A 104,981-nucleotide genomic window follows, 5' to 3' on the forward strand; every position below is an offset into this window, starting at 1 on the left:
ACTACTTAAAGTGAATTAGTGATGAGTCTCTTCCAGTACATTTCATCAGGTGGTAATCATTTACTACTTAAAGTATTGGAAATACAGGATGCAAGGGCATGTACTGTACAATTGATTGTAGGATCATTGAAAAGAGACAATTATTCAGACACAAGCCCTTCAAATTTACATGAAAAGATAGGGAGACAGAGTAGGCTAAAAATTGCTAATTTCTTCCCTGGTACAGTTAAATATCAATTCTATTTATAGTTAGTTTAATGTTTTTTTTTATTAAGTGCTGATTGTAAGTGATGTTCAACTTTTCAATACTCTCTGACATATACCTGAAACTGCTGGAAGAGATCATCCAATGATTTGGGGTTTGGTGATGTACAAATGTACCCATCCATACGGTCCAGTTTTGGTCGCCCCCCTATAAAAAAGATGTTGAGACTCTAGAAAGAGTGCAGAGAAGAGCAACCATGATGATTAGGGGACTGCAGGCTAAAACATACGATGAACGGTTGCAGGAACTGGGCATGGCTAGTCTAGTGAAGAGAAGGACCAGGGGAGACATGATAGCAGTGTTCCAATATTTGAGGGGCTGCCACAGAAAGGAGGGGGTTAAGCTATTTTCCAAGGCATCTGAAGGGATAATGGATGGAAACTGATCAAGGAGAGATTCAACCTTGAAGTAAGGAGAAATTTTCTGACAGTGAAAACAATCAACCAATGGAACAGCTTGCCTTCTGAAGTTGTGGGAGCTTCATCCCTGGAAGCTTTCAAGAAGAGATTGGACTGTCATCTGTCAGAAATGGTGTAGGGTCTCCTGCTTGGGCGGGGGAGTTGGACTAGATGGCCTACAACTGGTTGGGGTGAAACATACCAAAGATGAATCCTGAGAAGTTGGAGTTGTGTTTGTTCATTATGAATCCCTGACATTTTCATTGTGTCTCTTGATCAGGGTAATACTTATAGATGATGCTGGACAGGCAAGTTGAGGGGGGGCTTTGCCCAACACAACAATGGCAGCATTACCTTGGATGAGATGATCTCACAGCAATGACTTGTGTCCAGTGGTGGGATTGAAGTAATTTAACAACCGGTTCTCTGCCCTAATGATTTTTTCCAACAACCAGTTCACCAAACTGCTCAGAAAGTTAACAACCGGTTCTCCCAAAGTGGTGCGAACTGGCTGAATCCCACCACTGCTTGTGTCCTTATTACTACTCTCCTGAAACCAAAGACCACTTGGAAGCTTCAATTAGTATTGAATGTGATCGCCTAATTGTTGCCAGAAAATTACTAAGATGAGCACAGTACACTTTGTGCCCTGGGCCTCTTCCCTGTCTTCCTGTTAGTTACCTTGACAATTCAAAGTGTTGGTTTTGACTTTTAAAACCCTACGTATCCATAGTTCAGTTATTAAATATTGTTATTTACCATGGATTGTTGTGATTCAACCTACTAACAGATTTGGATTACTATTTTTTAATAAATAAAATTGCTGTCACAGAGTAGCGAGAGACCTGTTAGGGGTATCAAAGATCGTTGTATGGTTTGATGTTAGCCCACAATAGAATCACAATTTTTTTGATTTTTGTAGGAATTGAAAGAAACGAATCATGCCTGAACCAGTTACTTTGTACAGTATTAAGAGAATTGGAGAAGATAATTTAGCCTTTGAATCAAATGAGTCACGTAAGCCTTTGAACTCAGAACACTTCTTAACTTCATATAGTAATTAGTAAACCTGATTCATTCATATCATTCCTTGATTATGGTTTATTGTATGGTCATTGTTTATTACAATGGCCTGGCAAGGGGACCAAACTTTTAATATTTATTGCAATTTAATGTTCAATTTCAACTCCAATTTTTATTGTATTAATGTTCTCATTTTGTATTTTTTTTAACTCACTGTTAAATCTTCATGATTATTTTTAAAAAAAACAACCACCCAGAAAAACAGGGTGGAAATCTTAAATAAAAGGCTTTATAAAATGGACAGAGTTAGATGTTTGAGTAGGCAAAGGCAAGATAACTGAAAGCATAAGGGATTTGAGGAGGCATCAGACAAGGATTTTTCAATTAGTGAAATGTGGAAAACCAGTTTTCTTCCTATCTCAAAAGTGCTTTTTCAAAAGGCAACTGGATTGTTTTTTTCCTTGAGGAAGTAGTTTTCCTCCTACTTGAGGAAGAAGAAGTCGTTTTCCTCCCACTTCTCTTAAAAAGACAAAGGTCAGAACTAAAATCTGTGTTCTTCCTCCCACATAAGGAACCAGTTTAGTGAAACAGAACCAAAACTGAAGATTTGGTTTATTCTGATTTTTCAGTTTTGTTTATTCTGATTTTTTACAAAAGTCATGAGTGCAAAAGTCAGGGGAATCCTTAATCAAGCACTGTATTGCATTACGAAAAGATCAATGGAGTGAAGGAAGCTAGTATAAGTATAGAGCGATTGGTAGGAGAAAGAAAAATACCTTGCTAAAGATTTCACTTCCATATTAACTCCCGTGTATTTCTTCCCCAACAGATAATGACATCAGCAAAGCAAAGTAAGTCAGAGCTCTAGAAGGATGTAGAAGTGAGACCTGCAAAACATGTTGGATGTGGAGCTTCTAATTCTTCCAGATGTCATTTACTCTGGCTATTTCTCAAGATATTTTCTCTGCCTTCCCCCCCTCCTCATCCCTTCCCCATATCCCTTGGTCGCTGAGCATGCTCAACATTCAACCTTTTTATTCTAAGCTGTTTTGCTCTCTGCCAGACTCTTGGTTCCTCTGAGCATGTTGGGTCCTACACCTTGTGAAGGACCTGTGTGAGGACTTCGTTGAGGCATTTTGTGCAATGCAAAGGGCCTATTCTAGGACTTCCCTTAGCTAGAAATACCCTTCTATATGTGTATGTGTATGCCAGAGGTATCAAACTCGATTTCATTGAGGGCTGCGTCAGGGTTGTGTTTGACTTCGGGGGTATGTGTGCGGCCAGGGCGGCCATGACCAGAGTGGGCTCGTCGAGGCTCCATTTTCAGCTGCAATCACCTCCTGCAGCCCTCTTCCAGTGCAAATAGAGCTTGGGGGACTGCGAGAGGCCTGCCTGGGCTCCATTTTCATTGGCAGAGGGCTGCAGGAGGCTGTCGCGGCTAAAAACAGAGCTCGGGAGGACCACGCAGAGGCACCACAGGCCGATCTTTTGCTGTTTCCAGGGTGGCCCCGTGGGCCAGATCTAAGCACCTCATTGGCCAGATCTGGCCTGCAGGCCTTGAGTTTGAGGCCTGGTGTATGCCTTTGCTTCAACCCACTATCTGCAACAAAGCAGCTGTTTTGCTCTGCTGTTTAGAAGCCAGAGCCCTGTTGCTCAGCTTCAAAGCAGTGTTTTGTTCAAATCTTCACCAAAGTAAAGTATTCTGTTGGAGATTTGGACAACCTCTCACCTCCTTCCTACTCCTGCCAGTTTTTCCACTGTGCTCAACCTCCATCAACAATCAGCGTGCCAAGTGTGTTAAGTCTGGCCTTGAATGCCACTCTTTTTTGGGGGGAAAAACCACCTTACTGAAACAGGCTTTTGATTAAATTTAAAGCTCATTCTGAATCAAACTCACTTTCTTTGTATTTCAAGGCTTTTCAAATGATATTTCTTTTAAAGATAATATCCTTATTGAACTCTAACACACACACACACACACACACACACATCTGCAGACTATATTTGGAGGAAGATTAACGGTGGGATTGACTCTGAACAGAACTGGACCATTAATCTTGCTCCCAGTGAGAAAAATGTATTGCTTTTTGCAGGCATTTTGGTGGGAAGAATGAAGCCTCTTCAAAGAACAATGCAAAGGAACACAAGTAAGACAAATTTTCTTCTTTTCTAAAAGTGCATTTGCTGATTTCATGCATTCCATTAAGCTTTTTGGGAAAAGGAGGCAGGACGGAATAATGCCAAGAGAATAAAATATTTTAATATGGTAATGCAGAATATTAAATAGTCCTTCTACAGATACAGGTAGGCTTCTGCTTAAAATATCAACCCATTCTTTAAAAAATACTCTTATTCTTGGATTTGTAGCCTTTGGCCTAATTATCTACTGCATCTTCCTCTTTCCCTGGAAACAGTTGCTTGCGTGTCCTTATGTAACCATTCAGCACGTCAATCATTTCCCTTATCTACTTCAGGAGGCTTACAAAATCATAATCAGAAGACCTATTTGTTAGGTCACCAAGTCCAACATTGGTTTGGTGTGGAAAAGCCAAAGCAATAGCTTGACTCTCCTCTGAATAATTGTTCGATTCATGAAGTGCTCTTATCATGAAGAAGTTTTTTCCAACGTACAAAATCTGTCCTCTCTTAACTTAAAAATCTAGTCCTGCAGGAAATCACACGGTGTCCTTTTTCTACAAGGTACTTCTCTAGAACTCAAAGAGTGCTATCGTGTCATCTCCTCAGCTTTCTTTCCCCAGATCCTTGTTAGGACTTGTCCTCTATTTTCATTTCGTTGCGTTCTTCTGACCCAGTTCTAATCTGTATTCAGGGTTTTTAAAAAAATATCTGAAGCCCAGATTTAGCATATTAGATACTGCCCACTTTTATATAACATGGGACAATTACTCTCCACAATTTGGAAAGCAAAGTTATGCTAATGCTTCCTAGTGTTTCTCCAGCTCTTTCAAATTTGCTCAAGTGCAAGGCAACCACAGAATCACTTGGGACAGTAGTAAGTCCCAGGCAGTGGTGGGATTCAAATAATTTAACAACCGGTTCTCTGCCCTAATGATTTCTTCCAACAACCAGTTCATCAAATTGCTCAGAAAGTTAACAACTGGTTCTCCCGAAGTAGTGCGAACTGGCTGAATCCTACCACTGGTCCCAGAAGTAGCTAATATGTAAAAAGTTCAAAAAGTAAGGAAGTTGAATAAGAATGTAAAGATATGAATTGGTGATGATGTCAGTTGTGAGTTACTAATTTGACCTTTTCAGAAAATTCAAACTAATCTCTTCAGATTGGCTCAATTTTCCTAACCTGTTATTTCCAATTACCTGATACTACAACTCCCATAATTGCCAGCCTATGCAGCCATTAGCAAAATTCCCCTTTGATTTTAATATGCATCAACAAAGTACTTCCTTCCAATAAGTTACGGATATCAGAATAAGGGAGTAACTCTTTCATATATTACTGCAAAGAATTGATTGTTCCATCAATTAACCGATGAGATCTGGCCCGATTACCTGAGAAAACCAAATTTGTACAATGATTCTTAGGCATTTTATTTATGAATCATATTTCCATGCTGCTGCAATCAAAATGACTTTCAGCAGATTAAAAGAAAAAGGTACAATTTAGAAGGTGCAACAATAATACAACAAATACATGGTAGTACATAAAGCTAAAGATAACAATGTCCGTCTCAACTCAGGGAACGGCTCTCTGAAGCAGTTCAGGCTTTAAAATTGCCTTAAAACGAATAGAGAGAGAACTAGCCTGATCTTCATGAGGAGGCCATTTAATAACATCAGGGCTGCAACAGAAAAACAGCGCCTCCTGGCTAACCTTATGACATTTGTGACATGGTACTTTTCTTATAAAGACACCTTTTGCGGGTTATAAAATTTGAAGCCAAAAAGGAAGGAGCTTCTCCATCTCTTCAAAATATTTTATCTGCTGGATGGGAGTCATCTGTGAGGCAAAACTGCTAGTAGGAAAATGTTGTCTTCCATCTTGGAATGTCTGAAGAAGGTCCTGGCAAATCTGCTCGAAGGAGAGAAACCACATGTATAATAATGCCCCATGTTTTTCTTTCTTTGAAGGATACCAGACAAGAAAAGAGATGAGATTCGAATTGGATTCTTTCAGCTGGTAATAACATTCCTGGTTGTCATTATTTTTCATGTATAGCATGTTTCTTGAGAGCAAGTCTCACAAACTTTTCTATCTAGTCTCAGTTCATCTGTCGCAGAACCTCGTCCAATCAAAATAGAAACAAAAGTTCAGTTTTCCAAGAAAGTACTCTGTTATTATATTTAGGAGGGCCATCTTGGAGGTTGAGGCATCAGGCTAGAAATTGGAGCTCTGGTCCCATCTTAGACAAAAAGCTATCTGGGTGATCTTGGGCCAGTCACTTTCTCTCAGCCCTAAGAAGGAGAGTATGGCAAAATACTTTTGAAAATGCTTGCCGATGACTTGTCCAGGCAATTTCTGAGAATCAGATACAATTGAATAGAAAGATACAGTACATGTATGTTTGTGTATGCATGTATACACATTCTGCACAGTCTGTTAAGACTGTGTATCTAACCTGAGTTCCTGTCTCATCAGTTATGAACAGGGGTGAAATCCAGCAGGTTCTGGCAGGTTCTGAAGAACTGGTAGTGGAAATTTTGAGAACTGGCAAATAGCACCTCTGGCTGGCCCCAGAGTGGGGTGGGAATGGAGATTTTGCAATATCCTTCCCCCAGGAGTGGGGAGGGAATGGGGATTTTACAGTATCCTTCCCCTGCCACGCCTACCAAGCCACACCACACCCACCAAGCCATTGGCACAGAACTGGTAGTAGAAAAATTTAGATTTCACCACTGGTTATGAACCATCGTATCAAATCAAGGGGATAAGAGAAGAGAAGGGAAGCTGTTCACTTGTTCAAACCTTAACATTTACAGACTGAAACCAGACATAAAACAATGACAGAAGTCCGGCCTGGAAAGTGGTTTTCAGAATCAAAAGTAAAGTCCTAATCATGTCACTACACTAAACCAAGTCTCTTTTCTTCCCTAAATATTTTACTGATAGTACTCCTCATTTAGCATCTGCTTCCTTTAGCAACTCTTCAGAGTTACAACAGTGATGAAAAAACCAATCTTCACATTTACAATCTTTTGCAGATCTATAAGGCAAAATAAATATGAAGATTGTAAACATAATGGTGATTTCATTTAACAACAACCACTTCAGTTAATGACCAAGTTGCTGGGCTCAGTTTGTGGTAACTAAATGAGGATTATCTTTACAATTATCTGTGCTGGGGGGATTTAATTGAGAAGGTCCTCCTCTATTACAAATTGAAAATGGGAATAGGGACCTGTTATACCTGAAAGGATGCAATGCTATATCGTGAATAAAAACAATGGATTAGTAATATAAAAGCAAATAATGCGAAAGCTACTGATGAACAAACCCTGCCTCTTATTCCTTACAGTTCAGATTTGCTTCTTCGGCTGAGATACTGATGATGCTTTCAGGGGGTATCTGTGCCATTCTTCACGGAACAGCTCAGCCAGCCATGCTGATCGTTTTTGGGATCATGACGGACACATTTATTCAATACGACATTGAAAAACAAGAGCTAAATGACCCAAACAAAGTGTGCATGAATAACACAATCGTTTGGATTAACAACTCCCATCATCAGAATGTCAGTAACGCATCAATAAGTTGTGGGTGAGTGAGCACAAAATATTTTCAGTTTTATCAAATGGTGTTGGCTCAGTTCTTTGGGAGTTTATCTGGTGGGTTTTCTAAATCAGCAAATGATTTGGCCTACTTTTGGCAGATACCGTATTTTTCAGAGTATAAGACGTACCTTTTTCCCCAAAAAAGAGGGTGAAAATCTGGGTGCATCTTATACTCCTAATGTAGCCCCGCCCAGCTTCTCAAACAGAAGTTTCAGAGGCTGAAAAAAGCATCAGAAATGAAACTTCAGAAAAGAAGCCCTCAAACAGAGCTTCAGAGGCTTTTTTTCAGGAAAAAAAGTTTTTTCTGAAACAGAGTTTCAGAAGTTTCAGAGGCAGGGGGAAAAAAGCAAAAAAAAAAAAAAGCGAAGCACAGAGCTCACAACCAAGGAACCTGTTGCTAAAATTCACCTCTGGGAACACCTGATTGGGGGTATTCCGGGAGGCCAATCCACCTGCCAATCAGCTTTTTTCTTATTTTCCTCCCCAAAAACTAAGGTGCGTCTTATACTCTGAAAAATACAGTAATTATTCTGTTAAACTGAGTGCTGGATTTGCAGCCTCTGTGGTCAGAGAAGTTGATGTATTAAAAATGAAAGTGTCTGACCATATGCCACCTCATTTGGGTTTCAAACAGATCTTGACGCTTCTCCAAAGACAGGGGATATTACTACTTACTCAAGAGTTGAGATGCGCTTGTGTTAATAATCTGCAGCCACCTACACTAGCATTAAAAATTAGAACTACTGACTTTAACAGAAGATTTCAAAACGTTGCATTGCACAATCACTTTTAAAAGAGTTGAGATTATCCTGAAATAAAGAGGGAAATCTGCATTGTTCTGTCACCTTCCCCCCTCCCCCTCAGCTTCTATTACCTTGCAGAGGAAGTAAGAATAATACATCTAGTGCATTAAGACTTCAGGGTGTATCCTTTTAGGCGTCTTTTCAACTTCTAAAGCCACAGTGTAGAAACCGATTGTCGCAGTACAACTGGATCCGAGATCCAAAAACCAGACTAAATGTGAGGTGCATTTCGTTATGCAAAACTTCAAAGGAGTGACTTTATTCAGCGTTGTAATTGAACTATCACATCAAAGCAGTCTGCAAACCAAAGGGTGGTTTGGCAGATTTCTGTGCTCCATGTGGTTGTCATAGATGCTGCGCATATTGCAATTTCAATTCCATATGGGGACAAGCTGAAGAAGGGTTGTCTAGCAGAATCTAAGTTTCTTCTGTGTTTATGGAGATTCTCAGTCATCCAGGTCATGGTTGTCCCAAAAGTGTTTTTTCAAGAGGCAACTGGACTGTCTGGTTTTTCTTTGAAGACCTTTCGCTTTTCATCCAAGAAGCTTCTTCTACTCCAGTGCTGAAGAAGCTTCTTGGATGAGAAGCGAAACATCTTCAAAGAATAACAAGAAAGTCCAGTTGCCTCTTGAAAAAGCACCTTTCTTCTGTATTGTCATGCCCTCATTGGAGCCTGAATCTGCGGAGGAGGACGAGCCAGAGCTGGAGCTGACAGAGATCGAGGGGCTGGCTTTGGTGGCTTTGGAGGAATGTGGGGAGGAGCAGGCCGAGGCAGCCCAGGATGCCTCAGGATTTGGACAGTGTCAAAAAAGATGGCTTCTAAACCTGAAGACAGCTTGATAACAGGGAGGAATGGTGGCAGGATGACTGAAATAGGGAAAGCAGAGGACATGAGGAGTGACAGAGCTCAGGCAATCAGCAAGGACCGCCCCCTCCTGATCCCCGAGCATGAAGAGTGGAGAGAAGGTGGGAACAGCACAGGCTGATCTGATGACTTGGGAAAAGAGCGCCCTGTCCCTCTTCACAAGGCACACCTGGGGACTGAGATTTAAGGAGACACTGTGGGGAGGGGCATTTGTCAGGAACAAATGCTTAATTGGTAGAGTTTGGTGTGCCAGTACAGATATTTGGAGTTTGCAGGATTGCTCGCTTCTTCCTTACTTTGTGGTCTCAGCACCTTGTTCCTTACTTTGTGGACTCGTTGTTTGTTTCTTGTTTCATGGACTCATTTCTCTTGCCTAAAAGGAAGCTTAGGATAGTAAAAAAATGAAGGCTGAGACCAAAGATTATGCCTTTTTCCCCACCATTCTAAATTAGTCTGGTTGTTCCAGCTTTAATGGAGATCGTTTAAATGAGGACTTGAAGTTGTTTGTAAGAAATTGCTGAATGTCTTTGTCAATAATAGTACTTCAAACTCTGCAGTTAGTTTTATTTTGCAAACAATATGATGTGATTTTTAGGCTGCATATACAGAGGGATGGAATCAAGATCACGTGAAGTGTTAATACCACTTTATAATGCCTTGGTAAGGCCACACTTGGAATACTGCATCCAGTTTTGGTCACCATGATGTAAAAAAGATGCTGAGACTCTAGAAAGAGTGCAGAGAAGAGCAACAAAGATGAAGCTAAAACATATAAAGAACGTTGCTGGAATTGGATATGTCTAGTTTGATGAAAAGAAGGACTAGGGGTGACCTGATAGCTGTGTTCCAATATCTCAGGGGCTGCTACAAAGAAGAGGGAGTCAAATTATTCTCCAAAGCACCTGAGGGTAGAACAAGAAGCAATGGGCGGAAACTAATCAAGGAGAGAAGCAACTTAGAACAAAGGAGAAATTTCCTGACAGTTAGAACAATTAATCGGTGGAACAACTTGCCTCCAGAAGTTTGAATGCTTCAACACTGGAAGTTTTTAAGAAGAGATAGAACAACCATTTGTCTGAAGTGGTGTAGGGTTTCCTGCCTAAGCAGGGGGTTGGACTAGAAGACCTCCAAGGTCCTTTCCAACTCTGTTATTCTGTTTTCTGATTAATAATTAATTCCCATTGATATTTTTTCGTCTTTTGGCAAATAAGGGACCTTGATGATGCGAGATTCGACACGATCTTTTTTGTAGGTACCTCACATAAAAAATGACCCAAAGATTACATTAGAATTGGTCCGTAGAGTAGACTTTAGTTTTGCTTTGAGAAAAAGCAGATGTGCTTAATATTTTCATATTTTCATTCTAATTCCCACAAAACTGAGACTGAAGTAGCTTCAGGCAGTTCAGCCTTCCCTATTTTACCCACTTCTGAGGTGGGTAAAAATGAGGATCCAGACTGTTGGGGACAATATGCTGACTCTGTAACCACTTAGAGAGGACTGTAAAAGCACTGTGAAGCAGTATATAAGTCTAAGTGCTTTTGCTATTTGCTGTTCCAGTTGCAGAAATAAGGGCCAATGGCTAACATAATTTTGATCAGGCCCCTGTGTTTGTTTCATTCGTTCCCTGATGTTGTCTGAATGCCATCTTTGTCCACCCAAAACTGGAGCAGCTGAAGCCATTTTGATGCTCTTCCGTGGGATTGGTTTATACCCTTGAATCACAAACACAAATAGATGTATTTGCTGTATTTTGCCAATTGAATCTGATCATATTTGCATAGGTTAATGAGATTTGGGGCAAACTGTTATGCTCTCCTTCCTCTGAATGCAAAGGACCAGCCTGTTGCACACCTTGCAGAAGCTGCTAGAAGTCAAAGCCAGAGTTGTCTGAAAGAAGACCTGGAAGAATCAAAGTGGATTCAGTAGAGAAGAACCTGTTCCTTCCATTATGTTTGAATACATAGCTTACTCTGCTTTTGGTATAGGTCAGGGGTGTCAAACTCAAGGCCCACGGGCCGCATCCGGCACACAAGGTGCTTAGATCTGGCCCATGGGGCTGCCCTGGAAACAGCAAAGGACCGGCCTACGGTGCCCACGCACAGCCTGCCCAAGCTCCGTTTTCGCTGGCAGAGGGCTAGCAAAACAAGCTAAAAGCAAAACAAAACAAAAAGAGAAATGTTTCCCCTTTTGCATTTGAGCATCCAAGAAGGGATAGGAAGGGAGAAAGGGTAAGAGGAAAGACAAAGAAAAAGAAGGGAAGATGGGAAGAGAGCAAGAAAGGAAAAAGAAGGAAAGAGAGGAAGGACGAAGAAAGGAGAACAAAGAGGGAAGGAAAAAGAAGGAAGGAAGGAAGGAAGGAAGGAAGGAAGGAAGGAAGGAAGGAAGGAAGGAAGGAAGGAAGGAGATTATAATGAAAGGGAGGAAGGGTCTGAGGGAAGTCTTGCCTTAGCATTTGGCCACCACAGTTGCCCCCTACACGAGTGACATTGAGCTGGCCACACCTCCTGGCTATGCCCCATGCCCTGCCAAGGTCAAACACAACCCTGATGCAGCCCTCAGTGGTATAGGTAGTTGAGAAGGTGTTTGGAAGAGCAGTTAAACAAGGACGAACAGAGGGCTTCAGGGTTTAATGGTTTATGGCAGAGGAAAAATTCACTTACCTTCGCTACTGGTTCACAAATGTGAGCACTCGCATGCACAGAGGGTCAAAAACGGGATGTGATGACATCTGGGCGGGTGGGTGGAGCCTCCCGCTGCCGGCGCTACGGGTTCAGCCGAGCCAAATAGAACCAGCTCAATTTCACCACTGGTTTATGGGGTTTTTTTTAGCACTATATGTGTGGCATTTTTGAGGGATGAAGGGATTTGCTATAACTGTTCTGGAGTTGGTTTAACTTTAAGCCTTTTTCTTTGAAGGACTAGCTTTGTCTCTTTTAAATCATTGATGCATTAATATGCTGTGATTAACATTATAATCCATTGTTGAGGCTTACTTGGAATGAGGGAGTGTGAGTTGTAAGAGGGCAAGCCTTATCAATTGATTGTAAAAGAAAGTTCAATTATAATGTTACACAAGGTTCTAGGAGTTTGTTTTGCTACGTTGGTAAGAAGGCATGGCTTAATTAGGTCAAGCCTCACCGATTAGTTGTATTCCTTGTGGAAATAAGGACACATGACTAACGTAAGAACAAGCTCTTTGGTTGTCTTGCTTCTGGAAATAAGGACCGTGACTTAATTTTCATCCTACTCTCCCAAGAACCTGAAGCAAGAGTAGACATATTGGTAGTTTTATTCATTCCAACATAAGAGAATGTTGAAAGCAAATTATTAAAAGTTAGGAGTCTGTTTGACATTGAGATAGCTGTCCAGAACAGAGTCAGATTTAATTTGCCATGAGGAGAAGCCAGTAAAAGGAAAATGGGATCCAGATCTAGCTAGGCTGTTTTTGGGGGGAAAATAACCCCAATGCATCCTTATAGTAATAGTAATAGCACTTACCGTGTTTCCCTGAAAATAAGACCCTGTCTTATATTTTTTTGAACCCTAAAATAAGCACTTGGCTTATTTCATAATAAATAATAAAAATAATAAACAAAGTACACAAAACAATAAGAGGCACCAAAAACCAACTTTCACACTTCACACACACACAACACAACACAACTGACTCACATCCACACACAAAATGCCACATACAGCTTCGTGAGATTTTGTGTGTTTGTGTAGTTACAGTGAAACACTACAGAAACACACCAAATCTCAGAAAGCTGCACAAATATTTTATTTTATTATTTCATTTTATTTTATTTATATTTTAGATAAAATATAATCTAAAAGAAGTTTTAAATTAAAACTTCTTCAACTTTAAATTGCTATGTCTAAAAAAAAATAAAACCCCTAAAAAAAACCCCAATTAACTATTTTTTAAAGCTCCCCCCCAAAAAACCCCCCAGTTACTTACCCAATTGAAGGGACAAGGCAGGCAGATTGAGTTGCTCACCGATGAGATGGATTGCAGGCAGGCAGATTGAGTTGCTAGCTGATGCAATTGATTGCAGCAGCCAAAGCAAGGCGGAGCAAGCCCGAAAGAAGCATCAAGCTGCCAAGTAGGCAAGTGGGGACCAGGCGATTGGGTGGGCATGGGCAGGGGAGGGGGCAGGGATTTTTGCTACCGGTTCTCCGAACTACAGGGGTGAAATGCTCCCGATCCGATCCGAACCAGGAGCATTTCACCTCTGGATCAGCCTCTTTTAGCTGCTGTAGAATTGCCTGTTGCCCAAGAAAATGGGGTGGGAAAGAACCAAGAGGGAGCTTTGGTGGGAAAAAATTGAGCTGCCACATTCAGCTCTTGCAGAAGTATAGAGGTTACTGTAATCTGAAAGACTCTCTAGGACTATCAAAAGAGAGAGGGACATTTTAAAAAAAATTGTATAAATGATTAGTCTGCTCTTAAAGAAACTCTGGAAGATGCTGGCCTCACTATCAGGTAGGAAGAAGGTCAAAGAGTAGCAGCAATTGTCTCAAAAGTGCTTTCCCAAAAGGCAACTGAACTTTCTTGTGTTCTTTTTTTCCTTTGAAAACGTTTTGCTTCGCATCTTAGAACTGAACTGAAGAAACTTCCAAAAACAAAGAAAGTCCAGTTGCCCTTTGGAAAAAGCACCTCTGGGACAACCATGACCCGGGTGATTGAGAATCTCTGTAGGCAAGAAGCAACAATTGTTTAAACAGTTCTTGGAACAGCAAACTGTGTCTAAGTCCTAGGCATGTCACATGTTCTTTTTTGAATAAAATACCATAGGTCAGGCAGTTAATGTTTATTTTATTCTTACTCCAAAATTTGCTTTATTCCTTTGAGAAATAATAGGGCAGAGTTCTTATTAAGCCAGACAGCAGAAATGGAGACCGAGTGCCCCTCTTGTTACAGTTCTTCTGCTACCATGCCAGCCCTTCCTGGTGTCATTGTCCCAGCCCTTCCATGCCAGTTGCCCCTTCTACCAGCCATCTGCCTGCCAGGCTCTGCTCTCTTCTGATATGGTGCTCAGTTCTCCCAACCAAATAACTCCTTTTCTTTCTGAGCCTACCAGACCTATTGCACTCTTGCTCCATATTGGCACAACCAACCGTGAACCAAATATACCTTTTCCTTTACGCCCTAAATTGGCACAGTCTTTGAACTCCAAATCCAGAGGTATTTTTCCTCCATGTTACCTTTCCACCAAAATGACGCCACTTTGGCGCACGCTCATAATTCTGAGAGGTTGCCATTTGTGTCAGGCAACCCAGCTCTGGTTACAAAGGAAGAAAACTCTCTCCAAGGGTATTCCTTTGAATCACGGAAATAGAACAAATCCAGGTGTGATTGAGGTCTATCCCTTCGTACATGCATGTGGCCCTGATGCATGTACAAAGGGGTCGGGTTTTGGCTGCCCATTTGCTGCAGCCATCTTGAGCATCCGAGGGACTATACTTGATTTTGCCACAACACTCTAACAGTTCAATGCTGGCTTGATCAGCTTGCCGATGGCCCCACGTGACCTCTAGGGTCATGTTTCATTTTTAAGCTCTGCAGCATGGGGAAAGGTTGCACCAAACTCTCTTTCTGGTGAGCCCAACTAACACTGGTAGTTGCTGCTTCAAACACTTCCTGCCTTTAAAATGGGAATGGCAGGATTTAAAGAATGGTTCTTTCTCTGTGGCTTACAAATTGGTTTTTTTTTTTTTATTTATTCATTTTCCACCTTTATGGTTTTTTATGAATAAATCAAGATAGGGAACATACTTAAATATTCTTTTCTCCTCCTATTTTCACCACCACAACAACCATGTGAGTTGGGCGGAGCGTGAGTGACTGGTCCAAGGTCACCCAGTTAGCTTTCATGCCTAAGGCAGGACTAGAACTCACAGTCTCCTAGCTTCTAGCTTGGTGCCTTCACCACTAGACCAATCTGGCTCTCTGGCATTGCATCATGCTGGGCCACTAGTTGTGCTTTCTCTGCCCTGTACTATATTGGCAGCTATGTAGATCCTTTGGCACTCTTGAAAGACCCAGTGAAGAAGCGCAGCAAAACTTCAGCACCCCACAAAGTATGCCCATGGCGGTTCTTCTGAATCCTGCTTAGAAACTGCTCAGCCTGGCAGTCCATCAAAGCCTGTGAGGGGGGCGGGCAGGATGGAGGGGGGGAGGCTTGCTAGCCCACTACACCAACTCTCTTGGTGCCTCAGAAGGGGAATTCAAGACTGTATATCAGATCAAACGTGATATCCCAGCAAAGCAAGACAGTTTTGGAAAACTTTCAGCTTAATTTGACTTACAGCCCAAAGCCCAAAGTTTTAGAAAACCTATATAAATTGGAGTTGTCCCTCTTTTTGGGTGGGAGGGTATAGCTAGGCAATGAGGAAGCTATTTATTTCTCTCTTTTTTTTGAAACCAAGATGGTATTTTCAAAAGAAAATGATCCGTGATAAAACCATTGAATGTAACTGGTTGAAATTTGTCAGGGTTGATGTCTATTAAAGAGACTTTAATGTCTGCTTTTTTCAGCCTATTCTGCCAAAAAACAAACAAAGCCATTTCAGTTACTTTGAATTTTCCCCCAATAGCCTATGGACAAATATGGAGAAAAATCTTGATGAGTCTCTCTCTTCCATATGCAAATGAGCAATCTGTTCCAGAGGTGGAAGGGAAATGCTGCACCCATTGTAGCCTAAAATGATGACAGAAGAAGCTGACAGGAATTGAATTACCTTTTTCCACTTCAGTATGCAGCATTAAATGGTCAACAATCGGATAATAATAAGATTTAGAATACATATAGTCAAATCTGTTTTTGGTAGTATTTGGTGGATTAAATCTTGTAAGTGTGGTTTATTACCGTGTTTCTCAGAAAATAAGACCCTGTCTTATATTTTTTTGAACCCTGAAATAAGCGTTTGGCCTTATTTCCATGCGCTCAAAAGCCCGATTGGGCTTATTATCAGGGGATGTCTTATTTTTTTGGGGGGGGAAACAGGGTATGTGGGAGGGAATGAGTAAGATTGTACTAGATGCAGGTTAGTTTTATTTTTGTGTGTGTGAATACTGTAAGAACAGCTTTATTTCTTCTGTTAGATTAGATCGCCTCAAATTTGTTTTACCCCTTGAGAACATGAGCTCACAGTTTAACATTAGAGCAGGTCAAAATTGATAATTCCCCTGTGAATACAGGCCAAAACATCATCTCATGCTGCCAAAAATTGAAGCAGCCACAAAGGTTAGGATGTTTTCTTGTTAGACTACAGATGATTTTTCTGAAACTAAAATCTTGGACCACCTAGAATGAAATCCTTTTGACCTCAATCATCAGGATTGAAAATATGCCTCCTCCTCCTCTTTCTTCACAGTTCATGTCTTCAAAATGAAATGTGTCATGGCTGATTTTTGCAAAGCAAAATGAGCAGCCTGTTGCATCTCCAGGAGGGGTTGCGGGGAAGCTGCTTGGATCCCCATACCTTGAAAAGATGGCTGGAAATGTATCAGGATAGGATCACTGGATAACTGAGGGGTTTCCTTAAGAGCATTTGTTGGTACAGTTCTTGGTTTTTGCTTATTAAGTTCACTGTGTACTTTTTCAGTAGTAGTTTTATGCTTGGGATGGGATAGTTGTTTGTTTTCTTGAGTTATAAATGACATCTAATTTTTGTAATGTATTTTGTCTTTTAATGACCCCTTAATCCCTTGCATCGGGGTAGAGTCAAGGCAACTAAATGGAGCTGAGTGTTTGCTGGCTGGATGCCCTTCCTGTCACCAATGCAGAGGTCACAGCAGATATGTTCATGTTGTGCCCAGAGAGAGAAATATCTGCCGCTTCCAAGGATCAAACTCACAGCCTCCTGGTTGTGTGCGAGAGCTCCATTTCTAGGCCACTGTACCACACTAATTTTTGTAATATATGAGTAATTTATTTGTTTCTGCATAAAAAGTTGGCCTGATAATCGTTTTCCACACATCATTAAATATTCTTGGTGTTTCTGCAGGAAGTCCTGACTGGGGGAAAGTTTGTTTAACTCTATTTGGGAACAAGAGGCCGTGTATATATCATTTTAAGCCAGTTTTGTTCAGAGGAAATGGGTCATGTCGTAGTCTTTCTGGGGATAAAGGTTGTTGGTATGATTAAGCTGGACTCCATAAGTTTACTTTATAAGCAACCTTCATTTAGTGGCATTTGCAATTAGAATGTTGTTGAAAAAGTAGTTTTACAAACACCTCACATTTATGATCTTCACAGATCCATAAAGCAAATAAAAGTTGAGGTAAGACCAGAAGCACAGTTTCACTTAATGATTGTTTTGCTTAATGACCAAGTTGCCAGTCCCAATTGTGGTCACTAAACAAGACCCACTTATCTACCTCTGAGAGTAATACAGTGTATTGAACGGGAAACATTTGTCCAGTTTCAAATATTTAGTGAAGCAATAGAGGCTGTAATAAACCCGGAACTTTGGGAAGCCAATATTAAGCTCTACCTCGTTTATATGCAAATCCTCAACCTACTGCGGTAGTTGTTGCTGAGAAAATACCAAAGCCAGTGTTGTCTGAAAGAAGAGCTGGAAAGAAAGTGGATTTTGGATCTTTTCTTCTTCCAGTGGTGGGTTTCAAATTTTTTTACTACCGGTTCTGTGGGTGTGGTTTGATGGGTGTGGCATGACAGTGGGTGTGGCTTGGTGGGTATGGCAGGGGAAGGATACTGTAAAATCTCCATTCCCACCCCATTCCAGGGGAAGATTACTGCAAAAATTCGCATTTTCTTCCAATCAGCTGGGGCAGAGAATCAGCTGGGGCAGAGAATAGATGGAGGTGGGGCAGAATTTTTACTATCGGTTCTCCAAACTACACAAAATTTCTGCTACTAGTTGCCCAGAACAGGTCAGAACCTGCTGAAACCCACCTCTGCTCCAGTCTATTTAACTATCCCACTGTTTGAATAGATGGAAGATTATTATTTTTTGTCCCTGTACCCTAAAAGAAAGGTGAAGAAAGTATCAACAAGGGATTGTAGAAAGTTAGCACTCACCCCCACTCCCCGAAGAATGAAATATTTTAAGAAATATTAAAAAGGCAGAATATTATATTTCCTTGGATGAGAAATGGAGAAGCATGTTTTAAAGACAAAGCAGCTTCCTGCATTCCCCACCACCACCTTTGTCAATGGGCCAGAGGCAGAAACTCATTTCCCCCACCTTTGTCAACAGGCCATTAAGGCCTCAGCCAAGCTCACTCATCCCCCCCCACCTTTATCAATGGACCATCATCTGCAACACAATAGGACCCATCTAGCAACAGAAACTCACCACATGACAAGACTCAAGCTTGGGAGACAACCTACAAAGTTAACTAAGACCTCCGCCCCCCCTGGGAGTCTGAAACCAATCAGGCTACATTTCTTATACAGGAACAGGAAACTCTGAGGTGGGGCCCAACAGAGGGCATAAAACCAAACTTAATGGCCTGTTGACAAAGGTGGGGGAAATGAGTTTCTGCCTCTGGCCCATTGACAAAGGCACTGCCAGCATCTCACCCCTTTTTTCTCCTTTTCTTCTGTTGGAAGAAATGTCCATCTAGGTTCAGTTCCAAGTGGGGAAAAAGACACTGGAAACATGGAGACTGCTTGGAAAGATGGTTTAATGGTGGACAGGAGCACATGGTTTGAGAAAAGGGATGAGATGCTGAGAGTCCCTGGGTTTATGCTCTCTCTAAGCTTTGAACTTCCTGGGGCACAGGAAGAGCATCCTGATTGGTTGTCACATCCCCAGTGGGTGGGGATCTTAGCTAGCCTTGCTGGCTGATGTAATCTTCCCAGGTGCCATGTGGTGAGTTTCTGTTGCTAGATGGGTCCTATTGATATGTCCTATTAGATATGAGTCCTATTAGATATGAGCCAGCAGTGTGCAGCAGCTGCTAAAAAAGCCAACACAATTCTGGGCTGCATAAATAGAGGGATAGAATCAAGATCACATGAAGTGTTAGTGCCACTTTATAATGCCTTGGTAAGGCCACACCTGGAATATTGCATTTAGTTTTGGTCGCCGCGATGTAAAAAAGATGTTGAGACTCTAGAAAGAGTGCAGAGAAGAGCAACAAAGATGATTAGGGGACTGGAGGCTAAAACATGAAGAACGGTTACAGGAACTCGGTATGTCTAGTTTAATAAAAAGAAGGACTAGGGGAGACATGATAGCAGTGTTGCAATATCTCAGGGGTTGCCACAAAGAAGAGGGAGTCGGGCTGTTCTCCAAAGCACCTGAGGGTAGAACAACTACCCGAGGGTGCACTCGGAGGCTCCAGTTAGTCCAGAATGCAGCTGCGCGGGTGATAGAGGGAGCTACTCGTAGCTCCCATGTAACACCGCTCCTGCGCAGACTGCACTGGCTGCCTGTGGCCTTCCGAGTGCACTTTAAGGTGTTGGTTACGACCTTTAAAGCGCTCCATGGCTTAGGACCTGGGTACTTACGGGACCGCCTGCTGTTACCACATGCCTCCCACCGACCCGTACGCTCCCATAGAGAGGGACTTCTCAGGGTGCCGTCCACCAAACAATGTCGGCTGGCGGCCCCCAGGGGAAGGGCCTTCTCTGTGGGGGCTCCCACACTCTGGAACGAGCTTCCCCCAGGTCTACGTCAAATACCTGACCTTCGGACATTCCGTCGCGAACTAAAGACACATCTCTTTATTCGCGCGGGGCTGGCCTAAATTGGATTTTAATGGGAAATTTTATTAATTTTTAAACGGGGTTTTTAGTTTATGGTAATTTAATTTCAGGCTAATTTTAAATAAGTTTTTTAAATGATATTTTAACTTGTATATTTGTATTGCTGGTTTTATCTTGCCTGTACACCGCCCTGAGTCCTTCGGGAGAAGGGCGGTATAAAAATAAAATAAAATAAATAAATAAATAAATAAATAAACAAGAAGCAATGGGTGGAAACTGATCAAGGAAAGAAGCAACTTAGAACTAAGGAGAAATTTCCTAACAGTTAGAACAATTAATAAGTGGAACAACTTGCCTGCAGAAGTTGTGAATGCTCCAACACTGGAGATTTTTAAGAAAATGTTGGATAGCCATCTGACTGAGATGGTGTAGGGTTTCCTGCCTGGGCAGGGGGTTGGACTAGAAGGCCTCCAAGGTCCCTTCCAACTCTGTTGTTGTTGTTGTTGTTGTTATGATGATGATGATGATGACGATGATGATGATGATGATTGTTGTGTTGCAGATGATGGTCCATTGACAAAAGTGGGGAGAATGAGTTTCTGCCTCTGGCCCATTGACAAAGGTGGGGGGAAGCAGAAAGCTGCAGGGAGCTGCTTTGTCCTCAAAACATGTTTCTCAATTTCTCATCCAGGGAAATATAATATTCTGCCCTTTTTAATATTTCCTAAAATATTTCATTCTTCTAGGAGGGGGTGGGTGCTAACTTCCTACACTTCTTCACCCAACATCTTGAAGCATGTGATCGTCTTTTCTGCTCAGGCACTCAAACCATGTGATCCTGTCCACCATTAAACCATCTTTCCAAGCAGTCTCCATGTTTCCAGTGTCTTTTTCCCCACTTGGAACCGAACCCAGAAGGACATTTCTTCCAACAGGATGTTGGAAAAAGAAGAGAATTAGTTGTTTTCGGCTTTGGGATCCTATCTTAAATAGGGGAGAGGTTATTGCTGTGTGGAAAATGGCAGACTTTATGTTAATGTACATAGCGATAGAGTGGCTTCTTGAAGATTTTTGTAAGACTAAAATTGTGAACTTGCATTGTTAGCAAAGTGTAATAATAGGTAAAGCCAGGATAGGCCACAAAACAAATGCAGAGCTGACTTCCGGGTGGCTCCACCTCTTCGCTGAGCCCTAATTAAAGGGGCTCCGCACTGAACATCGTAAGCCAGGAAAAGCCGGCTTTAATCTTTTTCCCTGGATGAAAGGGGGAAGATAAGAGAAATAGGAAATGTTGGTAGACCTCCCCAGAGGCTTTGTTTTAATTAAGCAGAGCCTCGAAGGGTCGACGGGTCCCATAAATATTCCTGCCATTCTCCGACTTCAGTGCGTGTCTGCAAAAGCAGGAAAAGAAGAAAGTGTCCATCTCTGCTACTTGTCTTATCTTTATGGATCTCTTTAAGCAGACGGAATGAATGCAAGCGGACAATTATTGGATTGCAAGTATTTTTGATTTCCTGACTTCTACCTTCTAAAAAAAGAGGATTTTTTTTTCCTTTGTTTTAATTGACTCTTAAAGATGGCGCCTGAACGGGAGTGAAGTGACGAATGGAATTTTAAACAGTCTGTGCAACTAAGAAGATAAGAAATGTTATGTGTGGATTTTAATGAAGTGAACTGAGCTCTCCTATACTTAAAGGGGAAAAGAGAAGTTTCTAGACTTATATTTTGTGAATTTTAAAACTGAAATGGCTACTAAACCACCTAAGACTGGGGGCAGAAGGGTTCTGACCCAGCATTAGAAGATCTGATTAAAGAGCAAGGAAAGTGTCTGAAGAAAGGTTTAAGGAGATTATGGATAATAATGAGAAAATAAGAGAAGAAATAAAAGAGAATAATAAAAAAATAAGAGAAGATATCTTGATGGCTTTTCAAGGTTTGGCAAAAAGACTGGAGGTGGTGGAGGAGGAGGTGCAAGAAATTGTTCAGTCAAATCAACAAATAGAAAATAGAATGGGGGGAATGCAAATCAAATTGGATAAAAATGAAGATCAAGTGGTGGTGATGCAGTATAGAATGATGGAAGGAGCTCTGAGAATTAGAGGTTTGAATGAGGAAAAAGGGGAAGATTTAAAAAATTTTTTTATCAGAAGCTTTGGCTGAATTTATTGAACTTGATCCACAAGAGGTTGCTTATCAAATTGACAAAATTTATAGAGTTAATTCTTGGATTGCTAGGCAAAAGAAACTTCCTAGAGACATTGTGGTTTATTTTTTGAAAAGAACAGTGAGGAATCAAATTTTGCAAGTTGCTTTTCAGAAAAACTTGAAAATAGGGGAACAGGAGTTGAAGGTTTTGAAAGAGATTCCTCCCAAGATGTTAAGGGATAGAAAGGACTTTACATTTTTCGCACAAGAACTTAAGAAATACCAGATTCAATTTAGATGGGAGGTTCCAGTTGGCTTGACAGTGTATTATCAAGGAAGGAGATATCGTATTGACACAGTGCTTAAGGCCAAAGATTTTCTTTCTACAGTGCTGAAATTTGAAATAGAAATAATAGAAAAAAGAATTCAAGAGACTCAAATGGGTGTGGAAGCTGAGGTGATTCCAGTGATGTTACCATCAGAGGAACAACCACAAGAACAAAGACTGACGAGGGGAGCCCTTAAGCGTAAAGAAAAGGAGCAACAAACTCAAAGTAAAGTTCAGGACTCTGCTACAGAAGCGGTGGGAGGAGCACGGCCGAAGATACGGGAGGACGATCTTCAGTTGATTGCCCAAAGGCTTCAGCAGCCCAGTAATGGCAAATAAAATCTTGACTTGGAATGTCAATGGTTTGAACTCAGCTCAGAAGAGAAGAAAAATATTTCATTATTTGAAACAATTTAAAATGATGTTATTTGCTTACAAGAAAGCATATTAAATTATCAGATCAAAAGTACCTAATAAACTCAAAGTTAGGTAAACATTTTGTTGCTTCAGCTTTGGAGAAAAAACATGGCATAGTGGTTTATTTGAGAAAAGATATACCAGCCAAGTTAATAGAGGCAGATATTCATGGAAGATATATTGCTATTGAACTTACAATAGAAACAAAAAGGACTCTCTTGCTTGGTATATATGCACCCAACCAGCAACAAGAAAAATTTTATAGAATGTTATATGATAAGTTGATTCTATGGGATTATAAATCGTGTATTATATTGGGAGATTGGAATGGAGTAATAGATACACGAAAGGACAAGAGAATTTCTTCCAAGAAGATACCTGCACATGCAAAGCTGCCTAAATCCTTTTTTGATATGATAGAAGATTTTGAGTTAAGAGATGTATGGAGACTGCGGAATTTGGAGGAAAGAGACTATACTTTTTTCTCTGATAGGCATCAATCCTTCTCACGTATTGATTTTATTTTAATTTCTAATGATTTGCTTTTTAGGGTGAAGAAAACTAAGATATTTCCAAGATGTTTGTCTGATCATAGTCCTGTTTGGATGGAATTGCAATATGGAAAAGAGGGTAGAAGAACTTGGAGATTAAATGAAAATTTGTTTAGATATCAGGATAATGTAAATCAATGTAAAAAGCAGATGAAAGAATTTTTTGATTATAATTTGAATAATGAAACATCGATAGAAATGGTTTGGGACTGCAGTAAAGCTTTTATGAGAGGTGTATTAATATATCTTAATAATAGACAGAGAAATAAGCAACAAAGACAGCGTAGGTATTTAGAAGAGGAAATTTATAAGAAACAACAATTATTAATACATAATCCACATGATCAAAAACTTAAAGATGCAATAAAGTTACTACAGAATCAATTTAATATGATAATGGCTGATCAGGTGGCAACAAATATACAATATGCCAAACATAATACTTTTGTAACGCAAATAGACCTGGTAGGTGGTTAGCATACACTTTAAGGAAAAGACAAAACAACGTACTATAGAAAAATAGAATACAAAGGTAAAGAGAGATACCAACAGGATAAAATTAAAAAGCTTTTTAGAATATTATACAAATTTATATCTTAAAGATAATATATTGAATAGGGATATTGATAATATTTGAAGGAATATAAGGTTAAAAATTTAACTTTAGAACAAACGGATGAATTGAATCGGCCTATAACCTCGGAAGAAATTATTTTGGTAATTAAACAATTAAAATGGGAAAACTCCTGGTACGGATGGGCTTACAGTTAGTTATTATAGGAATTTACAGGATGAGATGTTAGGTCCACTTAAGGAATTATTTAATCAGATACAACTAGGAGAATTCCCCTCATGGAGAACCTCTTTTATTTCATTGATACCAAAAGAGGAACAGGATTGTTCTAAACCTGGGAATTATAGGCCAATCTCACTTTTAAATAATGATTATAAGATTTTGTTAAAATAATAGCTAATAGATTAATGTTGATTCTGCAGCGAAGAATTCATAATGATCAATCTGGATTTATAAAAGGGAGACAGATGAGGAATAATGTTAGGCAGATTGTTAATTTACTGGAGTACTTAGAAAAGAAAAATTTTATTCCAGCAGCATTTATTTTTCTCGATGCAGAGAAAGCTTTTGATCGATTGCATTGGGATTTTTTATTTAAATTAATAGAAAAGATGCAATTTGGAGATGGTTTTTTAAGAATAATTAGGGCAATTTATGGAGAGCAAACAGCACAGATTATAATCAATGGTAGCTTAACAGAACCTTTTAAGATTGCGAAAGGAACAAGACAGGGATGTCCTTTATCACCATTATTGTTTATTTTAACTCTAGAACCATTATTGGATAAAATACGAGAAATAAAGGAGATAGAGGAATTAGAGTTAGACAGTATGAATATAAGTTAAGAGCTTTTGCAGATGATTTGGTGATTACTTTAACAAACCCTATAAATTCTACTAAATCTTTGTTGGAAATAATTGATCAATATGGGAATGTCTCAGGGTTTAAGGTAAATCAGAAAAGACAAAAGTGATAATAAAAATATGGCCAGACAACAGAAAGAAAAACTAGAGGAAGTAACAGGATTTGAAATTGTAAAGAAGGTTAAGTACTTAGGGGTTTATATTACGTCATCAAATGTGAAATTGTATAAGAATAACTATGAGGTTTTATGGCAAAAGTTCAGAAGGAGTTGATTGTTTGGAAAAATTGCAATTATCTTTGCTGGGAGAATTGCTGCTATTAAAATGAATGTTTTACCTAGATTTTTATTCCTCTTTCAGATGATACCAATAATTAAGAAAGATAAGAATCTTGAGGAATGGCAGAAGGAATTAACAAATTTATATGGGAAGGTAAAAAGCTAGGGTTAAAATGAAAATAATTCAAGATTCTCGGAAAGGGAGGTTTAAAATGCCTAATTTTAAATTATATTATGAAGCAGCTGCTCTCTCTGCAATAAGTGATTGGTTTAATTTAACAGAGGACAGAATTTTGAATATAGAAGGTTATGATTTGTTATATGGATGGCATGCATATTTAATTTATGACAAAAAGTGGATAAGGCCTTTAAAAATCATGTGCTAAGAAATGCCCTTCTGCGTGTTTGGAAAAATACTCTTATAAACTAAATTATAAGGTTCCTATATGGGCATGTCCTAGACATACAGTAGAAAATATAAACATAGAACAGAATCAGGAAATGATTACATATAAAGATCTTTTGTATACTGAAAGAGGTAATTTGCAGTTAAAATCTCTGCAAGTATTAAGAGAGGAAGGGAAAAATTATACTTGGTTTCAATATGAGCAATTACGTGCTAGATGGAAGGGAGATCAGAAAATTGGTATAGAGCAGAACGAGGGAAATTTGATAAAGCAAATTAGAAATCAGTCTCAGGAGCATATAAAGAGATTGTATAATGTGTTACTTGAAATAGATTCTGAAAGGGACTTGGTAAAGGACTGTATGATAAAGTGGGCACAAAATTTTCAGGAGCCAATATTATTGGAAACGTGGGAAAAATTTGGGTTAGAAATGTTAAATTCACGCAGGCACAGAATCTGAGGAAAATTTTTATAAAATGTTTTATAGATGGCATCTAGATCCTAAAAATTATCGTGTATGTATCCAGAAATGCAAGCAAAATGTTGGAGATGTAATTGTGATGACGCTACATATTTTCACATTTGGTGGACTTGTAAGGACATAAAGGCCTTTTGGATAAAAATTTGGTGGATTTTACAAAATGTTCTGAAAAGAAGATAAAGTTCCTGCAATTTTTCTTGTTGGGAATTATTACGGATTGTACAGTAATTGAGACTAAATTGATTTTAAATCTAATAACTGCAGCAAGATTACTAATAGGACAATATTGGAAGAAAAAGAAGTACCAACAATACAAGAATGGATATTGAAAGTTGCCAATTTGGCTGAGATGGCGAAGATATCAGCCTTTTGAAAGACAATACGCAAGAAAGATACTTAAAGGAATGGAAAAATGGATTGACTATATTCAACGTAGATATCAGACTAAGAGTTATCAGACTGTTTTGAATGATTATGATGTATTATTTTGATTGCTTTGGGGAAGTTAGGAATTGATGATTGTAGGGGTATAATTAAGTTGGGACGAAATTTTTTTAGCATATGCTTGTTTTATTTTTAACTATACCTTGTGCTCGTTCCGGGAAGTCGGGGGGGGGGGAGGGGGGTTGCGAAGGGAGGGGGGAGGAGGGGGGGAAAGGGGGGGGGAAAATGTTGTAAAACTTTTTGAATAAAAAAAAACAAACAAACAAAAAAACAAAAACAAATGCAGAGCTGTTTTTCTTCATGGCCCATGTGTTCATCTTATCCTCACAAAAATTGAAATAGCTGTAGGCGATATGATATTTCCTTAATTATACTCAATTGACTATTTTTTGAATGGAATCTTGAAGCAGGTTGATTGGAGTTTGGAACAGAGCCATGCCCTTCCAAATCACACATTTTTTAATGTGAATCTAATTACAAAATTTTTTAAAATGAATTTGAATTGGGTGTATTTAATTGACCTTCAATATCGATCTTCAAGTTCTCATATCACCATACTTACTCTAAAGCATCTTCTCTCCTTGCTGCCTCTATGAAAGGGAACATTAAAAAATGCATACAAACCCACTCCCCCAACCTTATTGAATATATGCAAATGCTGGCCTTTAATTTGTTAGGCAAATCAGAAGAGTTTTAAGTCCTAAAACTGCATCTGCTTAAAACAGTGTGACTCCTACTGTCATCATCCCACGAAGATCCGAAATTCAAGAGCATATACATTTTCTTGTAGCCTTAGGAATGAGTCTGCTTTTACAATGCGTGTAAATCAGTGGGATATGGTAATGCATGTTATTGGATATTTGGCATTAAAAAGCATCATTGTCAATGTTGCTGTTTGAAATTAGAGCACTTTTAAAAAAAACAAAACACCATGCTGATTATTTTTCCTGCTTTGCTCTTTTTTTTTTTTTTTTTTTTGAATAAGTCATCCTTTGGTGTGGAGTTACAGAAACAGATAATGTATGGATCCATTTTGTCAAGCTGCCTACTAATGTCATTTTATTTTTTCATTCTACGCTCATGTTATGAGTTATGCCGCCCTCAGTGGATTCATGACTGATCTTTGAGCAATCAATACAGCTACTGTAGTTGGTAGTAAGACAATTCCAGTTGCTGCGCTATTCACTCAGCCAGTTTTAGCCCATACATTTAAATTGATTCGCTGAAATGATAAACCTTAGAATCCCAAAATTATATCCTTTGCTTTATATTTATTTAACCCCAAATAAAATGGGCTTTTCATGGGACTTGGCTCTTGAGAAGTTTCGGTCCTGATTAATTTTTCTTTTTTTCTTCATAGGTTGCTGGATATCGAAAGTCAAATGATCTATTTTGCAAGTTCCTATGCAGGAACAGGCTTTGCTGTTCTGGTGCTTGGATACCTCCAAGTCAGTATTTACTTCTAGTTCTTCATTTCCCACCCCACTCCAGAAGAGAAGCCAGTTATTTAACAGCCGAGGTTCATAACAATTCAAGATGCTATTAACATAATTGATTTGGAAATCAGTAGCACTTTCTATAGCACATAAGCCATTTTTCTACCATAGACTCCTAAAACGGGCAATTCTTATGTCACTGTTGATTTAGATAAATGTTAAATAAGAAATATTTTATTTATTTTATTAATTAATTAATTTAATTTATATACCGCCCTTCTCCCGAAGGACTCAGGGCAGTTTACAGCCAAATAAAAAACAGATTCCACAAAAATTAAAAAACATTTTAAAAAACTAATTCAATTAGGCCGAGAATAGACTAAAAATATTAATCAAAGTTGAGTCATACAACTGTGCAATAATACATAGTCTTTCTTTCTTCCCACTTATTTCATACCTGGACATTCTATGTCAGGGGTATCAAACTCAAGGCCCATGAGCCAAATCTGGCCCACAAAGTGATTAGATATGGCCCACAGGGCCGTCCTAGAAACAGCAAAGGACTGGCCCATGGTGCCTCTGTTAGTTAAAATGGAGCTCAGGAAGGCCGCATGTGGCCCTTCCAAGCTCCATTTTCGACCATGATGGCCTCCTGCAGCCCTCTGCCAGCAAAAATGGAACTCGGGTGTGTGTGCCCCCCAAGCTCTGTTTCACTGGCAGAGGGCTGCAGGAGCCCATCACAGCAGAAAATGAGGCCCAGGGCAGCCACACGTGCCCCCCCAAGCTTTGTTTTCTCTGGCAGAGGGCTAGCAAAACAAACTAAAAACAAAACAAAAAGAGAAATGCTTCCCATTTTGCATTTGAGCATGCAAGAAGGGGCAGGAAAGGAGAAAAGGAAAGAGGAAGGACAAAGAAAAAGAAGGGAAAATGGGAAGAGAGCAAGGAAGGAAAAGTAAGGAAAGAGGGGAAGGAAGAAGAAAGGAGAAGGAAGAGGGAGGGAAGGAAGGAAGGAAGGAAGGAAGGAAGGAAGGAAGGAAGGAAGGAAGGAAGGAAGGAAGGAAGGAAGGAAGGAAGGAAAAATTATAATGTGAGGGAGGGTCTGAGGGAAGTCCTGCCTTAGCACTTGGCCACCACAGGTGCCCCTGACATGAGTGACATTGAGCTGGCCACACACACCCCAGCCACGCCTACCTCAGCCCCCCCCCCCCCCGAGGTGAAACACAACCCTGATGCAGCCCTCAATGAAATTGAGTTTAATACCCCTGTTCTATGTGGACAAAGTGATAGACCATTATAGAAATAGGAACTATATGCCTTCTTGATCAGGAATAATTTTTTGTACTGCCTTGGAACTAATATTTGCTTTGGGCTGGGGTGACTGAATAGACAGTGAAGAGATCCTTCAACACAACGTATCTATGCAGTTGAGAAAAAAAAAGCCAAATTGAAAAGGAATAAGGCGATGAAGAAAAATGTTAAACAGAGTTGATCCTCATTCCAACCCTTCATTTAACGAGCATTATGATATCGCTGCAAAAATTGACTTGCCACCAGTTGTAAGATAATGGTAGCAGAAGGCATAAAATCAGCGCTAAGAATATTGAGATTAAGATTGTTTTCCGTTTAGCATTGCGTTTCAATAATCAAGGAAAGGTTATCCATCTTCTAATAGTGTTTCTACACCCCATCCCACCCTTTTTTGTGTGTGTGTTAGATTTGCTTATGGGTAATGTCAGCTGCTCGTCAGACCCAACACATCCGAAAAGCCTATTTTAGGAAAATCATGAGGATGGACATAGGCTGGTTTGACTGTACATCAGTGGGGGAACTCAATACACGCATTTCTGAGTGAGTAACTCGAGATAGCCACTGACGAGACTACATGCCAATAAACAGTCTCTGGAAAATCAGGGAAGGTTTAAAAATGTATTTCTACCAGCTTGATTCTCAGCTGCGCCAACCTGTCCACTGGACTGCCACAACTGTTACATCCCTAGGAAGCCTGCAAATGGCTTTTATAAAGTTGTTGTTGACAGGCCCATTACCATCTGCTTGAGAGGCCCTGTTTCTTGCCATGCGAGAGCCAATATTTTGCAGGACCGTTGAGATGTCAATATAGTAATAAAAATAGAGACAACCCTAGAGCTGGCAGACAGTGGTTGAATCAAATGGAGCTAATCTGAGAAAGATGATATTTAGACGTTTTGCTAGATGGACAAAAATATTTGAGGAGTGCCCATCTGACCAGAAAAAATATGATCCTTCCAAACCCTCCGCCCCATCCTGTCAGAACTAATCCTTCCATAGCTCCCACTGTCCTGCTAAACCAAGGAAGCTTCTTGGATGAGAATGTTTTCTTCCTCAAGAAAAACAACAACAACAATCCAGTTGCCATTTGAAAAAGCACCTTTGAGAAACAACTGTGATCTGGATGACTGAGAATCTCCACAGAGATCCATCTGGCCAGCCATTTTTCACATGCTGTTTTTTGCACTTCATAATTATCCGCACAAATTTTATTTTCCCCATCTTGGCCTTGTTAAGAAGAATCAATGCAAAAGGTCCAACCAATTGTCAGATACAAGGGCGTGGGATGAAAAATAGAAGCCTGAATTTCATAGCGTGTAGAATCCCAGTGGGAAAATACCACCAGGGCAAAAATACTTGGAAATATAAGACCCTCTGCCTTCACCAAGTTTAAGGTTAATCTTACATACAGGAAATAAACTCCCCAGATAAAAGAGTGATCAAATGAATAATTACCACCATAAATCTTTCTCGTCCACATTTCCCCCGTGTGAAAAAAAAGGAGCGATGATCTTTTCGTGCGCATTGGGAATTGTAATGAAGGCAAAATGTATCTGCTGCTTCAATTTTTCTTGTTCTCCACAGTGACATTAATAAAATAAATGATGCTATTGCTGATCAAGTCGCAATCTTTATCCAGCGCTTCACCACCTTTGTTTGTGGATTCCTGCTAGGATTTGTCAGAGGCTGGAAGTTAACCTTGGTTATTATCGCAGTCAGTCCTCTAATTGGGATCGGAGCTGGCATAATTGGCCTGGTACGGAAGAATGTCGTGCCTATTGAAACAGGGTCCCCTGAGCTTATTTAAAGGGACTTGGGGATATTGGGAGAGGGGGGGAGATTCTCCCAATTGAGGGAAGTTGGGGAAAGATTTTCAAGTTATGGATCATTTCAGGAAGTGCCTTGGTAACCCTCCATCATACCATTTGCTACTGCTTTTTTTCTTTTTTTAAAAAAAAAAAAGTTAGCAGCCATTTCTTTGGCACAATTTCCCAGCAGTAATTTCTGTTGTTCCTTATAAGAACTGATAGGTTTTTGTCAAACCAAGGAGCCATTGGTTTGCCATTGCTTTATTCTGGAGAAGAAAGCAAGCAAGGAGGAATGGAGCCAAAATCATTTAGTGAACCTCCGGACTTGGGCAGGACTAGAACTCACAGTCTCCTGGTTTCTCCTGAACCACTACCCCACACTGGCTTCCCTATGCATACAGTATATACACACCAACATTTTCTTTCGTTTCATGCAACCAAGGGAGAGAACTCTTGATGTATGACAGCTTACACTACAGAGCATGGAGTCACCTTTCAAGCATCTCACGACTCTTTGCTGCTTCATACGTCAATGCTGAGTCAGTGTTCCTTGTTTAATCAACATAGTCATCACCTTGGGTTTTGTCCCTGTAAAGGCAAGCCGTTAACTTATCTCAGCTGTACCTACACAAAAAGAAAGCCTTCCTAACAAGCAAATTCTCCAAAGGCACAAAATAGCGTGCCGACCTGCTCATGATTCCGGTTTCATTAATTAAGTAATTTAGTTAGACCAGTGGTTTTTTTAAAAAGTAAAACTTGGCCACTTAAAACCTCTCAGAATGGGAGTGAAAGTTCACCCATCTTAAACTGGCCAAGTCTGAAAAAGCACTGAGTTAGATTTTGGCCTATACAACACCAACCTCTAAAAGTGACTTTGTGCCACATTCGTTCTTCTTATTTTTGTTTCTGTTGTGTTAAAGTCTGTGGCAAAGTTGACGGGTCTAGAGTTAAAGGCTTATGCAAAAGCTGGGGCCATCGCTGATGAAGTGCTTTCATCGATCCGAACCGTGACTGCGTTTGGAGGAGAAAAAAAAGAAGTTGAAAGGTTAGTTATATATCAAGTTTGGTTCTGAGCACCAAAGAAGCCAGCTGAATTGAAACCAGACCATGATTGCTTAAGTGCTAAGGATGAATATTTATTGTGACAATTGAAAATAAGCTCTTTCTAGCAGTAATAGACTTAAGCTGGGTCTAGGAAGACATTCTGTTTTTGTTCTAGCTTTTTGTGCCAGATGCATGAAATGGGAAGACTTCCTCAGATTTAGCTGCTTTGATGAAACCAGCAATATTGTAGAGTTGGCCAAGGATTAGGTAGGTGAGCATGTATGCTGCCTGTCACACAGCCTTCTCTTTAATTAGACTAGCAGCAGATGTGATGGTGATTTCTCTTTTGTTGCCAATATCAAAATCTTTTTAGCTCACCTGGAATCCGCAAAAAAACATCCTCTGCTTTGCCTCTGGGATCAAAATGGCTTGCTGTGGCATTTTCAATATTCATTCAGAACAAGAATTGGATATGTGTGATGGGGACCTAGAAAGCAGCTTTAACCTACATGAGTCCTGTGGTTCCCTTAATTCACTATTTTGCAAAGTGGATGACTTCATCCATTATGCTCTTGTAAGAACATGGAGTTAGCCTTGAATAATGCAACAGCCATTAGGGAAACATCTACTTAGTCCAGAAGGACAGGAGGGTGTGTGGAAGAAACTCAAGTCTCTTGTGTCGTGACTTTCTTTGTTATACGTGCAAAAGGAGAGATATAATAATCTCTCTCAAACTTACTTTATTATTATATAATAAAGTAGAGTGGTAGGCCTAGTAGAAAGTAGGCCTGATTCCTACCTGGCCTACTTTGAATGGCTGATAGTGCTAGGTCAGAGGTGGGGAACTATGGCCCCTTCATGACTTGCGGACTTCAACTCCTAGAATACCCGAGTTGGGAATTGAACTCCATAAGTCATAAAAAGGCCATAGTTTCCCACCCCTGTGCTAGGCAATAGATATTTGACCAAAATTTCTTGAGAATAATCAACCAATGGAACAGCTTGCCTTCGGAAGTTGTGGGAGCTTCATCACTTGAGACTTGCAAGAAAAGATTGGACTGCCATTTGTCAGAAATGGTGTAGGGTCTCCTGCTTGAGCGGGGAGGGAGGGTTGGATTAGATGACCTATAAGGTCCCTTCCAACTCTGTTAATCTGTTATGTGCAACAAATAAGGTTGTAGACCAAAGCTTAGTAACCACAACGGCTGCACTCATGCTAAACCATAATTAAACAGATCACATTATGACTTAGCCACATATGCAAACCTAGTCACTGTTTGGCCAGCAAATCATCAGAGTTTAGGCAAGGGTCTTTTCCAGCCTTTCTTGGAAATGCAGAGAATGGGCTGTGACACCACGTGACCAGCAATTTTCCTATAAAGCATCCCAGTATTTATTTTTCAGCAATGAAAGCTGGAAAATGATCCTTCATTTGAGTCAATCTGGGGTTGGTTTGTTTTTTAAAGTCCTCTTTTTGATTTTTTTTTCTTTCTTTCTACAGATATGACAAAAATCTGGTGTTTGCTCAAAACTGGGGGATCAGAAAGGGAATCATTATGGGATTTTTCACAGGCTACATTTGGTGCATCATTTTCCTGTGCTATGCGCTGGCCTTCTGGTACGGCTCAAAACTTGTCCTTGAAGAAGAGGAATACTCTGCTGGCACCCTTTTGCAGGCAAGTGCTTTCTAAAGCCTTTTCTCTACTTTGAACATAGTCGTTTACATATGGGGAGAGTCAGCAACCCCCAGCAGCCCTTCACGTTCTACCCAACTGGAGTCATTATTTTATAAACTGGATTTTTTTTTTAAAAAAAATGGATGACCTCTGTAGATAACACTGAGGTAACCATTTGCTTGGAACCCAGAAAATACGAGAAGAAACCCCATCCGTGTGGGTTTTCCCATTTCCTTTTTCCGGCCGCAGCTTCCAGTGTTTCCAAAAAAGGATTGGTGGACAGGCCAAAATGTGAAGTGAAATTTGCGGAGCATAAATATTGCAGAACCTTTCTGCTGACACCTTGTGTGGTGGGTTGGATCTAAGCCCTGAAGAGACCAAGTCAGTTTCACTCTTTAGAAAGTGGTTCCGGTAGGAATGAGTCCCTGCAGCCAAATGTTATAGTGCAACATGCTACTGTTGGCGGACCCTTTCCAGGAGTTTCCACTTTAATGCTGTGCAAATCACTAAAAGCACTGCTTTCTTTGGGGACAGAAATGAGCCATCTCTTTTCCAGCTGTAAAAGCAGCTGTGCCTTTTATAAAGTCCATGCGGCTGCTTCAGAAATGATTCCCAGATGCTCCCGTGCAGAACCAGTTGACTTCAGGCAAATACTTTGCCCAGCCTTGCTCAATTTCATATCCTTTTCGCCATATGTTCTTCCCATCCCTGTTCTCCTGTAGCCTTCCATGCTTGCTAAGCCTGTCTACTGTAAATACATCTGGTTTTTGGAGTTGGGGAGTTTTCTTTTTCTGAAGATGAGTTTGAATTTCTGTAGGCCTTGCAATTCAAGCTAGTTAATGCTTCCGTGTTGTGTAGCGGTAGTACCATAAGACTCAGTACCGTATTTTTCGGAGTATAAGACACTCCTTTTTTCTCTAAAAAAGAGGGTGAAAATTTGGGTGCGTCTTATACTCCGAATGTAGCCCCACCCAGCTTCTCAAACGGAGGTTTCAGAGGCTGAAAAAAGCATCAGAACCAAAGCTTCAGAAAAGAAGCCCCCAAACAGAGGTTCAGAGGCTTTTTTTTCTGAAGCTGTTTCAGAGCTTTCAGAGGCAGAAAAAAGTTTTTTCTGAAACAGAGTTTCAGAAGTTTCAGAGGCAGAAAAAAAAGCCAAAAAAAAAAAAAGCAAGGCACAGAGCTCATAACCAAGTAACCTGTTGCTAAAATTAACCTCTGGGAACAGCTGATTGGGGGTATTCTGGGAGGCCGATCCACCTGCCAATCAGCTTTTTTCTTATTTTCCTCCCCAAAAACTAAGGTGCGTCTTATACTCCAAAAATATGGAAATTAGCTCATTAGAATAACAGAATAACAATAACAGAGTTGGATAGAACCTTGGATGATGTTTTCTAGTCCAGTCCCCTATTCAAGCAGGAGACCCTATACCAGGGATGTCCAATTCATGGCCTGCAGACCAGATGCGTGTCAAGCTTCCAAATGATACATCCCATGAAATAAAATCCAAGGCTTCCATTTTCCATATTAGGAACATATCAGATAGGCAAGGACTTGGTGCAATTCTGACTCTGACCCAGATCCGGAATTACACCCAATAAAAAACTAAAAAACAGAAACATCCCCCAAGTCAAAATCTCCAATCAATTCTCAGGCCATCTGGCCGGTGACTCCAAACTCCACCTTCCTCCAGCTGCAGGCATCTTCTCTGTTCCCATGGGAAGGAATGCCACCTAGACATAACATTCCCTTTATCTCTATAACCCAACACTCTCAACAGTTAGAGAGTGGCGAGCCTGAACTAATCTTAAATTCCTCTACTAACTGTTCTGACCTAGTCTTTTGAGTCAGTAAAATACACAAGTAGTCCCAAAAACCTCTTTTGTTGCAACAGCTGTGAATTCTGTTCATTCATAGATGAGTCCCAAATAGTTGTAAAAGAGTCCTTCGGGATAAGGTTGATAATCACTCACCTTTATCTCCCTTGACACGCTGCCAAAGACCTAATTTATTTATTTATTTATTTATTTATTTATTTATTAAACTTATATACCGCACCATCTCCCATAGGACTCAGGGCGGTTCACAGGCATATTAAAACAATATAGAACAATATAATAAATAAACATTTAAAACCCAGATTAAAACTAAATATTATCAAAGCCTGATCACTAAAACAATAAGAACCAATAAAACCCTCATTAAAATTTGGTTAAAACATTTTGTTCTTAGGCTAGTCCCGCACGCTGAAATAATAAAGTCTTCAGTTCACGTCTGAAGGTCCGGAGGTCAGGGAGTTGTCGTAATCCTGGAGGAAGCTCATTCCACAGGGCTGGTGCCGCCACAGAGAAGGCCCTCCCCCTGGGGATCGCCAACCTACATTGTTTGGTCGACGGCACCCTGAGGAGGGCCACTCTGTGGGAGCGCACAGGTCGTTGGGAGGCAATCGGTGGCAGAAGGCAGTCTCGAAGGTATCCCGGTCCTAAGCCATGGAGCGCTTTAAAGATGGTAACCAAAACCTTGAATTGCTCCCCGAAGACCACCCGTAGCCAGTGCAGGCCGCGCAGGATAGGTGTTATATGGGAGCAACGCGGTGCTCCCTCTATCACCCGCGCGGCCGCATTCTGGACTAACTGGAGCCTCCGGGTGCTCTTCAAGGGGAGCCCCATGTAGAGAGCATTGCAATAGTCCAGTCGGGAAGTGACGAGGGCGTGAGTGACCGTGCGTAAGGTGTCCCGGTCAAGGAAGGGGCGCAACTGGCGAATCAGGTGGACCTGATAAAAAGCTCCCCTGGCGACGGCTGTCAAATGATCCTCTAAGGACAGCCGGTCGTCCAGGAGAACGCCTAAGTTGCGCACTCCCTCCCTGGGGGTCAGTACTTCCTCCCCCACAGTCAGCGATGGTATAAGCTGGCTGTACCGGGAAGCCGGCACCCACAGCCACTCTGTCTTGGAAGGGTTGAGTCGAAGCCTGTTCCTCCCCATCCAGACCCGTACGGCCTCAAGACACCGGCCCATCACCTCAACGGCTTCATTGGCAAAGCCACATGGAATCCAGAATCAAATAGAGCTTCAGACTTTAAACTGAACAGAATTAAGAAAGGTTGCTTCCTGCAAAGGCCCACGTGCCTTTGCTCCTCTTTTAAGTCTTATGGGTGGGGCCAATCATCTCCAAGCCCTACTCCTGAGTCGTCCCTTTTGTTTTAGATGTTCTTGTCTTCTGGCACCTCTGCACATGTGCGCACTGGGAACAGGCTCCCCCTGTTCCTCTGCCTCACTGAGGTCCGACTCTGGAGGCTCTGGAGGCAGCACGTACCTCCCAGATGGCCCCCTCTCTGCCTCCGATGCAGAGCCCTTGTCTGAGCCTTGCCCAGACTCCAGGACGGGCCCATGTTCCTCCACAACCTCCTCACTGTCCGACTCTGCTGCCAGCTCCGCAGGCTGCCAGTGGACCACAACAACTAGCAAACCTAAAAGCCAGTGGTAAAATCCAAATTTTTTTACTACTGGTTCTGTGGCTGTGGCTTGGTGGGCGTGGCAGAGGAAGGATATTGCAAAATCTCCATTCCCACCCCACTCTGGGGCCAGCCAGAGGTGGTATTTGCCGGTTCTCTGAACTACTCAAAATGTCCTCTACCGGTCCTCCAAACTGCTCAAAATTTCCTCTACCGGTTCTCCAGAACCTGTCAGAACCTGCTGGATTTCACCCCTGCTAAAAGCTAAGAAAAGAATGGACAATATAAAATGGCTACACATATGTCTTCTTCAAGGTCAACAAAGCGTCACATGCTGGCCACGCCCACCCCCCATTTTAGCAAAGGGGGGAAAGTCACAATATGTCACGTGACAACAATGTGACACGGCAAGTTTGACATCCCTGCCCTATACCATTTCAGACAGGCAGTTGTCGAATCTCTTCTTAAAAACCTCAAGTGATGGAGCACCCACAACTTCTGGAGACAAGTTGGTTTCCTTAGCTCTAGATTAATACAAATACAATTAATACTCTCTTAATACATACCATGTATTTTCTAGACCTCTAAAACCTGCTTTGAATTAAGGGACCAGTCCCGGACTTGAAAACTGAAATAGCTTCCCTAGGTTGGGAGCAGGGGTGGTATTCAGACGGTTCTATTCGGTTCGGGAGAACTGGTAGCGGCGGCTGCAGGAGGCTCCGCCCACCCACCCTGATGTCATCATGTGCTGTTTCTGATGCTCCGCACATGCACAGAAGGTCCTGCGCATATGCGGAGGTGGCGCATGCGCTCATATTTGCGGACTGGTAACGAAGGTAAGTGAATACCACCCCTGGTTGGGAGGTAAAAGAATCACTTTATCCTTTTAATTCTATTCCTATTCCTGCCTTCTGATAGAAAGGAAGAGAACCTTTGATGTTATTTCTCAAAAGAACAAAGTATTTTATCTGCCTTCCAGAAATACTGTGTTGGGGCATCTATAGCTACTGATTGTAATTTAGTATTGGCATGCAGAAACTAATTTTTTTTGTCCTTTATCCTTCTCAGGTTTTTCTCGGTGTCCTAGTAGGTGCCTTAAATCTTGGTCAAGCGGCCCCTTGCTTGGAAGCTTTTGCAACAGGTCGAGGAGCTGCCACAAATATATTTGAGACAATAGATGAAGTAAGTACCCACTGATTGCTTTGGGAGGGGGGAATAGATGAAGGAATGTAAACTTACTTTCTGCCAAGAATGCAAATGAGAAATATTATAGTGATTAAAAGAAATTGATTGCATGTTAAAGCAAACCAGTACCCTGCCTTTGTATTTACAAGGGGTGCATTCATCCAAGTGACATTCCTATGTGATTTTCTTATGAATATTCAGCTTCTCCCTGTCTGCCCCACTCTGTCTGTCAAAGAGGGCTATACTTTATAAGGTACCTGATCATCAAGAAAAGCAGTGAGACAATTTGCAAATTAAGTGGTTTCAGGAACTAAGTCATTCGGGCCCCTCAGGCGTGTGATTATAAGAAAGAAAAGGAGGCCAGAAGCTCCAAGAATGAAATGAATATGTATAGCACTGCCAGTGCTTCAGAATTTTGCAAGGAAAAAAACCTCCACTCATTAAATCTTTCCCACCATAATTCTGCGGATACCAACAAGCTATGGCTGTAGAAGCCAATAATATTCTATTAGTTTTATTCCTTGCTTTGCCAAAAATAAGTGGAATGCATACAAACAGACAACTCTATATATACTGAACAAAGCCAGTATGGGTGTGCGGTTAAGGCATCAGGCTAGAAGTCAGGAGACCGTGAGTTCAAGTCATGCCTGAGGCACAAAGCCAGCTGGGTGACTTTTGCGCCACTCATTCTTGATGATTCAGGGCAAATCATTTCCCAAAAATCTTGCCAAGAAAACTGCAGGGATTAGACCAGGCAGTCACCAGGAGACAGAAACTGACCTGAAGGCATCAAAAGAAAAGAAAACAATATAAAAATACATACTGAGCTGTTGATTTAAGCAAGGCAAAGATGATTAGGGGACTGAAGGCTAAAACATATGACGAATGGTTGCAGGAACTGGGTATATCTAGTTTAATGAAAAGAAGAACTAGCGGTGACATGATACCAGTGTTCCAGTATCTCAGGGGTTGCCACAAAGAAGAGGGAGTCAAGCTATTCTCCAAAGCACCTGAAGGCAGGACAAGAAGCAATGGGTGGAAACTAATCAAGAAGAGAAGCAACCTAGAACCAAGGAGAAATTTCCTGACAGAACAATTAATCAATAGAACAACTTGCCTCCAGAAGTTGTGAATGCTCCAGCACTAGAATTTTTAAAAAAGAGATTGGATAACCATTTGTCTGAAGTGGTGTAGGGTTTCCTGCCAAACAGGGGGTAGGTTGGACTAGAAGATCTTCAAAGTCCCAACTCTGTTGTTCTGTTTTCTTTTCTGCATTGGAGCACAAAAGCCAAATTCTAGTCCATCTTAAGCCATGGAAATTCCCTGTTGACTTTGGGCCAGTCACCCACTCTCAGTTCAAACTACCTCATAGGGTCATTGTGGGTGAAAGTAGGAGGAGTGAATCCTGTGTATGTCACCCTTTGTCCCTGAAGGAAAGGTGGGATATAAACTAGCAAGCCAATCACTTGTTTGATCTAAGTGCTCTGGCGCCAAAAATGGATGGTGTAAATCAGTGTTTCCCAACCTTGACTGCTTGAAGATGTGTGGAATTCAACTCTCATAATTCCACAGCCAGCCAGGGTGAGGGTGGGCCCTGGATGTTATATTTAGGGTTTCAAGAAGTTGACACATTCCTTGACTAGGAACTAGATGGTCTACCAAAACATGGAAACGATAAGCAAGTTTGGGGTGGAAATCATTAAGAGATAGAAGAATCATCACAAGTCTGTGAATCACAAGCCTTGAACGTCTGTTCAAGGCTTGAGGACCAGCAAGGGAGGAGAGATAAATCCTTGACAGACATGTGAAACTAGCTACTGAAAGAAAGCTTCTTGAGAAAAAGCAAATTGAGTGATCTGATTAATTCTGCCCCAGAAACCTAGAATTGACTGTATGTCAGAAGATGGCTACAAACTGGACAAAGTCCGAGGTGACATTGAATTCCATAATGTAACCTTCCATTACCCATCCAGGCCCGATGTTAAGGTAAGAATTCAGTTTCTATTCTGCAGCACTGTCAGAATTTCCAGGTTTATTTTGGGTACCTAGCTAGGCCTTTTCAAATAGGCCTTTTCTTTCTTTCTTTTTTAAAATCCAGATTTTAGATCAACTCAGCATGATTATTAAGCCAGGTGAAACCACAGCCTTTGTTGGCCCAAGCGGAGCAGGGAAAAGTACCACAATTCAGCTGATCCAGCGCTTCTATGACCCCACAGAAGGCATGGTGAGACATTGACCGAACTCTGTCATCTTACTTTCATTGGAAAAATTCTGAAGTCTGATTCATTCTTGTGGCATAATTATGTTTGCAATTTACTATGGAGCCATGCGCTTAACCTCCTCCAATTAACCAGTCTTTGGACTCAGAGAGCAAAATAATATTTATTTATTTACCAAACTCAAATGATCCACTGTCTCATATAATGATCCTAACCAATACAGAAATAGAAACAGAACCATCTTTCTCAGCAGATGTCAGACCAAAGAGTCTCGCAGCTCCATCCTAGTCCAATGCTTGGAGGGAGAATCATCTCTCCATGGCCTTCTGAGTGCTAAAATGATAGAGAACCCTTGAATATCAGAGAGGAGCGATCTCAAAGAATAGGCCCAGCTGCTGAGAAGATATGCCTCTGAGGAAAAATCCATTATGATGTGATCCAGGATGTGGCACATCCACCTGTGTAAAATTTTTTTAAATTCTTTTCATCGTCTTTTAATATCCAATCCACCTAGGTAAATGAAATTATTAAGTAATATTATCTCACAGGCTGCATCTGAATTAAAATACACAATAAAAGAACAACTGTCTCTGAAAAATTCAGAATTGGTTTTGCACAGCCTCCCTCAATACTGGTATCTGGTATTGTATCATTGCTCATTTCATTTCATTGCTACCCAACTCTCACATGTATTATTAAGAAATTAAGTAGATGGTTTGTTGTATTAAAGACAACTTAATTCCTGCGGTTCCTCCAGGAGACATCTGCAGAGGCATATCGATACAATGATCAGAATTCCAAGAATTGGGAAGCTAATGCCATGTGCAAGGGATACTCAGATGCTGTAGAACAAACGATGTTTGAGGCCAGGTGACATGTGGCCTGAGATTAAAGGAAAATTGTGGAAAATTAATAAACTAAGTCTCAGTAGCTGTGCTTCCAGGCTTCTCTGGTAATATTGTACTACTAACTAGAGCATACAAAACATTTGCTAGACCAATTCTTGAATACAGCTCATCTGTCTGGAACCGGCACTGCATATCGGACATAAATACAATTGAAAGAGTCCAGAGATATTTTACAAGAAGAGTCCTCCATTTCTCTACCCATAATAAAATACCTTATGCCACCAGACTCCAAATTTTGGGTTTAGACAACTTAGAACTACGCCGACTTCAGTCTGACCTAAGCTTGATACATAAAATTATCTGCCACAATATCCTACCTGTCAATGACTACTTCAGCTTCAACCACAACAATACACGAGCAAATAATAGATACAAACTCAAGTAAAATGCTCCAAACTCAGTTGCAGAAAATACTTCAGTAACTGAGTGGTCAATGCCTGGAATGCACTACCTGACTCTGTAGTTTCTTCCCCAAACCCCCAAAACTTTAACCTTAAACTATCTAGTGTTGACCTCACCCCATTCCTAAGAGGTCTGTAAGGGGCGTGCATAAGTGCATCTGCGTGCCTACCATCCCTGTCCTAATATTCCTTTTTATTTACTCTTTTTGTGCATTCAAATTATGTTTATACTTTTACCTGTTATCTTATATACGCTTGACAAAATAAAATAAATAAAATAAATTGTATCTAGGAATTAGACACGAAACTGGAAGCAGTGGAGTACAAATGCTGCTGTTTTAAGAAGCAGCTTCCTGTTAAGAGAGGAAGATGTCGACCTGAAGGTACAGATGACCACAGTCTTTACCTATGAACTTGTTATTGTGCAGGTTACTCTAGATGGACATGATATTCGTTCCCTTAACATTCAGTGGCTGCGTTCTTTGATGGGGGTAGTGGAACAAGAACCTGTCCTGTTTGCCACCACTATAGCAGAAAACATTTGCTACGGTCGGGAAAATGCCACTATGGAAGACATCGTCAGAGCGGCCAAAGAAGCCAATGCTTACAACTTCATCATGGATCTGCCTCTGGTAAAAGGAACTTCATCCTATCCCTTCTCAGTCCTTTGCCAAGACTATCTCTATACCACATCTGCATAGTTTGAGATCACTAAATCAGGGGTTGGCAACAACATGTTGCCCTCTATGCCAAAGGTGCTTTTTCAAGAGGCAACTGGACTTTTTGGGTTTTCTTTGAAGACATTTTGCTTCTCACCCAAGAACCTTCTTCAGCTCTGACTGAAGAATGGTGGGGAATGGAAAGATTGTCCCAAAGGTGCTTTGGCCATCCAGTCAGAGCTGAAGAAGCTTCTTGGATGAGAGGTGAAACATCTTCAAAGAAAAACCAGAAAGTCCAGTTGCCTCTTGAAAAAAGCACCTTTGGGACAACCATGACCTGGATGGCTGAGTTTGTAAAATTGGGTGTGGCTCACTTGACCACTGCCTTGCTTAGCAATGAAAATTTTGGTCGTAAGTCAAGAACTACCTGTACATGGCTAGTGGATGGCAGTACTCACTTTAATGATCTATCTAGGGATCATTTGTGTATCTAGTGGAACTTTTCAGATCATTTCTGTTTAATAACTTTATGTAGCACAACATTCAGCATGCTTCATCTTATTCCTTCTGGACCTGGGGTAAAGGATGGTAGAAAAGACATTGCTTCTGGTGAAGAAATAGAGGCAAACCAGTCTTCTTCCCCTGAGATTTTTTTTCTTTGAAAAGCTGTTAAACAGGATTAAAAGGAGAAAAGATTAAGGAGGGGAAAAAAATCTTTTAAAATCATAATCAAATATATGGCTATGCACATAAGGTTATGCTTTATCATGCATGCATACATAACGACATAGGAGTTAAGAGTTATTGGCATTTTTTCCATGGAAATGGAGGATATATCTCCTCGATTTATACACAGATATGCATAGATGCTTGCGTCTGCAATCATATACACTGTATGCATGCTTGAATTTGGGCAAATAAGCATGCAACTGAAAGCTAATTCCAGTGGTCAGTAGAATCTTCAGATCTCATACACAATACATATCATGTCAAAACCCATACACAATACATATCATGTCAAAACCCACAAAACCATTGTGATTATTTTCAGGAATGATGACTTAGGAGTTAGACTTGATCCAAAACAGCACCTTATCTTAGGCCGGCCTTTGATGCTTTCCATATAAACAGGTAGTGCTTGACTTACAACCTTTCATTTACTGAAGCAAGTGACTTAAGACTGTTTTTCACACTTCCAAGCAACCGTTGCAGCATCCCTGTAGACGCGTTCAAATCAAAATTCAGGTGCTTGGCAACTGGTGTGTATTTATGACAGTTGCAGTGTTCCCGGGGTCATGTGATCACCTTTTGTGACCTCCTGACGAGCAAAGTCAATGGGGAAGCTGGATTGACTTTGCCACCGTGTTACTAACTTAACCACCGCAGTTATTCACTTAACAACTGTGGCAAGAAAGGTGAAAGTGAAACGGGGCAAAACTCACGTAAGAACTGTCTTGCTTAGCAACATAAATCTTGAACGCAATGGTGGTTGTAAGTCGAGGACCAGCGATATTGGACTTCAGTTCCCATAACCCCTAGATCATGAGCATAATAGTGAGGGATTAATGGGAGCTGAAGCCCAGTCTAGCTAGAGAGTGGCAGCTGTGGAAGTCCTTTTCCTCTAGTATCCAAGAGTTGTACAATTGTGGCCCAACAACCTGTATTTTTTCTGCCTTGACCCCATATATTGCTTTCATCTTGCCCCCAGACCTGGGGTGATCTGAGTCATCTGTATTATACCATTTTTTCCTCCATCCTGGCCCCATCCAAGAAGCCTCACAGGGGGTAACATCAATTAGGCTTGTAGAGGAGGCCTCCGACTGACCCTGGCTTGAAGCAGAAGCATGGTAAGGTAAAGGTAAATGTTCCCCTTGCATATACGTGCTAGTCGTTCCTGACTCTAGGGGGTGGTACTCATCTCCGTTTCAAAGCCGAAGAGTCAGCGCTGTCTAAAGACGTCTCCGTGGTCATGTGGCTGGCATGACTCAACGCCAAAGGTTCAGGGAATGCTGTTACCTTCCTACCAAAGGTGGTCCCTATTTTTCTACTTCCATTTTTTATGTGCTTTCGAATTGCTAGGTTGGCAGAGGCTGGGACAAGTAACAGGAGCTCACCCCGTTACGCGGCACTAGGGATTTGAATCGCTGAACGGCTGACCTTTCGATCGACAAGCTCAGCGTCTTAGCCACTTGGTAGAGATTAGTAAATCTTATGCCAGGATAATTTTCTTCCAGGTCAAAGAGCTGAAGAACAAATCAAGCTAAAGCAGTGGAGAGACCCCTTAAGATCTCTGTTTTCCCATTCTGCAAGGGTTGTTACAGGATTGGCACCCCCCTCGTGGCAGGCTTCCCTTGTTATGTTCCTCTTCTTGGGCAAAGCTTGCTGCAACATCCTTGCTTCATGAACACATGGAGCAAAGATAGGCTTCTTTTCCACCATATCTTTGGCCAGAAGGCCAAGGTCCCAGTTATTCCAGGTCTGCTTCTCCGTCTTATCCCATTCAACATGATATTCATTTTTGACCTAAGGCAGGGGTGGGGAACAATGGCCCTTTTATAACTTGTGGACTTCCAACTCCCAGAATTCTAGGAGTTGAAGTCCAGAAGTCATAAAGGGGGCATCGTTCTTCATCTCTGACCTAAGAAAATGGAGATGAAAGTGCTTTGTAACTTTTTGCTCTTTCCAATATTTCAGCAATTCGACACCCTTGTTGGAGAAGGTGGTGGCCAAATGAGCGGAGGCCAGAAGCAGCGAATTGCCATTGCTCGGGCTTTAGTTCGAAACCCTAAAATCCTGTTGCTGGACATGGCTACATCAGCACTGGACAATGAAAGCGAGGCTACTGTGCAAAAGACACTTTCCAAGGTTGGCGATGTTATTATTTCAGTTCAGTGGGGTTAGGAATCTTTTGCTTTTCGGTCTCTTTAAGTATGGAAGAGTAGAAATTTAAGTAAGAATTTCTTTTTGACTTTTCCATCTGCCGCTTAGGCAGATGCTGGCCGATTTCATACAGTGCACTAAGCATGTGGTTTGCCTAGCTTTGACTTTGCATGCTGTATGGATCCAGACATCATGCTTTGTAAATATGGTTTATGGCTTAGTTAACTTTGTGGTGACAACTATTCCGTTTTATTCAATTTAGACTATGGTTTAACATAATCAGTGAATTTGAGACCTCTTTTAATTGTGGTGATGGTAAACCATGAATGGGGAAGAGAGGCAGCTCTACAGTATTTTCAGTTCCCAAAGACTTTTGGGAACAACAGCATAAAATGAAAATGGTAAATTTTCTTTCGATTTTGCCTCTTCTCCAATGCACACAAGCTGTTGATCTCTGCAATCTTCCTTTGAAATAGATGCGACAGCTCTTGTGAACAGAAAGCCCCGTGGGCATGCTGGAACTCCGTAAAGTTTTGTTTAAAAATAGTGACAGAGATGGATTTCAAAAAATTTAAACCTCAAAGCATTCACTGTCCATCAGATGGGCTTGGCAGTTTCCAGAGAATTCGGTTTCAGTAAGAATGGGTTGCAGGACAGGACCCGAAGTTTGAGAGATCCTGGCAAAAAGGCCAGACAAGGAATAATGGATGGAAACTGATCAAGGAGAGATTCAACCTAGAAATTTTCTCACAGTGAGAAGAATCAACCAATGGAACAGCTTGCCTTCGGAAGTTGTGGGAGCTTCATCACTGGAGGCTTTCAAGAAGAGACTGGACTGCCATCTGTCAGAAATAGTGTAGGGTCTCCTGCTTGGGCAGGGTGGGTGAGTGTTGGACTAGATGATCACAAGTTCCCTTCCAACGCTGTTAAACTATCTATTATGTAGAGCTATGCAGTTCAGTTCGCTTGATGGTTCTTTTTCACTCTCTGGATTAGCTGGGCAAGTACTCCGGCCCATCAGATTGCATAATCTGATTATGCAATCAGATTTTTCTCTAAAACCTGTTTTCATCTACAGTTTTGCTTACAATAAGAAAACTTTGGGCTGTTTCCTACCATGTATACATTTGTTACAGGTTTGCTGGAAAATCGAATGCCGCTCTCTTTGATCTCCTGAAGCTTCTGCAAGCATCATTTTCAAAAGAGGGTTGGCTGAGAGACAAAAGAAGGGTGTCCTTATATGGAAGGAAGTAGTCCTTTACTTCCTCTACAGCTTTTGTATTTAAGAGTTTTTATCATTTTGAAAAAGGATAGATGAAAGCTGTTTGCCTCCTTTGTCTGCTATGGTTCAATCAAATTACTCTCTAAGTTACATCTTGGAAATACTCTATTATTCTTGTTTAAAATACATTTTAAAAGTTGATGCTCAAATGCTGAACACACAGAGTGTCTTTCACACACACAACAAATCCCATTTTTCAAAAAAACATTCTTAGCTTGAACTAGATATCAGGCAGTGCTTCAAAAATGCAATCACCCAGGAACAGCTGTGCTATTAAGCAAGAAGGATGGAACACTCCATGTGGATTTAACTGGGGCTTCAGTAACAATGCTTATTTTATTTTTTAAAATGCGATTTATTCATTTGGGCCTATTCAGATGGATTTCTCTGTTAACGAATAGGAATGAAAGATATTTTCTGACTTCATGGATAAATTCTGAAACAGATCTAGGTAATCAACAGAGGAAAATTAGGTTGAAATTAGCAAGGGGAGACTATGTGATTGCTTTATCTTCTTACAAAGAAGATGTAGAGGAAGATTTGGCAATAACTGCTTCTGTAGCCTCCAATCTCCAAAGATTGTACTGTCAAAGTCATTTTCCCCCCCTGCAGAGTCATCTTCCTTCCTAGGTTAAAATATGTGTGGTGTCATCGCCATCCCTTCAGCAGATCACAGAGCCTTTAAATGATATAAAAAACTGTGCCCCAGCAACCAAGGAAGCTGCCCACCTTAGCACTGAGTATTACAAGGTTCCTCAACATGGAATCTGGGAGGATGAACATTCACACCTCCCTTGGAATTCTTGGGGATTTGAACACTAACTATTATATTTTAGCTATTGTAGCTATCTTATGACTGAACATGAGTGCCATATGGTGTTGTGACCCAGGCCCAAGTAGATAGTAGAAAACTCAAGTCAGTGTAAAAACAAACAAACTTTATTATAGCTCATTCTCAGCGTAGTCCAATTAAATTAAATCAAATTCCTCCTAACACGATTCCTCAGTCTGATCACCAACCTTGGTCCAATTAGGCAAACTGCCAAAGTCCTTTCTTGGCAAAATTCAGAAGACACCGATACAAAACAAATGCAACAAGACAAAGCCATCAACCTTGTTTTCCAGCAAAGAGGAAACACCGTTGCTGGTCATTTAAGCCTTATGGGAGGGGCCAATCATCTCTTGGCCCTACTCCTAAGTCGTCCTCTTTGCTTTAGCTGCTCTTGCCTTCTGGCAGCTCTTCTCATGCGTGCATTAGGAACAGGCTCCTCCTGTTCCTCTGCCTTACTGCTGTCAGCCTCTGGAGGCTCTGGAGTCTGCACATCACTCCCCAATGGCCCTGGCCCCACCTCTGCCTCCGACGCAGAGCCCTCATCCAGGCCTTCCCCAGCCTTCAGGACTGGCCCATGTTCTTCCTCAGCCACATCACTGTCTGACTCCGTTGCCAGCTCCGGAGGCTGCTGGTGGACCACAACAATGGATCTGATGGCAAATGTCACTTGGTACATAGCCATTATATTCTGCACAAATTGAAGCTTCTGGATAATACCACATCGGTATACTACGAAGCCCCCTCCCATCACCACCACTATCTCTCATGAAACAGGAGCTGTGAATCCAGGAACATTCCCACATCCTGGATTTGCTCTTTTGGGGAAATGCCTTCCCATCCCATTGCCAGAGAATGACTGTTATAGCCATGAACGAACAAATAATTTCCATCAATGCTAGGACTTTGGTTCAGAGAATAACACAGTTCAAGCATTCAGGCTAGACAGGTTTATTAAGGATATTTTGCTTTTATTACCAGTTATTGAGTTACATGGTACATCAGTCTCCATGTCACTTTAAGGAATCTTTAGACATTTATATACAGCATCCATACCGTTTCCCCGAAAATAAGAGCCAACTAAAAAATAAGTATTAGTATGACTTTTCAGGATACTCATAATATTAGCCCTATCCCAGCAGTGAAATCCAATTTTTTTTTATTACTGGTTCTGTGGGTGTGGCTTGGTGGGTGTGGTATGGCTTAGTGGGCATGGCAGAGGAAGGATACTGCAAAATCTCCATTCTCACCCCACTTCAGGGGAAGGATATTGCTAAATCCCCATTCCCTCCCCACTCCTGGGGGGAAGGATATTGCAAAATCTCCATTCCCACCCCACTCTTGGGCCAGCCAGAGGTGGTATTTGCTGGTTCTCCGAAGTACTCAAAATTTCCACTACTGGTTCTCCAGAACCTCCTGGATTTCACCCCTGCCCTAACCCCAAAATAAGCCCCAATTAAGATCATCAGCCAGATGGATGCATTTCATACTGTATTTCCCCAAAAATAAGACCTAACCAGAAAATAAGCCCTAATGCATCTTTTGGAGCAAAAATTAATATAAGATCCGGTCTTATTTTTGGGGAAACACGGTACTTGTAGAGAGAGAGATCAATCAGTTAGGGTTCATTCCATCCTCTGGGATGATAGAAGTACAGACTGAACTTTCATGAATGGTGGTGCCTCCAAAAATCTTTCTTTCGTTGCCGTAGGCTCGTTTTGGACGCACCGCAATCTCCATAGCTCATCGTTTGTCCACAGTGAAATCTGCTGACATCATCGTTGGGTTTGAGCATGGAAGAGCTGTGGAAAGAGGGAAACATGAAGAGCTGATTGAACGGAAAGGAGTGTATTTCACACTGGTAACATTGCAAAGCCAAGGCGACAAGGCACTCATGGAAACATCAATGCAAAGCAAGTACCTGATTCTGTATCTTTAATGTTCCTAACTCAAATAATTAACTTCCTGTTAATGAAGCTTAAGATTTATTTTTTAATTTTTTTTGGGGTTCCACAGAGAATTAGACTTTGCATATTTCATAACCAAGGAAGCTGTCCGCTTTAGGATCAAAGGGTTTCTTCTTGTACTGTATTAAACATAGTTCAGATATTATTTATTCTGATATTATCTTTCTCAAGGGACCTTAAAAGCCTCCCATTTCTTTTAATTGAAGATGCCTAGGGCTGAACCTTGAGCTTTGTGCACGCAACACATGGCCCTACTACTAGGCAACAGGCCCTATAAAGAATTGATGCGGTGATTTGTGGAAACATATAGATACCTTCAGGCAGAGTTTTCTACATATGTCCAGTAACCAGATCCATTTGTAATGCAATAGTTCTATTAAAGCATATTTTTTTGTCTTCACCTAATGTTCCGAAAAATGCTTCTCTTCCCAATAGCAATAGCATTTAGACTTATATATTGCTTCATAGTGCATATTGCCCCCAACAACCTTGGTCCATATTTTAGAGCCCTTGGAAAGAGGAAAGCTGAGTCAACCTTGAGCTGGTCAGGATCGAACTCCTGGCAGTGAGCTAAATTAGCCTGCAGTATTGATTGTAACCACTGTGCCACCACAGCTACCTTTATCCAATGATAACCCAATTCCAACTACTTACATTTATAGTGCAGGATCTGGTTGGTGCATAGGTTCATGAGGCAGAACCTAACAACTACCTGTTCATTAGCATCACTAGCAGCACCTTAGCACCATGTGTTCAGGATTCCTCCTCATGTATTGAAATCTATCATCAAATATGTCACTGGAAAGGGGCTTTATTTTAACAATATCAAAGAAAACACACACACACACCTTGTGCCTGGCTGTTCCATTTTAGAATGAGGGAAGACAATTTTTTCTCCATAAAAAGCATTTTTGGTTCCAAAGTAAGTAGCCTTAGTGACCCAACATTCCTCTTGAGAGCTCAAATAGACCCAATTGGCTACATGCAACATGAAATGATACAACCATGAACAGCATCTTCCTACACCTTTGCTCCTGGTGAGGAACTAGATGACCGGCTCCGGGGTTTCACACAACTGTAAGTGCAAGGGACAATTGGTCTCCTTAACACTCCCAGACAAAGTTCAGTGTTGTTGTAGGTTATGAAAATTCCCATATGGAAAAGAGATGACTGCTTGTTTGCCAAATGAGCAGAGCTTCAAAAGGTGCTTTATCAACTGTTTAAAATGATCAGAGAAGAATGGCAAGGCTTGAGACTGAAGTGTTAAGTACTGTACAGAAATGTTCAGTTTTATAATTTTGCGAAGCTTCTTCTCCAGTAACATTGTACTGCTAACTAGGGCATACAAAACCTTTGCCAGACCAGTTCTCGAATACAGCTCGTCTGCCTGGAATCCACACTGTATATCGGACATTAATACAATTGAGCGGGTCCAGAGATATTTCACGAGAAGAGTATTCCACTCCTCTGCTCACAATAGAGCAGAGAGCACAATAGAGCCACTAGGCTCGAAATTTCGGGCTTGGACAACCTGGAACTACGCTGCCTACGGTCTGACCTAAGCATAGTACGCAAAGTTGTCTGCTACAACATCCTATCTGTCAACGACTACTTTAGCTTCAACCTCAATAATACATGTGCAAACAATAGATACAAACTCAAGGTAAACTGCTCCAAACTAAATTACAGAAAATACGACTTCAGCAACAGAATGGTCAACGCCTGGAATGCTCTACCTGACTCTGTGGTTACATCCTCAAACCCTCACAGCTTCAACCTTAAACTGTCTATCGTGGACCTCACCCCATTCCTAAGAGGTTCATAATGGGGGCATGCATAAGCGCACCAGCATGCCTACTCTCCCTGTCCTACTATCCCCATTTATTTGTACTCATTCCTGTATACATGTCCATGTTTATACTTAGACCTGTTATTGTGTAGATGTTTGACAAACTAAATAAATAAAACTAAGTACCCATGGCTTGGGGCCTGGGTACTTACGGGACCGCCTGCTGTTACCTCATGCCTCCCACCGACCTGTACGCTCGCACAGAGAGGGACTTCTCAGGGTGCCGTCCACCAAACAATGTCGGCTGGCAGCCCCCAGGGGAAGATCCTTCTCTGTGGGGGCCCCTACTCTTTCGAATGAACTTCCCCCTGGTTTACGCCAAATATCTGACCTTCGGACCTTTCGCCGCGAATTGAAAATATATTTGTTTGTTTGCGCGGGGCTTTCTTAGACTGTTAGATTTTGAATTTAAATTTTATTTAAGTTTTAAATTGGGGTTTTTAGATTTTAAATATTTTAATTTTTCGGCCAAATTGTATAATAAGTCTTTTAATTTAATTTTTAATTGTACATTGTTTATTTTTATCTTGGCTGTACACCGCCCTGAGTCCTTCGGGAGAAGGGCGGTCTAGAAATCTAATAAAATAAATAAATTTAAAAAAAAAATTAAAAAAATAGTCCATGGAGATTCTCAGTCATCCAGGTCATGGTTGTCTTATAGGTGCTTTTTCAGGAGATAACTGGACTTCCTTCCTTCCTTCCTTCCTTCCACTTTTCATCCAAGAAGCTTCTTCAGCTCTGACTGGAAGGTGGGGAATGGAATATGAAACCTTCCACCCCCCACCATCTAATCAGATCTGAAGAGGCTTCTTGGATGAGAAGTGAAATGTCTTCAAAAGAAAAAGCAAGAACATCCAGTTGCCTCCTGAAAAAGCACCTAAGACAAATCTGTCTTATAACAGATTTGCTTGATGTTCATGCTACTTGGCCATATTTTTTTCTCTCTCTTGAATTCTCTCACCTTTGATTGTTGCCGTGAATCTTCTATTATTGTACTTACAGTATCTGACCCAAAACATGAAAAAATACAGCCTTTCAGCAGGGGAAGCTATCAAGCAAGCTTACGGTAAGCCTCATCGATCCAAAATAATCTTAGAATTTAAACGGGAACATATGGCAAAACGTTTGATAACATCTACCTGTGTGAAAGTTCAAAACTTAAGATAAAGCATTAGAAAAGGAAGTAGATCTACACCAGTGTGGGTTTCAATTTTTTTTTACTAACGGTTCTATGGGTGTGGCTTGGTGGGCGTGGCTTGGTGGGCGTGGCAGGGAAGGGTTATTGTAAAATCTCCATTCCCTTCCCAATCCAGGAGAAGGTTACTGCAAAATCCCCATTTCCTCCTGAATAGCTGGGACTTGGGAGGCAGAGAATAGATGGGGGAGGGGCCAGTCAGAATTTTTATTACCGGTTCTCCGAACTACTCAAAATTTCCACTACCAGTTCTCCAGAACTAGTCAGAACCTGCTGAAACCCACCTCTGATCCACCCCCATGGCTATAAATAATGTAGGGCTGAAATTTTCTTTGTTCTTTACAAGTACAGAATCAGAAGCTTCTGATTCTGAATAAAGATAACATTGGTAATAATGGCTCTCCCCCCCTTACATTTTATGATATTGTTGAAGGGGATGTCAGGTGGGGAGTTTAGTCTTATTTTGCAGAAAATATTATGCTAAGAAAGTGTCTGGTTTTCCCCTATTCACATCCTGCATTTCCTTTGAATTCTTCTTGGGCCATGGGACAGGAAAGGGAAAAGGAAAGAGAAAGCAATTGGAAAGATACTAGATCTAGGACATATAAGGATGAAATATGACAGTGTATAATCTGTATACTGGCATTGCCTTGAAAGCAAACAAAAATATTGTAGATCAGAAATCCTTTTAGACTTTCAAAAACCCAAATAACTCAAATTATACAACTTTTAGCCACCTAAATTTTAATGATTTTTTTCTTTTTTTTATTTTCATTTTTTATTGTATATAAAAAAAACCTACAGATGTGTGAGAGACGTGGGCATGGAACCAAAAGATTCATTTATGCCAGCCATCATGAATTGAGACCATAAATATTAAGGCTGTGTGCCAGTAGTGGGTTTCAAATTTTTTTACTACCTGTTCTGTGGTGGCATGGCAGGGGAAGGATACTGTAAATTCTCCATTCCCACCCCACTCCAGGGGAAGGTTACTGCAAAATCCCCATTTCTTCCCAATCAGCTGGGACTTGGGAGGCAGAGAATAGATGGGGGCGGGGCCACTCAGAATTTTTACTACCGGTTCTCCAAACTATTCAAAAATTCTGCTACCAGTTCTGCAGAACTAGTCAGAACCGGCTGAAACCCACTTCTGCTGTGTGCACTATGTATAATTAATACTGAAAGAGGGTGGGGCTTTGGATCTTTTGTAGATGCAGTACCTCCCCCCCATCTTTTTTTTTTTTTTTTTTTAGGAAAGGTCTCTTATTTTATCCAGATTTCTTTGCAAAGCTGGAGTAAAAAAGGGACTGCTGCTGTACCAAGTGGATTCCTCAGGAGTATTGACCTTTTTTTCTGGCCTTGAGGAATTTTTGTCACTCAGTTGGATGAAAATGAGAGACTCTGGTTCTCTGGATAGCAATAGCAATAGCACTTAGACTTATACACCGCTTCACAGTGCTTTACAGTCCTCTCTAAGCAGTTTACAGAGTCTGCATATTGCCCCCAACAATCTGGGTCCTTAGTTTACTGATTTTGGAAGGATGGAAGGCTGGGTCAACCTTGAGCCTGGTGAGAATCAAACTGCCAAATTGCTGGCAGACAGCAATCAGCAGAAGTAGCTTGCGGTACTGCATTCTAACCACTGCGCCACCATGGCTCTTAAACTGATGATTTAAACCAGGGGTAGTCAACCTTTTTATGCCTACTACCCACTTTTGTATCTCTGTTAGTAGTAAAATTTTCTAACCGCCCACCGATTCCACAGTAATGCGCTGTGTATCATAGTCTGCACATGCCTCTCGGGCATCGTGATTGGGTTGAGGGGGGTGCCGGCTACCAGGTCTGCTTGTCTATTACAGCTGGGTGGTGTGGGGGGAGATGCGCGAGCTATTCTGGGACGAGGCTCTTTTGTCTGTGGTCGCACTATAGCGCCATTTAGTTTCACTTACATAACATGAACTAAACATGCACGGGTGATACAAATAGTATATTTTCAGAAATTTAAATTGTCACGGGGAATTTTATGAAAACCTAATGAAAATGTTTTTAAATAATGCTATGAAATTTTTTAAAAATTTAATTAAATTCAAAAAAAGGAAAGTGCTTCAGTATCGGACAAAACCGCTACCGCCCACCATGAAAGCTGGAACACCCACTAGTGGGCAGTAGGGACCAGGTTGACTACCACTGATTTAAACTGAACCATGAATCTCAAATATTGGATGCAATAAGAATAACAGTGGCATCAGAACAAAGCTCATGGTGGCATTTTATATTATATACCGTATATACTCGAATATAAGCCGATCCGAGTATAAGCCGAGGTCCCCAATTTTACCCCAAAAAACTGGGGTAAACTGGGGACTCGAGTATAAGCCGAGGGTGGGAAATGAGGCAGCTACTGGTCGGGGAAACCCTCCCTCCCTCAGCCGAGAAGGCTGGCGGCTCCCCCGCCCCGCCCTCTCACTGCACCAGCAGGGCTTCCCCGCGCTAATGCAAAAGCCCGCCAAGTTTGCGCCATCCGGTATAATGTGAAAAAAAGAAGAAGAAAAAAAAACTCGAGTATAAGCCGTATATACTCGAGTATAAGCCGAGGGGACGTTTTTCAGCACAAAAAACGTGCTGAAAAACTCGGCTTATACTCGAGTATATACGGTAATAAAATTTAATAATAAATGCACCATTTCCTGAACTCCTGAGACAGACAAGAGTGTGATTAGACTTTTCTCTGTTTCTCAGAGCATCTCTTCGACAGCGTTCCAGATCTCAGTTGTCAAACATAGTCCCTGACCATCCAGCGTCAATTGTAGGATCCTATTCAGAGAGCAACTGTAGCATATCTCACTATGAAGAAGATGGAAGACCATTTATGAAGGTCAGTTAGAGTCACTGCAAGACCAAGAGAAGCTTCTGTTTTATGTTCCTTTGTCTCTTCCCATCTCATGACACCGGACCTGTGATACTTTTGTTGGGATCAAATGATTGCAAGCCATTCTCCTGGAGGCCTCCAATGAAGAGTCTTTGGAAAATGTCATTGGTTCAAATGTAGCAATGGCAAGATTATTTGAGCATTACAGGTTGGGATAAAATATCACACTGGTACTGTAAGTGCTCCAATGACTATTAATTTGACTGTAAAGGGGACATGATGGTCTACACGATGTAGGTCCATATCGTCATCTTTTTTTTTTTTAATAACCCCATAATCCTTTGTGGGGTGGAATCTGGGCAACTGAATGTTTACTGTTACTGTTACTAAGTGTTTACTGGCCGAATGCCCTTCCTGTCGCCAATACGGAGTTACATTCAGCAGATATATTCTCATTGTGCCCAGAGAGAGAAATATATGCCTTTACCTAGGATCGAACTCACAACTTCCTGATTGTGAGGCGAGACCTCCACCTTTAGGCCACCTCACTACTCGATGTAGGTCCACATCAATTTAGGAAACAGCTTGTTCACAGCCTAAAATCCAATGGAGAGGCATTTTCCCGTATACCAGGTGCGTCAGAAGCTGGATGGGGAAGGACAAATAAAAGGCTTTCTTGGTGACTGCACTTAAATGGGAGTTTAACCCTCCTGCCAAAAGCCGTGTTGACAACTTCACCTTTGTTAGGAATACTGCGAGGTGATTCCCTCAAAATCTAAAGATCTATAATGAGGCAGAGATGTCTGCTTGTCTGGAGGCTTTCATAAAAACGATGAAAGTAGCATCATTTGTGCTGCTATATCACATCCTCACCCTTTTATACACGTGCGTGGGAGATCACAGAAAAGAGGCAAAGACTCATAATGTTGCAAGCTGCTTTCCTTATTTCCCCTCTCCTTTTGATTTCGTCCTGAGGAAAAATGGCAGGCGGGGTGTGGGGAGGGGGAGAGGTGATGGAGAGCCATTTGCTGTTGTCCTCTGGTAGCAACAGTCTTGAATGCTAATGTTTCTCTCTCTCCTTTTCAAAAGGAACGGATTCATGAAAAGGATGAGGAAGAAGTCGCACCTGCTAGCGTGACCAGGATTTTGAAGTACAATGCTCCCGAATGGCCCTATATGGTGCTTGGATCCCTTGGGGCAGGGGCCAATGGGGCAGTCAATCCTCTCTATGCCTTGCTCTTCAGTCAAATTCTTGGAGTAGGTCCAATGACCAGTGTTCTTTCGCCTTGTAATAAATGATATTGAGCATCCTATGTTGTGCAGGAAATGGTGTGTAACGCTGACATAACAATTTCCTTTCTGTTATTTTGAGTCTCTCTCTCTCTCTCCCTCCCCCTCTCTCTCTCTCTCTCTCTCTTTCCCTCCCTCCCTCAATCTCGATTTCATTACTGGATGAATTCACACATCACTGTAAGCTATAAAGTGGTTTCTTTGGTTCGTCTGGCAGTTTGTAAACTGTGGCCTACCACTTAGGGTGAAGCTGGAATCTTGCCTAACGTGTGGCTTATCTAAAAAGCCACTGTTTAAAAAATGTACTTTGATGCAATAGGGAAATCTAACTAACCACTGTGCCTACGTATAAACAGAGACATGTTCTGAAGACAAGTTTAAGACTGGTTCTCCAGGCAGGCCCTGTTATCCTGCTGGCAGTATTCTAGGGAAAGAAGGAATGGAAGATGTGACTCTTTCATTAATGAGCTCCAGATCAAAATGAGTCTCTGGAATGTAGCTGGCAATTCAAAATTATGTGGAAAAGCCAATTACATATTGTTTATCTGAAAGCTAGTTTTCCTGTCAGTTTTGCTTTTAGCACAGGAGGAAATAATCCTACCTCAGATCTCAACACAATTCAGCACTTTTTTTCATCTCTCTGCTCTAAAGATGTTAGAGATGCTAGTTTGGGGGAGAGGCAAGACACGCATGTGGCAAGACTTGTATGATTAGAGTTCCTAGCATTTTCTTTTTTCCTTTAAAGCTTTTTGAAAGGGGGAGATTAGACATGGATTTTTATTTTATTTTATTTTCCCCCAGTGAGTAAATGGGCAAGTGGAGAGTAACTGGGAAATTAGGAACCCCTGTGGTGGAGTGGTTAGAATGTAGCGTTGCAGGCTGACTCTGCCCACAGCCTGCAGTTCGATCCTGACTGGGCTCAAGGTTGACTCAGTCTTCAATCCTTCCAAGGTCAGTAAAATGAGGAGCTAGATTGTTGTGGGACAATATGCTGACTCTGTAAACTGCTCAGAGAATGCTGTAAAACACAATAGAATGGTATCTAAGTCTATTACTTTTGCTAAATTTCTCCACTTAATTTGATGAGGATTCAGGGACAATTTTATTCATACGGTTGCCAAAGAAAAAAAGGGAGAGAAATTGACCTACTTGTCCTGCTGGGTTTTCTTCTGAAGAATCATTAATAGGTGTTAGACTTTTAAAGGACTTGTGACTTTCTGATTCTCTCTTCTTTTGATTGCTACTGCTCTCTCTTACTCCGCTTCAGAGATGCATGGCTTTAGTTGATCCAGCATTACTTACTTTCCACTTACTAATAATACCTGCCTTCTCAACAGATCTACATTTCTTCTGGTGTATTTCATAAGGGGTGGGGAGGGCACAGTGTTAGGTTTCCTGGAACCACAGCACTGGTTCAACAAACTTCCACTTTTAAAAATGGATGTATCTAGAATGGGATAATACACTGTAAGACAGATGCCCTCAAACTGGGAAGGGGTCAGAGCGGGGCAAACAAGATAGTTACTAGCATGGAAGGAGCATGGTGGCTCACATGGTTAGAATGCTGGGTTGGAGGTTAGCAAGCCCATGTTCGAGACCCAGCTGCTGCCCATGGGGTGGGGTGAGCTCCCATCCTTTGCTCTAGCTCCTGCTGGGGACAGCAGGTACCCCCAACTGGGCGTCTCCTGGCAATGGTGAGGTCCCTGGCTAATCTTTTCAACCCAGAAACACCTCTAGTGCGATGTGAGTAGCATAAAAAACATTAATACTCAGATTCTGCTGTCTGATATTCATACTTTACACCCAGTGATGTGGCCAGCCCTGTTGACGAACCATGTCAAATGCCATGCTGAAATGAACATGGATTAGACTACACAAGCATGCGTTTTTCTACATCACTGTACCCTTTGGCCTAAATACTGAACAAAAACTCAATAAGTGCGTGCTTTCAACTGCCGGGTGCAAAAACTTACGTTTAATCTCCCTTTCTTTCCTCAAGACCTTTTCAGTGCCTGATGAAGAAGAGCAAAGAGCTCAGATCAACGGTGTCTGCTTGCTCTTTGTGGTTGTTGGAATCGTATCGTTCTTCACTCAGTTCTTGCAGGTGATGACAACCAAATAGGATTCTCAGCATGAGGGTGCCGTTCCCTTGATACTCTCTCCCTGCTCCCCCTCCCTTGTTTTCTTTTTGGTATACACGTGCACTGACGCTTAGATTTACACTTGTTAAAAATCACTTGCAGGGCTATACGTTTGCAAAGGCCGGAGAATTGCTTACACGACGCTTAAGGAAAATTGGCTTCCAGGCGATGTTAGGCCAAGAAATTGGTTGGTTTGACGACCATAGAAACAGCCCAGGGGCCTTGACTACGAGACTAGCAACTGATGCCTCTCAAGTTCAAGGGGTAAGAGATTTGATTTAATAATCGTTTCACAAACCATCCCACATGCTTTGCTTCAGAATGAAGCAAAATAATAATTGCTGCTGGCAAGTGTGTGTTTCAGTAACCTGATAAAGGAGGAGTGTACAATTTGAGTCCCTACCCGGGGCCGCCAGCACAACCTCCTGTGTAGTTGCAAGCTTCCCAATGATTTATAATTGTCGATGTGATAAAACAAGAAGCTTTCAAGGCATTTTTTAATACACAGTATGCAGATCTTTGAAGCATCTAAGGCCTACTTCTCATTGCAGCTGTAAATCTGAATCTTCAGATTATCTGTGGAAGGCTTGCGTGATTTATTCCGACTTATTTTATGAAACCTTCCTCTCCTGCTTTTCTGTGGCAAACGCCCCTGCTCAAAGCAACTTCATAACATGTAAAATTACGATTTCATCAAAACAATGATGTAAAACAACGATCGGAGACAAGGCTAGCCGTTAAAACCCAATTGTAAAATTATTATCTGCACATCCAAGGGCACAAGGCAGACTTCAACAATTGAGTGTTAAAATGAACGAGGAAAAAGATCAGCTGCAATTTTTTTGGAGCAACACTTTCTATAATATAAGCCCTTTGTCTTCGCTCATTCATTCACGCCCGGGCTCCCTAAACGGTCTGTCTATTGCAGTGTTTCTCAACCTTGGCAACTTGAAGATGTGTGGACTTCAACTCTATTGAAGTCGACTGCAATTTATCCTCCCTGACAGGAGAACTTTACAGCCTATTCAGAAAAAAAAAACACCTCACATTTTCCTTAGTTCATCTTCTACAGCACACACATAGGGAAAAATGATATTTTCTCCTCTGAAGCTCTACTTCTTTTTATTATTATTTATTCGATTTTTATCCTTCTCCCGAAGGACTCAGGGCGGTGTACAGCCAAAAATAAAAACAAACAATACAATATACAATTTAAAATACAAATTAAAAAACTTATTTTATAATTGGCCTAAAAAACTTTAAAATATATAAAACTAAGACCCCATTAAAATTAATAATAGATAATTTAAAATCAATAAAATTTAAGCCAATTTAAGCTTCTGGTCTGAAGTTGGGAGCAAAACATTCTATTTACATCAGTAATTGTCAAACGCAAGGAAGCAGGCTGATCTAAGCTTGTTGATCAGAAAGGTCGGCAGTTTGGTGGTTCGAATCCCTAGCATAGGTCTCCTGCGTAAGCATGGGGTTGGACTAGATGACCTCCAAGGCCCCTTCCCAACTGTGTTACTGTTACTGCTTCTTTATTGCTGTCATCTTATTGATTTACAAGAGTCTTGCCAGACTGTATTCTCTTGGGAACAGGCAGATAAAGGCTTCAGGAGTCAGGCCTCTGCCACTTCCTCCCATGGAGCGGTTCCAAGCTAGACTAGCTTTTTGCTCTCGGTGGTGATTTCACCACCATAAAGGTGACTTTGGACTGACTTTGTCTTTGCTACTCCTCTTGTGAGGTTACTACAAGTTGAGAAGCCAAGAATAAAACAGACGGAGAATAAAAGTAGCAGTGACTTAAGTTGTGGCTGACGGGCCTATTTTGCAGTTTGAAATACCAGAGGTTGTCTGGTACACAGGTAATCCTCAACTTACAACCGCAATTGAGCCCCAAATTTATGTTGTTAAGTGAATGTCTTCCATTTTAGGACTTTTCTTGCCACATTCATTAAGTGAGTTATTGCAGTTGTCAAATTAGTGACACGGTTGTTAAATGAATCTGGCTTCTCCATTTATTTTGCTTGTCGGAGGGTTGCAGAATGACTCCTGAACACTGCAACCATCATAGAATAGAATAGAATAGAATTTTATTGGCCAAGTGTGATTGGACACACAAGGAATTTGTCTTGGTGCATACGCTCTCAGTGTACATAAAAGAAAAGATACCTTCATCAAGGTACAACATTTACAACACAATTGATGGTCAATATATCAATATAAATCATAAGGATTGCCAGCAACAAGTTATAGTCATACAGTCATAAGTGGAAAGAGATTGGTGATGGGAACGATGAGAAGATTAATAGTAGTGCAGATTTACTAAATAGTTTGACAGTGTTGATGGAATTATTTGTTTAGCAGTGATGGCCTTCGGGAAAAAACTGTTCTTGTGTCTAGTTGTTCTGGTGTGCAGTGCTCTATAGCGTCGTTTTGAGGGTAGGAGTTGAAACAGTTTATGTCCAGGATGTGAGGGATCTGCAAATATTTTCACGGCCCCCTTCTTGATTCGTGCAGTATACAGGTCCTCAATGGAAGGCATCATAAATATGGGTCCGTTGTCAAGCACCTGAACGTAAATCACCTGACCATTAGGATGCTGCAATGGTCCTAAATGTGAAAAATGGCCATCAGTGCCATTGTAACTTTGAACGGTCACTAAACGAACTGTCCTAAGTCGAGGACTATCTGTAGATAGTGAGAAAAATAAAAAGTGCCGGTAGTAGGTCAGATGGAAGCCATGACCTTTCCATTCTTCCACAGTTTTCTGCTAATGGCGCCGCCATGCTTTTCATGAGAGAATAATGGTTGGAGGCGCCATTAGCAGAAAACTGTGGAAGAATGAAAAGGTCATGGCTTCCATCTGACCTACTAAGATACTCCGAGGTCTGAGATGGCTGCCAAAATGGCTCACTCCTGTCCATGTAAAGAAATGGAGTGACTTTCAATGTCAGTGACTGAGTAACAGAATGGAGTAAGACAAATGGCGGGACATATGCACCCCTGTCCTGAAATATTGTGTTGCCTCTCTGAGCTCTCTGGCAACTGCTGATCTTGCCTAGCTTCTTCTCCAGAAACACTACACTACTAACCAAAGCATATAAAACATTTGCTAGACCAATTCTTGAATACACCTCGCCTGTCTGGAACCCATACCACATTTCTGATGTCAATACAATTGAACGTGTCCAGAAATATTTTACAAGAAGAGTACTCCACTCCTCTGAATACAACAAAATACCTTATGCCACCAGACTTGAAATCCTGGGTTTAGAAAATTTAGAACTCCGCCGCCTTCAACATGACCTGAGTTTAACTCATAGAATCATCTATTACAATGTCCTTCCTGTTGAAGACTACTTCAGCTTCAATTGCAACAATACACGAGCACACAATAGATTTAAACTTAATGTTAACCGCTCCAATCTTGATTGCCGAAAATATGACTTCAGTAGCAGAGTTGTAAATACTTGGAACACACTACCTGACTCTGTGGTCTCTTCCCAAAATCCCCAAAGCTTCAACCAAAAACTGTCTACTATTAACCTCACCCCATTTCTAAGAGGTCTGTAAGGGGCGTGCATAAGAGCACCAGCATGCCTACCATTTCTGTCCTATTGTTTCCTTTCCTTATATCCAATTAATATAGTTATTACATACTTATGCTTATATACAGTATAGTTATTTCATGCTTATGCTTATATATACTGTTGTTACAAATAAATAAATAAAAATAAAAAATAAAATAGAGCCAAGCTTGGTCCAAGAAGCTGTTGATGATTGACTGATTGATCTCCTTCCTTTCCTAGGCGACTGGCACACAGATAGGCATGATTGTGAATTCCTTCACCAATATCGGAGTCTCCATTATTATCGCTTTCTACTTCAGCTGGAAACTCAGCTTAGTCATAACTTGCTTTTTGCCTTTCTTGGCTTTGTCGGGAATGATTCAGTCTCGAATGCTGACAGGCTTTGCATCTCAGGACAAGAAAGCGATGGAAGCTACCGGAAGGGTAATGGGCTTTATTTCTGTTTTACTCTAAGACTGACTGAGACGATGAATAACTGCTCGAGCAATTGCCTTTGTTAGGTAATTATATCTGTATCTCTCTCTATCAGTGGTGTCAAACTCGATTTCACTGAGGGCCCTATATGTACACATGAACAGAGCTTGTAAAGCAACAGAAGCTTCCCAGACGTTACCATTTCTATTCTTGTTAAGTGAGTTTTGCCCCATTTTACAGCCTTTCTTGCTAAAGGGGTTAAGTGAATCACTGAAGTTGTTAAGTTAGCCACACGGTTGTTAAATCTGGTTTCTCTATGGACTATGCTTGTCAGAAGGTTGCAAAAGGAGATCACAGGACCCTGGGACGCTGCAGCCATCATAAATATGAGTCAGTTGCCAAGCATCTGAATTCTGATCATGTGATCATGCTACAATAGTCATAAGTGTGAGGACTGATCATAAGTCTCTTTTTTCAGTGCCGTTGTGACTTTGAACAGTCACTGAACAAACTGTTGTAAGTTGAGTTATTATTTGTGTAACTATTGACTGAGAACCAGTTTGGTCTAATAGTTAAGATACTGGCATAGAAACAGTGGTAGGATTCACCAGTTGTAACAACCGGTTCACTGCACACGCATCAAACTCGTGCTTCCGTGCATGCTCGTTACGATTGAAAGTCGCCTTCTACTGAATCCAGAGTGAGTAAAACAGCTGAGGCGCTGCAATCCGCTCTGTCGCGCCTATCAGATGGGCTTAAAACAAAAGAAATATAGGTAGTGCAGGGGCGGATGGGCAGGCCCATCTGATCGTCAGAACTAACCAGTTCGCTCTCAACTGATTCTCAAAGCTACCAGTATGTCCGAACCGGTCAGAACCAGCTGAATCCCACCCCTGCATAGAAACCAGGAAATGGTGAGGTCTATGGCTTGCCTTAGACATGAAAGCTTGGGCCAGTCCCTTTCTCTCAGTCCTACGAAGAAAGCAGTGGTAAACCACCCAATCCAAAATATTGCCAAGAAAACCATAGGGACTTGTCTATTTAGTCACGGGGTGGGGGGTGGGGGGCAAGACTAATCCAAACAAACAAAAAACACCTCACTTATTATATAAGTCTTGGGGCCTTTGATACCAACCCATGTCTTGTCATTTGTACATTTATTTTGGATAATGGAACCAAATAACGGGTGAATATGATTGTCACATTTTCTGCACTTTCTTCATCCAAACTTCCTGTTCCCTTTTGGGGACAGAAGTTCCTTTCTTACTGCTAATTCAAGGAAATGCAGAGAGGTGCCATGCTTGTACTCTTCAATGCATCTTTTTGTCTTGCAGTCCGAAGTGCTGTATAGTCCAAATATTGCAAATATTTCCTAGAGGAGGCAGTGTTCATCTCTGTTTCAAGGCCACTGAGCCAGTGCTGTCCAAAGACATTTCCATGGTCATGTGGCCAGCATGATTCATGGAGCGCTGTTACCTTCACATTGAAGTGGTACCTATTTATCTACTCGCATTTGCATGCTTTCAAACTACTAGATTGGCAAGGACGGGAGCTCACCCCATCATGTGGCACTCGGGTCTTGAACCCCGGCTGCTGGCTTTCCAGGCGACAAGCCCAGCATCTTAACCACTGAGCCACCATGCCACCATAGTCCTGATAGTCGCGTTTAAATTCAGGTTCTCTAATATTCTGCTTGGATGAGAAAATGACTAGATCCCAGCAAAAGAAGCAGTATCTAAATGGCATTTGGATTTAAATGTTTCCACATTAATCATTTGTTGCTGGTTAGACGCCATCCTAATTAGCATTTACAGCGTAGGCAATATGTGTATTAATTAAAGAATGCTTGCGATTCTGGGGATATATGCCAAGTAGATGGCATATGACTCTCACCTTCTCCCATATACAAGTCAAGGAATCCCTTGTAGAAATGCATGTTGTTCTTTTTTCCTCTTCCTAGAGAAGGCTAAAGGGCTAAGACAGTGTTATCCTTTTCCCGTTGCCCTCCCAGAACCTTTTTGGCACCGACTGCTAAAATGGGAGTGCGTACGTGTGGGGTAACACCGGAAACTGGAAGAGCAGCTCCCTGGTGCGCATGCACAGAGGTGCCGGAAATTGGAAGAGCAGTTCCCCAATATGCGTGTGCATGCCGGGAAGCTGAGCTTCTGGTCTCTGGCATGTGCATGCACGCCGGTCACGTGGTCTTCCAGTTTCTGGCATGCATGTGCGCACAAAGACCAGCTGGCCGGCACGCATGCGCACACCGGAACCCGGAACCTCAGCTTCCCGGTGTGTCCATGCGAGCCAGGGAGCTGCTGCTGTTCCAGTTTCTGGTGCTTCTGTGCACACAAAGACCAGCTGGCCAGCATGCATGGAACCCGGAAGAACAATGGGCGACAGCTGCCATGCCCAGAGAAATGGCTCTCACGCGTGCCATGAGTTTGCCATCACAGGGCTAAGAGTTTCCTGTGTGTCATTTTGCTTCTTTTCTTCTAATACTGCATTAGTTTGGCTCCAGGAAGTCTGCAACATCTGAGCAATAAAAACAGAGAGAAAAAGAGAATCACTAAATTGAACAAAATGCCGTTTTTCCGCTCATCTATTTTTAAATTCATTTTTAACAGCATTACAATAAACATTTATTGAGAAAACAGTTATTAGTTGTAATGTTATATCTAAATGAAATAGCTTTATAATGATATCATTTCCCATCTGTCCCCACTGGCTTCCTGGTAAAGATGATCTCCAGCAACATACAATATTTGCAACAGAGGTAAAACAAGTTTCTGAACCTGAAGGCTTCTAAAACTTTTGAAATGTAAGAGCTAATCTATCCATTAAAAAAAAAAAATATTGCATTTAATAACCACCCAGCTCCCTTACAGAGAGACCCTGGGTGATGTACAAATGTTAACAACGTAAAAACTGAATGTAACAATTTAAAATAGGGCAAGAATAATTAAAAATGTAGGTTTTAATTCAAAATAGTTTAAGACACCTTGCTGCCCAGATCCCCATCTAGGAAACAGAGTGATTTTATCACAAATCGTGCCACTAGATAACTTCATTCATGCACTCTTCATGCTGAAAAGCAGTTAGGAATAATAGAATAGAATAGAATAGAATAGAATAGAATAGAATAGAATTTTATTGGCCAAGTGTGATTGGACACACAAGGAATTTGTCTTGGTGCATATGCGCTCAGTGTACATAAAAGAAAAGATACGTTCATCAAGGTACAACATTTACAACACAATTGATGATCAATATATCAATATAAATCATAAGGATTGCCAGCAACAAGTTATAGTCATACAGTCATAAGTGGAAAGAGATTGGTGATGGGAACTATGAAACGATTAATAGTAGTGCAGATTCAGTAAATAGTCTGACAGTGTTGAGGGAATTATTTGTTTAGCAGAGTGATGGCCTTCGGGAAAAAACTGTTCTTGTGTCTAGTTGTTCTGGTGTACAGTGCTCTATAGCGTCGTTTTGAGGGTAGGAGTTGAAACAGTTTATGTCCAGGATGCGAGGGATCTGCAAATATTTTCACGGCCCTCTTCTTGATTCGTGCAGTATACAGGTCCTCAATGGAAGGCAGGTTGGTAGCAATTATTTTATTATAACCCCACCTTGTTAAGAAAAGATGGCCATTGCTTCCTGGTTGGCTCCGTTGGCAATGGAGGTGATCTTTCTGGTCACCAACCTCTGGATCATGTTGGACTGCTAAGACAGCGACAATCAGCTGTCCAGCAGTTCGGAAATCCCCCTCTTCGGGAGAAGAAGCGGTGGTGAGCAAAAAGAAGCAGAGGTAGAGCTTCCCTAGAGCTCCTGGAAGATACCAGGGGGCTCGAAGGGTTAAGCCCCCTCAGAACTTCAAAGTGCTCCAGATCTGAGGCTTTTTTCCTGCTCCGGCAGACCTAATTGCCGCGACCAACTTCCGGGACCAATTTTAACTTAAAGAAGATAATACCGGACTGAACAGAAACAGGAGAGCTCTAATTATAAAAGCAAGTAATCAATCAATTCCCTGTTATTTTTTTTTTTAAGTTTTGGATTTGACTTCAAAGTGAAAATGGCGATCGTTCTTTAATGAGCTACGCAGTTGAAAACGAAAGTGTTACAATTCTCTGTCTGCTGTTTATTGCTGAAGGCCAGCTGGAAATTTTTTTTAAACATTGTAATGAGAAGGGAGATCAAGTTTGTTCCACAGTTCTTTTTATTAGGAATAATCTCAGATTGCACTGTTATAGAGACAAAACTGATTCTGAATTTAATAACTGCTGCAAGATTATTGATTGCACAATATTGGAAGAAAGAAGACTTACCTACAATTGGAGAATGGATTAGTAAAGTATCAAATTTAGCAGAAATGGCAAAAATTTCTGCCTACTTGAAAGACTGTACACAAGAAAAATATATTTTGGAATGGAGGAAGTGGATTGATTATATTCAAAATAAGTATCAGATTAAAAAATATCAATTAGTTTTTGAGTGAAGTTAGGAATTATTATGTATTAGTTTAAGAAAGAAGGGAATTGATAGTGTGATGGTGTGAAATGGAATATGTTTTATGTTATATTTTAGATTATGTTTGTTAGTTACAATACCCTGTATTCTGTTCTGGGAAGTCTCGGGGAAGGAGGCGGGAAGGGAAGACTATAAATTGATTGGTTGCCATTGTACAGGAATAATGGTAGAATTAAACAAGTTGGAATGGTGTAATGTCGGGACTGCTCGGCAAACACTCCAGAAGGAAAGGGTAAGGAAAGAGGAGTAAAGAAGGAAGAAAGTAGGTAGGTAGGTGGGTAGGGAGGAAAGAAGGAGGAGAAGAAAGGATAGGAGGAGGAGAAGAAGGAGAAGATAGAGGGTTAGAAAGGATGGTAGTGAGAAGTGGGAAAGAGGAGGAAGTAGGAAAGCGAGGAGAAGGTGGTGGGGAAGTTTAAGAAGGATGAGAAGGGAAGAAAGGATTAAAGGGGAGTGCCAGGGAGCTGCTGCTGTTCCAGTTTCTGGTGCTTCTGTGCACACAAAGACCAGCTGGCCAGCATGCATGGAACCCGGAAGAACAATGGGCGACAGCTGCCATGCCCAGAGAAATGGCTCTCACACGTGCCATGAGTTCGCCATCACAGGGCTAGGAGTTTCCTGTGTGTCATTTTGCTTCTTTTCTTCTAATACTGCATTAGTTTGGCTCCAGGAAGTCTGCAACGTCTGAGCAATAAAAACAGAGAGAAAAAGAGAATCACTAAATTGAACAAAATGCCGTCTTTCCGCTCATCTATTTTTAAATTCATTTTTAACAGCATTACAATAAACATTTATTGAGAAAACAGTTATTAGTTGTAATGTTATATCTAAATGAAATAGCTTTATAATGATATCATTTCCCATCTGTCCCCACTGGCTTCCTGGTAAAGATGATCTCCACACAGCAACATACAATATTTGCAACAGAGGTAAAACAAGTTTCTGAACCTGAAGGCTTCTAAAACTTTTGAAATGTAAGAGCTAATCTATCCATTAAAAAAAAAAAATTATTGCATTTAATAACCACCCAGCTCCCTTACAGAGAGACCCTGGGTGATGTACAAATGTTAACAACGTAAAAACTGAATGTAACAATTTAAAATAGGGCAAGAATAATTAAAAATGTAGGTTTTAATTCAAAATAGTTTAAGACACCTTGCTGCCCAGATCCCCATCTAGGAAAAAGAGTGATTTTATCACAAATCGTGCCACTAGATAACTTCATTCATGCACTCTTCATGCTGAAAAGCAGTTAGGAATAACCCCACCTTGTTAAGAAAAGATGGCCGTTGGCAGAAATAGAACAATTTTTAAACTGCAGGTAGTCCTTCACTTACAAACACTTATTTAATGACCTTTAAAGTACGGGTGGGATTCACTTACCTTCGCTACCAGTTCGCAAATGCGAATGTGTGTGCATGCAGGCTTCATTCGTACGTACCACCTCTGTGCATGCGCAGGGCCTTCCACACATGCGCAGTGTCAAAAACATGGATAAATGGGACATGACTACATACAGGCGGGTGGGCGGAGCCTCCCGCAGCAGCCGCTGCTGGCTTGCTCAAACCAGATAGAATACCACCACTGTTTTAAAGGTTATAAGAGCGTTGAAAATAGTGACTTATGATTGTTTTTCACATTTATGACTGTTCAGCATCTTCATGGTCACGTGATCAAAATTCAGGCACCTGGCAACTTTTAGTGCCATGAGATCACCATTTGTAACCTTCCCAGCTGGCTTCCGACAAGCGAAATCAGTGGAGGAAGCCAGATTTGTTTAACAACTACTTGATTCCCTTAACAACGGCAGTGATTCGTTTAACAACAGTGTAAAAAAAAAAGGTCGTAAGGTGGGGCAAAAGTCAGCTTAACAGCTGCCTTGCTGAGCAACGGAAATTTTGGACGCAACTGTGGTTGTAAGTCAAGGACCACCCATAAAGGTATATTCCTAGATGCGGGAATTTTAACCGTTGCTCAGCTTAATAAGGATGCAAGTCTTGTCTACCATAAGATCTGAATGTAATTTTATTTTGGTCCCCGCTCCTTTCTCCTTTTATCAGTGTTATACGGTATAATGGTTAAAAACTGTATCCTGAGTTCTGAAGGATATATTCAGTGGTGGGATTCAGCAGTTCAGGTGAACCGGTTGTTAAATAATAATAATAATAATAATAATAATAATAATAATAATAATAATAATAATAATAATAATAATAATAATAATAATAATATTTTAATTTTTAAATTGTTGGCTGGCCCCAGCCCTCCTCGCCCCTTCCAGGAGTCGCCGTCTTGACTCCAAGGTAAATGCAGGAAGGCCTACTAGGCCCAAAATGGGGCACAGGGGGTACACTCCCCCCCCCCGTGGTCCATTTTTGCTCCCAGGAGGCTGCAGGGAGGCCTACTAGGCCCAAAATGGGGCGTAGGAGTGTGTGGTGCCCCCCCATGGCTCATTTTTACTCCGGGGGGGGTGCAGGAGGCCGAGTGCTGCCTGTCACACCCCTTGGCCATGCCCACCAATCATTAGGGAAGAGAACCAGTTGTTAAATTATTTGTATATATTTGTTCTCAAACAAATGCAGTACCAGCCAAACTTCTGGGAAATGGCTGTCTAACTTGTGTTCAGTTTATTGTACTTTAGCATAATGATACAAAGAAGGGAAAGGGGTTTGGGGAGCACCTTTAAGAGCCTGGGTCCTGGTTTAGATGTTCTGAAAATGCAAATGACATAAAAACAACACCTTTGTGAACCTGAAAGGGCAGCCATGCTCCTGGCTAATGAGTCAGCCACAGTTTGACAAGGTTACATGCGAATAAACAAGGTATGCCTGTAATTCAGGACAGCCTGAACCTTACACAGAGGAAAGAATTTGTGCCAATGCCACCAATTACAATAATAGTCTTGCCCCAAATAGGGAAACATCTCAGAATCATTATAGTTCTTTGATTAATGTTGTATGTGTCAAGCCTTAATTCAGTTCTGGCTATAGCCAGAAAGTAGGTCTGGCCTCTTCTTGGGAGGCCAACCAATGAAGGGTAGAGGATCAGAATCAGAAATCGGGTTTTAGGAGAAACAAAGCATTTAGGCCGAAGTCAGCCCAAGGGGTCCCCATGTCTGTTCAGTAAGTCAGTTGCCCAATCTAAGGAAATGGCAAGAGTGCTGCAATCCCAACATGCGACAGAATGAGGTGGAAGGGAAACATGTTTAAAGATATGGGGAATATTCTCACGAACAGTAATAAAATATAATTTAAATATGAATTCAGCTGAAATCAATTGCCAGATTTTTCCCCATTCCTGGCCCTGTCCACTTCTTTGACCTACACTTATCTAATTTTTATAGTTATTCTCAAGGAAGGAAGGAAGGAAGGAAGGAAGGAAGGAAGGAAGGAAGGAAGGAAGGAAGGAAGGAAGGAAGGAAGGAAAAAAGAAAGAAAGAGAGAGAGAGAGAAAGAAAGAAAGAAAGAGAGAGAGAGAAAAGGAAGGAAGGAAGGAAGGAAGGAAGGAAGGAAGGAAGGAAGAGAGAAGAGAGAGAGAAACGAAGGAAGGAAGGAAGGAAAGAGAGAGAGAAAGAAAGAAAGAGAGAGAGAGAGAGAGAAGGAAGGAAGGAAAGAAAGAAAGAAGGAAGGAAGGAAGGAAGGAAGGAAGGAAGGAAGGAAGGAAGGAAGGAAGGAAGGAAGGAAGGAAGAAAGAAGCATATCTCCATTATCCTTTGATAAGGGTTAGCAAGCTTACCTTACAACTGGAAGGTCATCTTAAACAATCAGGGCTTATTCTTCTGGAGTTGTCAAGAGGCAGATTCTTGGTGACAAAGAAACTATAAATTAATTAGTATTTAGTCTAGTGTTCCATAGAGACCATCTGAGTCTGCTGTGGATGATTTGCTGTCTGCTTTGGATTGGCCGATTCCTACTTCTGACGTCATGACACCCCTGAATTTTAATATGTGAAAATCATAATTCTGTAGTTTTCTAAAGTGAAATGCCTATATACAATCATTGATAAACCATTGTATAATCCTTAACAGGTTTTTCTTTTTCTTTGGGAATCAGATTTCCAACGAAGCCCTTGGAAATATTAGGACCATAGCTGGGATTGGAAGGGAGAAAACTTTTATCGATGCTTATGAGAAACAGCTAGAAGTCCCCTACAGAGCAGCTATTAAAAAAGCGAACGTTTACGGCGTTTGTTATGGCTTTGCACAGTGTGTTTTGTTCATAGCCAATTCTGTCTCTTACCGATACGGAGGATTTTTAGTCGAAAAGGAAGGACTTCACTACAGCTACGTATTCAGGTAAGACCCCCCCCCTCACAGGTACCTTTCTTTAAACACCATGGGATCTATGAATTCTCATATTGTTACAGACAAAAATCTGACTGGGAAAGCTAAGCAATGTTCGAAAGAATGAAGAGGGGAGGATATAAAATATTGTGATCACTAAATAAAGAATGGTCCTCCATGTCAGGAGTTATTTTATGAAGCTGTGTAAATGGGCAAATAGAATAGAATAACAGAGTTGGAAGGGACCTTGGAGGTCTTCTAGTCCAATCCCTCTGCTCAGGCAGGAAACCTTATACCATTTCAGACAAATGATTATTCAATCCCTTCTTTAAAACTTCCACTGTTGGAGCATTCACAATTTCTGGAGGCAAGATGTTCCACTGATTAATTTTGTAACTGTCAGGAAATTTCACCTTAGTTCTAGGTTGCTTCTCACCTTGATTAGTTTCCACCCATTGCTTCTTTTCCTGCCTTCAGGTGCTTTGGAGAATAGCTTGACCTCCTTTTCTGTGTGGCAGCCCCTGAGATATTGGAACACTGCTATCGTGTCACCCCAGTCTTTCTTTTCATCAAACTAGACATACCCAGTTCCAGCAATTGTTCTTCATATGTTTTAGCCTCCTGTCCCCTAATTATCATTGTTGCTCTTCTCTGCACTCTTTCTAGAGTCTCAACATCATTTTTACATTGTGGCGACCAAAACTGGATGCAATATTCCAAGTGTGGCCTTACCAAAATATCTTTTCCAATTTCAGGGTGATTTCCTCCATTGTTACTAGTGGAACCGCTTTGGGAAAAGCATCCTCTTATACCCCAAATTACGCCAAGGCTAAAATAGCAGCCGCCCGTTTTTTTCAGCTGGTGGATCGGATTCCCCGAATCAGTGCGTACAGTGACGCCGGAGAAAAATGGGTAAGAAAATAATTGCTGTTATTCGAATCACGTAATTATAGGATTGGAAAGATCCAAAGGTCAGACAGTCCTCTGCCGCCCTCGAGCAAATGAGATTACAGTGTGCTGTGTGCCAGGAAATGAAGGGGGAAAAGAGCAAAGTGTCCTGCCATCTCTTTGGTGGGCACAATGTCAGCTCAGTGTTGAGCAAATAATACATATTTAAGACAATACCAAGGCACTCTGATGCCAAAGCTGGGTGGTATAATATTTGCGCTTCGACACTGTGATTATGGCTTGACTCTTTTTGTCCTCTTCTTTATATCCTGGAAAACATAATATCCAAGGAGAACTGCTTGGTGTAGTAGTTAAGGTGTTAGATTAAGAGCAGGAAGAGTCAGATTCTAATCCACCCTTGGGCACAGTAACCAGCTGCGTGACCGTGGGGCAGACATCATGTCTCAAACCTGGATAGGGAAGTCAAAAATCATCTATCAATTTGCACTGGAAAAGTATGGTAGATGAGCCACGGTGGTGCAGTGGTTAAAGTGCAGTACTGCCGGCTAGTCCTGCTGACTGCCAGCTGACTGCAATTTGGCAGTTCAATTCTCACCAGGCTCAGGGTTGACTCAGCCTTCAATCCTTCCAAAGTGGGTAAAATGAGGAGCCAGATTGTTGGGGGCAATATGCTGACTCTGTAAATCGCTTAGACAGGGCTGTAAAGCACTGTGAAATGGTATATAAGTCTAAGTGCTATTGCTATTACAATCCATAACTTTGATAATAATAGCCTTGGCAACCGATAATGTTTTTTAATGAAATATTCTCTTTTCAAGTTTTGAATAATTTTTGCTTCCCAATGCCTGTCTGGTCCCTTCTCAAAATCTGCCAACCGGTCCCCAATTTTATTCTAGTCCTCCAGTTAGAGAAATTCTTAAGTCACTTTTGGACGGAATTGTCCTCAAAACACCAGGTGAATTTCTGCAACTATTATAGTCAACAAGTAAACCGAATTTCCAATATTGTGCATAAGAAATAAAACCGGAACTGAGGTGCAGGTAGTCCTCAGTTAATAACTGCTCTGTTTAGTGACCATTCAAACTTAACGATCATGCTGAAACAGTAGCTGTACAATCAGTCCTTGAACTTACAACTGTTGCAGCATCCTTATGTCATGTGACCAAAATTCAGGCGCTTCACAATTGGCGCTTCACATTTGTGATGGTCATGGCGTCCTGAGGTTACATCATCACTATCTGCAACCTTCCCAGCCGTCTCGTGACAAACAAAGTCATTGCAGAAGTCAGGCAGAAAGTCACAAGTGGCGGTCGCATGATGTCAAAGGAGTCACTCAACAACTGCATCAGAACAAATGTTATAAATTGAGCACGGTTGCCTGATGTTTCCCTTAAGGATTGAATTGCTCAGTGATGGAGTTGCTCGTCCCAATTGCAGTCATTGCGTGAGGATGACCTGTACCGAAAATAGCCAATAAACCTAAATATATCCTGTACAAACATCTTTCTTTTGTAGGTCAGGATTATAGATTTCCTTTCAGTTACTCTGCACCGGGGCAGAAAGAAGCAGTAGCTGTTTTTTTTTTTTTTTTTTACTCTTGCAATCCAATAAATCTGCCAGAAGCAATGTTTCGTTGTGCCTTTGCTTGGGAATTAGCCGCCCAGCTCAGTTGCCCCATCAGCAAAATGGGGAGAGATCAGTATCTAGAGGGCAGAAACAGCTATTTCCCTCTATTCATCTCTCCCCCACCACCACTACCACCATTAAAGCAGTCTCAGGGGATGGGAGTTTCTCCGTGCTCCACTTTCAAAGTGTGCTTTTCCTTGTTATGTTGCTTTGAATGCCCTGGGCTTGAGCACTTCAGTCGGTTACAAGCTAACCCCAGCAGTTCATTGTCTATTTCGTAGCAGGATACCCCTCAACATGCGCGCGTCCGCGCGCGCACACAAACACACACAAACACGCACACACACACACACATACACACTTTAACTGAACCAGTGCTTACCATGCTCCGTAGACCACTTTCATGGCAGCCTTTTCTATTATACACATTATAATGAATGCCAGCAATAATGGTGGCTGTAAGGGTTAGGGTTTCCCAAACTGTGAGATGTACCTCCCCTCTGGGAGGAGGTTTCAAAGTATTTCTAGCAGGACTACCAGGTTCTGTAACAGCTTTGTTCACTAGGCCATCCTGTCCAGTAGTGGGTTTCAAATCCTGGTGTTACTGATTCGCTATCGATAGCACGTGATTGCACAAGCGTGCTTCTGCACATGCACAGAAACTTCTGCGCAGAGCATTTTTGATGTCGTCTGTGTGGGTGGGCAGAGCCTCCCGCCATTATCAGTTTGCCTGAACGGGGGCAAACCAGGAGTGACCCAACACGGATCCTGTCTGGCAAACTCGCAAGATGTGTTTTTCTCGCCATCTAAATGTACACATCTGAACTAGACTGGGTTGCTTCTCTGTGTCATAATATATGTTGGTACATAATTTGTATGTTTGTTTATTTATTTTGTTGTGGTTATGTAGTGTATATTGGAGGTGTGACCCTTAAAGAGCTGTAGGCAACAAAATTTCATTTTAATGTATGCCGATTAGTGTACATTTAAAGTGACAATAATGTTATTCTATTCTATTCTATTCTATTCTATTCTATTCTATTCTATTCTATTCTATTCTATTCTATTCTATTCTCATTCCTTCCCATTCTCATTCTCATTCTCATTCCCATTCCCATTCCCATTCCATTCCAGATATGCAGTAAATACATGGTATACTGGAGAATCCTCTGTTTAGAGACATTGGCCAGTAGAATTTGTTTGAAATGTTTTGACCTGAGGCAAAATCATAAACTTCAAAACTCTAGTGCAAGTCCTAATACCACACTGTAGATTCATTCAACTCTTGAAGTTGTTAGACAGTTGTAAACGAAGCATTCATTTAATGCTTATATACTTTCAATACTAATTAGTGATTCTATGGTTTTAGTGTCATCTATAAAAGGAAAGAATCAGTGGCAAATGGTTGATAAAATATATTTCTTAAAATTTAACTCTTATACATTATACGAACTGGCCTTGAATCTGCTGATATCTGCCCTTTCATTGAAGTAGTTCAATGTTCAACTTTCTTTGAAGACTTGTTAGCATACAGCAAAGTACAAACCAGATTAAAATATTATTCTCTTGTTCTCCTTTCACAAAACTTTCACTTTTTACAAATGAAAACGGAATAGGAAATCTTTGCACTGTGCTGAATGCAAATGGATTTCAGTTTTATCTACTTCCAGTTGATTGATTTAAAGAGCGACCTGTGTCAGCTTTGGGAACTACAGAAATAACATTCATAACCATCCTAAGAGAGCCATTTGCCAATTCTGAGGCAGGATTTTCTTTTTGCTGTTGTATAATCAGGATCATTTCCATGGAAGAATTGAATTTCTCAACTGTAAGTTCACATATCCATCTCGTTCTGATACCCAAGTGCTAAATGGACTCTCAGTGTCTGTGAATTCCGGGCAGACCCTTGCCTTCGTTGGCAGCAGCGGATGTGGGAAGAGCACCTGTGTTCAACTTCTGGAGAGGTTTTATGATCCTGATGAAGGAAAAGTGGTAAATAGCCTTTGTTGCTTTGGTAACATAAAAGTACTAATAACTGAATCTGCAGTTCAGTCTTCATATATCAGCTGTATGTTCTTTGACCTAGACCAGGGGTCTGCAAACTTGGCTCTTTTAAGACTTGTGGACTTCAACTCCCAGAGTTCAACTCTGGCAGTTGAAGTCCACAAGTCTTAAAAGAGCCAAGTTTGCAGACCCCTGACCTAGACCAGTGTTTTTCAACCTTGGCAACTTTAAGACATGTGGACTTCAGATCCCACAATTCCTCAGCCAACTTGGGAATTCTGGGAGTTGAAGTCCACATGTCTTAAAAATTGTCAAGGTTGAGAAATGCCTCTCTGGAGTCCACCCCTTTTTTTAAAAAAAGGCCTCTTTGAAATCCTTGTAAAAATCCATTTAATTCCTGGTAAATACACATTCCCATCAATCAATTTCTCAGTGCAGTTTCCTTTGCAATAATAAAGATGTGCAAATAAATTTTTAGATAAATAAATACATTATCCATTTCATATAGATGAATATATGAATATATACTCACTTACCTTCGCTACCAGTTCACAAATGTGAGCGCACACGCACACTCGCTTTGCACTCATGGGCCACCTCCACGCATGCGCAGAGCATCAAAAACAGGATGTGATGACGTCCAGGCGGGTTAGCAGAGCCTCCCGGAGTCGCTCCTACCAGTTCACCTGAACCGGATAGAACCAGCTGAATACCACCACTGATATAGATGCCCATTTCATTTTTAGTGACTCTGGGCAACTTACAGTAAAATAAATAAAATACATAAAATACACAGTATAAAAAAGCAAATAAAAATAAAACATGTAGCAACCAGTACAAAATAAGTGAAGAAAGGAGCATTATATATGTTCACCCCCTTATAAAGTTACTTATAAAATAATAAAGGTGTGATAAAAATCAAATCAAACAAAAAATGGAACCAATCACCCACACAATCAAGAAATCTATGTCATGCCCGGGCCCCAGAATTGGGCACGGAGCTACATTTTCAAGGCCTTACAAAAAGCCAACAGGGATAAGACCAACCTAATCTCTCTCTTTATGGGTCCTGCCAGCCAACACTCCCTAGTACATGGTACCCAGAGCATGTCCCTCATGGGTGGAAAGAGTTGGGGAAAGGTGGTCCTATAAATAACCCAGTCCTTTTGGGGTTTGTTTCGTGTTTTTTTTTTGCTCTGCTTTTTAAAATTTCTCATTGTATAATCCCGATATTTCCCAATGACTTTCCATCCAAGCACTAAGTAGATCTAATCTGGTTGAAACTGGCAGGAGGAGGATTGGTGTGGGAAGATAGACTGCATAGAATAGATTTCACATGTCAATATTTTGTCGCAGGTTTTGCTTCTCCCACATATATCATGGATGTAAATTCAGCTGAGACCTTCAAATCTTTAATTCCAGGATTAGACATGGGTGTCTGCAGGGGGCCAATGCCAAAACAAGTGTCGTGTGTATGCTATGCATGCATGCTTGTGCAATGTCACTCATTTTATCATTCTGACAAAAAACTTGAGATTCTGCAGAACCCGTAGCTTGTAAATGTATTTTTTTTTACTAATGAAGAGCCATGCAATTCTCCACACAGATTGTGGTGCTTAAATTTCACACATGTCAACAAATACAAGCAAAGGTTTGAAAAAGAAATCTTCATTTTGTACCAAAGACCTTTTGTATGTTTTGTGTTTTTGATGTACAGCTAATAGATGGCCGTGACACCCGGCAAGTAAACATCCGCTTTCTTAGATCTAAAATAGGAATAGTTTCCCAGGAACCTGTGCTGTTTGACTGTAGCATTGTCGACAACATTAAATACGGTGATAACAGCAGAGAAATATCTATGGATGAAGTGATAACAGCTGCCAAGAAAGCCCAATTGCATGAATTTGTGATGTCACTCCCCCAAGTAAGTACCATTTTAAGAATCCTATGTTATAGAAAGAAAAACTGGTCTGAACATTCTCTTCACTATTGGTTTAACATATTCTCAATACTTCTGCATCACAATAATGTTTTGAGTAGTTCGCCCTCGGCTTTCATTTCTTCTATTATGAATTGTTTGGCTATCTCACCTATAGATCTACATCTATAATGGCCTAATTCAGGGGTCCCCAACCCCTGGTCTGTGGACTGGCACTGGGACGTGGCAAACCAGAAACTGGGCCACACAAACAAGCCAAGTTCCATCCAGGCAGCACATGAAACCAGCACAGAAGTGGTCCCTTGGTGCCCAAAAGATTGGGAACCGCTGGCCTAATTTACTGTTCCAGTTAGATTTGCTCACTTCTTTAGAATCCAGGAATCCCCTTAAGAATATCTGCAGGGTCTCTTGCTTGTTTCCGAATTGACTCACCACTGGAAAGATGACGAAAAAAGGAAAGTCCAAGCACCGAATCGTAAGTTCCAAAAATGAGTTCTCAGAACCATGAAAGGGTTGTTACATTCCAACCGCATGCCTTAATCCTCAAGCCTTTTGAAGTGCGTTCATGAAGAGTAGGAAGCCACACTCTTAGTTTAATCTCTCACGAGGTTGTTGTGAGGATAATAGGGGAACCAAAATCCTGTCTCCTGCCTGTTGTGATCGGCGGGATAAAAATGTCTTGTTAATAAAGCAAAGGAGCCCTTTAGCTGACCAGAGACTATAGCTATGTGCCTTTTTGATGGTTTCCCATTGGATTATTAATCAGGACAAACTCTGCTTGGCTTTTGATCTCAGTCAAGGCCAAGTTGTGAACGGTATGATCTATCCTCCAGCCCTGGGGTCTCCTGGTGGTCTCCCATCTAAGAGGTAACCAGACCTGATTTGCTTCATTATTTCCATGATCAGATAGCTGCTGTCACTTGCTGTGATTATAGAATTTCTGTGACTGTAGAATCTTTCGGATAACTTTTACCAAGCTCATTTTATCTAACAATATAAGACTTACGGTAATAATAACACAAGGCATTTTTCCCGGTTTGCTTCTTAATTGAAGGTTCCTCCTCCCATAAAATAAAAGAATGTTAGAATAAAAGCAATGAAGTAGCTTCATTTTCTCACCACCCTAATTGTATTTTTGTTCTTGTGGTAAACAAAATTAGTGGGCCAATAAATATTGGGATTTTTTTTGCTTTTTTTTTTTTTTTGCAGCAATATGAAACCAATGTTGGGGCTCAGGGGTCTCTACTGTCTCGAGGGCAAAAGCAGCGCATTGCCATCGCACGAGCCATCGTTCGAGACCCTAAGATCTTATTACTGGATGAAGCCACTTCTGCACTGGATACAGAAAGTGAACAGGTAAATGGATCTAGGGAAAGAAATGCTGAATATCAAGGAGCAAAAACATTTCCCTTTTATTATTTTATTCATTTCTTTATTAATTTTTTAAAAAATCCCCACCTTTATAAGTAACTCAAGTTGGAGAACATATATAACATACTCAGTGGTGAAATACAATTTTTTTTACTACTGATTCTGTGGGGGGTGGCTTGGTGGGCGTGGTGTGGTTTGGTGGGCGTGACAGAAGAAGAATACCGCAAAATCCCTACCCCCCACTCCTGGGGGAAGGATATGGCAAAATCTCCACTCCCTCCCCATTCTGGGGCCAGCCAGAGGTGATATTTGCCAATTCTCTGAACTACTCAAAATTTCCACTACCGATTCTCTAGAACCTGTCGGAACCAGCTGGATTTCACCCCGAACATACTCCTTCTTCCTCTGTGAGGTGGATGGGCTGAGGGGGACTGACCAAAGTCCAACTTTCATGCCTAAAATGGGACTAGAACTCACGGTCTCCCGGGTTTTAGGTCAGCCCTTCTATTCACTACTATACCAAACAGGCTCTAAAATAATTGCATGATTTCAGATATCAGATAAGTAAAAGAAAATACACTTGATGGAGCATTGAGAATATATATTAATGCAATCACTTACTGTTGAGTTCAAAAGCAACTTAGTCTCAAGTAACTGGATATAAAATCTCAGCCTTAAAAGGGGGGAAGGAAAGGATGTACTCACTTCATTGTTATTTGGAGGCTATTTTGGAGTATGAAAATTAAAAAGGGCTGTAAATTGTAACTGAGTATGAATGCAGTAGGTAAAGTACAATACAATATGCCCATTGTACAGACTCAACAGCTGAGAAGGTACTTGAAGAAAATAAAAAAGGCACACTTACCAACATGGCTGTTGTTACAGATAGCATTGAATCCAAGAAATCCCCCCAACTGCAAACTCAGGCTACATTCATACGACACCCTGAATGGACCAATCACCTTTAGCCACCATATACCTAGCTCACGTAGTTAGCATGTGGTGAGAATTCAATGTATGGAATCAACACAACAGCATGTAGATGGCTTTTTCTAAATCCATCCGAGCCAGCTTTGCTCTTTCATGACAGTAGCAATAAACGATGGTCTACCTCTCTGAAAAAAATGGCATAGATTGGATCTTTACAGACTTCCACCACTGTAAAGAAGGCAAATACTAAAGGCCATGTTTCCACAGTCATATTGCAACTCTTATTGTGATATTATCCAAGCTTAACTTTTGACTAGGTGGCTCAATGGCTAAGACACTGAGCTTGTCGATTAGAAACATCAGCAGTTTGGTGGTTCAAATCCCTAGTACAGGTGTCCTGTGTGAGCAGGGGGTTGGACTAGATGACCTCCAAGGTGTTACTGTTAATGTCCTGGGTGAAGATTTTATCGATGGATTTGCCATTGGAATATATTGGAGTTCGTTCCTTCTCTGCCAGGTTGATCCACCTTAGCCATTGTTTGCTCCATCTGGTGTTGCTTAAATATCTCTGCTGTTACCAATATTCCAAAACTGATGGCCTCTGAATGCCTTCTAGTCCACCAAGAAGCTAAGGGGAATGTTGCGATCCAGGGAAGATTTGAGAAATGATAGGGCAGCAGCCGACTGCTCCATGTCCTGTTTTCCAAACTTTTCTGGACTGATAAGAGAATTACAACTCTGAGGAGCAGAGTGTAATGATACCTGTCCCTGGCAATTTGAACAATGAATTCATAGAAGTGGAAGCAGATTTGCCATGCTTGCGAGGTTATTGCTTAATACCACATGATCCATGGAGACTGGAGTTGTGGACTCTAGGGGGTCTTATGTTCTCCTCCTCTTTGAATTCACTGAATGGTTGAGGAGGGTTTTCGACACAACTAAATTTGAGTTGATCAATGCCTTTCCCAAAACAAAGTGATCTAAAGAGGCCAATTGGCTATGTTCGTATTAATATTACTTGTCATGATGACCATGTAAAGACTCCTTCTCTTTCTCTTTTCCATTTTTCCCTTCAGACTGTGCAGGCTGCCCTGGACAAAGCTCGAGAAGGCAGGACCTGCATCGTCATCGCACACCGCTTGTCCACCATTCAGAATTCAGACATCATCGCTGTCATGTCTCAGGGAGTCATCATTGAGAAGGGCACTCATGAAGAGCTGATGGCCCAGGAAGGGGCATACTATAAACTGGTCACCACGGGGGCACCCATTAGCTGAGCTTCTGCACTCCCTGTGGGGGGTTGTGTTCATTTTCTTAAGGGACGGGCTAAAACCATTATGAACGTATCAACCAGCAAAAGATGACTGTGCTGTGATATCGAATGATGCACCTATGTTGGCACAACCACTTTAATTGAGAAAGTGAAGCCCTGGAGGCCAGCTTTTGACTGTGCTGTTCTCTCAAACCACTGCAGTTGTTGTGAAGAAAATGGCAGCCATCTACTGGAGAAGTGAGATTATACAGGAAGAGGTGCTCAGGAACTTTTTCAATCATGAATCGTCCATGGGTTATTTTTATATCTATTTCCATTGCTCCTGAATTTGCAATATCAAAGAAGTACTAATGAACTTCATGGTGGATCCAGAGGGAGGCTCCATTCAGCATCCAATGCAAATGGCAGCATGGAGCTGTATTTCCTACTGCTCCATCATCATCATCATCATCATCATCTTGCTGTCAATGATTCTGGGTAGTTCACAACAATCAAAGAAATGACAATGAAATCAATAAAAATGAAGAAAATTAATGGCAAGAGCGATGAAGTGAGGGATCTCTCTCTCCCTTACCAAAGACCTCCCTCACCAAAGAGCCTGGTCCTCCTAGCTTCTAAACAACAGTAGAGTGGGGGACCCTCCACATCTTGGGGGACCCTCGCTCCAGAGGGCAGGTGCTGCAACAGAGAAGGACGTATTCACCATTATGATGGGAAAATAGCAGACACTGAATCTTACATCCATAAAAGAGCACTATTGAAACTAATTCTGCGAATTCTCTAGGGACTCTCTTATGTATACAATGTCTTCTGTGTGTAATGGTTCTCTACGTAGCGTCAAAAGCACTTTGGCCAGGTTACAAAATATAATTATTCTATTCACTGCCAGTGAGACAATTATCCATTGCAATTTCCCAGAGGGTCGTCATTTCTTTTGCAGGAAAAAAACCCAAACTCTTTACAAAATACCACATGCTTATTACTGTCCACTAATCCAGCACCTACAGTAAATAGATTGACTGCGTCTCGCTTGTTAGATGAATGTCCCATTAAAGGATATTTGATAGAGAAAGCCTGATCCCTGTGTATCGGACAGAAAGAAACAATAGCAGGAAAAGAATGAAAATTCAGAGAATTAAACAGCAATGCAGCCCTGCTACTTTTAACGTGCACAGAGAATTTCTGCGGGAGATTAAATCATGCTTGAGAAATAGTGTAAGCAGGTGGTAAAGACTATTATTAAATCAAGCAGTTCTACTTTATTGAATCCCTTTATCCAAAGCAGCTGAATCTACTTTGTCAGTAGATTCCTAAGGGGCCTTTCGCAGTCTTGCTGTCTTACATCCTTAACCAGGAGATCCTTATGAACCAGACCAGAATCATTTACACACAAAAACTTGCATTCTACTGCCGGAGCTCATTCTATAGTGACCGAAACTTCTTTGTCAAAGTCCCCTTATCTCAAAACAGGCTGGGACAACTCCAGGGGTGTTATTGACTTATCTTAACAACCGGTTCACAAATGTGAGCAACCATCTCCATGCGTGCCACCTCCATGCATACGCAGAGCATAAAAAAAGGACATGATGACTTCTGGGCAGGTGGGTGGGTGGAGCCTACCACAGCCCCAGCTACCGGTTTGTCCGAACTGGGTAGAACCAGCAGAATCCCACCACTGGACAACTCGCCATGGTCAACTTGTCACAGGACAACACTCAGCAGCCGACTCTCCATGGGTGTTCTGTCCCCACCAACCACAACCAAGCAGACACAGGAGCTGACTATATCTGCCAGCAATTTACTCCTACGACAGATGTCAGTTCTGGCAACGAACCTGCGATTGCCTGCCAAGTTCTCTTATCTCCTCAGACCAGCGTAACTGCAGTTCAGAAATAAACAGAAGCCAAAGTCTTAGTCTCAAAATATTGCAGCCAAAGTTTTCTAGAGTCAGTTTTTGTCCGTCACAAGAAGCTATAGAGCAGCTCCTCCTGCTTTTATACCCTGTGGGGTGTGGCTCTGTGACTCAGCACTCTCTAGGCCTGCCCCAGCCCTTCTTTTGTTGTTCCCGTTTCTCCTATCTGCAATGCCTGGGATTTAACCAGGACTGATTGTCAGCAGCTGAGTCTTGAGGCATTTCCTGGGAGGGGGAAGGTGTGGGAGAAAGAGGCCTCGTCATCTCCTCCCCCTGGCCTGCCCTCTGGGACCTGGAGCGGAGCCAGAGAGGAAGGTCCTGCAGAGGAAAGCCCTGTCGGCTCTTCCCCCTCACTCTCTGAGTCACTCTCTGCCAGGAGGCCCCGCTCAGGAGCTGAAGACACAACAATGGGACAATCCGACAATTCAATTTAATTATTTAAAATAATTAAAAGGCTTATTTTAGTTTTTCTCATTCACATTTCATTTTGTTCCTCCTTTTGCATCGTCTCTTTAACGATTCTGTTCCACTGTTTCTTCAGTATTAGTGTAAATCTTATTCCAGGGCGAGTTGTTCTGCAATGGATTGGCTGTGGCGAGTTGTCCTATGGCGAGTTGGCCACAGTGACTTGGCTGCAGAAAGTTGTCCTAAACCCATCACAAAGCCATACTCCATGCTAAAGCCTGTACCTGTGTGTAGACCCATAAACCAGAGGGAAACTGGAAAATCAACAGGGCTGTTTCTGTCAGTGCTGCAGAAATTGGAATCTTGTGAATATGGGGGATTGAAAAAGACTGATAAAGGCAAATACCCCTTGGAGGTGAGGAAGGTGGCTTGTTCATGGAGTACCTAATACAATAAAAGATGCAGCGGGTCACGTTGTGAAATTCTAACATTCGGGAGCTGTCTTATGAGGACAGAAAAGCAATGATACAGTCAAGATCAAGACTGGACCATCAAGTTACGTTGATGCTTTTCAATTGGCCATTTATCTAACTGGCTCCATAAATACTAATTTCAGTTTTAATTTAAGCAGTTAAAGTTCCTACCTTTGTATCTTGTACCTTTGTATCAGCTATGAACCTTTTAGCACTTAAGCCAGTGATGGCGAACCTTTTTGGCACTGAGTGCTAAAAAGGTCATGCAGAAATGTCGCGCATGCGCGCTCATCAGGACCAAGCTCCGGAAAAGCCGAACTTCCAGGTTTTAACATGCATGCACACCCGACAATCAGCTGGCCAGCGTGCATGCGCAGGCTGGTTTTCAGCACTGCTGCACACACAAAGGGATCGTGCTCTGGAAAAGCTGAACTTCCGGGTTCTGCAGCACGCATGCACACACTGGTTTTTGGCACTGCCGTGTGCGCAAAGGGCAGCTGATCATCACACGCACATTCATGCCAGAAACCCAGAAGACAAACAGGCAAGACCGTGTCTGCCAGGCGACATGGCTTCGTGTGCCACTTTGGGCACGAGTGCCATAGGTTCACCATCACGGACCTAAGCTGTTGTTTTGTATTTGATTGTTCCATATAGAGCTGCCATATGGATATTTTTGTCCCCCAAGTCTTCCGCTGTCTTGGCCAAATGACTAGATTTTATAGCAAAATGTCAGGCAGCGCTTATCAAGTTGTTTGATGGAACTTTATTTCCCTGGTAGCCAGTGTATAAAGTGTGTAGATTTGTTTTACGTGTGTTTTCATGTCAGTGTTGATTGCCGGCATCTGCCTGGACAAGCCCCTGGAGTTTTCTTGGCAAGGTTTCAGGAGTTGTTTGTCATTGCCTTCTTCCTAGGGCAGAGAGAGAGGGACTGGCTCAAGATCACCCAGATGGTTTCATGTCTAAAGCAGTGACTGGAACTCATGGCTCCGTTTTCACTGGCAGAGGGCTACAGGAGGCCTTTGCAGTCAAAAATGAGGCCCAAGGGACCATGCATGCCCCACCACAGGCTCTGTTTTTAATGGCAGTGGGCTAGCGAAACAAACTAAAAACAAAACAAAAGGAGAAATGTTTTCCCTTTTGCATTTGAGCATGCAAGAAGGGACAGGAAAGAAGAAAGGGAAAGAGGAAAGACAAAGACCGAAAGATGGGAAGAGAGCAAGGAAGGAAAAATAAGGAAAGAGGGGAAGGAAGAAGAAAGGAGAATGAAGAGGGAAGGAAAAGGAAGGAAGGAAGGAAGGAAGGAAGGAAGGAAGGAAGGAAGGAAGGAAGGAAGGAAGGAAGGAAGGAAGGAAAAATTATAATGTGAGGGAGGGTCTGAGGGAAGTCCTACCTTAGCACTTGGCTACCACAGGTGCCCCCCACACACACAAGTGCCATTGAACTGACCACGCCTACCCTGGCCACACCTGCCCCAGCCCCCACCCCCAGGTCAAATACAAGCCTGATGCAGCCCTAAGTGAAATCGAATTTGACATCCCTGCCTTAGGCAGAGCAAAAGTAAGTTTCTCCAGCCTTTTTTCTACAAACTTTCTGAAGGCTAACCTTATCTAAGCGAACCAATGTTCCTGACCTTGAGCGGTCCTTACCCCTTAAAAGCTAGAAGGGGACAAGTCACAGTAGAAGATTAGCTGGGTGCTGCCTTAAGTGAAAGGGTTTAAAACAAAAAAATAGCTGCAAAATATGGGCCATTAGAATAGACTTTCTGAAAAATCAGGAAGTGCAATTCTTAAAGAAGCAATTACTTTTGCTTCACATAGTCAAAAATAAATAAATCTGAAGACTATGTTTGCACTCACCATTGGGATAAACCACACTTTGTTTTCCTACCAATATAAATATTATCCAAACAAAATCCTCCAGAAAAGAACACATTTTCCATTCTAAAATATATTTTTCTAGTGTATAGTCTTTCAAGTAAGCGGAGATTTTTGTCATCTCTGCCAGATTTGATACTTTCTTCTTTCTTCCAATACTGAGCAATCAAAAGTCTTGCGACTGTTATTAAGTTCAAAATCAGTTTAGTCTCTATAGCTGTATAGTCCATAATTATTCCTAGTAGAAAGAACTGGAGTAAACTTAATCTTCTTTTCAAAATATTCTGCATAATCCACCATACTTTAATCCAAAATAATTCCTAAATTATAATCTCTAGTCACACCACACTTAGTCACACTCTCAATTCCCCTCTCCTTCAAAAATATATCTAATACAAAATATTTCCTAAATTTACTCATATGCTATTCGATATTTTTTTTTTATCTGATACTTATTTTAAATATAATCAATCCACATTTTCCATTCTAAAATATATTTTTCTAGTGTATAGTCTTTCAAGTAAGCGGAGATTTTTGTCATCTCTGCCAGATTTGATACTTTCTTCTTTCTTCCAATACTGAGCAATCAAAAGTCTTGCGACTGTTATTAAGTTCAAAATCAATTTAGTCTCTATAGCTGTATAGTCCATAATTATTCCTAGTAGAAAGAACTGGAGTAAACTTAATCTTCTTTTCAAAATATTCTGCATAATCCACCATACTTTAATCCAAAATAATTCCTAAATCCTTTGCTCCAAGCTAGAACTCTCCATGCATTGCAAATTAGGTTCACAAGGTGACATTCTGCCACTTGTAGAGTGTTTCCCTCTTTGCTTCAAGCAGCAAAATAGCAGGGGCTGGTTTTGTCTCACACACATCGAAGGCTCGGTATCCTATAGCTATCTTGTTTAAAAAGGTGGACTGATGATGCTAGCTATTTCTGCAAACCTTCTTGCCGATGAATTGAATCCAAAAAGAGTGTGTGCATAACCATTGTTTTGGGTTATTTGGTCTATGTATTCAGTTAATATTGATTCATCTGCATTCAGGAGCTGAACATTGCTAAACTATGGCATTCAGAATGTGAGGCTATTTAAGAGATGTTTAATATATCAACTCCCATTTCTACTTTCCATTGTACAGATGGACAGAGAAGCCAGGGAAAACACTGAAGTGTTTACAAGTGTTCAATTTTAAAAGAAAAAAAAATAGCTGCAAAATATGGGCCATTAGAATAGACTTTCTGAAAAATCAGGAAGTGCAATTCTTAAAGAAGCAATTACTTTTGCTTCACATAGTCAAAAAATAAATAAATCTGAAGACTATGTTTGCACTCACCATTGGGATAAACCACACTTTGTTTTCCTACCAATATAAATATTATCCAAACAAAATCCTCCAGAAAAGAACACATTTTTCAGCAGTCATAAAGTGGCTGCTGTATGCCATTTTGATGACAGTCATTTTTTGGTTAAACAAAATGCTTTTTTTAAAAAAATGTAGAAATCAACAACATTCTAAAAAGTATGATTTTAGCACCATCCCATTCTGTATTATACGAAGCTGCCAAGGATTCAGAAATTTGCCTTACTATTGAAATAAAAGATGCGCTTACTGATTGTCATACATATCATCTTTGTCCCAATCACTTAAGATGGAACAGTTATTCCAAATCCTCTAATACCTGATAATAATTGCAGACAAGTCTTATAAAGGCTGCTGTCTTTCTAGAAATTCTGAATTATAACCACTCCATAGCCAACACTACTAAGATTGAGTACCTCAGGTAAGTTCCATTCCTTTTGCTCTACTTAATTAGTAGAACTAAAAGCCTGCAATAGAAGTTCTTGAAGTTACGTTGTGCATTTATATCCTTGATGGCAGATTCATTGCAAAGTACTTTTAAGTTTAAGATTCAGAAGTGCATTTTTCTTTTTTCTTTTTTTTTTATAAAAAGTTTTATTTTTACAATCATATCAAATAATTCATCCAATGTACAGTTATATACAATTAGTCGGGCTTGCCCAGTCACCACCACCCTTTTTAACACTCTTCCCTCTTCTACCTTCTTTTACTTTCCAAACCTTCCTCTCCTTCTCTTATCTACATCCGCTCCTCCCTCCACCCTACACCTTCCTTCTCTCTCTACTATCCCTCTTCCTTCCTCTTCTCCTCTTTCCTACCTCCTACTCTCTTTTCTCCTCCTCACCGATCTAAAATGGTAACTATGCAGACCCGACCCTACATTAATTATATTTCTTCAATAATCCCTGTACATTAACCATCACTCCATCTCTACCAAACCCCCCCCAATTCCCCTCCCCCTTACCCCCCACCCCCCACCCCGACTTCCCAGAACAAAATGCAGGGTATCAAAACTAACAATCATAATCCAAAATAATTCCTAAATTATAATCTCTAGTCACACCACACTTAGTCACACTCTCAATTCCCCTCTCCTTCAAAAATATATCTAATACAAAATATTTCCTAAATTTACTCATATGCTATTCGATATTTTTTTTTATCTGATACTTATTTTAAATATAATCAATCCACATTTTCCATTCTAAAATATATTTTTCTAGTGTATAGTCTTTCAAGTAAGCGGAGATTTTTGTCATCTCTGCCAGATTTGATACTTTCTTCTTTCTTCCAATACTGAGCAATCAAAAGTCTTGCGACTGTTATTAAGTTCAAAATCAATTTAGTCTCTATAGCTGTATAGTCCATAATTATTCCTAGTAGAAAGAACTGGAGTAAACTTAATCTTCTTTTTCAAAATATTCTGCATGATCCACCATACTTTAATCCAAAATACTTTAACTTTTTTACAAGTCCACCATATATGGTAATAAGTAGCATCTTCACAATCGCATCTCCAACATTTAGCAAGATCTAATATGTGTTTCTTGTAAACAGGTAATGTCATTTTTAAATTGTTTCAAATAATGAAATACTATCCTTCTCTTCATGTGAATTCAGGCCATTAACATTCCAAGATAATAGTTTAATTGCCATTATCGGCCGAAGGAAACTTTTGGAACACCAGCCGCAGATCACATTTTACTTTAGGCCTTGCTCCTCCCACTGTTTCCGTTGTAGTAGTTGCCAGTTGTTGTTGTGCCTTCATCTCTTGTTCCTTGCGTTTAGCAGCAGCTCTTGTCAGCCTTTGTTCTTTTGAATCTAAACCCGTCGAGGTATTTCCAACACTTGTAATAAATCTTCTTCCATCACAATCTGTTCTTGTACCTGCTTCACTTCTCTTCCTTCACTTCAGCCTGCCTTCTTCTAGCTTCCAATGGGGGAAGACTTCCAACTTTTAATACCTCAACATAAAATTCTCTTGCTTTTCCAACCGTATTGAAACGATGTACTTTCCCTGCATAATATACTATTATACCAGTTGGAATATCCCATCTATATTCAATCTGATGTTTTTTAAGTTCATTCACCAGGAAGGCAAATTCCTTCCTAGCCCTTAACATTTTTGGTGGAATTTCCTTTAATATCAAAATATCTTGACCAGCAATCTGAATCTTCTCCCTTATATGAAGCTTGCAAAATCTGATTTCTCACTGTTCTGTTTGTAAAATAAATAACAACATCCCTTGGCAACTTTTTTGCCTTGCTATCCAAGAATTCACACGATATATTTTATCAATTTGATAAGCCACATCTGCTGGACGAGCTGCTAATATCTCAGCAAATACTTCAGAAAAATTTCCCTTAAATTCTCTTCCTTATTTTCTTTCAAACCTCGAATTCTAAGAGCAAATTCCATATTTCTATATTGTATCAAAACTATTTCATCCTCTGTTTTTTCCATTTTACTTTGAAATTCATCCATTTTATTTTCTAATTTTAAATTATGTTGCTTAATTTCTTCAACCTCCTCTTCCAATAAAATCACATTCGTTGCCAAACTTCGTACTGCCATTACAAATCCTTCTTTAACTTCTTTATTTCCCACTTGAATTTCTGATATCTGCTCTTTCATTTCAGACATCTCATCAGTTATTACTTTAAATTTTTCTTCTATAAAGCCTTTTAAGTTCTCTTGTAACGCCTCTAAATTCAATGTTCTAGTCTCTGCTGTATGAGCTGGAGAGGCACCAGCTGATAAAGTTCCAGAGCTCTTTGTTACAGTAGACTTTAATTGTTTGGCTGCCATCTTCTATAAAATTATTTATTTATTTATTTCCAACTTAATATTCACTTTAAATCTTCTTAACCTCTAAGAAACACAGTCTTTTAAAGCAGTATTTAAAAATCTCCCCTAGATTCTATCAGCAGGCAGCAAAGAGTTAAAGAGTAAAGCAGCAAGTAACATGCAAATTACCAACTGCAGACAAACGCTGAAAGTATCACTTTCGCTTTCCACTCGTTAACTTGTTAACAATTCGCCTCCATTTTTTACTGTTTTCAAGCTTGTTACAAAGTATCGGGAATCGGCTTGGCTACTTGCATAAAGTTCTCCCTCTTTCGTTCTGTCCGGTATAATCCTTTTTTGTCCAAAATAAGTCTCGGCGTTTGGTCGTGGTGATTGGTTCCGCCAAAGCAGAAGAATCCTCGGATCTGGAGCACTTGTTTAAAAGGTGGACTGATGATGCTAGCTATTTCTGCAAACCTTCTTGCCGATGAATTGAATCCAAAAAGAGTGTGTGCATAACCATTGTTTTGGGTTATTTGGTCTATGTATTCAGTTAATATTGATTCATCTGCATTCAGGAGCTGAACATTGCTAAACTATGGCATTCAGAATGTGAGGCTATTTAAGAGATGTTTAATATATCAACTCCCATTTCTACTTTCCATTGTACAGATGGACAGAGAAGCCAGGGAAAACACTGAAGTGTTTACAAGTGTTCAATTTTAAAAGAAAAAAAAATAGCTGCAAAATATGGGCCATTAGAATAGACTTTCTGAAAAATCAGGAAGTGCAATTCTTAAAGAAGCAATTACTTTTGCTTCACATAGTCAAAAAATAAATAAATCTGAAGACTATGTTTGCACTCACCATTGGGATAAACCACACTTTGTTTTCCTACCAATATAAATATTATCCAAACAAAATCCTCCAGAAAAGAACACATTTTTCAGCAGTCATAAAGTGGCTGCTGTATGCCATTTTGATGACAGTCATTTTTTGGTTAAACAAAATGCTTTTTTTAAAAAAATGTAGAAATCAACAACATTCTAAAAAGTATGATTTTAGCACCATCCCATTCTGTATTATACTGAAGCTGCCAAGGATTCAGAAATTTGCCTTACTATTGAAATAAAAGATGCGCTTACTGATTGTCATACATATCATCTTTGTCCCAATCACTTAAGATGGAACAGTTATTCCAAATCCTCTAATACCTGATAATAATTGCAGACAAGTCTTATAAAGGCTGCTGTCTTTCTAGAAATTCTGAATTATAACCACTCCATAGCCAACACTACTAAGATTGAGTACCTCAGGTAAGTTCCATTCCTTTTGCTCTACTTAATTAGTAGAACTAAAAGCCTGCAATAGAAGTTCTTGAAGTTACGTTGTGCATTTATATCCTTGATGGCAGATTCATTGCAAAGTACTTTTAAGTTTAAGATTCAGAAGTGCATTTTTCTTTTTTCTTTTTTTTATAAAAGTTTTATTTTACAATCATATCAAATAATTCATCCAATGTACAGTTATATACAATTAGTCGGGCTTGCCCAGTCACCACCACCCTTTTTAACACTCTTCCCTCTTCTACCTTCTTTTACTTTCCAAACCTTCCTCTCCTTCTCTTATCTACATCCGCTCCTCCCTCCACCCTACACCTTCCTTCTCTCTCTACTATCCCTCTTCCTTCCTCTTCTCCTCTTTCTTACCTCCTACTCTCTCTTTTCTCCCTCCTCACCGTTCTAAAATGGTAACTATGCAGACCCGACCCTACATTAATTATATTTCTTCAATAATCCCTGTACATTAACCATCACTCCATCTCTACCAAACACCCCCCCCCCCCCCCCCCCCCCCCACCCCGACTTCCCAGAACAAAATGCAGGGTATCAAAACTAACAATCATAATCCAAAATAATTCCTAAATTATAATCTCTAGTCACACCACACTTAGTCACACTCTCAATTCCCCTCTCCTTCAAAAATATATCTAATACAAAATATTTCCTAAATTTACTCATATGCTATTCGATATTTTTTTTTTATCTGATACTTATTTTAAATATAATCAATCCACATTTTCCATTCTAAAATATATTTTTCTAGTGTATAGTCTTTCAAGTAAGCGGAGATTTTTGTCATCTCTGCCAGATTTGATACTTTCTTCTTTCTTCCAATACTGAGCAATCAAAAGTCTTGCGACTGTTATTAAGTTCAAAATCAATTTAGTCTCTATAGCTGTATAGTCCATAATTATTCCTAGTAGAAAGAACTGCGGAGTAAACTTAATCTTCTTTTTCAAAATATTCTGCATAATCCACCATACTTTAATCCAAATGGTAATAAGTAGCATCTTCACAATCGCATCTCCAACATTTAGCAAGATCTAATATGTGTTTCTTGTAAACAGGTAATGTCATTTTTAAATTGTTTCAAATAATGAAATACTTTCCTTCTCTTCTGCGGTGAATTCAGGCCATTAACATTCCAAGATAATAGTTTAATTGCCATTATCGGCCGAAGGAAACTTTTGGAACACCAGCCGCAGATCACATTTTACTTTAGGCCTTGCTCCTCCCACTGTTTCCGTTGTAGTAGTTGCCAGTTGTTGTTGTGCCTTCATCTCTTGTTCCTTGCGTTTAGCAGCAGCTCTTGTCAGCCTTTGTTCTTTTGAATCTAAACCCGTCGTAGGTATTTCCAACACTTGTAATAAATCTTCTTCCATCACAATCTGTTCTTGTACCTGCTTCTCTTCTCTTTCCTTCACTTCAGCCTCCCTTCTTCTAACTTCCAATGGGGGAAGACTTCCAACTTTTAATACCTCAACATAAAATTCTCTTGCTTTTCCAACCGTATTGAAACGATGTACTTTCCCTGCATAATATACTATTATACCAGTTGGAATATCCCATCTATATTCAATCTGATGTTCTTTAAGTTCATTCACCAGGAAGGCAAATTCCTTCCTAGCCCTTAACATTTTTGGTGGAATTTCCTTTAATATCAAAATATCTTGACCAGCAATCTGAATCTTCTCCCCCTTATATGAAGCTTGCAAAATCTGATTTCTCACTGTTCTGTTTGTAAAATAAATAACAACATCCCTTGGCAACTTTTTTGCCTTGCTATCCAAGAATTCACACGATATATTTTATCAATTTGATAAGCCACATCTGCTGGACGAGCTGCTAATATCTCAGCAAATACTTCAGAAAAATTTCCTTAAATTCTCTTCCTTATTTTCTTTCAAACCTCGAATTCTAAGAGCAAATTCCATATTTCTATATTGTATCAAAACTATTTCATCCTCTGTTTTTCCATTTTACTTTGAAATTCATCCATTTTATTTTCTAATTTTAAATTATGTTGCTTAATTTCTTCAACCTCCTCTTCCAATAAAATCACATTCGTTGCCAAACTTTGTACTGCCATTACAAATCCTTCTTTAACTTCTTTATTTCCCACTTGAATTTCTGATATCTGCTCTTTCATTTCAGACATCTCATCAGTTATTACTTTAAATTTTTCTTCTATAAAGCCTTTTAAGTTCTCTTGTAACGCCTCTAAATTCAATGTTCTAGTCTCTGCTGTATGAGCTGGAGAGGCACCAGCTGATAAAGTTCCAGAGCTCTTTGTTACAGTAGACTTTAATTGTTTGGCTGCCATCTTCTATAAAATTATTTATTTATTTATTTCCAACTTAATATTCACTTTAAATCTTCTTAACCTCTAAGAAACACAGTCTTTTAAAGCAGTATTTAAAAATCTCCCCTAGATTCTATCAGCAGGCAGCAAAGAGTTAAAGAGTAAAAGCAGCAAGTAACATGCAAATTACCAACTGCAGACAAACGCTGAAAGTATCACTTTCGCTTTCCACTCGTTAACTTGTTAACAATTCGCCTCCATTTTTTTACTGTTTTCAAGCTTGTTACAAGGTATCGGGGAATCGGCTTGGCTACTTGCATAAAGTTCTCCCACTTTCGTTCTGTCCGGTATAATCCTTTATTGTCCAAAATAAGTCTCGGCGTTTGGTCGTGGTGATTGGTTCCGCCAAAGCAGAAGAATCCTCGGATCTGGAGCACTTCGGGTTACTGGAGGGAACTTAACCCTTCAAACCCCTTTTTTCTCAGGGGCTTTAGGGAAATTCAACCTCTGCCCTCAGCTCACCCCTTCTCCTTCTCCCGAAGAGGGGGTTTTCCGAACCACTGGACAGCAGATTTAAGCTGTCCTAGCGATTCCACATAATCCAGAGGTTGGTGATCGTAAAGATCACCGCCATCACCTACGGTGCCAAACCGGAAGTCAGAAGTGCATTTTTCTTATTGGTTGGTGATGTCACTAGATGAGAAGCAAATGTTAAAACTTCTTGTCTTTCTTTGCTGCTATCTACTGCTCACTTAGAGCAGTGCAGCCAGATTTTTGCAGCCCAATTTTCACCCAAGATCTAACACTTCTAATTAATTAATTCTAATCTGCACTCTTCTAATTAATTTCAACTGCCGCTATATAGTCTGGGAGAAATACATTAATAATTGCTCCCAGCAGAAGTAATTAAAGCTTTGTATTTTTATTCCAAATTAAAAATTGCCAATATGACCACATTCATCACTTAGTTCGGCCATGCCTTTAAAGTGTGAGCGCCAACAGTAAGAATGTATAAGCAGCAAAGAAGAGGTTAGAAGCTGCCTGTTGCCAAATGTTATTTGCTAGTCACAAGACATTATTTAAAGCATTTATTTGCTGCTTCCCACAAAAATGTTGAAGAAGTTTCCAAAAAAATTCAAATAATGAAAACGGTAGGTTAAAACACTGGGAAAGAATAAAATGATTAAAATATTCTAAAAAAAATACAAAAGTGATGAAATAAGAAAGAGATAGCAATAACGTAAAAGCAGCAATAACATCTGTTTATCAGTGTGTGAGTCAGTGGTGAAATCCTCCAAGGTCTGCCACTGGTTCGCTGTGCCTGCATGCGCAGTGCATGCCAAATGCTTGTGCATGCGCACCACAGGCTCTACTGTGCAGCACTGAAGAAGGAAGCTTAAGAAGGTAAACAGAACAGTGAGGGGGGAACAGCTGTGCCACGCAATTTAGATTCGCTAGAAAGCAGGATTTCCTGCTTTCTAGCGAATATAAATCACGCAGCACAGCTGATCATCGGAAATACCAGTTCGGACGAACCGGTAGCATTTTTTTATTACCGGTTCACCCAAACTGGTGCGAACCAGTAGCATTTCACTCCTGGTGTGAGTCGCCGAGAGTCATATATATGAGATGGCAGCTATATAAATTGAATGAACAAACAAATACATGTTCATCATCAACCTATTAGACCTATTCCCCCTTCCCTGGGGGAAAAAAAGATCTTTGCCCACTGCTAAGAAAATAATGTGAAGGGCAGCAGGCATGCCTTCTTGAGGAGGACATCCCAAAGCTGAGGAAATACTACTGAAAAGGCTTGCTTTTGGATAGCCATTTACTCTGAATGAGAGAATAACTGGAACGCCTGAATACACTGTATGCTTCTTCTAATCAAGGCTTGCTCATACATGGTCATACAGGAAAGAGCTAAAAGGGACCTTGGGCTTGGAGGTCTTCTAGTTCAATGTCTTGCTCAAGCAAGAGACCCTTCAGAGCTTATTGGGTGAGAAGCGAAACATCTTCAAAGAAAAAACAGAAAGTTCAGTTGCCTCTTGAAAAAGCACCTTTGGGACAATCAAGACCTGGATGACTGAGAATCTCCATAGACAAGAGACCCTAGACCATTTCAGACAAGTAGCTGTTCTATCTCTTCTTAAAAGCCTCCAGTGAAGAAGCACCCACAACTTCTGAAGGCAAGCTGTTCCACTGGTTGATTGTTCTCACTGTTAGGACGTTTCTTCTTCATTCTAACCTGCATCTCTCCTTGATTAGTTTCCATCCATCCATCGCTTCTTGTCCTGCCCTCAGGTGCTTTGGAGGACAGGTTGACCTCCTCTTCTTTGTGGCAGCCTCTCAAATATTGGAACAGTGCTATCATGTCACCCCTAGTCCTTCTTTTCTCGAGACTAGCTATACTCAATTCCTGCAACCGTTCTTCATATGTTTAAATCTCCAGGCCCTTAATCATCTTAGCTGCTCTTTTTTGCACTTTTTCCCCCCAAAGTCTCAACATCTTTTTTTTATAATGTGGTAACCCAAACTGAATGCTAATCAAGCTTTGATTGTTCCCTCTCTTCTTTGTGACCTAGTGCAGTGTTTCTCAACCATAGCAACTTCAAGATAAGTGGATGTCAACTTCTCGAATTCTGAGAGTGGAAGTCCTCTTATCTTTCACTGCCAAGGTTGAGAAAGATTGTCCTAGATGCTGTTCTCACAGAGGCTTTTCTGCAATGGTGTGTTGTAAGAGGCAAAAAAAGTAACGTTGGCTGGGTTCATTTCTTTGCTGTCGTAATTGCTGAGCTCACACAAAGTGATAAGCCTGTTTGGTAACGAGCCAGGTTCTGTTCTGACCTGGCCCCCAAACACGTCAAACCTTCTGTAGTTAAATAAATGTTCCCTTTATTAGGAATTTCAGCAGCCCTAGCAAAAAGTCTCTTTCTCTCTCACACAGCAGCCTAACAAGTCTGTCCGGCAGGGGGTGAATAGTTGTCTGCCACACCTATTCATCTCTGCCCCCTGCCTTTTATCCCCAGAACTCAGGTGGGGCTCAGCTAGCAGCGGTGGCTCTTCCTTCCCAAGGAAGAGATTTCCACTGCTCTCCTCTCCTCTGCCTTCTGCGCACTGGACCCAGCTGTTCCTCCTCTTCCTCAGCAGCCACCTTCAGACCTGGGGACTGTTGACTCTCCATCTGAGGGCTGACAGACAGCCCAGAGTCTGCCTCTGTCTCTCTCTCTGCCAGCTCCACTCCCTCTTCCCCCTCGGAGCTCTCAGGTTGCCTTGATGCTGACCCTGACTCCCACACCGCCTCCTCCTCATCTGATTCAGCTGCTGGAGGGGCCAGCGGCTGATAAGCCACAACAGGTTCACTCCTCCTTGGCTCTGCCCACAAGCAGAAGTGGCTACAGAAACTAGGCACTTGCTAGCCCTGGAGAACATTAGGTCTGGTTTATCTCTTGCATAGCAAGCTAAGGTTTGGAATTCTTGGCTTAAAAGTCTTGTTAGAGGGAATGAGATGCCAAGAGGTTTTGGACATGGTATCACAGCTGAGATCTTTGTTCCTGGAAACACTACCAATTCCCATGTCCATTTGGGAAAGCCCATTTGGTCATAATTAAAATGCCAGGCAGCCCAACTATCTAGAGTTATTCTCTAGTGCAAATGCAGCCATTATTAGACAAAAAAAAGAACAATATAATAAGTATATTTTTTATTATTTTCCTGTCAGTATATATCTAACACGACTACAAGAATTAGATAAGACAAGAGCATGGGTGGCGGGGAAGAAGAATTTGAGCAATAACCAAAAAACAGACTTCATGAAGTGGTAATCCTTAAGACGATAGTCCTCCATTGCAGGGGTCTCCAACTTTGGTCCCTTTAAGACTTGTGGACTTCAACTCCCAGAGTCCCTCAGCCAAGCTGGCTGAGGAACTCTGGGAGTTGAAGTCCACAAGTCTTAAAGGGACCAAGGTTGGAGACCCCTGCTCCATTGTGCTCTGAATTCACAATGTCCTTCGGTTGGCATTAATTCACTTTTCAGGGCCAATTACATCTACCTCTATTGTCCTAGGTCCATTGGAGAGAATTTTGTATTGTTGAAATGAAGTTTAATTTACCATACATCCGTTTCTTTTTTACTTGCTTGCTTTCTGTTTGTTCCCCTATTTAACTTTTATTGTTTTGTTTCTTTAACTTTAAGAATGCACATTGCTCTGGAATTGCATTCAACAATGCAATTGTGGAGAAATATTTATAATATGGGTGATGATGGAGGTGCAACGTGTTGATGGTAACGAAACAGATATTTTTTTTTATAAAAAGTTTTTTTAATTTTTTTAAAAAAACAAACATTACATCGTTAATCAATCAGTGTGTCATCTGGGTACAATTTTTTGTGTCATCATATTTAATGCTTACCATCATTTTCTTTATTTATATATATATATATATATATAATATATATATATAATATATACAAACACCCGTGAAAACCTCAGAAAACATATATATATATATATATATATATATATATATATATATATATATATATATATATATATATATATATATATATATATATATATATATATATATATATATTTTTGTTTTCTGAGGTTTTCACGGGTGTTTGTATATAGGTCTTTGGTTGTTCGGGTTTTCTCCCGTGTAAAATTGGAAGTGTCTTGGCGACGTTTCGACATATATATATATGTAGGTCTTTGGTTGTTCGGGTTTTCTCCCGTGTAAAATTGGAAATGTCTTGGCAACATTTCGACGAAGTCTCATTCGTCATCTTCAGGCTTCAGCTTCGTGCTTCTGGGAGCAATGTGTGATCGCAGCTGTTTCTTCCTTTTAACTGCTAATGGGGGTTTGAACTGATTGGGTGGGAGCTTGGCTGTGCTCTGATTGGATGGAGGGTTTTTTGTGCTCTGATTGGCTGGTGGTGTTTCCTGTTTGGGTGGGGGCTTGGTTGTGCTCAATTTAGTCTGTGTTGCAGGGGGATTTGAGCTGGTGAGCTGCATAGCTGTTGTTTGGCTTTGTGGTGGTGCTACATCTTCATAGTGGGTGTCAGTCTGCTGCATGTATGGATTGGAGGGGTTTGAAATGGCTAATGTTGCAGCTGCGGTCTGGCTTCTGGTCCTTGGTCGTGCTTCATGATCAGTGTGGGTTTGGGTCTGCTTTCTGGGTGGATGTGCGGTGGTGACATCCTGTGTGGACCTCGTGAGTGTGGGTCTGGTGTCATTCCTCGTGTTAGGGACTCGTTTGTCAATAATACTGCAAAATCCCCATTTCCCCCCGATCAGCTGGGACTCGGGAGGCAGAGAATAGATGGGGGCGGGGCCAGCCAGAGGTGGTATTTACCAGTTCTCCAAACTCCTCAAAATTTCCGCTACCGGTTCTCCAGAACTGGTCAGAACCTACCACCTCTAACTCACACCATATTTACACAGTTTAAACAATATTGGTTCCCCTCTTGCCGGCTTCAGCCCTCACACACACAGTGCAAGAGCAAAATAGACCTAACTTGGGTGTGCAGGCTGAAAAATGTAGATTTCTGCTGCTGGCCTAAGAGAATCCCTTGTTGATGTTCAGTATTGCCCGCCCAGCCTTCGGCCGCCAGGTTATTATCCTCCTGACTTGCTGGCCAGCAACTTTCACCTGTATGGAAATGCCCTCAGTGATCATGCAGGTTGTGTTGCACTCACTAAGATACATACACCATTTCCAATGAGCTCATTAATGATTTCCCGTAAAGGGTCGCATGCTGCCCTGCTTGGATAAATTAAATATCCCAGCAGTGTTCCTGAGTCATTCCAGAGCTTTGTAAATGTGCCATGCTTGGTGAGGAAGAATGGAAGAAGGCATGCGCCACTGAACTTTAAGCCAAAGTAGCATTTTTGCTTTTCTCTGCTGATTTCTTATTTAAACCACTTAACTCTGGATTTGGGTCACAGCTGCACTCTGAGCACAGCAGTTCCTGGAGTTGTCCATAATGTGCCTGTGATCTGGTCCCTGCATGAATATGGCTAATTTAAAAGTAATTAAACCAGCATATGCATCGCTCTACATTTTCTCCCCCTGCTCTGATGCGTATTCATTTGCATTTGCAAGAAGTGGATTTTATCCTTCAAGTGTGTTGTTCATTTCTTGGGCCGGGGGTGTCCTCTGGCTCACCTTAATCATATCCTCTAGACTTGCACAATTGAACTTCATCCAATTATAGCTTTTGCCACTTCACTGTTGAATTCCTTTTAAGAGTTGTACTACAGTCTTCTTCTCTAGTTACTCTGCGTGGGATGGGATAGGATACTACTAAATCCTTATGGATCAACATGAAAAACACCAACATCCTAATTGCATTACCAGGTCATTGCTAATGAGCTACTTCTTGCAATCCTTGCAAAACCCCTTGCAATCTTATTTTTTTAGAGCTATAGTAGAAAAATGGCAGCTTGAATCAAATCCTATATTTTTTCAGACATCAGTCCCCTGAAAAAGCATCATTATGTTTGAAAACAGCCTAATGCAGGGATCCCCAACCCGGGGAGGGGGGCAACAGACCAGTACCGATCCATGACCTGTTAGGAACTGGGCCACACATCTGGAGCTGAGCGGTGGGTGAGCGAGCAAAAGAGGAACCATGCCCCCCTCCTCAGTCGGTGGAAAAGTGATCTTCCATGAAACCAGCTCCTAGTGCCAAGCAGGTTGGGGACCTCTGCCCCAAAGAATGAGCTGGATCTTAGCAAAGTAGGTTGTGACTGTTACAATCTGGTGTAATGAATAAGGAAGATGATCTTGATAGAGATCAAAAACATGAAAAGGGGCTGGAAAACATTTTAAGTCCAGAATATCAAAGTAACATTTAGAAATACTGTAGCTCGGGCAGATTCCTCTCTATTTCAATGAACTATAAGCAGAGGGGAGCACAGCAGAATCCAGTTTGCAAGATTCTGTTACTATAGCCGCTCTCAAAGTATTATTAGCTTCCCTGGGGAGTTGATTTTCTGGTCTGGTTTACCTAATGGGGCTGAAAGAAACCAGACTGGAAATGAAAGGACAAGAAATAATTATTTTACCCATGAGTATTTTATTTGATCTGCTTGAAAAGGGAGAAGCATATGCGTGATTTACATGCCAGCATGACTTGGTTGGTCTCATATGTCTTGATTTTTTGACCATCTATTTTGTAGACTTTTTTTTTATTATTTGAATTTATATCCCGCCCTTCTCCGAAGACTCAGGGCGGCTTACATTGTGTTAAGCAATAGTCTTCATCCATTTGTATATTATATACAAAGTCAACTTTATTGCCCCCAACAATCTGGGTCCTCATTTTACCTACCTTATAAAGGATGGAAGGCTGAGTCAACCTTGGGCCTGGTGGGACTTGAACTTGCAGTAATAGCAAGCAGCTGTGTTAATAACAGACTGCATTAGTCTGTTGAGCCACCAGTCCTTTGCTACCAAAATGTCTTGATTTGATTTGGTGTCAGGTACCCCATCTCCCAAGCTCCTACTTCCCTACCTCACCTCGGGGATGACAAAAAAAATAATAATCCAAAACTTTTACTGACACTTTAAAGACTAAAGAATGGTGAATGTCTTCACCTTGTCAAATGAATGGAATGAATTACTGACTGTTAGTTTTCTATGAGTACTTACGATTTACAGGGAGATAAAAGGCAAAGAGGAGGAAAGGGAGGTGCTGAAAATAGACAAGATTCTGCTAGAAAGCTGAGAAACAAAGGAACAAAATTGCAGAGATAATGCCCATCAATAAAATATTCTGCAGTGATTATTTGATGGTGATCAAATATAAAAGCATTCGCTTTCTGTTTCTTTTTGCTTTGGATCTAAATTAGAATCAATATGTCCATTAGATGGCTTGTTGAAAGCAATAATTTCCCTCTGCCTGAGTATGATTTTAAAAAAACAAAACAAAACAAATCTTATCAATAAACACATTTTCCATAGTTGTATGTCTATAATAGGTTTTAGTTTTTATTAAAAACTTCAGTTGATTACTGGTCTTTTCTACACTGAAGGAAACGTGAACCTTAAAAGTTGATTAATCTTTTCCCTTTATATAAAATATCAGTCGCTAATTGCTGAACTCATTACATATACTTTTTAAAGGCTCAATAACTTTTTGCAGTTGGTAAGGTGCTACCCATTCAGATTTCGTACTCACAGTTTCACTATTCATAAGATCCACCAAAATCAATTGAACACCGTCCTCTTTCCAGTTTCAGAGATGTTTTATTGTCTGGTTTGGCAAAACTTTAAGGATTGAAAGAGACTTACCTTCAATTTTGTTAAATTCTGCTTTATGGGACTCAAACAGAAGCATCTTGAAATGTCGCTACTCTTTCTGATTGACAGAAAAGGAATTTGGGTTATAGCTAGAATCAGCTCATCAGTTGGGTTTCTGATACTTAGATTATGACACATTGTCATTTGTGCTGATCAGTTAATTTGTCAAGACAAGTGAATGACATTTGGGATTTGATTCCACAAGGAGGTTTTGGCACACGCAGGCAAGCAGATAATATCTGCCGGCACTCTTTAAAGCAGCCACATCTTTCCTCAGGAATAAGGCCCTCAAACAGATGCTGTGTTTCTGCTTCTCCAAAGCACTTTTGGGAGAAGGAGTTAAAAAGTAATTTTATTTTTAAAAATTACCATTTCAGTGATAATAGAAACTTAGAAAATAAAAGACTATTAAAAAAAATAGAAGGTGGAGAAAAGAAAATAGAAACAAAAGAAAAAAATAAAGAGCTAGTAAAGAAAAAGTAAATACTTCCTCTTCATTACAAGTATAAACTACTTTCGTAGATCATCATCTCTTAAAATATCCTAAATGATCTGTGTTTCCCATAACCAATCCCTCATCTATAAAAAAAAATTCTTAAATCCACATCATTTCAATCCTGATCAGCAAAACTCCATTAAGGGAAACAACATATCTGTTTTAACGTTGGTCAAATAAACCAACTTCATATTCTTTTCCTTTGCTTTTCACTCTACATCATTAGTCCCTTCAAACAAGGTCCTACAATTTGTTGTTGTTTTTCATTCATTTTTGTTTGTCTGCTCCCACAAAATTGTTCAAAGTTTTAATGAGACTACTTTGTAAATTCAGTATAGAAAAATTATCCATGTAACTCCGTTTGTTTATTATTTGTATATTCCTTTTAATTATTAAAACAGGAGCATGGTGAGTTGCGTGATTAGGACACTGGCTTGACAAACAGCAAGCTCATGTTCAAGACCCGACTGCTGCTTCGCTTCAGCTTCTGCCAGGGACATGAAAGGAGCCCCCCAATTGGGCGTCCCCCTGGCAATGGCGATGTCACAGGCTAATCCTTTCAACCCAGAAGTGCCTCGATGCCTCCAACATGAGTGCAAAAAAAATTTATATAAACATCAGCTGGTTTCTTTTTTATGACCATTGGATATGCAAGGCATTTTTTGTAAGCAACTTCTGATACAAAATATTTAGCAAAGTTGCATATTGTGGAAAAAATGTGTGCAAAATTTGAAAAACCAAACAAAAAATTGCAATTCTTTAAAGATCATTGGTTTCTGGAGGCATGCAGTTTCTCCTGGTATGTGTGAGACAGTTATCCTGATTTCTAATTTTAAAATCAAGAAAATGTAGTAGGCATCTGGCAATCTGTTGGTTTTTTTTTTAGTTAACATAGTGAGTCATTCTCAATATATTAAAATTGTCACAAATTCTGCTGTATAAAGGCCCAAGATTAAAGGCCCAAGATCATAAAAATTAAATGGTAACTTACTTTATTAAAGCCTTTATAATAAATGTACACATACAAGAAGAAAAAAAATCCAGAATGCCCATTGTTGAAGATTCGTCTCCAGGTGTTGGGGTCCACCAGCAGCCTGCGGACCTGGCAGCGGAGTTGGACAGTGAGGAGGCTGGGGAGGAGAATGGGCCAGTCCTGGAGTCAGGGGAAGGCCCAGACTAGGGCTCTGCATCGGAGGTAGAGATGGGCTCAGGGCCATCTGAGAGCAATGCGCAGACTCCGGAGCCTCCAGAGGCAGACAGCAGAGAGGCAGAGGAACAGGAGAGCCTGTTCCTAGTGCGCTCATGTGAAGAGCTGCCAGAAGGCAAGAGCAGCTGAAGAAAAAAGGACAACCTGGGAGTAAGGTCAGAAGATGCTTGGCCCCTCCCAAAAGGCTTAAAAGAGCAGCAATGAGCCATTGGGTTCTTTGTAGGAAAGCAACATTGATTTCCGTGCTTCTTGTCAGTATCTCTTGAACTTTCTGGGGGTTTTGCCAAGAAAAGCCTTTGGCAGATTGCCAAAAATATCAAAGGTTGGTGATAAAGCTGAGGGACTGGTTATTAAGAATTTTGTTTTGGACTAAGCTGAGAATGAAGCAATTCTCAGCTGTTTTACTAAAGTTGAGGACTGAATTGTGTTAAGTAATCACTACTTGGGCCTTGGTCACAACACCAGGTCTATTAGAGGAAAGAGTGGAAATTCTTCTGCTTCTGGCCATTGATTGTCACTTCAACGTAGAACCAGGGTTCAAAAAATTGGAGGAGTGGTCTGAGCCTGATTGTTGTGACTCAAATTATACCAATAATTTGAGGATGTGGGGGGGGGGACGTCCAGGTTAAATGGACATTCTCTCTATAAGAGGGGTCTCCAACCTTGGCAACCTTGGCAACTGGACTTCAGCTTTGCTGGCTGAGGAATTCTGGGAGTTGAAGTGCACAAGTCTTAAAGTTGCCAAGGTTGGAGACCCCTGCTCTATAAGCCAAAGCCAAGTACGCAAATTTCTGCAACACCAGTAAAAAAATAAGCTCACCTATGTAAAATATGTCCCCTTCCCACACTCAGCCTAAGTCAATTCAGCAGTGTAAAGCCTGCTGATTTAGAGTGTCAAATGGAAATTTTTTTCTCTCCAGTGATTCAACCCAAGCCTGCTAGCAGTATTTCAAACCA

The 104,981-nt window shown here is 40.8% G+C and overlaps 1 protein-coding gene across 1 annotated transcript; it reads left to right on the plus strand.

The window, feature by feature from the left end:
• Window positions 1-630: 630 nt before the first annotated feature.
• ABCB11 (ATP binding cassette subfamily B member 11) lies at window positions 631-83,831 on the plus strand. Its single transcript, XM_058191143.1, has 29 exons — window positions 631-673; window positions 1,586-1,680; window positions 2,516-2,537; window positions 3,780-3,833; window positions 5,794-5,842; window positions 7,179-7,420; window positions 27,639-27,726; window positions 29,429-29,562; window positions 30,607-30,778; window positions 31,751-31,875; window positions 33,376-33,550; window positions 38,070-38,183; window positions 40,062-40,172; window positions 40,285-40,410; window positions 42,143-42,346; window positions 45,068-45,238; window positions 49,076-49,277; window positions 52,183-52,246; window positions 55,115-55,250; window positions 56,334-56,501; window positions 58,534-58,638; window positions 58,778-58,939; window positions 62,491-62,694; window positions 71,265-71,506; window positions 72,250-72,406; window positions 75,824-76,021; window positions 77,751-77,957; window positions 79,182-79,328; window positions 81,350-83,831. Exons 2-29 carry the CDS (start codon window positions 1,605-1,607, stop codon window positions 81,548-81,550), a joined length of 4,056 nt encoding a protein of 1,351 aa, XP_058047126.1. The 5' UTR covers window positions 631-673; window positions 1,586-1,604; the 3' UTR covers window positions 81,551-83,831.
• The last annotated feature ends 21,150 nt before the right edge of the window (window positions 83,832-104,981 follow it).

Source organism: Ahaetulla prasina, chromosome 1 (genome assembly GCF_028640845.1).
Source record: "Ahaetulla prasina isolate Xishuangbanna chromosome 1, ASM2864084v1, whole genome shotgun sequence".
Lineage (NCBI taxonomy): Eukaryota > Metazoa > Chordata > Lepidosauria > Squamata > Colubridae > Ahaetulla > Ahaetulla prasina.

What these genes read in the sequence shown, in the direction of transcription:
- ABCB11 (XM_058191143.1), top strand. Translation starts at nt 1,605, where the DNA reads ATGCCTGAACCAGTTACTTTGTACAGTATTAAGAGAATTGGAGAAGAT. An exon ending in AACGCATCAATAAGTTGTGG is followed by an intron (nt 7,421 to 27,638) that starts GTGAGTGAGCAC and finishes TTTTCTTCATAG; the next exon opens with GTTGCTGGATATCGAAAGTC. An exon ending in CTCAATACACGCATTTCTGA is followed by an intron (nt 29,563 to 30,606) that starts GTGAGTAACTCG and finishes TGTTCTCCACAG; the next exon opens with TGACATTAATAAAATAAATG.